This window comes from Rhipicephalus sanguineus, chromosome 9 (genome assembly GCF_013339695.2).
Source record: "Rhipicephalus sanguineus isolate Rsan-2018 chromosome 9, BIME_Rsan_1.4, whole genome shotgun sequence".
Taxonomy (NCBI): Eukaryota; Metazoa; Arthropoda; class Arachnida; order Ixodida; family Ixodidae; genus Rhipicephalus; species Rhipicephalus sanguineus.
This window is the reverse complement of record NC_051184.2, coordinates 41,794,574-41,916,103: the sequence shown is the minus strand read 5'-3', so window position 1 is coordinate 41,916,103 and position 121,530 is coordinate 41,794,574. Positions and strand designations below refer to the sequence as shown.

The window sequence follows — 121,530 nt, the reverse complement described above, 5'->3', positions numbered from 1 at the left end:
TTAGAATGATGCACCTTACTACACTAGGTGTAATATTCAGGGAAGGGTATGTATCATGTCATCAACAGTGCATCTATTAACGGTATATACTGATACCAGAAATGCATTTATACTGATTACGTAATGTGGTAATCTTGGCTGCTTTATACGTGCAAAATGAATTTTTTGTTGCTGCACTGAAGAAAAACACAACTGTATACATAAAAATGGATCATATTTTGTGACATAACGGCAACCCTTCAGCGTTCGCAGTTTGCCCTACACAGCACAATGCATGACGAACATAAATCAAGGATGCAGTAAATTATCACAGTCAAGCCCTTGCAGAAAGAAACAGTGCAACAGCCTTTCAGTGGCTACCCAGATATATTGGTACTACGTGCTGGTAAGGTGCAGACAATGCCCTGTCTATCGGTGAAGGAATTCAAGCAGTTCCCCTTTCACTATAAAGAACTTTCACTGGTGGATTCATTTCCTGGCTCGAAGGATCATCATGCACACTTATTGGTTTTTTCCTCACTTTCGAAAAAAAAAACTACTTGAATTAAATACTTCTTGAAATCTGCAACTGTCATCATAAATTTCTTACTGTAATGCAACATTATTAAGCCATGACTCTGGATAGGGCGGGGGGGGGGGGGGGCATTCACGAATACAGGTGTACTCGTTCCACGTCAAAATGTCTGACATAGCTATGTGCAGCTGCATTGGAACCGATGAAATAAGTGAACACGCCCTGTGCGTTTGTGCTCATATTATACGGCATCCAGTGCCACCCTCTCCGGAAAGCATTAAACCGACCATATCTGGAAGGAAAGGTTCTTGGGCTGCGGCCATGTACGTCAATGGCACGGAAAATAATGAAGGCATGGCTAGTGCCCTTAAGGTCGACGAGTAAATTCAACCACTGTTGGGCACCTTAAGAGAGAGAGAGGGAATACAGGAAAGACAGGAAGGTTAACCACAGTCCAGTTTTGTATACCCTACACATAGAAAGGGGAATAAAGGTGTAAAACATAGAGATAAAGTGAGAACCATTAGTACAAATTTCATAACTCACACGCACAATGCAGCGTGTGACATGTGGCTGTTCAATTCCATTGCCTTCAAGCACTGCAGGAGGTTTAATGCGGCTTTCTGGGCTGATGAGCTGTGAAGCCATGGCTCCCAAAATCTTCCCTTCAGTAAAAGGACGACCGTCGAGTCTGCTCTAGGCACACTGGAGAGTCTGACAATGTTGACAAAATTGGGGACATTGATACAAGAGGTGATCTACAGTCGTAAGATGTCTGCGCAGCTAGTACTGTCTGTGCTTCGCTTTCTCTTTACCTCTTTTATACTTTCCCTCTATTCAGGGTAGCAAACCTAGATGCATGTCTGGTTAACCTACCGGCTCTTCCTCACTTCTCTCTCTCTCTTTGTCTCACAATAAAGTGCACTTGCACAATATTTTTATCCAGCTGCATGAACCAGCTGCTGCAATCCCTGTATTTGCTTGGGATGCATGGTGGTCATCCTTTTCATGAGTTCAAATACCAATGAGAAGCTTGGCGTTGCTGTGTTTGCATCTAACTAGTTGAACTGAACCTCAATGAAGCAATACCTTACACCCTTCAGGTGCCTGTTGTTAATTTCGGCAATTTAGAATTTTGCTTCACCATGTTTTTGGCATCTCTATAATGAGTGAAAACATAGTGATGGTGTTGATAACTAAAAAAAGAAAGAAATTTCCAACTCTTCAGTGCACGTGCTGTGTCAAGTTTACAAGGGTAACAGCATATGAGAACTGCTCACACAAACATCGAATATACTTGGAACGCACCCACTGAGCCATTTATTTATTTATTTATTTATTTATTTATTTATTTTGAATACCTCAAAGGCCCCAGCTGGGGTATTACACGAGGGATGGGCATTAATTACAACAAAGAAGAGTACGCCTCATATACAACATTGTTAGTAAGTGGTTGTAGCTTTTTTACAGGCCACTGAACTGGATGCACGTCTTGGGATTTGCCCCAGCGTAACGGAACTATATTCTCATCTCCCTACCTTACCATCGTCATTCATCACTATTTCGCTCCCCTGTACCCCTTCCCCAGTGTAGAGTAGCAGGCCAGAGCAAGAATGTAGCTCAGGCCGACCTCTCTGCCTTTCTGTAAATAAATTCTCTCTCTCTCTCTCTCACAATCGTAGAAGTAAGCTCGTCACACAATAATCTACTGCCAATGACCGAAGATGTTCAGTCATTCCAGATCATTTACTAGAGTTGCTAACGAGTAACAGAAAATTGCAGCACTGGCACATTTATAAAGATTTGAATATTGAATGTGACACGTTTGGAATGTCGTTATTTCCTGGCAGTCTCATTAATAGTGCTTTTTTCATTAGTATTCAATTATTCATTTTGCCCGCGCTTGTGAGAGGTACTGTTGGCTTGCAAAAAAAATTATAAAAAAAAAACACAGAAGTTGCTGTTCCCAGAGGGAGCAGGAACCAATGTAACCAAAGCATCTGGTGAGGTTCAGATGAGTTTTTGTGCAGGATATGAGACCTACTCGCTGCTTCATGTCCGCTGAAGAAAAACGAGTAATCTGAGGCCTTACATGAAACTACAGAGCTTACCAAATAAACCCTTTGTTGATTGATGCATGTACGTGAAGCTTGAAGGATGACAGTAGAGTTGCACTAATCACAATTAGTAAATTAAACACTTGGCTGTCTTTTGCCACGATGCTTGGAAGACTTGGTCCAAGCATGAAATACAATAATTACCAATTGGCAGCTGGCACTTGAACAAGTAATCGGAAGTTAGGTGAAAATTATTTGCGGTGCATAAAACTGTGTACAATTCAGAATGCTGGCATTAAAGTGGCATACGATGCATCATTTTCAGATTCACAAAGGTGAAGAAGCTGCAGCGGCGGCCTACAAGTGTAAGCACTCTAACGTTGGATATCGAGCTTCTTGAGCGAAATCATTGTCCATAGATTTGTACAACAATGCATCGAGCAGCAATCCAAATGGTAATTTCATTGCTGCGAAATGGCTGTTTATGTTAAAGGAGGACTGCAACACACTTCTATAGTTACAATAACCTTACCGGTGATGTCTATTGCTTTGCTAATCTCCTGCTAAAATTTTTACAGCAAAAGCTGTTATGAGATTACAACAAGGGCCGTTTTTGGCGCCGTAGTTGTGTGCCGCCGGTGTTAGTAACCACTATCGCGCAAAAAAAAAAAAAGAACGAAATAAGAAAAAATACCCAGGATTGAACGAGGTTCGAACCTGGGCCCTCTGCGTGGGAGCCCAGTATTCACTTCAGAGCCACGCCGGTGCTTGAAAATGCTTTGCAAAAAGACCCTACACAGGCTTCATTTCGGGAAGGATCCACATTAACATATGTCATGTAGTGTGGTAGAGGAGTAAAATAACAGCCAGGCGTCACACAACGCGAATTCTGTAACGAGGCATCACACAATGCGAATTGCGCAACGAGTTTTGTTGAATGCTTCCAACCCATTACAAAGGGATCTGCCATAATTCTTCATCGTCATCAGCCACAGCTCCAACAAAGTGCCCATAATGTCCTACAGGTGTTTAGCGGTACCACGGTTCGTCGCAGAATGATGAAAGATTGCATATAGTGGCTGCTTCACTAATGCACAAAAGTTATGATGATTCACAGCGTAGTGGTTTCCTCGCAAGTGCAAAGCTTCTATTGGTTGCCGAGGAAGTCCATAAGGCTCCCATTCCTCAGGGTCTCAATAAAGTTAATTCCCTCTCTCTCTCTTTCTCGTGTTAACGGTTATAAAGCGTGGTGGGAAAGTTAAATAACGACCGCGTGTCACACAATGCGAATTACGTAACTAGTAGGTCGTTTAAAGCTTCCAACCCATTACAAAGGGCTCAGCCATAATTCTTCACCCTCATCAACCTTCGCATCAACAAACTGGACATAATGCCTTACAGACCTTACCTCGCTTTTCCGCAGAATGACGAATAATGTCGTGGTGGGTGCATCCCAACTTCACAAAAATTATGATTTGTGGCGTAGTGGGTACGTTGCTAATGTACTTGTATTAGCCACAAGAGAGTTTATAACGGGCTCTAGAAATGCCGCTCTTCCAGCTTTCGCTGTGACTGTGCTGCGCTTTCCGCGCAGGCCTGGCGTTTTTTTTTTTTTTCATTGAGAACACGACATTCATATAGCGCTCCTGAAATGTCTTAACAGCGGAGCTGTTTAAGCTTGTAGTAACGCTGTTTGTCGACCGCACGGAACTGGCGAAGTGGGGGAGAGCGAAGTTAAGAGAGGAGGAAAGCCGAGTATAGCTATGCAATGCAACAATGGGAGAGGTGGATGAGAGTAAATGCATATTATAGTATAGCAAGGGGGGTGGGAAAAGGAAGTGAGGGTGAGAAGTGATGTGAGGGAAAGGAGGAGGGCAGAAGGTAAATCGTTGCCATGTATAATATAGCAAAGGGTTGGGATAGGTAAGTGAAGGTGAAGAGGAGTAATCTGAGGTCGAGGAGGAAGGAAAAGAGGAGTGGATAGGGTAAAGCATATCCATGTGTGGTATTCTATACCAAGGTGTTGGAAAGGGATGTAAGGGTGAGTAGTAGTGATGTAGGGTTGAGGAGGAGGGGGAGGTAAATCATAGCATATTCGTGTATGGAATAGTATAGCAAGGGGGCAGGAAAGGGAATTGAGGGTTAAGAGGAGTGATGTGAGGGTGAGGAGGAAAATAGGGAAGGGAAATAATGAGGGGAGAGGAAGGGTAAAGTATAGCACAGTAATGTATAGTACAGCATAGCAAAGAGTAGGAAAGGGTAGCGAGCTTGAGGAAAAGGGCAAGTAGGGGGTAGTGTATAACATAGTCTAGCGAGGCGAGTTGGAGGTTGCAGACATGCTAGGGAAGGCCGCCAGTTCCCCTTTTCCTCAGTCTTCGCACCAACAGTGAGTAGCCGCCCCAAATTTTTCTTTTGGCAGTGGTCAGTGGTCTGCTATTTCTCAGTTAAGATGTTCCTATTGCACCGACATTTTGCGAAGGCAAGGCGAGCGCTGTTCCATCGCGACGGCTGCATGCTTCACCGTGGCGATTTCGCGACACCACTTGCCTCAGGTAATTCACATGTACACCTCCAGAATAGTAGGCAGAATTTTACTTCTGGGGTGCGAGGCGGAGGGGGGGGGTGGTGTTTCGACATCCTGTATGTATACGCTCGTGTGTTTGTATGTGCGCGTGCGTCTATGCATATATACATATTTTAAAAATTTCGAGGGAGTTGAACATCTTCCCCCCCACCGCCCCTGGCTTACGCTATATGGACATCGACTGCAGTGTTTTTCAAGTGGGACGGTTGTGTTCCTTGGTGATGATGTCAGCATCCTGCAGGCGACATCGCAATAGCCTGGGCACCTATTTTAGATCTAAGCTAGGAGTTTCGTCAATTTAACGCGGCTTTTCGTCCCCTGTTGCAGTATTCCATCCTCTATGCGACCTGAGAGCATTGGCTGCATTACGACGTCGTCCTCTTTGCCACGTATGCTGTTGAGGTTATCTTCTTTCGTCGTTTGCAATGGTATTTCGAGAGCGGCGTTCTTGTGGACCATCTCGCTGGTTTCACGATGCTCGTCCTTTCGAGAAAAGCATAAATAGGAAAATAATATCAAATACAGAAACTTGATAACTAGAAATACTGTAGCGCACGGTTAGACAAGACCAGTTGGCGTGGCACTTTACATTGCGATACAGACACTGACTGTTATCGTGCGATCTTCCTCAGTGTCTGCCTTGTTTGAGCAATGTTGGCGTTACCTTTGCACGCGCTAGACTAATGTTACTGGGTGCTGTGCCAACAATCTCGCCTTGTGACATTACTATTGGTGGTGAGCGAAGCTTCCTTACAAGACGAAGAAGCAGCGGTAGTAACCTTGGAGCATCAATCGTTTGATTAAGCGCTGAGAAATCAATGGCGTCCTGAAGTGACTTTACGGATTCAATATGTACAGCCGCCATGAAACAAACAAACAAGACACAAAAAGCGAAGGTGGAATGGACATTCCAGAGAGCAAATTTCCCTAGGTAATCGCTAGGAAAAAGAGACTTAATGACGATATTTTTAAATATTTTTCTGAAAACATCGTTTGTAATTGTTGTTTCGTATATGGCTTTCTTTTTGGTGGAAAAGAAAACTGGAATAGCAAGAACCGTTGATGTCGAAACGTTCAACATCAACAGTCAATGTACTAACACAGTTTCCACATCAACGTGTTCATGTCGAAAATCTCAAGTGAGCGAATACATGAACGGTTTTGCTTCTGTCAAAGAAAACAAATGACAACCTTGCCCGATTCGCATTCTATTACCCCTGCTCCTTTGGTGAGCTCGAGCGCTGATTACTGGGTGGTGACCATCGCTAGATACTGCGTTGTCCTTTAGCCAATTTTCGAGGAAACCTTGCAGAGCTTCCAGTAGCATCGTTTTCTGCTCGAATCTATAGCATTCCAAGTCATTATACGGACGAGCCAGGCGAACTATCTGTATAATGTGAGGATCAGTGATGAGCCGGGGGGGGGGGGGTGAGATCCTCCCCCCTCCGAAAATTTTCAATTTGGCATGTATGGTTGGCATGTATAAAGTATGGTTGAACCACTCCCGAAAAAAAAATTCTGGCTACGATATACTGGTGAAGATCTCTACAGAAACGTTTCGTATGCTATTCCAATAAATCCAGGTGGTTCCTTACGGAATACATATAGATATTCCATACAGTTATCAAATATTTGTCATATTGCCATGAGAATATTAGGGGAACGTATGTAATCGTTGGGATGGCGTGCCGTGTGTTTCAGTAGGAATGTGACAATATCACATCGCACATGCTCTGGAAGTGTGGTCCTGGAAGGATGGCAGCTCAATGCATGCCGTCAAGCTCGTTATTTGAGAAGCACGTATGTACGCTATATAAGAGGAGAGCAGTCTAAAACTCACTTTGCTTACGTGTCGGAGTAGGCCGACCCGACGCCAGAACTTAAGGACCGGAGGACTCGACAGCCGTGCTGCAACTCGTATGTCGTCAACCGAAGAAGCTGGAATGAGAAATCGCACCACTCGGCTCAGTGGAAAAACGTTACTTATTGTACGCTGTCAACATACGTAATAATATTTCATGCAGAAATATATTATGCCAAGAGGTAGTGAACTAAATTTTAATTACTCTTTTAAGCGCATAACACTTTAGGGGCCCTGTTTGTCGTCCATTCAGAGATCTAATGTGGCGTGATCACGCTCGCAATCAAGTGGTCAATACACGCCTAAAACAAGGCTAGCAATGCTCAAAACCGGGTTAAAGGAAACACACAAGGTCTAAGATAATATAATTAACAGAAATAAGCAAGAAGTAATCGCAATGATTAACTTAAAATCGCTAAAAACGCTTCGAAAACACGCGGCTGACATCCCAACCGCGCAAGAGAGGTCGCCACCAGCTCGCCATGTACGCAGTTGCTCCTCCCGCCGGCGCTTTTCTGGCGCATTCGTCGCTACAGATGAAGGGGGAAACAACCTAACGGAACCGGCTGCAGACGACACGTATCTCAACTGCCGTAACAAGCAGGAGGTCGGTAAAGCGCAACAAGAAGTAGCGCGCATGTCGCACACCGAGTTTGCGAACCTCCCTAACAAGATTCTACTCGTGCCTCGTTCCGGGGAAGCCCTACAAGCTTACCTCAAACACTGACGTCATCGACGGTCTGGTAAACGGAGCAGGGGGAACTCTACGAACGGGAATCACTGGGTGCCCATGCTGCGCACTTCCCCAAGTTTCACAGTAGTGAAACTGCATTTAGCGCAGGACTTAGAACTACACCAATCACTACACAAGAATTTTTCGTCGGTTTTTACTTGCTACAATGACGCAGCATTAGCAATTTTTAAGGAAGCTTCTGACACAACCGCTACAGGTGAAATAGCGGTCAGTGAACATGGGGTTTTGAATTTCCGCCTTAAAATGGTAAAAAAAAGGAAAAGCCCCGAACCAGAAGCAATACCGAATAAAATTTTAGAGCGAAACTCTTAGGCGCCCGTTCCTGCGTTGAGCGGCGTCGCCGATGGCGTCGGCGGCGTAACCGACAGAGAAAACGAGGACGAAAGAGAGCGAAATGGAGCGTCTGTCGGTATCGCGAGCCACTGGCCTCTAACCTCGCTTTCTTCCTCCGTCACGCGCGCTGGACCCTCGCTCGGAGCTCGTGCGCATGCAGGGCTAGCACGTGCACTGCGGTTGGCTTCGCTTTTCGTAACGGGGCTGTCGGCGTTCCGCTTGGTTCGCGACGCCTGCAGTGCACAGAGTGGTGTGCGTAGCACTCGAGCGCTGGCAGTTTCTATGGCAACATGTAACGAATGTTACGTTGCTACAACTGCGGATAGCCAAAACTTCAAACACAGTTGGCGTTGCCCCAGCACGAAGCTGCGCTGAGAATTCGCATTAGGCAGTATTGTAATCGACGGCGAATTTTTCATAGGCACGCAGTATCTGTATAGATGCGCTGTATTCGACGAATATTTTCTAGTCGTCGATTATCAGTGGCTGCTTTTACAATGCTTGGAAGCAAGCTAAGCTCACACCAATAAACAAAGGGGGTAGTAGTAACGACTGTGAAAAAGTTCCGTTCTATTTCACTTATAATTAAGTACTTTTTCTAAGCTTCTTCAGCGTGTTCTTTATAAACATCTTTTGGACATATACCTTGATGATTACAATACGATATACTCACAACATGAATTCCGAAAAGGTATATAACGAACGCTCAGCTCGTCCAACTTATTCACGATCTTTCTTCCACAATTAACTCCCCGAGGTGAGGTCGACATACTATTTCTAGATTTTGAGACAGCGTTCGCCACAGTGTCTCATCCAAAGTTATTGTTAAAAATTAACTCTGTTTTTTGGAAACCCCGGCATAACTCAGTGATTCTCCTCCTATTTCTCCAATCGTAAGCAGTACGTTCGAAGCAACATGAAGAAATCTAAACTTAACGGTTCTGGAGTTCCCCAAGGTGATGTCTCGTGCCTTCTTTTTCAGCGCCCTTGTCTAGCGTAGCGCATCGAATGATGAATCAGTCCCGACTCACCGAACTGTTAGTTAATTCTTTTGGTATCATTTAACGTTATGCTTGTTCACTGTGCATCTGTGTGACTTGACTTGATTATCCTTTGTGTATTTCCAGCCTGCATGCTATTTATAGATTGTTTGTACAGGGAGAGTTTTAGTTTTTGAGTATGTACGTTTTCTTTTTCTTCCACCCCAGGTACGGCTGGCAGTATAAAAATGTGGAGGCGACGCTAATCCTTGACCTAGGCTTGCTAACGGCACTCGCACGTCGGCGTTCGTGTCCCTTGGAATATTCTTTGGGTTAACCTTCTGTTTCGTCGCGCTGCCGAAGTGGATTACCAGAGGCCACGTAGACAGAAGCGCGTGGTTCAGATCTGCTCCGACAGGTGCCCCAACCATCCCAGCTGCTCACAAGAAAAGCGTCTGCTCGTTCAATGAACTCAATCAATTTATTTTCACTAATTATCCCGACAGTTAATTGGCCCTTATCTTAAGTAAACGTACGCCCCGGTATCACAGGGATCTAATATTACTTTTAACTTGAACCACAATAATCGATTTCGTACCAGTTTTACATTTCAAACAAATGTTCTGAATAGTCAGAAAATTTGGATTTTCGAACCGTAAGTGCTCGGAAAGAGAAACATTTGCTCGAGAAACTGTGAACTTTGAGTGTAGGTTACAGCGATGATTGCAGAGCGTTCGCGCGTTGACATGCGGCGCCACCCCTTGCGCGTGTCCGGTGTCACGGTACAAGCAATGACTTTCGGAGAAGTAACTGGCTGCCGCACATTGGTAACGACATCTTGATCTTGATTCGTTTCGACTGATCACACTGTCTTATAGACCAGTTCTCACGTTCATTGAGTGTTCTTACCGAAAGTACATTTAAAAAGCCTACGCGTTCGCAATGGACCTTGGATGGATGGATGCTATGAGCGTCCCCTTTATAACGGGGCGGTGACATGTCTGCCACCAGGCTCGAAGGCGAAAAAAAGAGAAAGAAGAAAAAAAACTTCCTTGTTTTATGTTGTCCTAACGCCTTATCTACGTTGATTAAATCTATGTTATTATACCAAAAAATATAAATTCACGGTCCATCTCTCTGCCTCTTAAGGCACAATGACCTTTTTTTTCCCAATTATTTATTTTTGTACTTTATCTCTACTTTTCTGCCACCATACTCTAACCGTCTCTTACTTATTTCTATCGCGGACGTGTTCAGCTTTCCATTGTTGTCCCTAAAACCCAAGGCTTCATGTAGACTCGTGCCCACACGTATACCTGGGTGAATATCGCCACATTCAATCAGTACATGTTCCATCGTTTCCTTAGTTCCCCCGCAGCATGTACCAAACATGAAGCGCCGAGCTTTCCCCTGGTGGCGAAGTTTGGCGAGAGGGCCCACCTGCCAGAAAACATCCATAGGAATGTGAAGGCGGCACGAGACTAAAAAGCCACCTAAACATCGCCCAATGTTAGCGGTGTAAGCATGTTTTATGTTGGCTACCTTGTGCTGCCGAGCAAAACTAGCGCCGTGGTGTACCCAGAAATTCCCTAGTCAAGTTGACGAGAGCAACGAGAGGCCGAGTTGAAACTTGAAGTTACTTGATGGCATCTGGATGGCGTGTCTTCTTTAAAGATTTTGTGTACCTGTGTCATGCTTTGTTGTGTTACCTCGCGAGTGTTCGCTTAGAAGTGACTGAGATTGCTAAGACTACCAGCATCCTCAATTACGACGTCATCTACTCTGCTGTCAGTTTGGATGAAGCGCGAAAGAAAAGGCACACATACAACCACACATACTGCGCTACGCGTGGGTGTATGTGTGCCTTTTCTGTCCCTGTCTTTCGCGCTGCTCCCTTAAGTTATCTTGAACCAACTAGCCAACAACTTCACTCTTCAAGGTATCAGTGGTGTTCCGATGTAAGCGCCTGGTATAACTCAGTGCGCTCCAGAATGAGGGATTTGCCTTGTTGAGCTTCACCGCTGCACAGTGGCGTTATGCGAAGAAAACTAAACGTCATGCTGAGCTCTAGCCCTTCGTGGCCGAGAAGGGTTCGCTGCCGCAAAGTGGTTGATAAAACATTTACGGCTTCGAAGCAACTTAAAGGAATCAGTCATCTTATGGGACTGTCCGAGACGTGTGAATATTAAAGCTTACAGGTGTATTTTCGATTTGTAATAATGGATATATCGAATTATTTCGCGATCCCCTTCGAATCCGATGTGTCCGACGGTCTTCAAGTGAGGTGAAACTTGAGGCACTCGAGAGCGTGCGTTGCGTTAAAATGTCTGTGTATGCCCTGCTTTATGTTACCTCGCGAGTGTTCGCTTGAATTTATACAGATTGTTAGGACTATCAGCAGCGCTAAGAAATCCATCATCTGCGCATTTATTATTTGACCTGTAATGTAGCAGCTGGCGTTTGAAGTAGACATCCGTAGCGGCGCCTCGTCGCAATTGCGCAGCAAGTTCACTATGCGATCACGCTTCAGGCCACCTGATTCATTGGTATCTTGTAATAATCTCTGTTGGCATAATTAAGTTTCTGCATGACACTATTCCAAGCAATTCCAAGAAGTGGCTTGGTCCGTTCTCTAATGTAGAGGTTTGCTGCTAATTCGTTTGGGTGGCAGGCAGAAGAATTGAAGAAACCTTTGCTATGCACTCGCGCATTTATTAGACGTTTGAGTGCTCGTCAGTGACTGGAGACTGCGTGGGGGCCTTTTTTGTAATTAAAGAAGACAAAGCATCTGGTAACGTATGTGGCAGTTAATTTCCCTGCTGGTGGGCTTCGCTGCACATCGAATCGTCGATGCACAGTACATGCTTTGTGGCATAACACAGCTGCAATGCCGTAAAGCTAGTGAATCTGTCATCTTGTAGCACGTATATATAATGTAAATATATAGTGCATTGAATCCAAGGGGCAGTGCAAGCATGGCGTAAACAAGCAGGGTACGAGTCAAAATATGGGCGGCTTGCGCAACACAGATTTCTTTGCGCTCCACAATGAAGGAATTGCTTTGTAAGTTTTACCGCTAAACAGGGGTGTAATGCGACGAAAACTAAATGCCACGCCGTGAAGCTTGCTACCTGTGGCTGCAATTAGTTGCCGGAAAGATGTATCGCCAGGTTGCTTCAGTGGCGCAAAGTGTTGTCTGGTCCGATTCGTACACGTTTCACACGAGCAGGTTGATGAAAAATAAGTAATGGGAAAACTTTAACGGCTTCACGCCAGCTTTAGAACGAACAATTGTCTCGAGGGGCAGTCCGAGACGCATGAATATTTATTGATATATACTGAGTATGTGCAGCACAATGAAACGAAGACAGGAGACAACACATAAACGACATAGACTGGCTGTCTCGTTTATGTGTCTCCTCTTGTCTTCGTTTCATTGAGCTGCACAGACTCAGTATATATCAAGACATGTACCAACTATATTTAAGCTTCAGACAGGCATTTTATGCATTTTTAATTACGGGTATATCGAACTATTTAGCGATGCCCTTTGATTCCGATGTATGGCACGTCACAGATTGGTCGGTTCAGCGAAGCATTATGTGCTGAGGAGCATTGATTTTCCTGCCGTAAACAAATACCTTTTTTTCATTATATCATATTTAGGAGATGTTGGTGCTTCTGTATAGCACCGGCTACTCCTTTTCACTGATGATAGGATATATGTGAAAAGCACAGCAAGGAAAAAAATATTTCATAAAGAACAGCTAGGCAAAAAAAGTTATTCACAATGGTGTTTCATATATCGGCTTGATACCGCACGCATGCGATGGGAGCCATGCATGCATATGCGACATATATCGGTTGACGATGGCCTAGATCCATCACCACGATGTGTTCGGTAGGCACCGGAAACTCCACTGATCTGTTGAGAAAATAAGCAATCTGCATCGCTGCGCCTAGCACACATACTCTGCTCCGAGGCCAGATCGGCGTGAGGCTCGTTCGCGTGGTGGCTCGATCGCCACAAGCATTTGTTTAAAACAAGCAATAATATTGATTATTCGGTGACTATCACGGAATATTGGAGCTAAACGTTTTTCTAAGGCACCTTTTGTGAAAAGTTGGCTTTTATGGAACCACAAAACAAGGCCCAAACAGCAGCTCATATGAATATATAGCACGCTGGCTGTTCCGATCATGTCTCAAACTTCGTCGTCCCAAAAGGACCAGCTTCGTAATGCGCTTGATAAGCCAGCAAGGTTAACACAAAAATGAAACCTAATGCACGGTGCGGCTATGCCTGCGCAGTGATCTCACTGAGCTGAAACAAAACTTATTCCCCCTCCTTGCGAACTGCGTGCCCCTTAGTCAAAAAGTGGCCCTTCCCAAAGAAAGCAGCAAGTATGCACCTTAATTCGTGCGTCCATTAAATCGAGCCACCTGCATTTCCATGGTTAAATCGCATGATCAACGTCTCGCACGCACGTAGAACCACAGGACTAGGCTAGGTACATCTCGCTTGGAATTTCCTAGGGACAGCACCAAAAAGTGGTCTGGCAACGCGGGCATGTTTTGGTGGCTTTTTAGTCGCTCCCGTGAAGGCGTCATGCAGAACCATATTTTCCCCCAAACTTTCTGCCCATCTTCTGCGGTGATTGGTCGGGACACGCTAGCGCGCATAGTTGAACCTTTGGCAAGCATTTCACGAACATTTTAGTCTTACGCCTGCGACAGGAGCATAAAAAAGTTGGCGAGTCCGCTATCTCGAAGGCTGTGCCTTACCGCCATGCAAACGCCAAATTAGTGCAAACTCAACGCACAGATCGGAGACAGGCAATTGAGCAGAAAAAAAAAATAAACGGATGACTGTATTAACTGTAACTTTGAAAGATTCGAACCCATAATATGCAGATATTATGCAAATTCTGCCATTTTTTCGAACGTCTGTGCGTTTGCATCGAGGTAAAATATCGCTGTCGAGGTTCGGGGACGCGATCTGGTTGGGGCCGGTGTTTGCGAAGCACCGACGGAGTCCAATTTCCAGTTTCTTTCTCGAGAAACTAGGCAAGTGACGACGTCAAACGCTACTCCGAAAGGTCGGGACGATAATACGGGGACATTCTGCAATGTCTGAGCACGAACAGAGCTGCGGTACACGCAAGATGTGTGAGACCCAGAAAAGTGCCCGTCCCGGGGAAGCCCTTTCAGTGAGAAATGAAGTAAGAAATTGCTGACTTACTAGATGTCTCGAGCCTATAAGCATGATGATAGAACCATGTCCAGGAATTCGGGACATCGACAACTAGCGCCATCTGTTGCGTTGGCTGCTGAGTGGCAGCGTCACTGAATGGGAAACGACCTTTAAACATTTATTGTAGTAAAACACCTCAATATACGCTTAAATAACTTCGTCCATATAATCTGGGAGTCATCATCTCACAGTGCGAGAAGTTTTGCTTTATTCCCATAAACTTCCTGGGTTCGAGAGCCACTTTTATGTGCTATGTGAAACTCCATAGGAGAGAATTTAAAAATTTGTATAAAAACAATGCGCCCTCACCTGCTTAAATCACTAAAGTGATCCAATCTCGATTATTCAATCTTCGCACCTGTGAAGTTTGGCTGATGTTGGCGAAGTTTCTGAGGTTCGACGGGAACTTTTGTAAGAAGGTGCATTGCAGCAAAACCACCTTATAGGGGTGCATGCGCTTCATAGTGTTTTCGGTGGCCCCAAAACACGTGAAAATGTCAGTGCTTTTATACAAGTTTGTTTTTAATGAAGCTGCTCAAGATATGGATGGTATGAATACTGTAGAGTTCTTCAGTTGATAATTACAAATGAGAAATCGTAGGTTAATTAGAGCAGATGATCAAAAAGGCGAATAGTTCCTCGTAATTCAAAGCAAGTAAGATTTAACAAGAGACATTGATACGCATACGAATCTTCCTCTGTTGAGTACATGTAATCAAAGGTACTGATGAACTTAACAATTTATTTAAAAATTATTGGTGAAATCGGTCAGTACAGAAGGACATGTATCATATATATATATTTATAGGTAGTATTGCAACGTACACCATTGATACTAGATTGCTATCGCATGTAACTAGCTGTAGCTACTGTTATAGCTAATTACTAATAAAAGGTATAGAGATATGGTAATCGTACTCTGTAATTATTAATACTTACACTACACTTACACAAGAGGGTAAATAAGAATCAACTAATCGGAGGATCGCGTTGTAATGTATCACATGGAGTGGAGACGAAGAGGATGAAATATATAAGAATCTTAAGTTGCTAGTTAGTGATTAGGGTACTTTAGCTTAATTAGATGTAAGAATATCAAGTTGCTAATTCGTGATTAGGGGTCTTTTAGCTTAATTATTATGGATAATTAACAAAATTGACAATGACGTACCCGCAAGTATTCACACTGACTGAGGTTTACTCAGCAACATTATGCACATTTGCACACTGACGATATAAGTCATCACTTGTAACGATGAAATCACAAATTTTAAGCTCATAATAGAAGGATTTCAGTATAGAAGCAAGCATACGTACTTACATGAAATGCATACGGCATTCAATGTATGAAATTACGATCAGCGATAGATAATAACACGCAACTACTTTTAGTGGTAGTGATCGATGGTTAGTAGTCAGGGATGATTTTGGGGGAAGATCTATGGAACCGAATGATTAAAGGTGACAATGAAATTTTATGCAAGAGAAACATATATTATAGTTTATTGGTGATCGTTGTAGGCAATTATCAAGTGTGGGTAGATGGTCAATAAATTAATAGGACGATATTATTGTAATGCATCAAATGAAACTATAGAGGGAGAGGCTGAATACATTTAGAGTGTTTCGCTAATTGGCAATTAAGGGCTCTGCAGCACAATTACAATATTTATTTTTACAGCAAAGCTGTTATGCCCACCCGTTGTCCGACTCGCGATGTAGACAATGATCATTATGTCGGCGTGTTCACCATAACTGTGCCTAGTTAAGCCAAGTGAATCATAGCCAATGCTAATTAAGCGTAGCTGAGCAGGGCAAAGCCTAATTAGCCAGGCATCATTAACTCAGTGGCTAATTAGCGATTATTAATCCGAGTTGAAATTCTTGTTGCATAGTCGTGCCGCGCTCAGCAAGATGTGCCGAGCAAATGCTAATTAAGACTAGGTAATGCTGCGATAATTAGGGTTAATTATGCTAAATAGTTCATCAGGCTCAGATTGACTTCGAATGCAAGCTAGTCGAGGCCGAGCCTCGAATGTGCGAGTTAGGCTAATTAAGCTCATTAAGTTATAATTAAGGCTTGTCTGATTGGGATGCAAGCTAATCGGGACCAAGTCTCCAATGTGCCACTAAGACATATTAAGCTACTGCATGTCGGTGGGCTCGTTGGTTTGGTAGCATTGTAACGAAAAAACAGCACATGAAACAGGGACGGAAAGGGTACACACACGAGCGTTGTGTGTGTGCCCCTTTCGTCCCTGTCTTCTCGTGCTGTTTTAGATGTGAAGCATCTTATAGCGGAGTTCAATCCGGTGGTGGTGGTGTGTGGCGAGACCACCCTTACTGCGCATGCGCAAGCCATCTCCACACACCTCCTCTCCCTCTCCAAACCCCCTATCCACTTCCCCTCCCCCTCTCCACTCCCCCTCTGAAACGCGGGCTCTACATGCCAAAACGCTGCTTCGCATCGCCTCATTATCCCCTTTAGCGGGAGATGGTGTGATTTTTTCGTTACAGTGCTATTAAGCTAATTATTCTAATTAATCTGCTTTAGCAGATTCATATGGCGTTGTAATTTACTTGTGATTGGTACTTGTGATTAACTTGGTGTTGTGATTTACTGGTGTTGTGACCTACTTGGTGCTGTGATTGCCAAGCGATACCCGAACGAACCCTATCAACGCCTAGTCTATACTCGTAGTTTACAATGTGATCTCGTGAACACTTCCTGCATCGGCGTGTGAATGCATGTGTCGACACTTGGCTGGTAAAGCCAAGACCAGCCGAGTGTCGACCAGCTCCCCTCTAGCCCAGCTTTGCGCGACTCAGTGCAAGCTGCGCGAATTTTTAAAATGAGGTTAGCCCAGAATTCACATTAAGAATGACTTACTATATGTTGATCTACATTCGCACCTTGGCATGAAGTGCATTACTAATGAATGGCGACGATGAATTCAACATTTTAAATGTAGGTGTGAAAGCTGTCAGTGTAGGACATAATTAAGATAGATAGCTAGTATATCAATCTATGCAGTTATAGTACGATGGCGGGAAATAATAGAATATAGTTAATTATTTATTATTATAATATTATGGCGGGAAATAATAGAATATCGATTTAAAGGAGTACTGCGTTGAAAACAGCGCGAAAACTGGATGAAGGCTAAGGAAAAAAATTCGGCAGATCTCACGCGTTGTGGAAATCGGTTTCGTGCGAAGCAGTCATTGCGTACTTTTGTGCTGTATTTTATGGCTTTAAGCCAAGCGTTACGAGGTGGATCGACGTGATTTTGTAAGTGTAGTAGCTGTGTGCACATCGCGGGCTTACCAGGCACGTCGACAATACTGGCGTATAAAGGGTAACTTATGGTGCGACGTAACGTCAGCCATCACGTTAGAGCACATACGTCAGTATTATACAAAGTAAGTGCACTTTATGGTACAATCATGTGAACATCATACGTAACTTTCGTTAATGTCGGGGTCGAGCAATGCTTCAACTTCAATGTAGCTTGCTGAATCATAGGAATACAAATGCAATGCTTATTAGACTGCTGTAAAAGCGGAGCCAGCAACCACAGACGTTAATCTGATATAAGGCCTGTATCGCAAGAGTACATATGTAGTGTTTATTGCTTTCTTGTAAAATTAGATAGCCAGCACCACAACCACTACTGACGTTGCACCAACATTACGCCTGCACAGACTGTTTTCCAAACCACTTTATAGACCTGGCGCGGCTCTGTTGTAAAATAGCCGATTGCCGCGCAGAATGCTTGGGTTCGATTCCTGCTGGGGTCCTAAGTTTTATTCTTTACGTTCGTCGGGTCCACGCTGCCGATGTCGGTTTCTCTTAACGCTCTCGCATTTAAATTACCAATATCTGTTCTCGCTGTACCTGGGTAGATATAAACTCTCTATCCCCTGTGGCGCATACCCGTACACCGCCGCCCGTGGTACACGGGTATGTGCCACACGTGTCTGGAGGAAAGTGTTTGACGACGTACGCGACAGGATTTTCACGTTATTCAAGTCAAGACCCGACAGTCATATTCGTCAAATCCTCTTACCCTCCCCTGCCAATGTTGGTCTACACCAAGTTAAGGAGGCGATCAAGCGAGCACCCAGACGTAGGCGGCTAGATAGATAGATAGATAGATAGATAGATAGATAGATAGATAGATAGATAGATAGATAGATAGATAGATAGATAGATAGATAGATAGATAGATAGATAGATAGATAGATAGATAGATAGATAGATAGATAGATAGAAATGTTCAAATGTCAAATGTTCGCTAAGAAATGCTTCGCATTTAAAACAACGCAAGCACTGGTACATTGATGAGTTATGCAAAACCCTGAGTGCGAAAGAGCCTGATGTAAGAGAAACGAAGTGCAGAAGGTTGTGTTGAAGGGCTGGTTGCTACATGTTACTGCGTTGAAAACAGCGCGAAAACGACCCGAATGCTAAAAAACATAAGAACACGCTTGTGTTGTTTGTTACCCTTCGTCCTGTTTTCGCGCTGTTTTCAACGCAGTAAAAGGTATACCAACTGGCCCTTCAAGAGACCCTTTTGCAAATTAAAGGAGTAATTATTTGAATTGATAGTTACAGGCAAATAATAATTAAGTGCAGAGATGTAGTGAAAATTAATTGAGGGATATGATTACAAAGCATCAGTTGATAGCCCAAAGAGAGAGGGTGAATGCCCCCCCCCCCCCTATTGGGAAATTCTTGCTAATAAACCTTTTTCAAGCAATCCCAGAACACCCCGCGGGAGCGTGAAGCACTATAGGAAAAGTGTGTACATGCAGCGAGCCAGCCGTTCGGTCGCCCGCTGCTCGTTGGCGCAGTGGGAGCACGAAACGAAAATAACACGTTGAATATTCTTACATCATAAAACAATTCACATATCCGAACGCATCTGCATGTATCTCTACGCATGAAATGTGAAAAGAATAACACAGTCATTGTAGGTGTTGCCGAGCGTATGTATGTATATCGGACGTAGCACTTAAACGGCATGTGCATTATCGCGTGCCGATGCCGTCAAGACGTTCTGTTGTCATCAATATGAGCCAAACACCGAATTAATGTTTAGTGTACGAATACTTGTAATGCCCTAATGTAAATGTGACGTATCTGAATCGCCATAGACACATTTCCGTTTGAGCATTTGGTGTAGCCAACACTTTTGCGCTTGCTCGCTGCGTTTAGCCGCTATGGCCTATTTAAAAGGTAATTTCAGAGTTGCAGGTCATCTTGCTCACGACTATACATATCTGCGGCATACATTCACCTGCTAGCCAACATACGAAAGCACAACCAGCGTTTCTAAAATGCAACAACTGCAGTTAGTATCAACGAAGGGTGGTAAAAGCTTATCGTTTGATGCATATATGGGGCGAGCGACGCGCACGTGGTTTATCGATACTTTATTTCAGTATACTTTATACTTCAATGTATACTTTATTTTAGTAAACTCCGACTATACTCTCTGGAGTACTCTTTGAATATCACAACCTCACCTTGAGCTGGTCGAGAGTGTCGATGGACGTTGATTCCAAATGGATCCGCGAATAGCATAGACCGCTCCTGAACTTCATCTAGGAAGCCGAATTGTATCGTTTTAATTAATTTATGCTCTAGGGGCAGGGGACACGGCCCGGCTCGCACGTGACTAACTTCGTCCCATGTTTCTATTAGTCATATCTAGAACGGACAAAGCCTCAAAGCGGTGAAGAGAAAACTTGGTGCAGGCAAAAACCAGATGTATGCACTAAGGGACGAGGAAGACAAAAGCACTAACACTATGGGGAGGAGAGCTTGAATAGCTGATGAGTTTAACGGAGATCTGTACAGTAGCCGGGCCAACAAGGAAGATAATGTAAGAAGTAGTAGTAGCCCAGGGAAATCGGACATCCCACCGGTAAAGACAGGGGAAATAAAGAAAGCCTTGGAGGGAAAAAGAGGCAAAGCCCCTGGTGAGGATCATGTAACATCAGATCTGTTGAAAGACAGTGGACACACTGTGTTATAAAAACTGGCCACCCTGCATACGAAATGTCACTTAACCGTGAGGGTACCAAATTTTGGAAGCATAGGCGGAGAGTTTTCATTTTACCGGAGGGGGCGGGGGCCTGACTTGCTCTTCCACATTTCTCTCTCACTCTCCCTATATATATATGTGTATATATATATATATATATATATATATATATATATATATATATATATATATATATATATATATATATATATATATATATATAAGAGAGAGAGAGAGAGAGAGAGGAGTCCAACTTCCAAATTAAAGAATTTATTGTTGTAACTTTAGCCTCTTAGGTGCCCGCGATATCATAATCAAGATCTGTAAATGGAAGACTCTAGATAGATTTATTTTTCAATTTACACAAAGACATCGATCCACCTCGTAACTCTTGGCTCGAAGCGAAAAAAGGTCGCGTAGGCGACCTTTTACGTTGAATCGTTGACTGCGTCGAGTAAAATCGATTCACATGCGCCTCACAGGAGACAGTAGGCTAACGCTATCACGGGAAGCTTTACTTATATGCCAGTGAGTTCAATTCAAGATGGCCTAACGTAATTCTGAGATGGTAGCAAATACCATTTGCTACCACTACACCTTGTGCGAAGCTGCGGTTATGAATCTGGACGAGTAATGGAGTTGCTCATTGGTGGCTGTTAGTGGCCGAACTTTTAGTAAAACCCTTCACTGCTAAATCAAAACTGCGTACAATCTTTTCTCGGCACTTTTGTCGAAGGGTATCAATATGTAGGCAACCAAGAAATCACCCTTTTTTTTATTGGCGAGTAAGTTTGTGCCAACAAAAAACGTTGGTTTGTGCGAAAGCGTTCACTGACTGACTGTGTCGGGATTTCTTTGTATTCTCAGTATCATTTTTGTGTTCGAACTGGCTTGGTGATGGCGATATCAGCGGCAGCTGATAAAGAATGCGGCTTGTTATGAGCGCAGCGTTCAATTTAAGCATGGACATAGGATTGTTGACCCAACGTACCCCTGCCATGCGACGAAGAGCGTTGATCCTTTGCACTGTTGCAGTGACTATACCATCAACCGCACGTCGCAATAGTAGCTTGTTGTCGAGAGGCAGTGCACAGAAAAGGTCTCCGCTTGGCGATGGGAGTTCCTCAGGCGGCTTCAAACAAGAAGGTCACCAATGAAGCCGAGTCTCTTCCGCTCCGCCTTTTGGCGTTACAGGCCTTATTGACGCAGCTGTCAAGACTGGGAGAGTCCTTCGCAGGCACGGCGCTTCTCCGGCGGCTCAGAGCAAGAACTGGCTCACATTTCAACGCGGCGCTGAACACGTTTCGATATTTAGGCTTGAAATTGCCTAAACGGCGCCCTCTGGACCCGCCATGGTCTTTTGTGGATGTTGCCTGTAACTTCAGCGTACCCAAGCTACCAGCGAAACGCACCATTCCAGCCGCGGAAGCAAAGTTTCTTGTGCTGGAGCACTTGAGTACCATGTACCACGGCCACCTACAAGTGTACACCGACGGATCAGTGTGCAAACAAACGGATAGCTGCGCAGCGGCTTTCTGCATACCCTGCCTTGGCGTGTCATGGTCGGGCCGCCTGGATCGCGTGGTTTCGACCACAACGGTAGAAAGCGCTGCAATCACCGCGGCTTTGCGAAAATTGCGATCCTTTTCTGCACGAGATGTTGTAGTGCTGACGGACTCCAAGTCGGCGCTACAAAGACTGCATCGTGGCCTACCTCAAGAAAAATTCACCAGGCAATCTCTGGCGCTCATAAAACACCTTATTGGCAAGAGCTTTAATATAAAGTTTCAGTAGATCCCATCCGACGTTGGCATTGAAGGCAATGAAAAGGCTGATGCCCTTGCATGCCAAGCGCGGACATCTGTTCCAAAAGTAAGAACTCCTAAAACTTACCAGAACAAAGATGCGATACGCAATCATTTCAAGGCGATCTACAAGTTTCCACACCAAGCATGTGTAATCCACGGACTTTCTCGTGGACAAGCGACGCTGTTGTACCGCGTAAGAACCGGCTCCGCATACACCGCGGCTTGGTCATTCAAGACTGGGCGATACGATTCCCCGTTTTGTGCCTTCTGCGGTGACATCCGGGGCATTGAACATTTTAGTTGGCTTTGCCCACAGTTTGAAGTGAAAAGAGCATTGATGGTCCGCACCTTGCAAAAAGGTTGTCATAGGCACCGGACATTTGAAGACGTCATTTTTCCTGAAGTGCCCGCGGCAACGAGGAGGACCGTGCAACGAATTTTGCTGGTTTTCCTGCGAGACACTGGGCTGTTCAATACTTGGTGACATACCCCTACAATTCAGGAGATGCTGAGGAGGAACAATTGCCGGCCATGCAGGCCAGGCTAACCCTGCCTGCTGCAACATCACCACCACCACCACCACCACCACCCATCATTTTTGTGTTCTGAAAACGATTCACTACGGGGTCCAAGACAATTAGAGCGCAGCTCTTAGGCGTCCGTTCCTGCGTTGAGCGGCATCGCCGTTGGCGTCGGCGGCGTAACCGACAGCGCGAACGAGGACGAAAGAGAGCGAACGCGGAGTCTGTCGATATCACGAGATACTGGCCTCTAACCTCGCTTTCTTCCTCTGTCGCGCGCGCTGGCACCTCGGTCGGAGCTCGTGCGCATGCAGGGCTGGCACGTGCACTGCGGCTGGCTTCGCTTGTCGTAACGGGGCTGTGGGTGTTTCACTTAATTGGTTCGCGACAGCTGCAATGCACAGAGTATATAGTGTGCGTAGCACTCGAGCGCTGGCAGTTTCTGTGGCAATATGTAACGAATGTTACATTGCTACAACTGCGGATAGTCAAAACTTCAAACACAGCTGGCGTTGCCCGAACACGAGGCTGCGCTCAGCGAATTAGGCAGTATCGTAATCGCCGGTGAATTTTTTAATTTGTCATAGCTTAAGTCGTCGCTTGAGTTGTTCATCAGCACAACATATTCTGCACGTAAAAATCCGTTTGAGGGGCACTTTTTCATTGAATGTTTGACTTGTCACTGGCCCATGTGCCGAACTTTAAATGGCTAAAATGAAAAAGAAGCGGGCATAAACAGCCTCCTGTGAAATAGCTGCCAGACAGGACGACCCGGGGACCTAAGCCAAGCTCCTAAAAAATACCCTCGGCCGGCGCCAGGGGGGAGGGGGGGGGGGCTCTGCCCCCCCCTTGAAGCAGTCCGGGGGGGGGGGGGGCAAGCCCCCGAGCCCCCCCGTACTTTCCGCCTATGCTTGCAAGAATACTAAGATCATCGTAATCCATAAGAAAGGGGACGTCAAGGACTTAAAAAATTGCAGACCGATCAGCTTACTGTCCGTTGTATACAAGCTGTTTACAAAGATAGTAGCTAATACAAATAGGACAACATTAGAATTCAGTCAACCAAAGTACCAAGCAGGATTCCATACAGGCTACTCGACAATAGACCACATTGACACTGTCAGTGAGGCGATAGAGAAATGCGCGGAATATAACCAAACCCTATATATATCCTTCATAGATTACGAGAAGGCATTTGATTCGGTCGAGTATCAGCAGTTACGCAGGCGCTACGGAATCAGCGCTCGATGAACCATAATTAAAAATACTGGAATAAATCCGAGGTTTAGGTGCACCTTAAACAACCTCAGGTGGTCAATAATTCCGGAGCCCTCCCCGACGGCGTCCCTCATAATCATATCGCGGTTTTGGGACGCTAAACCCAACAATTATTATTATTATTATTATTATTATTATTATTATTATTATTATTATTATTATTATTATTATTATTATTATTATTATTATTATTATTATTATTATTATTATTACAACACTTGATACTGGTAGAGTGTTGGTTTATTTAAATTTCATTACCAAAAATGAAAGCTCGAAGCCTTTATATTCAACCTGGTTGAATGTTTTCTCCTCAGTGCATTGGTTTAAACCGCACTTGTCTTAGGCGTCAAGTCATGTTACGGATTTCTAATCTTGCATTATGACTGAAAAAAAAATACAATGACCAGGAGAAGCCATTTCTTGACTTGTACCCCGCGAAAATGCACACTGCGGTGTAGCTTTTAGCATGCGACAGCAGCGCCAGAAGACAGCCTAGCGAGCAAAGCAAGCAAAGCTAGAGGAATATCATGACCTTGTCCCTTTATATATGTTTTTTTTGTAATTCTGCAACAAGAGCATCTGTAATTCCGAAGTATCCACGTGCGCGTTCACGTGGTTACTTGCGCATTTTTAAAATAAGCAGATGATAGAACATGCACAACATTAATTTAGGCAAAACTCGGTATGTGACACTATCGCGTTAATGATGAAGCGTGTGTACGGGGTTGTTTTTCACGTATTATTTCTGTTGTCCCCTAGCGGCTTATGCAAATAATAATAATTTAAGGGATTTTACGTGCTATAACCACATTGTCGTTATGAGGCAAGCCACAGTGGGGAATTCTGCAATAGGTTTAAACACCTGGGGTTCTTGAACGTGCACCTACATCAAAGCAAGATGGCGTCCTACGTCAAAGCAATACGGCCGCCATGGCAGGCAATCGAATCCGCTACCTCGCGCTTAACGGCGCCACACTTTATCTGCCAATCGCTCCTACGGCGGATACACATTATGTCGGTGGCTCTGTAATAAAATTTAACCCCTTTAGCTGACGCTAAGGAGACCACAGTAGCCTATGCTCTGGAGAGACATTCATTAATTAAACTATTTTAACGTCCTCCTTAGTCCATTCCATTGGTCGTCCCACCCTCACCCTGAAGCATTTTCCACCTCACCCGTTGTTGCACAGCCTCCGGGTATCGGCCCACTCGAGGTTCGGTACCAATGGTGTTCGCGCCGCCGAAAGCCGGATTTTTAAAATCACGAGCCATACAACGCTCTCGCCTTAATGAATGATTGTTACTTAGCACCCTCTGACTGTGCTAAGTGTTTATTGACATTATTGTATGATTGAGACGATGATAATGAGGGATACGAGGAAACCGAAGAATTTCACCATCTAAGATTTCTGACCAATTAGGTCAGTAGATGGGTAGGTAAACATAGTGTCTACCAAGTATGAAAATAATAAAAGGTAGTCCGTGCATCTCAGAGGGCGCCACACTTCCTGCGAGATGTGAGTCGCGCACTGCAGCACACTGCTTTTAGCGTCATTGGTTACAGCACGTGACTTCAGTTAACCTGCCATTGCGAGACGCTCAATGCGGTCACTCTAAAGGCGCCGCGAAGAAAAACAGAAAGAAGGTGGGGCTCGTCATGTAAGCAAAACAGGGCACATCGCCTACGATACGTAAGGGAAGGCAGGGAAAGAACACCGCTTGCAGAGTTCTTTCCCTGCATCGCCTTGGCGAAGGTGTAAGGCCAGCGTTAATAATAACATCTGGGGTTTAACGTCCCAAAACCCCGATATGATTATGAGAGACGCCGTAGTGAAGGGCTCCGGAAATTTCGACCATCTGGTGTTCTTTCAGTGCACTGATATCACACAATACACGGGCCTCTAGCATTTCGCCTCCATCGAAATGCGACGGCCGCGGCCGGGATCGAAGCCGCGACCTTCGGGTCAGCGGCCGAGCACAATAATCATTGCTCCACCGCGGCGGACAATGCCTGCGTTGACAACAATGTTTACCTTCTGGTGGCACGGTAACAGGGCAGTTCAATGCCTTCCTACTCTTGCAATAGTGAACGGTGAACTTATTGACAGAAAAAATAAAAGACATTCGTGAAAGGTTGCTGAGCTTGCCCCAAACATCGCCCGGTGAGGTGCTATACGTTGTCTTACGGTAAACAAACACACGACACAGAGAATAAAAATAAAACGGCTTTTCGAGACCTTTCCACGTCCCTTGCTCAAATAAATAAAATATTTCAGCTCGTAATCAATATATTAAACGGGTCCTGAAGAGGGGCCTTTTAGCGAACTTTACCATGTAAAAATAGAAACGCGCTATTCTGTCCCGAATAAAGCTGGCCGCAAGAGCGGGGTTTCAATCCGCGACGTCCTACAATTCTGCAGACCAGCATAGGCAGTCAAACCAGAAGGCGGGTTTCTCGATACGTTATAGGAATCTAATCTGTCTCATTACTCTTTCACCAACACTTAGCAGAGAGAGAAACGCGGCCTGTGTAGCATGTCATGCGTAAATGTGCACTTTCGACGTATAGGTATGTTATTTAGAAACAAAAAGCGCGTTGTTAAAGCTAAAGCGACTTTATTAAAACCATTATTTCTAAGAAGATCATCAAACAATATTCTGCTTGCAGAAGTATTCTTCCGTTACTTCTGTTGCTTATTGAACTTTAAAGAAAAATGTCTGTGGCAGCGAGTAGAAGACGGCCAAGCGTCTTCACATAATAGCGCAAAATGTTGATTTTATAAATTGAGGCCAACAAAAATTAGGGACGTCAAGACTCTGCACATTCGGAAACCCGCGATCGTCATCACCGCCTCGCAAGCTTGCATTATTTTCTGGAAGTTAGGTTTTTCACTTCACAAAAACAGCAGCGCTAAAGGACGCGTTCTCGGTCTCTTTTAAGAAACCCGTCGGAGCCAACAATAATATCATCGGACGAAATATATTAAGAGGCAGGGGATGAGAAGAAGGGCAGCACGCTCTTTCGAGAGTTCGTAGTTATCAAGCACAGCCAAGCGACTTGTATGTGTGCACCCTTTCAGTGCAACAGAACTGCTGACTCACAATCGAACAGCCCAACCGGCCGCTCATCGCATGCGTTGCGGTTATCACTCGGCGACTGATCTTCGCGCTCGCTGGTTGCAGTGGATATCGCCGTCGTGCTTTTTTTTATGTATTGTGGTTTTCTCAATCCGCACGATTACGGCAAGCGTCATCGCGCGAATTTTGAACGTTGAAGGTCCGTACGCCACGTGGTGTGAAAAACGGTGAACTAGAAGCGATGTCCCGAATTCCTGGGTATGATTAGCACGCATGCGCACTAACTGCTGACCTAAAACAGCCAGAAAACGCCTCGTGATACCAGCGTTTGTCACGGCAGCCATTTAAATACATGGCGGTAGCAGACGATAGCAAACTCGGCGCGCTTTTATCCGGGCTCATCGGCCGACTGTTGCTAGGGGGTCACGTGAGTTTGGAAAAAGGTCCATTACGGCGCTGGAGCTAGTTTTCACTAATAGCGAAAGCACACCCGAATAATAGTGCCGTGACGTGACCTCCGTGACCAGCGCCTGCAGCGCACCGCAGAACAACGGCACCGTCACGGAGCTCATCGCGGAGGCCACGTCCCTAATTTGCCTGGCTTACATGTGCACCGCCAGGTGCCACCACGGATTCGGTCGTGAACTTTGTGGCTGCTGCAACGAGGTATTCTGTAACTGTAGTCGGTTACAAACATGGAGGAAAAAGAAACTTGGAGGGAGCGTTACGTGATAATCTTCAAGCCCAGCCGTAAAAAAATGAAACAAGAGCATGCTGGGAAGTTTGACCGAAGCATGGAACACGAGGGGGGAGCGGCGTCGGTAGAGGTTGGCTTGTGGACGGTAGGCGCGCGCGCGCGCTCGTCAATTTTTTTTTTTTTTTGCCATGAGCTCACCAAAAAAGGAATCGATACAAGAGCATGATGGGAACTTTGACACCAACACGAGGAGGTAGCGGCTTCAGAGGAGGTTGGCTTGCAGACGCTAGACGCGCTCCCTCCTAGTTTTTTTTTTCCCCTCCATGGTCACAGCCTATAATAATAAACACGAGCTCCGCCCCTAAAACCGCGATGCCCTTGTCAGTCACCTACGTGAGATAGTCATGCAAACTAGCTTCCTTTCGAACCCTAAGTGCTTTTTCTACGCTAATGTAAACACCAGGCACGTCGATAACTACAGGTTCGTCGTTCCTACCTAAAATACGACATTTGGCTAAGCACTGACGTCAGAATCGCAGATGAAATTTACTTGGACGTTCAAGTTATTCTACTTCTAACCAGCGACGGAGAAATCGTGTGCTTATGGGAACACCAACCATCTGAAACGCGCGAAAAGTGCTTGACGTCACGGAACTAAGCAAATGTGATTGGATGAAACGTCTATGCATATTCTTTCTGGCAGGGTCAGTGGTAGTAGCCGTAGGCGGAGCTTGTATTCTTAGGCTTTTACCGGCTATAAGAACTTTGCGGACAATCTCAGGTATAATCATTTGGCGGGTAATACAGCCGCGAAAACGTTTCCGTAAATTGCCTTATATGGATGGGAAGTTGAGGGAAAGCCATATCTTGTTTTGATCGTTGCAAGGCCGACTGGCACGCCTGTAAGAGTTCCAATCTTGCCGGTAAGAAGTGGTAGAGCGACGTCGTACGTACCGCACATTAGGCTGAACGTGAGGCCGAGCAGCACCGTCAAGCAGGCCGTGAGAAGACTGAACCAGTATGGAGAGATGCGGTACAGCAGGAGCGCGTCTGCGCTGTGGGCCATGGGGGAGTGAAAGGAGAACAATTTGAAGTACGTAGCACTTTAAAGGCCCGGCAGTGGATGTCGTCCATCCACTGTCTCATGTCGCATGTTCACGCAGTGGTCAATGCAGGCCTAAAACAAGGCTAACAATGCTCAAAGCCACTGTAAAATAAACACCCAGAATTTATCGCAGTAATTTACCAAAAATCGCGAGAAACGCTTCTAAAACTTACTGCTGATGCCCACGCCGCGGAAGAAAGGGCGCCACCGCCTCATAATAATATCATAATATCTGGGGTTTAACGTCCCAAAACTACGATATGATTATGAGAGACGCCGTAGAGGAGGGCTCCGGAAGTTTCGACCACCTGGGGTTCTTTAACGTGCACCTAAATCTATGTACACGGGCCTCAAGCATTTTCACCTCCATCGAAAATGCAGCCGCCGCGGCCGGGATTCGATCCCGCGACCTTCGGTTCACCCGAAACACCTCGCAACAGTCGCAACTCACCATGTATTGTAGCGCGTCGCCGTATTTTAACTTGGTAGAAATTTAAGTCTTGAGAAAGGAAAGCGCTCTTCTCACCAAGGATTCAATCGCTGTCCTGCAGTTATCCTTGCTATAGCACCATTATCCTCGCGCGCCATGGCAAGGGAAACGCTGGGTTGCGCGTGCTACGCACTTCCTCAGGTTTCACGGTAGTGCAGCTGCATTAAGCGCAGGATTTAGAACTACATCAAGACCTACAAAAGAACGACATTACTTTTTTTTAAAGCGATCGCTAAATCTGTAGTCTTATTTATTTATGCGCTTATTCATATCGTGATTTACACCCACTTGGAGGCACTAGAAGTGGTCTCAAGCACGCGGCCCGGCCGGCATATGAAAGTGTTCGTCCCATCTTTCTTCTTGTCGTTCTCTTAAAGGGCCCCTCACCAGGTTTGAGAATTTTGAGCTAACGAGCGCAATGCGTACACTGGGCGTTCACGACCACGTCTGCCAAAATTTGCAACGCTACGCGCCGCGGAAATGGGTCAAATTTCAAGGTGAACGCCGCTTGCCCTTCCTCTCGCGGGCGCGCGCTTTAGAGAATGAGGGGATGACCTACATGAGAAAATGGCCCTACGTAGATGGTAGTGCTGTGACGTCGCTCCTCTACGTAGACGACTATGCTCTGACGTCGCTAACAGTAGCACGTGACACTGAGATAATTATTTGACACGACGTGTAGTTGGTGTAATTTGTTGCTTGAATGGATCAATAAAACTTGAGAGCAATAATAAAACACACAAACGGAATGTGTGCGTTTTCTGTTTTAATTTTTGCTGCGAATCGCAGCGAGATTCGAGACTAATCTACCTCCGTTTCGCACGCGTTTGTGTTCTCGCGCTTTGCGCATCGTGCAGACGCCACCATTTACAACGAAACTAATTTTCTACCGCGTTCCAGCGCTCATTAGGCTCATTTATCCTCCCGCGTCTAACTAGATGTTCATGCGGCACACCGCTAGTCTCGCGTCCGTAAAAATATTGCAGCTTTCGTGCTCAGTAATAGGTTGAAAAGCCAAGTGATCGGCGAGGGTGCATTCGGCATAGCTTGCAGAGATTAAACTCAAAGAACGCCGCCACAACACCGCTCGCGTCTCAGGGGCTCGGGCTGGTTCGGGCACGTCATGCGCTCGTGACATTTTTGTGCGCATGACGTGTTCATGCGTATGCGTTATGTGATCCTCCTGCTCGCGTGCCGAAGAGGGCAGGGAAGGGATTTGGCTTGCGAAGGCTACGCGGGGCGATCGGCAAGGGTTTGCAGCTCACCTCCTCGCATCATGGTTTCGCGCCGCTACAAATTATTGTTTTTCTAAGCTTCTAACCGACCGATTAGAAATATTCTTGTGGCATAATGCTCTTAATTGGGCTCGCAACAACTTGCAATGTCTAACTAAAATTCGTTAGGTCACCTGGTGAGGGGCCCTTTAATAATTATGTTCATGAGCTACACAGACGTGACTGATCTCAAGGTTTGTTTAATATTTTTTTTCATGATGCACCCCATGCGGTCACAGCAAGTTAAAACATGACCGAGGAACAAAAATTCTATATATGAGAATCGGCGTTCCCACTTCAGCCATTCTGGAGATGAGTATCGCTATCTTTATCAAACCCAAACTTCAAAATCCCCTTCAGAAATGACCCATAGACTTGATATTACTTATTTCAAATTGCAATGTTAGCTGACATTTTGTTCAGACTCCCCGGCATGTAACCATCTTCACTGCCCCAGCCCTTAAGGGAGACTAATATTAACATCTGGGGTTTTACGTCCCAGAACCACGATATGATGATGAGAGACGCCGTAGTGGAATGCTCCGGAAATTTCGACCCCCTGGGGTTCTTTACCATGCAGCTAAATTTAAGTACACAGGCCTCAAACATTTTCGCCTCAATTGAAAATGCAGCCGCCGCAGCCGGGATTCGATCCCGCGACCTTCGCGTCAGCAGTCGAGCGCCATTACCTACATTTCGTGACTACACTTCATGACTAAGGACCGCTAGCTGAGGCGAGTCCGAGACCCCTGTACTAGAGAGTGCTGGTGGGCCTGGTATTCCAGCTTACACAATGGCGTTTCCGTTGTACTGATTTGGTGATGATGATGGTGGTGGTGGTTGCGGTTTTTCCCACTGTATCGGGCGGATGCCTCACAGTGCCCTGACAGGAAAGATAAAAATTTTTAAAATGCGAAGACGACCCTAATCCTTCACTTAGGTGTCTGGCAGAGGCGCTCGCACGTCGGTGTTCGTGTGCCCTGGTGTATTCCTTGGGATAAGTTGTTTCGCGCGCTGCCGAAGGGGATCTCCGAGGCCACGCGGAAAGAAGTGCGTGGTTGAGCTCTGCTCCGTCAGGTGCCGCAACGATCCCGGTTGCTTACAAGAAAACCGTATGTTCTTTCAATGAACTCATTCAATTAATTTTCATTAATTATCGGGAGAGTTAATTGGCTCCTAAGTAATCTGTGATCCATTATCATATGCATCCAACATAACTTTTACACAGAACAAGAACCACCGATTTCGTACAGTTTTAACACGATAGCGCTAAAGAGCTCGTTTCGCAGAAATTCCGGTGTCGGCGTCGGCGTTGTTGGTTGTGAGCGAAAAATCAGCGTTTGTCTGTGAGTGAAAATTCGAGATAGATGTAAATAAAGAAATAATAAAAAAATCTTCGGTTTCAGTAGGAATCGAACCCAGGACTTCTGCAAGGAAAGCAGGTGTTCTACCACACAGACACGCCCATGCTCGAAATTGCTTCGCAAGAAAACACTGTATGAATGTTATGTAGTATGAGGAGTATCGTGAACACGTGTAATATTGCGCGGCAAAAGCGTAGAATCTCACCGGGTATCAAAGCATGTGTTTTGCGCGACGAGTGGTTGGTTTAAAGGCCAATCAATTACAAAGCACACAGGCATAATTAACTATCAATATCAACAGTAGCATCAACAACGTGTGCAGCTGCGCCGGTGCGCGTGTTGCGCTTTACGGACCCGTAGTGGGTGCCTTGCCAACTCCCAAAAGGAAGAATTATGTCGTAGTGGGCACTTCGCAACTGTACTTCCAGTAGGCACTGTAGGATAGTTTGAAAGGGCCGATTTACAGCCGCACAGACGTTCCTTTCTTTGCGGCACGGTTTAGGTGTCCACCCAGAAGCGAAGCCAGGCTAGCGATAGGGAAAGCGATACGAACACGGCGCAATTGCGCCATAGCGTTCTACTCTTGAAGACGAAGCTAAAGCGTCCTCGAAGTTCTTGTTTTTTAAAGCAAACGTTTTGAATATTCGGAAACAGGGGCGTAGCCAGGGGTTGGGGGGGTTCAAACCCCCCCCCGAAATTTTTCAGTTTTGCTTGCGTATATATACACGCACACATACAAACGCACGCACGAACATACATGAAGTGTGGTTGAACCCCCCCCCCCCCCCCCCCGAAAAAAATTTCTGGCTACGCCCCTGTTCGGAAAGGCGGTAGTAAGTGCTCCACCGGAAGTGCTTGCAAGAGAAACAAGAGTGAAACTCGTTGCTCGTACCACAAGTAAAGTCTATACTGTCGCGTGGTCGTGACGTCGACGAAAACCGCAGGCGATGTGTCCAAATGAAACTCTTTATTTGGCCGGACTTGCGGCCGAGAAATGGAAAGTTAATTCACAGCAATACACACGGTATGCACTGATGGCGGCGAACAGAGCGTCGGCCGTCGATCAACTGACAAGCGGTGAAGCGCGTCGGCACTTATACATGTGCCGTCGAATATTCTAGCGTTATCGCTGGTTGTCGCCCAAGCTCTAGAATAAGCTCCAGTGTTCGCGTCTTGCGCGCAGTCTTAACAAAACGATCTACGATAATCGCGAAGATTCTCGAGCAATGAGGCGCGGTTTGCGCTGAGCGTTGCTGACAGTCTTTGTGGGCGAAAACCGAATACAGCAAAAGTGATAATAAGAAACGCACGTGGCAATACCATCTCTACGAACACGACGCGCCCTGTTCACATGTCCCAATGGCCACCACTTCAGATGTCTCGCCTTCATGATTACACGAGGCGCTGATTATATCAGAAGCGCAGCATCTCGGTAAGACAATGTCGCGCTCCACGAGCTAGTGTTTCTCGTCGAGAAAACATCCAAAAAAGAACGAAGCGCTCTCAGGGCTGCGCCACTATTTGCCGAAACCTTGTCACCATCGAAGCTGAGTATGCTTGGTTTCGACAAAGATGGCTCTGTATTTGTGCGGCTGAACTCCGCGTTACTAACAACGCGCCTTGAAAGCTTATTTTTCTACCGAGCAAGGCTGAGCAGAGTATGAGAAACCATGGTGAGACGAACGACACCGCGGTTAACGTGGCGTTAGAGTATCGTGCTGTACTCAACTTTAAGCAGTCGTTTGGCATTGGCGTAGCCAGCGATGTCTGGGGTGTTCATACTCCCCCCTCCCCCCATCCACCAGAATCTTTACATTTTGTGTGTATATGTAGTATACAGGCACCCGTACCAGACATGCACATGAACAGGACCGTAGCCATGGGGGGAGAGGAGAGGGTCAGGAGGCCCGCCTCCCCCCTCCCCCCTTTCGAAAAAAATTGCTGGCTACGGGCCTGCAGAGGTGGTACCACCATTCACACTGCTCTTGTATGCCCATCAATACCAGAGGCTTGCCAGACATGCTCGTATTTTGCGGATCCCGCACCACCGGCTCACCTTGCTGAGCTGGCTGCCATACGTGACGGATTGGCAGCACTGATACCTTTTCTTATACCTGACAGATGCTCTCAGCTCATCATTCGTACGGACTCGACGCAAGCTATCCACGATATACGACGAGTGCATCGGTCTACGTCACTCACGGATAGTATTCACCATCTTGCTGCCTCCGCATCTGTGCGGATACGTGTTCAGTGGGTGCCTCGGGCCGCTTTGCCGGACCTTGTCAAAGCTGATTTGGCAACCCACCCACAAGTCACACCGCACCCACTACCGCATTTTCCTGAGGACGCTCAAGGACAGATGCTACGGAAAAAAGAAAGCCTCCGACGTACCACACGAGCTCTTATACCTCCGTGTGGGTCAGACCTCCCTGGTGGTTTAACCCGCCGAGAGGGGGTTACGTTGCGGAGGATTCGTGTTGGGGTTGCGCTTACCCCATCCGTGACCACCCTTCGGGCGCAAAAGTACCGCGGCCCGTATGGTACATCGTGCCCATTTTGCGACGTCCCAATCAGCGATGTAACTGTCACACACTTATTGTGGACATGCACGGGTCTACAATTAAGCCGTCGTCGTCACCTACGTGCAACAGGCCTCAGGCCTGGCCGACCACCCGACCTTGACCGCTGGATTAGTGGACCTCACCACCGCTCGTTACTGGACTTCATACAAGGAGCAAATTTATATGTGTATTTCTGAATAAATATTATGCCTAAGGGCAGACTTTCGAGAAAAAAAACATACATAAAGGGTACAAAAAAGGCGGAGGCCCGCTACATATACCCGCAACAAATTTCTGGCTACACTCTTCACTCCGACTCGTTGGTCGGGGAAGAATGGCTACCAAACCTATCCAACACATCTCAACCTAAATCTCTACTTATATTTAGGTGCAAGTTAAAGGACACCAGATGGTAGAAATTTCCGGAGCCCTCCACCATGGCGTGCCTCATAATCATATCGTGGTTTTTGCACGTAAAAACCTATCAATTATTATTATTATTATTGTTGTTACACTATTTTCTATCCCCTTCCTTGACACCGCATCGCATCTCCTCGTGAACGCTGCGTTCCAACGAGATTACTACGAGATCGTGTTACTTTTCGTAGTGTCCAGTTGATGCTTCTTCGTGAACCGTGTAGTTCCCGGGGCACCTGTCCAAGCTGTACGTCATCCTCGCCGGTGTGATCCGTGACAAGAACCGGCCCGTGGTCTGCCATATCTGTAGAATGAATACGCCCAGGGCCGCCACCGCCGAGCCCTGGAATAAGGACGTGCCAGTTTACATTTAATGTTTTTAATTATCGAGTGAAATAATGAACGCCCCGGAGAGAACTTTCTCCACGTGATTTGCAACGAACCGAGACACTTACCTAGCTCTTCATAAAGAGCCCCCCAAAAAATATTCAGCTGTCTGAATCTAGATGCAGCTCATTTATCAAATGTACTCCCGAATGTGAAATAAGCTGGTCCAGGGTTCTCACACATGCAAAATTACCTGCTCCAAAGTGCTCCAAACTGAAAATTCTGATGCTCCAAAAATTGCTCCATATTAGAAGCGCTCGGTAGCATCACTGATATTAGAGAACAAAGATTGGTCGACAACTGAATCGCAAGAGATTGATTAAAGAGGATATTGACGCTATGACCCTTTTCACAGAAGGCTGCCTGGGCGCCGCCATAATCACCTCTGGGCCGTGGTTAATAGACGTGAACCCCCCAAAAACCCTGTGCCTACGCAGTGACGTCAGGCTTTGTACTCTCAATCCACAGTGCAGAAAGGAAGCGTTTCTTCTGTCCGGCGAAAAGCTCTATAACAGCGGATTGCATGCTTCCGCAATCATTTCGCCATCATTGGCCAATATTTAGCCAACAGTCACCGACATTAGCTATAGTTGGGCCGATGCCAGTCAGCGCTATCAAGTGCTGGTAGTATGGAGGTACATAGGTAGTCATAGTCAAGTGACTTAGTGGGCGCTTTGTTAGGCTGCTCTGGCTCCGGTCTCTCAGCAATCTCTCAGCAATCACGTGATGGCGTCGGGGAACGAGATTCTGCAGACGCGCGATGAACCCACGTGGCGTGCTCCATCAAGAGTTCGGGACGAGTAACAGCAACTACAGTGAATTCATGGTGTGCTCCACTTGCAAGGACGCGTTAACATCGGGCAAGGTGCCCGTGATGAACGGAAGTTTAAGTCGACCCATGCGCTCCTTCGCATCCCCACATGCTTCCCTTTAGTGGGAGATGGTGTAATTTTTTCGGGGGGTGGGGGGGGGGGCGAGGCCTAATTGTTCGAAAGAAAGTCTTTCCATGGTAAAAAGAAAAAAAAAGTTGCCCGGGAATATAGAAGGCTGGACGAATTTCGGGGGGGGGGGGGGCTTGCCCCCCCCCCCCCGTCTTGCCTGCGTGCCTGATTACAGTTATATGACACCGGTGTGGAGAAAGTAGGCTAAGAATACAGGCAGCTTTTCTCACCGCCGATCAGCGTATCATTAGCGCGTGATGTCTTTCATATAATACTCGTTCCTTACGTTGTACGTGGTTTTGAACTATTGTCCACCCAAGGTCAGAGATTGAAATATGCCTTAGGGATGAGTGTACGCGATGACTTATTGTGTTCAGCATAAATGTGAACGACTCAGAATACTAAGTACTCCACTATGCGGGGGGGGGGGGGGGGAAGGGGCGGTTTCGCTGTCCCGTCGTTGGCTCATGAAAAGAGTTCGCGATTCTTAAAAAAATTCTCTTGAAAACTCTTTGCAAAAAAATTGCTGCTCAATAGACGTCAGACTCTGGAGTTTCCAAGATGTGTGGCGCCACCTGTCGGAGAAGTATTGAGTAGTGCATAGACCGACTCTCTCGCATAGTTTGCTATGGGACCAGGTGCAACTAGCGAGCGCGAAACAACGATTGAGCTTAATATCGCGTGTGTTTGCGCATTTAGCACTCAGAACGAGAGCTGTGAATTGCTCTCCGCTAGTCGGACGCGCCACCGAACCGTCGTGAAGTGCTTGCTGGATAATTCGCCTGAACGACGGCGAAAACAGCAGCAGACGAGAGCCCTCCGCACGCTACGAAGAAACTCCGCAAAAGACGCACTGTTGCGTTGTGAATTGCCGCGGACGTAAAAGACTGAATAACAACGTTCAGTTTTACCGATTTCCATAGTTGTCGTACGAAGAAGAAAGGCGAGAGCGCTGGATACGGGCCGTTGCGAGCGTGTTGGGTAAGCGAAGTACCCGCGTCCTCCACAGCCGGTGGCACCGCGACGAGTTGGTCGTCACAACACAGCATCGCAGACGTATGTACGTTTTGAAGGCTCAGAGTTCTTGTTCTAACTAGCTAACACCACGTGCGTCATACAAGTAAATCGCAGAATGTTGGTCGTGACCCCCTTCAGGTTTGTTTCGCCCGTGTCCTCCGCGGTTGCCGTAGCTATCTCGGAGGCCACGGTTTTGCCTTTGGTTGTACCCCGCGAAAGTGGACACACACGTATCCCCATTTGCAGTACATACAAACGGAAGACGACCATCAAGAGACCATTTGAGGATGCGTAATAAAACACTCCAATGCACAAGAAGCGAGAGATGAATTAAGGGAGAATGCAACTGAAAAGGCGAAAATCGCCGGGGCCATTCGCCCCTGATGAACCGAGTTTTGTACCACTGATCGTAAGATGCATAGCTAAGTAAATTGATCGTGTATGTAGGTACTTTATCGCTGTGACATACGTATATACCCGATTTTAACGCATTTAGGCTCTAGAGAACGGATGTCGGAGGGCTTGCCTCGAACTCGGTGTCGTGTGATGCTCGCTTGTACTTGCGAGTTGCAGCGCGCGGGAATAACTAAAACTTATTTTGCATCGTACTCGCAGTTCGCTTTGATCAGCTTCCTTTGTTTCTGAAGCGTGGATTGGCGGAAGAAGCTTTCCAGGTCCTTGATTTTCAGGACACCGCGCCTCGACACCAACGAAAGAGGAGGGTTATATTGCGGCCTATGCACATTCGCTTGCGGGCGGCTCTCTTTGCACTACCCAGTTAGGGCGAGGGCTACGATGAGGGCGCTGGTGGCGGTGTTTTTCGCAGCGCCGCCTGGGCAGAGTCTGACGTCTATACGAAATAAACATGAGCATCACCGTGGATCCAAACTACCAGGAACCTTAACACACGCTTCGGTAAACTCACACTTTATTGTCCATGTATCTCCAGCTAATTTTTGCGAAACCCGAAAAACTCGAGGAATACCTAAAGTGCTTCATACGCTACACGTGTCCTTTAGCTCCACGCCTTGATGACTTATGAAAGACACGCACTGAACGACATTTTTTTTTCCACGTTTTGAGGTGCGATTGCGATGGATGCCGTTCGAGCAAGTCCTTGTCTAAAGGCTCATTCACACATGCAACAAGCACCGGTCTCGCGACGCTTGCAACAGGCGGTCAAAAAGCGACTCAAGGCGACCGATGTTCACACCTGCGTGCGACCAGCGCCTCCTCTATTGTGCGACCTATATGCGTCGCCACATAGAATTCAGGTCTGCTCGTATATAGCTCGCATTGTTATTGCCCCGTAAAATAAGCTGCACCCTGCGTGAGACAAAGCCGTCGCCTTGCGACCGAAACGGCCATTTGCGACTGGTGCGACCGTTGCTAGTCGCCGGTGTGAACGAGCCTTCAGTTGAGCGTTTAAGATCCGTTGTGGTCAGACCTGCGCATGCGAGTACCACGGCATCCCATGCACTAGCGTTTCTCTGGTCTCGCCTTCCTCCCACCGCACAAATCCCTTTCCCAGCACCGCCAACTTCAGGCCCACACCTTTCTTACTCCCGCACGTTTTGCCTTCTTCGACGCCGGGACGTACTCGCCGGCCTTCCGCTCATGCGGCAGCTGCGTCGCCAATTATGATCATATATTTTTCTCATGCCCGGCACACTTGCCCCCGACTGTGTCAGCATCCCGTCAATTGCATTATCGCCCAAGGAACTGGAGTACCTACATAAACGATTTTTGTAATTTGTCTTGTTGTGCTGTTGGGGGCCTATCTGTGCCCGTGACGCGGTACGATGGGAGTGGCTATCTCGAGTGAACTTGGCATATATAGGCGATGCATTGTTTTCACAATGAAAAATTGTTGAGAGTCAGCGCTGTGTGCGTTCTTTTCCTGTGTGTCTTTCGCGCTGTTATTCGGACCATGTGCAATCAACAAGCCCAGCTTTCCTCAATATTGCCCCCCTGCCTATTGGCACCTAACGAGTCCGCAGCAGTGGGGGCCTGCTTTGTACAGCACCAGGCCGGACCTCCAACTTAGACTGGTGACTTGGGCGGAGGACGTCGCGACTAGGCACGGCCTTGACGCCATAACCGGCAGCCCGAAGGCCGCCCACAACGCTGCTTTTTAATTAACTCTTTTTTTAGTTCTAGGCCTTCTCACCACGTTTTGCACCACCACCATGCGCATGCTAGCGATTTACACACAAACGCGGAAAAGGAACAGTAGTGCGCGAGCGCAGAACGATCGGGCGAGCAGCGGAATGTAGAACCAAGTAGGTTTTAAAAAAATTGCTGGAGTGGCGAATATTGAGCAAGGGTGAAGCCGTGCCCACCAAAAGATCGCAGCTGCGCCCGCCATCTTAGTAAGGGGCACGATAAACCATCGGCGTTTGGCGAAGAAAAGCGAGCGTTTTTCCCGCACGCCAGACGAGTTTAATATGACAATTTTTACGGGTCACATACAGCTCCAAGTGGTTCTTTGTGTTACTAGTTTTTCATAAATAAGGCTCAAAGTCATGGCAAATTTTATTGAAGATCAATCGCCAATACACCTCTCGACGGGTTATTTTTGTCGGCAAGAACGATCTTTTATTTTAGAATTATGTTATTACTTACACTAACAGATCAAAGCCATTTCATCTCTAAGTATAGGCACCACCAGAAAAGAGCATGTTTCCGAAGTCTTTCGTGGGCAAAAGCTGGCTTCACTTTCGCTGGCAAGGCGTTGCGAGAGCTTCCACTTCAAAAATTTTTTTAAACCTCCTTGTGTAGAACGCACCTCTTGCACCGCTTGTGAAGTCAACTGATCGGAGCGTGAAGGTGCGTCCACTTGGCTTCGCCGTCGGTTTGCAGCAAGCTGGCCGCGGCTCGACAAGACGCGCTTGTCAAAAAAATCACAGCATATCCACGGAGGAATGATGATGAGTGGGCGAAGCTGCGGAGGTTCATCGGTAAACCGTGAATGTTCCGTGAATTCTGCCCAGTACATCATCACCGACGTGAGATCGGGCGCGTTTATACTAAAGGTTCGATGAGAGTTATGACGACTTGCAGCTCACTTTAATTTTACATGTACGCTGTGAATTTTCATTGTTTAGAAAACCATTGCTTTAGAAAACATCTGGCGTCTTTCGTTAAGCAGCTGGCGTCTTTTCGTTTTGCTTTAGAAACATCTGGCGTTCTTTCGTTTTGCTTTTAGAAAACATCTGGCGTCTTTCGTTGGTTTATTTCATCAATCAACGGCGTTTTGAACAAAATTTTTATTGTTTAATCACGCACAGGAGAAATCTCACCAGGCACTACCTTGGAGGTAAACAATGGCTGCTAATGGGAATGAGAGACAGAAGAAGTCGGCTTTTAGCTAATACTTACACTTCTACTTCTACTAACGTTTCCTACTGGAACATGCCAATGGCTGCTAATGGGGAATGAGAGACAGAAGAATTCGGCTTTTAGTTAACGCGCACGCTGCCAATTTTTTATTGTTCAACAACGCACAGGAAAAATCTCCCACCGGCACCACCTTGGAGGTCAAGATCTGGTACTAGCGTTACGACTGGTTACGCACTACGACTGCTACGACTGCGAGAAACGAACGGGTGCCGCCTTAAAGGGACACTAAAGGCAAATAACAATTTATGTCAGAGTGAAAGCCCAATGTATGACAACTTCTAAAACGGCAATATTATCAACAGCAGTGCCCTACTTACCGAGAAATTAAGCTAAATGTATCACATGATGAGCGCCACGAGTGGGAAATTTTCGAAGTGATCCCGATGACGTAGGGAGGTCGGCCTACAATAAATCACTAGTAATCAAACTAGCAGCAGTAAAAAAAGAACATTCCGAGCATCAAAAGACGTAATAAAATGCTGTTTGTTCGTTTCCGCTTGATTCATGGAAAACAAAACCTCCGTGGCGTTGCCATGGGGAACGGCGCGCGTGGTTCAAAGGTTCCGTTTTCGCCGAACTGCGCCTCGCCCGTCTCAGTGGTAGTAAAGTCCCTAGATTTTTCCCTTTTACTTAAGTAGCGACAACTGCCTACTTTCCCGGCCCTCACTCACGCGCAGCTGGCGTTCGACGCCATTTTCTTCCTAACTTGGACGATTTACAAAGCCATGCGCGTCTAAGTACATTAGCCACGCATCTTTCAACGGACAATATGCTAACGCGACGTGCCTTTCTCCTCCCGTCAAACCCCTGTCATTAGTGAATGGGGGGTCGCGTTTCACCGGGTGCTGGAAAAGAGTTAGGAAGAACATGGCTACCGAAAACGAGCGTTAGCCAATGAGATTCGTCGACGGCGCTTCAATGGTTGTCGGTACTTAAGAAAGAACAGGGAAATATCTAGGGACTTTAAGTGGTAGTTTCGGGATCGCGTACTGCCGTGCGTGTTTTGCGCGCTCGTGAAAGTCGCTCTGACAGGAAGTTCGACAAAATGCCGCATGCGTGTGATACTGCCGGATGCCCGAATGGTGCACAACGCCAGTGCTGCAGCAAGGAAACCGGTGTGTCTTTTCACGGGGTGCCGCGGAATGAACCCTTACGCTCGAAGTGGCTTAGTGTCATGCCATTGCGCCAGTGTGCTAAACAGTCAAAACCTCTGCCTGTGTGCTGTTGTGCCAGAGCACCTGATCGAACGTGGAAGCAGGGATCAACCCCTGCATGATTTGTCTGCAATCCGGGGAAAACGGCGTCTTCACCCAGCCGGTCCCGACAACTGACGCCAGTCGTTCTTCAAAGCTGCCCAGCTATGGAAAGGCTGCTCAACATACAAAAAGGAGCCAACACCTGTGGCCGGCGGGCGGTCAAGAGGTTAGAAGACCGTCAACACCTGCGGCCGGCGGACGGTCAAGAGGTTAGAAGACCGTCAACACCTGCGGCCGACGGACGCTCAACAGGTTAGAAGACCGTCAACACCTGCGGCCGGCGGACGGTCAGGAGACTAGAAGAACGTCAACACCTGTGGCCGGCGGGCGGTCAAGAGACTAGAAGACCGTCAACACCTGCGGCCGGCGGGTGGTCAAGAGACTAGAAGACCGTCAACACCTGCGGCCGGCGGACGGTCAGGAGACTAGAAGAACGTCAACACCTGCGACTGGCGGACCGTCAGCTGGACAATGGACGGCTAGAGGATTTAAGGCCGTGCCGGTCCATCGATGAGAGGGGAGAAGGAGAACGACTCGAACGGAGTCGAACCAGCCGACGTGGTCGGGCTGGCAGTCATGTTGCCTGGTAGCAAAAATATGTAAATAGTTGTACGTAAAATCTTTTCCTTCTTCACCTTGCCATTACTGACTACTCCGAGCACGATAGCGATGGGCCACGCTACCCCATTCCTAACAGTGGTGGCAGCGGTGGGATGCCATGGCCTCGTATCCTACGCCGCGCACCCGAAGGGCCCTACTCCAGTCGTAACAGTGCTCGCTGCGCTTTCGTACTGAGGATTACGAGACCAACCGCAACTTGGTGACGGCTTTGAATGTGCCCATCCGAGCAAGTCTTTGCCGCAGCGCCGTTGTTGCTCTGTGGGTCCCGCTACTTCCGCTTGACTGCTACTAGTGTCGGAGGCCGCGCAGTAAAAGCGGGCAACGTTGGGCACGGCAGCAGTGACGTATGAGAGTCGTATTTTCAGGCGGGAGATTTGAAGCGCGCTAACGCGATGCGGACCACTAAAAACGTGATTTTATTTCAAAATAAGCACTTCCTTGGCACAAAAGCAGCGCTACGAGGTTTCTGGACTGCTATTTCAACAATCAACGTCGACTTAATATTTGCCTTTAGTGTCCCTTTAAGGAGCTTCGCCCCTAAAACGCGGAATCGATGCAGTTCTCTGCACTAGCAGCGCGGTGAGAGGCATGGCCGTGTAGACGTGGCGTGGGACCACGCGGTGGTCCAGGGACTCGGGGGGTCCAAACACACTTGCTAATAAAGTTTGTCTGTCTGTCTGTCTGGAAGCGGCCGCTATCTGTGCGAAGCGGAGCGTCAGCGACGGTAAGCTAAAAGTGTCTATTACTTTAGTCAAAACATGTCGAATGCGTACAATGCATGACATATGGAGCGGGGGGTTGTCAATGCATGGAGCGGGGGGTTGTCTGTCTTGTGCTTTCCCCGCGATGTTCGCGCTGAAGTCACAGAGCGTACGAAGATCACTTCGCGCGCTGCAGCGGCCGCGTTTGCGAAAGGAGCGCGCTGTTCAAACAGAAATAAGTAACAACTGTGACAGTTCGCGCTCATCCTGTGTGTACCTGTTCGTTCGTTTCGTGCGTCCTGCTTTATGTGTGAGCAGTGCGCTTCAAATGTCGAGCTGTGACGCATGATAGTTCGCGCTCGTCCTGTGTGCGTTCTTTTCGTGCGTCCTTTGCGCTTGAGCGACGCGCTGAAAATTTCGAGCTGGTTTCCGTTCTTCGCGTTACATTCCAATTTGTTGCTATCGCATTCATTGCTTCGCCGTTGTGGCGAAACTGTGACTTTTTTCATCCTAGCACTAGGCGGCTTCGCTGCAAAAGAGGGCGCATTTAGGGCGTCTTTCTGTCCCGTAACAAAAACTCAAGGCGTCCCTTATCCAATCGCCTAAGACGACTCGAAGGCGAAAGCCTTCTTCTTCTTCGATACGTTCATCATCATCTTTGACTTCTCCTCAGCGAGTGTTATTGATATAGATACCCTTGCATGTATCGTAAAGAGCTGAGCAGCAGTCCTCGGCGATGATTGTTAGCATAAGCGGAAAACCAAACCCCTTTAAGAGTCTAGCCGGTTTGCTAAAAGAACGATGCTTTTTAAAGGGCTGTAGCGTACTCAAGCAAGACTGAGAGTTGGGCGAGTTGGTAGACCATTATAGGAAAAAGATTTTTAAAAATTTATTTTAAATGAACAAATAAATCGCCAGTTGACAGTCGACGCTTGTGTTGTGTCACCTTGCTTTGTCCCGTCCGTTTGCACGCTGTGTTTTTCCTATAAAAAAGGGGTACTGACACGGAAAGTTTCAGTTTTTTTTTTTCTTGAGCCAAATGATACGCCCAGCCCTCAAGAGCCTAGAAAATGCACCGGTAAGAGTGAGTGCGCCCTCACAAATAATTTACAACATATTTTTAAAAGCTACGTTCGGTTGCAATACTGCACCCTGACGTCACGACATGGTATGAGGTTCTCGTCACGTGCTCGCGCAAAATATTGTGACGTTTCCACGGCCCCTATGCTCTGTGACTGGTGACGCACAAGCGGCCATTTTGCATGTTTTGGTACCTGACATCATCGCAACTAGCCATACTGATGCGTGTAGTCACCAGAATCGACACTATGGACTGACGTCATGCTATTGTCCACGTCAGTGGGTACGCCACGCAAAAATTGACCTTAATGTCGAAATAAAATATCTGATCAGCATTTCTTGAGCATTACACTTGCTGAGAGGCGTTCTGTATACAGGATTCTTGCATGGCTGGGTAAAGCCAGCGTCGAAAATTGGTGTCAGTACCCCTTAAATGACGATATGGGTGGTCTCGGGCTTATCTGTAGTATCATTCAAAGCACGAGAAAAGCAGCTGAGAAAATGAATGTTTGACCGTAACTGCATTTGGATACAGCTTAAGAAGTCTGGAGAGGCCCCGCCCAGACGGCTGAAGCGCGATCGCCGAATGGCTCCGCGACTAAAGGGGTTATCCCGCCCATCAGCCGGACAGCATAGTCACCGGCGGGATCGGTTCATGACGTCAGTCTAGAGTGCGCGCCCATTTGTGCAGACTCGTGTACATCCGCCTTTGAGGACGAAATGCGGCATAATTTTAAAGTTACGTCCGACTAACGTGCAGAAGTGTTTCGATCTTTAAGGCGAGCCTTATATGCCTCATCAAACGCTAAAATTGACTATGTGTCGGCGGCTTCAACATCACTTGATGACGTCGCCTCCGTGATCGGTGGGCCGATCACGGAGGCATTGCAAAATCAGGTGAGGTACAGAAAGCTTGCAATGTCTCCGATCCTGGAGGCAGTGTAAAACCACGTTAAGTGCAGACAACTCTCGGATGGTGGCGGGGGAGGGTCAGTACATCGACTGAAGAAAAAGAGGAAGATGGCTTTCGCCTTCGAGTCGTTTTAGGCGAATGGATAAAGGACCCGGAGATTTTTGTTGAAAAACCGTCTCACGGTACACCTAAATGATACATGCCGTGCACGGCTGGCACGCAATGCAACGGAGAAAGTATGGCTTGTACGCACCTTTCCATTGGCCCAGGGAAAGAAGAAAGCCAGTATGATGATTCCGACGAATGAGCCCGTCGCTGCAGAGTGCAGCGCGATAAAGAACTGCGAAGAGCGGAGGAAACAGATAAAAGCGAAAGCACATACGCGTATTTAGGCAGATAAATGAACACACAAACACGCGCCAAGATAAAGTTAAAATGAAGTGTGCGGTTTTTTCATGAGGGTATAACTATATGGCTCTGCTTTTCCTTAGGGAGCCTATATGACCGGAAACAGTCAGTCATGTAGGCTCCCTAGTTTTCCCTGTTATTCAGCGCCGTCGTGTGGCCACCCGAAAATCTTGGACGGACAGCTTTATAGTTGAGACCGTTGAGACTTCGAGAGATGCAAGGCCTTGGAGAGATGATACTAGTATATTCTAGGCACTATAATGATACTTTACGGTTTTCGTGCCTTTGGCTCAGGGTGTCGGAACGAAATGTTTTTCGTTTCGGTTTTAGTTTCGTTCCACCGCAAAAAGTTCCGTTCCGTTTCTGTTCCGGAACGAAAAAATAATGTTCCGTAACGGTTCGTAACGTTTTTTTTTTATGGAAAAATATGAAGCTAAAGTAATCATAAAAAAAAACCATTTGATTTGTGATGTAGTTACTTGCCTTCCTCCTAAGAAAGCGGGACAAGGGTAAAACACGTTCTTCAGAGGAGCGGAAGTAACTGCACATATGAATTCCTACCAACTAGCACAAACCAGTATACCCTTCAAAGTATTTATTTTTTCCAAATTCAATCACAATTTTAGTGGGCTCAGTGCTTTGTGTCAAGGGAGTGAGCACGATCTCAGAAGCAGCACGTCACTGAGTGCACTCTGTGATGTGCGAGACCGCTGTTTTGATAAAAAGATTGCCAGGCCTGCGCGGAATGTGCAGCACAGTCACAGCGAAAGTTGGAAGAGCGGACTTTGTAGAGCCCGTTGTAGAGTCTCTTGGGGCAGCTGATACAAGTACACATGCAGGGTACCCACTACGCCATAAATCATCGTAATTTTTCTGAAGTACCGAAGTTCCCACTATGTCATTTTTCGTGATTCTTCGGAGAATCGTGGTAGCCGCTACACATCTGTAAGGCATTATGTGCGCTTTGTGCTGTGGCTGATGACGATGAACTATGGCTGAGCACTTTGCAGTGGGTGGGAAGCATTAAACCACACACTCTTTGCGGAATTAGCATTGTGTGATGGCTGGTTGTCGTTTTACTCTTCTGCCATGCTGTATTACCTATGTCAACACGATTCCTTGCCCGACATGACGCCTGTATAGAGTATTTTTGCGAAGGAGTTATAAGCACCAGCGTGGCACTGTGGTGAAAGACTCGAATGCCACGCAGGGGGCGCGGGTTAAAATCCCATCCGATCCTAGAAATTTGTTTCTCATTTTATTTTTTCTTACTTCACGTGATAGTGGTCACGGACACGGGCGGCGGCGGGCAACTATGGTGCCAAAATCAGCTGTTCTGATCTCATAAGAGGCTTCGCTGTAACAAACTTCAGCGCCGACAATGCCCTCTCCACTTTGGCCTGCGTGACAGGCCCGCAAAAGTCCACTTGCGCTAATATCAACATCTCTGGTTGCCACTGTTTTCGTTTTTCGCACAATTTCAACATATCTTTGCTTTGGAATTGCTGCCTGAGGTACGCGTTAATACTGTACCCTGAGATATGCTCACATTGCATGAGCTCAGTTGTTCCGGACTGCGAAGTTATCTCGTGAACCGAAAAACGATTGAAAAAATATCGGTTTCACTCCGGAACGAAATAATAGATAAAGTTTCGGTTACGTTTTCGTTCCGGTCAAAAATATCGTTTTTTTCGTTTTTCGTTTTCGGTTTTCGTTCCGTTCCGACACCCTGCTTTGGCTACTAACTGAATGCATCGTCGCAACATCTTTCGAACCATGGACCTATGTTGTATCGAACATGTGACTGTTTCCGCCTTTGTTTCGCTTAAAACATTTGCGTATTGTGCAATGCGTTATTCGTTGCATGTGATTATTTGCGATTGTGGAGATTTGAAAAGACGTAAAAGAGAAGTCAGCGGCGTGCGCGCCCCGTGTTATTGCGGAGGTTGGGCGATCAGGCATAGAGGGCAAGGCTTGATGTATTCTGGCTCCATAGACGTGAAAGGCCCCGAAGCTCCGTGCGTTCTCGCATAGTCAGAACTTATTGCGGCACTGTGTGCGCTACATTTTTATTAGATGCGAAGTATCTTAAAGGGCCCCTAAACCACTAACAGACGCTCGCCTGCTCCTCTCCGTGCCTTTCCTGTATCGACGACAGCCGTCATGACGTCATCTGTATGATTACGTGACGTCGCGAGCAAGAGACGCTGTCAGTGGGCGAATAAGGGCCTGTTTTCTGCTAGCAGATGCACGAGCTTCTTGCGTTTCCACTTCGGACGCTGAGGAGGGGCACTCGGAGAGGTGGATAGACGAGCCGACGAACGCAGCCTAGCGAATAATAATAATATTTTTTTTTATTTTATTATTATTCGCTAGGCTGCGTTCGTCGGCTCGTCTATCCACCTCTCCGAGTGCCCCTCCTCAGCGTCCGAAGAGAGCGCAGGCAATTCCGCCAGCGTTCGCTGTAGACTCGTGCACAACTGCAACGCCACAACTAAATTTCGACTTCTTTGTGGTTTAGGGGCCCTTTAAAGGGGTCATGAAGCATCCCTTGGGCTGATTGAAAAAAATCACAGCATATTGTTACGGGGATTATTTATTCGGCAAGAACTGGCCGAGCTAACACTGCACACGGTGCACAGGAACGCAGGTCGAAAGGCAGCTCCAGACCCTGTCCCACAGCAACAACGTCGTCGTCGTCGTCTTCATCCATCCGATATCAATGCGGCGCCCGTGCCAGAGTGACCTTTCCATACCCGTGACATTACCCCGGCCGGCAAAGCACCGTCCCGGTGCCTCTTATGGTTAGAAAGGCGTGTCACCGTTGTAGGGCTTCAGGCGAGAAACATGCACGATGTCAGTTCTGGGCGTAGCAGTCGATGAGTTTGTGGTCGAGGAAATCTCATACGTGACAGGTGTCACCTGGCGCAAGACTCGGTAGGGCCCAACGTATCGCGACAGAAGCTTCTCGCAAAGGCCAACACGACGAGATGGGAGCCAGAGTAGAACGAGAGAGCCCGGAGGAAAATCGGCATCCCTATGTCGACTATCATAGAGGGACTTTTGTGCAGTCTGGGATGACGAGAACCGAGCGCGGGCTACTGTACGTGCGATGAGAGCACGGGTGATGGCATCTTGAGCGTATGAAGTGGTAGATGGTGGGTCAGGCGGAAGCAGGGTGTCGAAAGGTAGTAAGGGATCACGGCCAAAGAGAAGATAAAAGGGTGAGTAGCCGGCAGTTTCATGACGCGACGAGTTGTAGGCGAAGGTGACGAACGGGAGGGCAATGTCCCAGTCGCTGTGGTCGTCAGAAACGTACATGGAAAGCATGTCCGTCAGTGTCCGGTTGAGGCGTTCGGTAAGCCCGTTAGTCTGAGGGTGGTAAGAAGTCGTAAAGTTGTGTCGAGTAGCACAAGATCGAAGTAAGTCGTCAACCACACGAGACAGGAAGCAGCGACCACGATCTGTAAGTAAGTGACGAGGAGCGCCATGCTGGAGAATGATGTCGTAAAGAAGGAAATCTGCAACGTCCGTCGCGCAGCTGGTCGGTAGCGCTCGAGTGATTGCATACCGAGTAGCATAATCCGTAGCTACTGCGATCCACTTATTACCTGTTGTCGAAGTTGGGAAGGGACCTAGCAAGTCCAACCCCACTCGATAAAACGGCTCGGCTGGGACTTCAATAGGTTGAAGGCGTCCGGCGGGGAGAGTTGTAGGCTTTTTTCGGCGCTGGCACAGGTCACACGCTGCAACGTAGCGGCGAACTGAACGATAAAGGCCCTTCCAAAATACCCGTCGTCGAACACGGTCATAGGTTCTGGATACGCCTAAATGTCCAGAAGTTGGGGCGTTGTGAAGTTCTTGCAGGACGTCCTTGCGCAGATGACGTGGGACGACGAGTAAAAGTTCCGCGCCATCGGGATGTAAGTTGCGGCGGTACAAAACGTTGTCTTGAAGCAAGAACGAGCTCAGTGAAGGGTCGGTATCGCCGGATTGAAGGCGGTCGATGATGGAGAGCAGCGATGGGTCGCGGCGTTGTTCATCCGCCACCTGCAGAAAGTCAGTGATGGCTAAGATGCAGTCATCAGCTTCCACCTCGGTGACGTTGGGTGGATCAACAGGGTGTCGTGATAAGCAGTCGGCATCGCTGTGCAACTTGCCAGATTTGTACACTACCGAGAACGTGTACTCCTGCAATCGTAATGCCCATCGGCCTAGTCTTCCTGTGGGATCCTTAAGTGTTGACAGCCAGCAGAGTGCATGATGGTCCGTGATGACTTGGAACGGGCGTCCGTATAGGTACGGACGGAACTTCGCGATAGCCCAGACGAGGGCTAGGCACTCCCGCTCGGTAATGGAATAATTCCGTTCCGACGGTGACAGAAGGCGGCTAGCGTACGCTATCACACGGTTTGTGCCATTCTGTATCTGAGCGAGTATAGCACCAATGCCATGGCACTTGCGTCGGTGCGAATCTCTGTTCTAGCGGCTGGGTCGAAATGAGCCAACACAGGTGGTGATGTGAGTGCGGAAATCAGCGACGCAAAGGAATGTTCTTGGTCGTCACCCCAGGAGAAAGCCATGTTCTTTCTGAGGAGATCCGTGAGTGGCCGAGCAATTTCCGCGAAGTTGATGACAAAACGGCGGAAGTACGAGCAGAGCCCCAGAAAGCTGCGGGCTTCTTGTGTGGAACGTGGAACCGGGAATTCGCGGACAGCGCGGACTTTGTCGGGGTCGGGTTGGACACCAGCAGCGTCAACAAGGTGGCCAAGTAGTTTAATCTGACGGCGTCCAAAGGTGCACTTCGATGCATTAAGCTGGAGGCCAGCACAGCGAAAAACGTCAAGAATGGCCGACAGACGTGGAAGGTGGCTTTCAAAGGTGGGCGAGAAAACAATGACATCGTCGAGATAGCAAAGGCAGGTCGACCATTTAAAACAGCGTAGGAGAGAGTCCATCATGCGTTCAAAAGTTGCAGGAGCATTGCACAACCCAAAAGGCATGACCTTAAATTGGTAAAGGCCGTCGGGTGTGATGAATGCTGTCTTCTCGCGGTCGCGGTCATCGACAGAAATTTGCCAGTATCCAGAGCGAAGGTCAATTGATGAGAAATACTTGGCACCATGGAGGCAGTCGAGCGCATCATCAATTCGAGGTAGAGGATAGACGTCCTTCGTGGTGATTCGATTGAGATGGCGATAGTCGACGCAGAATCGCCAGCTGTTGTCCTTCTTTTTAACAAGCACCACGGGTGATGCCCAGGGACTCGAGGAAGGCTCTATGACGTCTTTGTCGAGCATTTTCTCTACCTCCTTCTGTATAATTTGGCGCTCCGAGTGAGACACACGGTAAGGGCGTTTGTGAAGGGGACTGGCGTCGCCGGTATCGATACGGTGGGCTACGACGCGTGTGCGGCCCAGGGGACGGTCGTCAATGTCAAAAATGTCGAGGTAAGAAAAGAGAACACTGCGTAGTGCTTCAACTTGAGAAGGTAACAGGTCACTGGCTATCATTTTGTCCAAGAATGCCCTATTGTGCGCGGTTATGACAGGCTCGGCTACGGTCTTGGTGTCAGGGGTGAAAGCTGAAACCGTACATTGCTCCAGCGTTGAGAGTTCTGCTAAGGCAATGCCTTCAGGAAGGACTTGGGTCGACGTAGAGAAGTTTAGAATAGGGAGAAGCGTCCTGTTGTTGGCAACACCCACTACAGTATGCGGAAGTGCGATGTTGCGCGAAAGGGTCAGGTCAATGAGGGGAGCTACCAGATAGTCGCCATCAGGAACTGGTGGGAACGGCGACATATGGACGTACATAGCAGCCTGAGGCGGTAGCCGTAGACACTCCACGGACCGTAGCCGTGTGCGATTTGCAGAAGCGACATCAGAACACAAGGGCAACTCGAGCCGTAATGTGCCGGCGGAACAATCGATGAGGGCCGAGTGCGCGGTCAAGAAATCAATGCCAAGAATGACATCGTGTGGGCAAGCGTCGAGAACTGCGAAGAGAACTGAAGTATGGTGGCCGGCAACAGTGACGCGGGCGGTGCACATACCAAGGACAGATGTTCGGCTGCCGTCGGCCACTCGCACTGTAGGAGACAGAGCGGGTGTGAGAACTTTTTTCAGGCGGGATCGAAGATGAGAACTCATAACGGATATAATAATAATATAATAATATCTGGGGTTTAACGTCCCAAAACCAAGATATGAATTATGAGAGACGCCGTAGTGGAGGGCTCCGGAAATTTTGACCACCTGGGGTTCTTTAACGTGCACCTAAATCTAAGCACACGGGCCTCAAACATTTTCGCCTCCATCGAAAATGCAGCCGCCGCGGCCGGGATTCGATCCCGCGACCCATAACGGATATGTGGGCGCCAGTGTCGATTAGAGCGGTAACGGTCAGGCCATCGATGAGAACAGTAAGTAAATTTCGTCTGGAATTAGCGGTCGGTAGAGGTTTTTCGGTCCGATTTGTCAATGCAGCGCCACCTCCAGGAGCTGCATGCGCTAGTTTCCCGAAACCTGTGCAGAATAAGCCGGCGATGGAGAGCGGCGGCGTTGAGGGGAGCGTGCCTGGCGACCCTGAGGCGACGGCGAGCGGCTGGACCAGTGTCTCTGAGCGACGACGTCAGCGTAGGATGGTTCGGAGCGTAGAGATGAACGGCGAGGTGAAGGGTCCTGAAGGTGGTCATCGGCAAAACGTGGTGGTGAATACTGTCCGCGATCTTGAGGACGGTCGTTCGGAAAACTTGGTCGGGAATACCATTTGTTGCGGCAGTGGCGGGAAATGTGACCAACACGAGAGCAAGAAAAGCAGATTGGCCGATCATCTGGTGTGCGCCACTCTGATGGATTTCGGTAGCGTGGTGGGAAGCGTGGAACCGAAGTGGCAGCAGCAACAAGTGGGGCGGCGCGTTGCTCAGCGTTGTGGGCGGGAGTGCACAGGGGCTGGGGTGTGTGGCTGGTGGTTTGGGGAACTAGAACACCCATGTTGGCAAACTCTTGTCGCACGACGGCTTGAATAAGCGATATGGTTGCCATGGCTTCCAACTCCTGGCGAACAATCCTTGTGATGTTGGTAGGATTCGCGAATGGACGCGGCGTCACAGGATCTTCGCAGGAAGAAGTCGCAGCGGTGTTCGGGAGTCGGTTGAAGCGTTGAGTAATCCTCCTGCTCTTAGCTTGCTCAAACCGGCGACATTCAGTGATGATTGAGTCAACGGTGGAACAGTTCTTACAAATTAGTATGTTGAAGGCATCGTCAGCTATGCCCTTCAACACGTTGCTGACCTTGTCAACCTCTGTCATGTCTTTGTCAGTCTTACGGCACAGGGCTAGGACGTCTTGTATGTACGCGACGTAAGACTCCGTGGATGATTGAACTCGTGACGCGAGTTCCTGCCTGGCTGCCATCTGTCGAGCAACTGAGCGGCCGAACAAGTCACGGAGCTTCTGCTTACACACGTCCCAACTTGTGAGGTCTTCCTCATGCGTCTCGTACCATGCACGCGCTGTGCCTCTTAGGTAAAAAATGATGTTGGCCAGCATAAGCGTTTCATCCCACCTGTAGTGCTTGCTGACGCGCTCGTATAAGACGAGCCACTCGTCGACGTCAGTTGTGTCCGTGCCGCAAAATGTGCCAGGGTCAAGGAGGTGGGAAGGGATCACGGGTGCCGGAGCTGGCGTGGACGGCGAGGACTGCGCGCCGTCTTCAGGCATCGTGGCTGGATTAAGGTGGCGTCCGCTACGGAGATCCAGAGTCGGGGTGTTGTAAGACCCGCAACCTCCACCAAAAAGATGTTACGGGCATTATTTATTCGGCAAGAACTGGCCGAGCTAACACTGCACACAGTGCACAGGAACGCAGGTCGAAAGGCAGCTCCAGACCCTGTCCCACAGCAACAACGTCGTCGTCGTCGTCGTCTTCATCCATCCGATATCAATGCGGCGCCCGTGCCAGAGTGACCTTTCCATACCCGTGACAATATCCACGGAGTGAATGATGATGAGTGGGCGAAGCTGCGGAGGTTCACCGGTAAACCGTGAATCTTCCGTGAATTCTGCCCAGTACATCGTCACCGACGTGAGATCGGGCGCGTTTATACTAAAGGTTCGATGAGTTATGACGACTTGCAGCTCACTTTAATTTTACATGTACGCTGTGAATTTTCATTGTTTAGAAAACCATTGCTTTAGAAAACATCTGGCGTCTTTCGTTAAGCAGCTGGCGTATTTTCGTTTTGCTTTAGAAACATCTGGCGTTCTTTCGTTTTGCTTTTAAAAAACATCTGGCGTCTTTCGTTGGTTTATTTCATCAATCAACGGCGTTTTGAACAAAATTTTTATTGTTTAATCACGCGCAGGAGAAATCTCACCAGGTACTTTGGTAATCTCACCAGTACCTTGGAGGTAAAGAATGGCTGCTAATGGAAATGAGAGACAGAAGAAGTCGGCTTTTAGCTAACGCTGCGAATTTTTTATTGTTCAACAACGCACAGGCAAAACCTCCCACCGGCACCACCTTGGAGGTCAAAGCGTAAGACTGGTTACGCACTACGACTACGACTACTAGGGACGAACGGGTGCCGCCTTAAGGAGCTTCGCCCCTAAAACACATCCTGCGGAAAGCTGACACGGCTATGAACTGCTGAGAGTCGTGCGCGCCGCGTAATGGCCACAAGCGGAGCGCGAAGTTGCCGTTTCCCCAGGCACCCTCTTTTCAAACAGAGGCCGGTTCTCACTCTCGTCGGTGGGCGGGGCGTCTGTCCGCTGTACGTCGCAAGAGACATAGCATGCTTATTGGTCGATAGCCGACGTAAATCGAGAGCGGCGTTCGGATCAGATGCGCTTCTTGCCGCGGGGTGCCGCCACTTGCCGGCGCCGCACTCCTCAGTACACGGTAGCCGCACTCGCGCAAGCGAATCACAGCGGGAGAGCGATCGCGTTTCATGACGCGCGCTGGCGTAACTTCTTTCCCCCATGCCATCCCTCCCTGTCTAGCTTCCAGTGCGCTCGTCGGCACGAGAAAAGAGAGAAAGCGCTGGGAGCGTGCGCCAAACCCCCGTAACTCCGCTGATTCTTGACGGATTCGAGAAATTTTTGCGGCAATCGATTCGGGAGGCAGTACACTCCGATACTGAGGCCATTAGATCATTACTTGGAAAAGTGGTTCATGACCCCTTTAGGGCGGAGCTCAATCCGGTGGTGGTGGTGTGCAGCGTGACCGCCCTTACTGCGCATACCCTCCCCACACACCTCCTCTCCACTCACTTTTCCCTCTCCACATACCCTCTCCCCTCCCCCTTTCCACTCATCTTCTGAAACGCGGGCTAGACATGCCGAAAATCTCTCCTGCGCAACGCCGCGAAGAGCTCGAGCGCATGCGCGTCCCCTCCCCTTCTCTCTCCTCTCCTACGCTCCTCTCGCCCGCCTGTCGACCGCGTTCCCCGCTCGCCCTGTGAGAATTAACGGCCAGGCTAGATGGAAGATACGACGCGCGTAGCGTCCCTCTTCGCGTTCCACGACGCGAGGTCGGTAGCATGCCCAATGAACGCCAACGGAACGCGATCGTGCAAGTGCTCCGGCTTCGCATCGCCTCATGGTCCCCTTAGCGGGAGATGGTGTAATTTTTTCTAAAAAAATCGATTGAAAGTACGGGCAGTACGGGTACTCGAAGCACATGTTCTGGTGCGCCGTAGCGTAGTAGGCAACAGCTTACCGCTTAGCCATGCTAGAAAACTTCGTGCAACGTGACTAAACGAACACAACGTTAATGAGAAGTAACCGAGGGCCAAGCCAAGGGAAGTATGCGGAATGTTATTTGTAGTACTTGCGATATAATTGCGAGGAATTTAAAGAGGACGAAAACACAACTTCCCGCCGGCAGGGACCGAACTTGCAACCTTGGAATAACGTGTCCGATCCTCTAGCAATTGAGCTACGGCGGCGCTCGTCCTCCCGTACACTTTTATCGGGTGCATCTGTGCATTTAACGTAGGTGTGTTAGCGCCGCTTGTAGCCATGGCGGCGAGTGCGGAACACTCTTTTTAGATACGAAGCAGCTCTTTGACTAGCCTGTGTAACGCTGTCCCTCCGTGCGTCCGCACGAAAGCGCCGCAACGCGCTCCCCTCGCCGCAGGTGTTGGAGCGGTGCCAAGTAGGTCACGCCGCAGCTGGGCATTGACGTCACGCTCCCCTCGCAGTGCACGCTGACGTCACTCTCTTCCTCGCCTCCGCGCGCTCGCCGTAGCGCCCGCAGCTGCCGCCTCGTCCGTTCGCCCGCAAAACCTACCGCTACTACCGGGATGCTACCGGAACGTTCGGCGGCGGGAGGAGTTGCCGTTTACGCTCGGAGTCGGCGTGCGCTACGCGCGTTTAACGTCGACCTGGAAGAACGATCCGGAACCTCTCGAAGACGCTCCTGCTCCGAGTACGTTGCCGAGCGCGTCGGCGACGTCGCGATCGTCGCGCTGTACCTCGCTCCCAACCTGCTGAAGGACCAGGTTCAGCGCTGTCTGGAGGAGACGCTGACTGATTGAGGCGTGTCGACGCGCGCCTCTTATAGTCGCGGGAAACTTCAACGTTGACGTCAGCGGAGGAGGAGGAGAATGGCTCGTCGATTACATGCGTGACGTGCACTCGCTGAAGTGCGTGTCGGCGGAACGGAAACTACCCACCACGATAAGGGGAACGTGCATCGATCTGGTCTTTGCCAACTTCGACGTCGAATGTCTGCAGGAACCTCTCAGCGTGCACTTCACCGATCACAAGGCCGTGGTAGTCAAAGCGAAACGCGCGCCAGCTCCGGTCCAGCGCCCGTGTCCACTCTGAAGAAACGACAAGACCTACGCCAGCCATCGCTTCAAACGAATCTTCCAGCGCTCACCGCAGCACTGGCGTTAGCGCCGTTCAACCCGTGACGCCACCCGTGCGCAACGCTGCTGCTTCGCGTCCCATCAGGGTTCCCTTTGGGAAGATGGTGTTCATTTTTTTTTAGGGGCGAAGCTCCTTAAGGCGTCACCCATTCGTCCCTCGTAGTCGTAGTCGTAGTAGTCGTAGTGCGTAACCAGTCTTACGCTTTGACCTCCAAGGTGGTGCCGGTGGGAGATTTTTCCTGTGCGTTGTTGAACAATAAAAAATTCGCAGCGTGCGCGTTAACTAAAAGCCGAATTCTTCTGTCTCTCATTCCCCATTAGCAGCCATTGGCATGTTCCAGTAGGAAACGTTAGTAGAAGTAGAAGTGTAAGTGTTAGCTAAAAGCCGACTTCTTCTGTCTCTCATTCCCATTAGCAGCCATTGTTTACCTCCAAGGTAGTGCCTGGTGAGATTTCTCCTGTGCGTGATTAAACAATAAAAATTTTGTTCAAAACGCCGTTGATTGATGAAATAAACCAACGAAAGACGCCAGATGTTTTCTAAAAGCAAAACGAAAGAACGCCAGATGTTTCTAAAGCAAAACGAAAAGACGCCAGCTGCTTAACGAAAGACGCCAGATGTTTTCTAAAGCAAAGGTTTTCTAAACAATGAAAATTCACAGCGTGCATGTAAAATTAAAGTGAGCTGCAAGTCGTCATAACTCATCGAACCTTTAGTATAAACGCGCCCGATCTCACGTCGGTGATGATGTACTGGGCAGAATTCACGGAAGATTCACGGTTTACCGATGAACCTCCGCAGCTTCGCCCACTCATCATCATTCACTCCGTGGATATGCTGTGATTTTTTGTGGCTGGCATCACGTAGCACGGCATCTTGTTACGAGCTCGCAGTGGTAGCTGACCAATAATCTCTCGCATGCTACATGAAGGCATTAAGTGTGCCAGAACGAGGCCCTCGCTGTGAATGAACGAAAGAAGGGGAATTTTAATGGCTCGTTTTTTCTTTGTTAGACTCAACATTAATGAGAACTAACAGACAATCAAGCCAGGAAAAGTATAGGGGATGTCATTTGTGGCAATTACGATATAAGTGCAAATAAATTAATGTGGACGAAAAGACAACTTGCCGCCGGCTGGGACCTAACCTGCGATCTTCAAATAACGCGTACGATGCTCTACCAATGTAACTATGGCGGCGCTCGTCCTCTCGTACTCTTTATTCGGCATATGTGTACATTTAAACGTGGTAGTGTTAGTCAGCCCCGCTTGTAGCCGTGACGGGGAGTGTGGAACACTCTTCTTTTGCCTGCTGTCAAAACGTAGCACATGACTCCAGCAGGCAAAAATTTAATTTATTCACACTTATCTCGTAATTACTACAAATGCCATCCCCTATACTTTCCCTGGCTATATATATGTATATATAAGAAAAATAATTGAGGAAAACATTTTTCGAAGCGCGGATTCGAACGGGCGACCTCTCGCTCAGCTGTGCGCGGCGTTGGACGGCTCGGCCACGAAAGCGCACTCACAGCCTACTAACGGCGAGCTATTTATATAGGAAACCCAAGCTCAAGTTTGCGGCGCGACGACAGCGCCGCGCCAGCCGCGCTGCGGCTCTGTCGGAAAGCTCTGAACCTTCTGCGCGGCCGACTCAGCCCCTTTCACGGTAGCGGTAGCGCACGTGCGCACGCGTTCTTCTCTCGGTGCGGGTAACTGGGTACGCTGAACCGAGAGGCTTGCTGTGCGAAGCTGCGCATTTCCGCGATGGCAGAAGCGACCCCGCGGAAGCGCAAGCGTAGTCCGAAGTATTGCGGTTTAGCCAGGGGTGTGAAACTTCCTATACCCTCCATGGAACGCGATATTCATTCGCAGCGCCGGACGAACGCCTGGTGTTTGGGGGCGATAGGAGAACATGGCGGCGCATTGCAGACACGCACTGTGGGACGCCATCTTGATGAGGACTGATAATCCGAGTGGCGAGGGGTGAGGGTATTGAGCGCCAAATTCAATTGGGATGCACCAGCAAGCCAAATTGAGCGAGTAGAAGGTATTCAGAAGGCGAGCGCGCGACTTTCTTCCTGTTGCGCAATCCGCCACATGATCAAAACGGCAATCGTTGCGTTCTGATTGATGGTTTGCCCATCCACCTATTTTGGCACCACTTATCCGAAGTAAGATTGTTTTTGTTTACGTGTACACATAGGTTAGACAAGAATAAAGAGCATAGTTTGAATGTTTTATTGCCTAAACGTATACCGTTCATACAGTAAAAACATAACTTAAACAGCTACTGCTGTAACCGCATCCTGACATGCCGTGCAAGCGTAGAAAAACATAACGAGCATCATGCAGATCATACCTTTCGTCCGCCGGGACCCGAAATCATTTTATGCCGGTGTGGCGTGAAGAATTTCTACACCGCTCAGCACAGTACGATTTGTCATGACGGCGTGAATCCATTCATGCGTCTGTTTCGCTGAAACTTGCAAGGATTTCGCCACTTTCGCTGAAACAAACTTTACGGTGGTAAAAGCGGCTTTTGGGACACCGCAGGCCGTAGCATACATGGGCGCGCGACAAGAAACGCCCTTTTTCGCCGTGAGTGATAGGACAGCGCAGTTCCCGTTTTCCACTCCGGGTGGCGCTCGTATATACGCAATCTCGAACTGCAACCTTTAGGTTCACTTGTGTATTAAAAACTCCGGAGTTAATAACCAAGCTGGTAATAGCTATAAAATGGAACATGAACGTTCATTTATGCTCGTAGGTAGTACAGCCCCCAAACGTTAGGATCGCTGCGGTCACGGGACAGAAAAACAGCGAAGTTTCACCCCCCTGGTTTAGCGGCCAGCCACAACAGTGCAGACAACAACAAGGCAAGGCACACGATTCACGTGTTAAACTGTATCGTTTCCCGGGCGTGTCGTACGAGAAATAAAGGCGGCAAGCGTGGAAAGCTGACAGCGCTGTCTCGCCTTCTATTTTGGCTGTCTGAGTTCATCGCTTTCGTTCGTTCCGACTACCTGAATCGGTAAGTAACGCGGCGCATGCACGCAGCGACCACATTAATGATTACTCGCTGTCTTCTCGTATTGTTAAAGTCCAGTTACGTTTGTAGGTGAAGCAGCTTTGTGTTTTGATTCCCCGTGTTCGTGAGACCTACCCGTCGTTGTTGAACGTTCACATTCGCGTTATACCGTTAGCATTGCGCGGTTGGTTGAACTCAATTGAACTCGGCACATTGTCAGAAGTTCGGCGCCTGCATTTCACGCGTCGGGAAGGCTGCTTTATCACGCCGGAACGGACGTCTGTGCATTTGCAGCAAGCTTTGACATCGTTCTGCAGGTTTGCTTTGTTTTTGTCACTTTATTACGGTGATATATATTTAAGCCGCTAAATATAACTGACACTTAATACATGCTTTGCAATTGCAACCTTGAATTAACCACCTTCTGACTTTGTGCGATTTTCTAGCCGCGTTCACGAAACAGGTTTTATACGCCTGTCAAGTCGGTATCATAAAAAGAGACTGCAAGCATGACGCGAGAGCCAAAAAACGAGGCGAGTAGTTCATCTTGCTTCACAGTGGTTAAAGCTCTGCTAGCTGCCTCGCGTCTTAATCGGCGGGTGATTCTCCAGCGGCACGGAGGACTTGACTCTAACCTTCTCAGGAAGCAGTGCCATGGCCGTATAATCTTTTTTTCGCACGCCGCAAACGTTTAATCACGAAAGTACACGGCTGCTACTGTAAGCATGCCATATCAAAACAACAATCATATGATTCGTAGTCCACGCCGCAGAACCTCGATAGCGTGTATGGCTTAATTTCGGAGTGCATGTGGACCATTATTCATCTTTAACATGACAGAATGAGACTTACCTCGAGGTATACGTCCTACACGGTGTAATCGCGACTTGGGAAATACATTTCGCTTTGAGTTGGGCGTCGTTGTTGTCGATCGTCTGCTCTTCACCGTTAACGTGATTGACGAGCCTTTCTCATTTTATCAAGTTCGCTTTTCGGAAGTGCCAGTCAAGCTTGAAAATCCTTTTGAAGCCGCACTGCAAGCGGTACATTGTGAGGCGGCGCAAGTGCACCGCGAGAGCTCTGCACGTGTAAAGCGAGCGGCCACGCGGTGGAGAGAAGGGAAAACGCGCGCTGCTAACCACGGCCACCTGGATCGGGGCGCGCGGCGGTGTTGCTCCGGCCGTCCCATTCGGCGCGCGCCCCTTTGAAAAGTTGTAATTGAGGTAGTTCAGACGCGCACCGCGACGCGGCGCTCTCCTCCTACCCCCTTGCGAATGATGCCGCGCTGACCGCGCCGTAGACAGCCGCAGATGTGTTTGGAAAAATGCACACTGGACATCGTGCACGTGGTGACTGGAATCAAGGTACGCTATTATGTAATGTTAATCGGGCTTTACACAGTGAGTGTTGTTCTCTGTAGCATGTTACAATCGAGATAGAGCCAAGCAGCGTGCTTAAGAGACTTCGTGTGGCGCGGCGCGTTCATGTGCCATGACCACGGCCGCTACATAAGTGCCATGACACATATATTGTGCCGAGTACGTGATTTTCCGTGCTTCTCATTCTTTGTTTGGGCAATCGTTTCTCCCACGGCCGCCTGGACCGGCGCGCGCCATGCTTCTTTCTAAAGGAAATACATTTTGTCGTCGTCGGCACTGCATAGCTATCTTCTGCGGTCGAGCGCTGTCTTAAGTTGCTGGAAAACAATTGCGGTAATGATAATGCTGTAGTCGTTTTCTCCTTGCCGATGATAGGCAACATTTTGATATGGGCACGTCTCTTTGCATTCTGAAGTTCCCACGATACGACAGTGATGTGAATGCGACGTTCTTATTTAAGCGCAGGCCGCATGTAGGCGAATTTGAACGCGAAAGCGATGAGTGACGCTTGTCGCCTGCGAATTAGCTAAGGGTCGGTCGCGCAATGGCCACTTTCTCTCGTTTTGGTATCGAATTGTCGTTTTAACGCGACAGCATGAAAGAGCCCGTTTCCCAAGCAACATTTTATCCTTGGCAAAATGTCGGCCTGACGTCGCAGGCCAACTGCACTGTCGTTGGCTCAACCTTGGCAACCAATGTAGGGCCGGTCTTGGTGATTGACATTGGCCTCATGTGGGCCTGCGTCGGCACCCGATGTAGGCCCGTCCACCGTGGCCGACGATGCCGAGTGCATGCCGCTCGCGGGTTGACCAAGGCCCGACGTTACATAAGCGTCGATTTACCGACGGCCGTAGGTCGGTTGCGGACGTTTCTCGCTAGTATTGCTCTGCTTTTTTTTCTTATTTTTTGTGCGTGTTCTAACAAAACGCATCAATTGTTTTTCTGGTGTGTTGGTGCGTGTCGTATTTAATGTGAACGGGCAGTTTATAGAGGCGTTTAACTCTATCTGAATTAATTACGGGCAGAGTGCACATGTAAGACGGAAATAAACGCCTCTAACCAGGGGCGCAGCCAAGGGGGGGGTTGGGGGGGTTCAAACCCCCCCGAAATTTTTCAGTTTTGCTTGCGTATATATGCACGCACACATACAAACGCACGCACGAACATACCTAAAGTATGGTTGAACCCCCCCCCCCCCCCGAAAAAAATTTCTGGCTACGCCCCTGCCTCTAACGGTCTGCACTAATTAACGTGTTAATACGTAACACACAATAAAAGAAAGACGTGAATATAAGTTTTCTCTCTTTAGATGTTTCACATTGTCATACCACATTGACTTCAGGCAAAATTTGTTTTTTAGTCTGCGTTCCACGAGGTTACGCCTGTTAGCTGTAGCTGCGACTTTTTCACAATAAAAAAAGACGTGAATATACGTTTTCTCTCTTTAGATGTTTCACATTGTCATACCACATTGACTTCAGGCAAGTAATTTGTTTTTAGTCTGCGTACCACGAGGTTACGCCTGTTAGCTGTAGCTGCGAGTTTTTCACTCGCTTGCCTCATTTACCGTCTTTTTCAGAAACGTGCCGTACTGCTGCGTGCCTTACTGTAAGTCAACACCAAGAACGATTACGTTGCCTCGACGCCAAAGTGGCATTCCTTCCAGCAGGTAAAGCTCGCGCACTCAAGGCCGCAGCATCCCAAGGGAAACCCGCCAACCTCCTTTAAGCAGCGGAGCCAAGCTTCGGATCGTTTCCCCTATTCTGGAAGCACTCAGAAAAAAGGGGTTTTTAATAAATCTCGTGCTTTCCTTTGCATGTATACTTTTTACTGATATGCTGCACTTAAGACCACCAAAACAATTTTCTTGAAATGTGACTCGCGGGTGTTTTCGCTTCGGCCACCATCATCACGACAAGGACTGGCGCACACACACAAAAAAATAAAGAATATAGCGATAGCCGCCATTCATCCTTTTATGTGCTTTTTGTGAGGGTGGGGGAAGTGCTATGCTAACTCACGGTTACTCTACAGCGATATCTTCAAGGCGCCGCAAACCTTCCCGCATAGAGCGCAAAGGAATGGAGGGGTAGTAGGCGCGCGCCGCGGTGCGGCGAAAGGAGCGGTCACGCCCCTTTCTGCAATTACGCCTCCTCCGTCCGAATGGGACGGCCGGAGCAACACCGCCGCGCGCCCCGATCCAGGTGGCCGTGTGCTAACACCCCAGTTTCTCTTTTTCTGCCAGAGATGGCGCTGCCTGTCAAGAACAGCAGCGCCGCTAAGCGTTGCTTGGGAAGCCTATACACTATTTACCGCTGGCGGTACGGCGATCTTTCAGTGTGTTCTTTGCATTACAAGCTAGATGGCGCGAAGGGCGCGCTTTAGAGGTCGGCGACTCGCTCGTCTACACGTGTACTTTGCCCTACAGGGCGTGGTCGCCCGTGCGCGCGAGGTTATCTCGCGATGGGGGCGGACTGTACGTCTTGAGCTTTCACGGGAATGCGTTGAAGTTACAGCGCGCACGAAGGTCACTTCGCTCGCTGCAGAGGCCCGTTTGCGAAAGGAGCGCGCTGTTCAAACACAGCAAATAACTGACAATTATTAGTTCGCGCTTGTCCTGTATATACCTGTGCGTACGTTTCGTGCGTCTTTCTTTGTGTATGAGCGGCGCGCTTTAAGTGTGGAGCTGCGAACGTTGTTCGTTCGCGCTCTTCTTGTGTGTGTGTGACTTTTCGTTCGTCCTTTGTGCTTGAGCAGCGCGCTGCATGTTTCGAGCTGCTTGCCGTTTTTCGCATGAGATTCCAATTTGTGGCTATACCGCATTCATCGCTTCGTCCTTGTGGCAAAAGTGTGACTTTCTTTCGGCGCTGTCTTTGCTGCGCAACGCTGAGAGCGTTGGTTGCTACCGTGTGCTCGCCTTGCTCGCCCAACACGCATTGTTGTTCTTTGCAGCTCTGCTGTTGCTGCCCAGCGCTAAGAGCGTCGGTTGCTGCCGTGGGCCTGCTCCATTCTAGTAACGTTGGGCCTGCTCTACTCGCCCAACACGTAAGCGCAGACGCCATGGGACGTCGCGCAGATGACGCGGCGCGGATGAACACATCGTAAGGGGCGTTCGCTCTTCCTATTGGATAAACAGCCCCGTAGCTTCCACAGCGCTGCAACCAGCTTGTGAGATTTCTTACTCTATTTCTTTCTTTTTCTCAGTTTTTTCTGTCTTCTTTCTCTGTTTCTATTTATTTATTTCTCTATCTCACTATCTCTTTCTCTTTCTTGCTTTTTCTTCTACTTTCATGCATTTCTTTCTCTCTCTCTCTCTGTTTCTCGCTTGCTTCCTCCTTCTTTTTATCTTTATCTGTCACTCTGTTTCTTTCTCTTTGTTTCTTTGATTCTCTCTCTCCTTTCTCTTTCTGCATTTATTTCTCTCTCTTTCTCATTCTTTCTATGCTTTGCTTTGCTCTCTCCTTTCGTCTTTCCCTCCTCCTCACCATCACATCTCTCCTCCTCATCCTCACTCACCTTTCCCACCCCGCTTGCTGCAATATTGCTACACAAACAAGGCTATGCTATGCTCTGCTGGCGTGCAAGGATTGCCGAGTGGTTAGGACGCTCACTTTCGGATCAAGGGTACGCGGCTTCTTATCCCGCCTCGCGATGAACTGTTTTTCGGCAAGAATTCCGCTTTCTCTTTCTTTTTGAATCTCGTTCTTTCTTTCTCTCTCTCTATACTTGTTCTCTCACCCATCAGGGTTATTACAGGCCATGCTGGAGAAATCGGCGCATGTGTTTTGGCAGCGAAGCAGAAGAGGACGAAGATGAAGAAGAGGACGAAGATAGCGCGTGCCGGTTCATGACGATAATCAATTCTGTTTCCGACTGACAAATTACGACGAGCATAAACAGCTTCGCTGTTAAAACCAATTACTAAATTACTATCTTTTACTGAAGAAGCATTTTACTGATTTTTTTTTTCGTACGAATGTAACCTTTATGACCAAGAAAAGGAGGTGGATATATATTTTCCAGTGTGGGGAACGTTGTTTGACCTACCCTATAACGTCTTTTATGTACTTACTCTAGCGGCAGATCCGATATGCGGAATCAGAAGCCCGAACAGTATCATAACCGTGCCGCTGGATGTTGCTAGAAAAGAAAAGCAGTCGATGGCTTATTTTTTTGTGCAGGTCTTATATTGGCTAGCAGGCATTACACTCGTTGTGGCAGCGACAATCGCTTGGAATGGACTTCGGTACTAAAGCTCCTTTAAATATTGATGCCCCGGTATTATAGAATATTCGTCCAATCAACATCGCACCTCTACTCATGAGAGTTGATGGCAGCAGCGCCCCTCGACGAGTGGGCTACCACGGCGGATATAGTCACGTGGCTCAGCGTTAAGCGAATCGCGGCAGCTATTCAACGGAGCCAACCATGTGCGGTACGATTACGCGGCACTATATACGACACGTCATGCACACTGTACACGCCTCGGTATGGGATTGCTAAGCTTGAAAGAAGAAACCAAGCCTTCGACGGACACCCGTCTGGTCGGCAAGAAACACCGAATAAAAGGCGACGACGCCACCCACGAGGGAAAAATAATGCGTTAACGTTTCGGCTCCCAGAATGGCAGCTTTGTTCCCAATAAAAGTGAAGGAAGGAAAGCTAGGCGTTCAAATAGGCTAAAGCAGGCGACCTAAACGTCTTGCGCATGCGGGGGGCATATTCCAGTCCGTGCACGGCCGTCGGCCGAGCGCGCGCTTTCGGTCGTCTGTATCATTAGAGATTCAAGATGCAATCTGGAGGTCCTTCTCGGTAGCGACGACACGTCTGTTTCACGCATGTGCACGCTAATGAACACCAGGTGGTCAACGTGAACTCTGAGTCCTCTACTACGGTGAGCCTCACAATTATAACATGGTTTTGGCACTTAGTACCACATAAGCAACAACGAGCATCAGCTACGAAAGGCACAGGGGAGCCTCAGCTGTTTAAGACGAGCAAACTGAAGCCACACAGACAGACAGACAGACAGACAGACAGACAGACAGACAGACAGACAGACAGACAGACAGACAGACAGACAGACAGACAGACAGACAGACAGACAGACAGACAGACAGACAGACAGACAGACAGACAGACAGACAGACAGACAGACAGACAGACAGACAGACAGACAGACAGACAGACAGACAGACAGACAGGATACAGAAAGAGAGACTTACCAAGTGCCGCCATCACAAGGCCTAACTTCTTTTCTGAGATGCGAACATACGGGGACACGATATCCACGTACAGAACGGCCGCATGAGAGTTCACAACCGAGGATACCGTGCTGTAATGAAAAAAAAAAACTTGTTGAAGTTGCTAACTTAACGATTGGTAGGTCGCATTCTGGCCCAACAGTGTTATAAAGTCAGGTGCAAAGAAACACTCAACGGTTATATCGTAAATACCTAACGGTTATATCGAACATTTCCAGTGTATCCTAGTTGCACCTTAACTGAAGGATTGGGTAACGTCACAGCGAAGGGGGCATACACGCTTTGACAGTGCTTTGTTGGTCTCGGTCTGTTTGTCCCATTCCTTGTACTGTTACCTAATTATTCTAGCATGCACCAACCGGCCCAAGTTGACATTTTATTGTACCTCGAAACGTGTAGAATGACGCTAATGTAGCGTACTGAAGTATGGATGTAATGTTCTCAGGTATGGAAGCGCTTGCCTTTGTCAAACAGACGAGTTATACATAAATAATAATTTTTTTCTGTCCCTGTTTCCCACAGTACCGCCGCTACAAGCGAAACCACAGCGCAGCACTGCACTAGCCACATAACAACATCGAGGAGAGCTATAACGGCCTAACGGCAGCTGAGGTAGATTTTGCAAAAATTACAAGTTAATTTTGACTCGATCTGGCTTCTGCGAATCGTGGCCCCTCCTTACCTTTATTTTTTCCCTTTTCTCTTTGTCTTTTCTTTCTCATTCCCACTCTGTGCATTCTCGCCCTACCCCGAGTCTTTTTTATGAGCATCTGTGCATGCTCGTTTGACACACCCCCTTCTCTGGGCCACGTTTTCTTCACAGACAACAACCAGTTGGTAGTTTGTGCTCGTTGCCTTATGTCCTGTATTTTTTTTCGTCGTGTGTCTGTGTTAACAAAGCGCACTTCTGTGTTAACAAAGCAACGATTCTTACGATAAAACAGAGAGGTCGGTGCAAATTGAATAGCGATAGCTACTATAGGGACACTCCAGACGCATATCTTGCCCTCGCCGTCGCCGTGAGGTTCCGTATGAGACCAAGCGACGATAACATAACGCCACGCGTCGTATGTTCCATGTGCGACTGAAAGCGTGCGAGGGTAGACGACGATCGAGACTGAAGCGGAGAGGGAACGCGCCGGCCGTCTTGCTTGGCGCGAAAGGCACATGGGAGGGGGTTGCAGGGCGTGGCGCCGGTAGCAAGTCTTGAACAGCTGGGCGCGGTCGCGCGCTTCTCTATCTTGACAGGAATCGGCATAATAATAATAATAATAATATCTGGGGTTTAACGTCCCAAAACCACCATATGATTATGAGAGACGCCGTAGTGGAGGGCTCCGGAAATTTTGACCACCTGGGGTTCTTTAACGTGCACCTAAATCTAAGTACACGGGCCTCAGACATTTTCGCCTCCATCGAAAATGCAGCCGCCGCAGCCGGGATTCGATCCCGCGACCTTCGGGTCAGCAGTCGAGCGCCATAACCACTAGACCACCGTGGCGGGGCGACAGGAATCGGCAGACGGCTCATACCTTTGTACTCTCCCCGCTCACTTCGCGTTGAAGCGATAGACAGCACGAAAGTCGTTTCACTCGCTGCAGCGAGCGAGCAAAATCAGTTCACATCCTTGTATTTTGATGAGAGCTTCTGTAGTATCCCGCTGACGACGGGGGTCCGGCGCAAAGGCCTCAAGACAACTTTTTCAGACAAATTCAGATGGATAAAATGAACAAACGATATGAGCTTCCACAACACAGTGAGGGCAGCTGCACGGGCTTCCTTAACTGTCTGCGTGCATATCGTACTCGTTGCAGTTCATACAGCCGATGAGGCGGGGGTACCACTAACACTTAGTTGTACGACTGCCATACGACGAGCTTTCACTGGGGGATTAGAAAACTTTTTCTGTGAAAGACTCCGTCACATTGGGCTTCTGTACTCCATCTTTAATTCCGTGCATAATCTTTTCATAGTCTAAAGACAATGTGCTAATGGTAGCGCAATAGGCATACCAGTTTCGACGCTTTGTGGCCATCGTAGCAATTGTGCCTGAAAACTGTAATTATTGTCATCATCGTCATACACCCCCAGTTTAATATTGGAAGGAAGAGAATACTTTACGTCTTTCCGGGTGTTCCCAATTACAAACGCGTACTGCAATTCCGTCATGGCAACGCGTGATGTGTAACCCTTGTTACCTTATCGATGCACTGACGAGTCCAGCCAAGAACAGGCCTAGAAATCCGTTGATGGAGCTCGCACTTTTGTTGATGTAGTACGGTACGATCTAGGACAGAAAACACAGGGTTTCTCACTGAGTTAATGCACAGTCATCGTGATGCCGTTATATGTAATGTTTTTAAACCCCAGTATCCCAGGAATCATTGCCAGAGGCACGACATTTCTCACATTTTTAACGAGGTAGGAATTATGCGGGCAGTCGAGGTGCGCTCACGTTATCACCGCTGGTCATGCTACAGGCGGCACATGCGCGGTATTGTAGGGCGTGGACTTAAAGGGGTCATGAACCACTTTTCCAAGTAATGATCTAATGGCCTCAGTATCGGAGTGTACTGCCTCCCGAATCGATTGCCGCAAAAATTTCTCGAATCCGTCAAGAATCAGCGGAGTTACGGGGGTTTGGCGCACGCTCCCAGCGCTTTCTCTCTTTTCTCGTGCCGACGAGCGCACTGGAAGCTAGACAGGGAGGGATGGCATGGGGGAAAGAAGTTACGCCAGCGCGCGTCATGAAACGCGATCGCTCTCCCGCTGTGATTCGCTTGCGCGAGTGCGGCTACCGTGTACTGAGGAGGGCGCCGGCAAGTGACGGCACCCCGCGGCAAGAAGCGCATCTGATCCGAACGCCGCTCTCGATTTACGTCGGCTATCGGCCAATAAGCGTGCTATGTCTCTGCGACGTACAGCGGACAGACGCCCCGCCCACCGACGAGAGTGAGAACCGGCCTCTGTTTGAAAAGAGGGTGCCTGGGGAAACGGCAACTTCGCGCTCCGCTTGTGGCCATTACGCGGCGCGCACGACTGTAATATTTGGCAGAGCAGTTCATAGCCGTGTCAGCTTTCCGCAGGATGTGTTTTTTCAATCAGCCCAAGGGGTGCTTCATGACCCCTTTAAACTGCGTTATACGTACTGGCTGCAAAGGCGACGGAACCAAGCGCACGAACCACGACGCGCCACTATATAAACTGAATCGATTCTGCCTTCTACCTGATTGTGCGAGAGCTGTGCGCGCAGACGCTAGCGTTCCTCCTGAGAAGCTGAGTGCACAGACTGCTCTCAGCGCAGCGTCTACCAAACGTCAAGCTAAATCTCTGCCCTATTTTCATTGGGAGCTGACGAACGCCAACGATTTTCCTTCGGTCTCCTTTCATGCCCCATGGAAGTGCTACTTACACCCGCAACGCTGCTGGTGGCACTGATATTGTAATTGAAATTATATGGATACAACAGGAACAGGCATACTTTTGCCGTCATCGTTGGTGTCGCCGTGATGTTCGGCATAAATTCCAAGGGTGATAACATCGCCCCGCATTGTATTTTCAACGTGCGAGTAAAAGCGTGTGAGTGAGGATTGCGGCCCCAGTCAAAAAGAACGCGTCGGCCGTCTTCTGTCGCGCGATAAGCCCAAAGGGGGAGGGTCCCGGGGAAGAGCTGCTTAGCGCCGGCAGAAACTGTGCAATTTGAGCGGTCGCGCGCGCTCTATCTTGACAGGGATCGGCAGGCGGCTTATACCTATGTACGCTCCCTGTTCTCACCGCACAGTTTGCGTTGAAGCTTAGACAGCTGAAAGGTTGCTTGGCTCGCTGCAACGGCCGCGTTTCCTTATGCCAGAGTTGTGATGAGTTCCACCACGTTGTAACTTAAAGAAGTCTGCTGCTAGCCTTACTTCGTAGAACATTCCCGTCTGTTGCTATCGCACTCAGTGCTTCGCCTTTGTGGCGGAACTGTGGCGCTTAGTGCACCAGCGCTGTCAGTTGCCTTGTAGCCGCGAGTATGCTGTTTCTGCTGTGCTGTGAAACCTTCACTGCGCACCGCGTCGAAATGTCGCCCCCGCGTATTGTTAGAACACCGTCCGAAGAACCGGAGTGCAATGGGAAACGAATGATCAAACCACCTTTGCTTCCTGTTGAGGTTTCGTCCTTGTAGCGAAACCTCCAGTTTTTAGATGCGAAGCATCTTATGGCGGAGTTCAAACCGGTGGTGTGCGGCGTGACCGCCCTTACTGCTCATGCGCAAACCCTCTCCACACACTTCCTCTCCTCTACCCCTCACCCCTTTCCACTTCCCTCTCCCCCTCTCCACTTCACTTTCCTCTCCCCCTTTCCCCTCTCCCTCTTCACTCCCCCTCTGAAACGCGGGCTCGACATGCCGAAACGCTGCTTCGCATCGCTTCATGGTTCCCTTTAGCGGGGGATGGTGTGATGTTTTTTTTATGGACCTAAGCATAACGGTTTCTCTTCCGATGTAAGGGAAACGGGGAGGCGTCAATCACCTGGTCGTAGCGGGTTATGGAGCCTGAAAGGACCGGATCGCAGTCTCTGTACCAGTAGACCATGGCAAGCCCCGTCAATGTATGCAGGGTGTAACAGTATGCCAACAGAATGACGCCTCCAAGCGCTACTCTGAAAAGAAATGAGAACGGCGTGTGGAGTTGTGAAGTGTACCTAGAGCAATGCACATAATTGCTGCACTACAAAGTAATCAGGCCTAACCGCTTAAAGCCGCCACAAGTTGGTTCAAAACTATTTAACGCGAAGCTCTCCTTGAGAACCTCTACGTGCTTTGCATTGCTTACCGTGGCTGCTGTTGCTGGCTTCTGCAACAGAAGCCAGCGACAACCAGCACTCTCTAACCCAGGGGTATCAAACACGCGGCTGACGGGCCGCATGAGGCTCGCGGACATGTCGCTAGCGGCCCGGCCCGCGCATGACTGTCTTCGTTTCACATTTTGTTAAAATGTTCATGAGCTACACAGAGTGTACTGGTGTCCAGCATTTCTTCGTGAGGCGCCCCATGCGGTCATTACGTGTCATAGGATAAGCGTGGAACCCAAACTGTATACAGTATATCAGAATAGGCGTCCAGATTTCAGTCATTCTGAGGATCAAAATTGACATGTTTCTCGCAACCTGACGTCAAATCTCCTTTAGAAACGACCGATATATGAGATATGGGAAATGGCGTCTTTCCAAATGGCAACTTTAGGTGAAGTTTTGCTCAAAACCAGCAGAAATGCTGCCTGATTTTCGCAAGAACAAAACTAAAACTGGCTAACTCTCATTTTTTTTCGTTGTAAGCGTCTTGAAATATGTAACGTTTGATGCCGTTACGAGGTAGTCTACTTTAATATTGCGTGAATGAATAAATAAATCTATTGCTGGGACAAGAGTTTGGGGCCTTCTGATCGAGCAAAGGGTGGCAACTTAGGCAAACCTGACGATACAGACGTCCGAGTAAATTTCACAAATCTTCAGTGCGGATGTGGTCATCCAGAAAAAAGAAACATAGCTGAGTTACGCTGATCGAAACTGCGTGGCGACGCTGCGTCAAAGAATTTGGTGTGGCTACAGTGAAAGCGAATAAACTTACATTCTTGCCTGCTTCAGCGACCTCGCGGCCAGAAATCGCTGAGCGATCACCTGGTCCAAGCCCACTCGCATGAGTTGAACGGGAAATGCCCCTAGAAAGGCAGCCCACACGGTTTCATCAGTGGTGAAGTCGAATTCCGTTCTGCATTGAAGAGACAAGCGTACAAATAAACAAAAACGCCAGACCTGCGCTGAAACCGCAGCACAGTCACAGCGAAAGCTGGAAGAGCGGCGTTTCTAAAGCACCGTTGTAAGCTCTCTTGGGGCTACTAATACAAGTACACTAGAAAGGTACCCACTGCGCCATAAATCACAATTTTTGTGAAGTTCGGAAGCACCTACTAAGCCATTATCCGTCATTCTGCGGAGAAGCGAGGCACCAGCTACACGTCTGTAAGCATTATGTGCACTTTGTTGACGCGACGACTGATGACGATGAAGAATGATGGTTCAACCCTTTGTAATAGGTTGGAAGCTTTAAACGGCCCACCAGTTATGTAATTTGCATTAGGTGATGCCCGATCGCTATGTCTCTCTCCCGCCATGCTGTATAACATACGTTGACGTGGGAGAGAGGTGTGGGGGGGGGGGGGGCGAAGAACTTTACTGAGACCCCGAGGAAATGGATCATGCGCTTACGGGCTTCCTTGGCAACTAATACAAGTGCACTTGCGAGGAACTCACTATGCTATAAATCATTGTAATTTTTGAGAAGTAGGAAAGCAGGCATTATGCCATTTTTCGTCATTCTACGGAGAGCCGTGGTACCTGCTAAACGCATGTAAGGCATTATGCGCACTTTGTTGATGCTGTGCATGATGACGATGAAGAATTATGGCGGAGCCCTTTGTAATGGGTTGGAAGCATTCAACAACCTTCTCGTTGCGCAATTCGCATCGTGTGACGCCTGATTACAGAATTCGTGTTGTGCGACGCTTGGTGTTCATTTTACTCTTCTACCACGCTATATCGCATATGTTAATGTGGTTCCTTCCCGACATGAAGCCTGTATATGACCTTTTTGCAAAGCAGTTTCAAGCACCGGCATGGCTCAGAGGTTGAATACTGGGCTCCCACGATGAGGGCCCAGGTTCGAACCTCATTACATCCTGGAATTTTTTTTCTTATTTCGTTTTTCTTTCTTATTTCGAGCGATAGTGGTTACGGACACCGGCGGCAGCGGCGGCGGCGGTGGCGGACAACTACGGCGCCAAAAACGGCCGGTGAAATGACCTCATAACAGCTTTCGCTGTAAAAACACGCATAAGGGGGACTTCTCGCCGTCACGCTATTGATGCAACGCGTGTGACCTGGCTAGATGGTATTCCACAGCTACCTGAACAGCGCAGGAGAGGCACAAAAACAAGGAACCCACTGGGACTGGCGATGAGTCCTCATATGTTCCTTGCCTTTGTGCCTCTTTCGAGCTGTTGACGTAGCTAAGCTATTAATCACAAGACGCCTTTCACGTCTCAGAAACCTCACCGCGTTCGGCGGTTTAACCGGAAGCAAAATGACAGCAGTAAACTTTTTTTAATGTGCAGTGCGGCCAGCTGTTTAAGAGGAACATATGGGGGTAAAGCACGCGACCGCATCGCATCTAGCTTGCGGCACATAACTTGTGGTGGGTGTTCGCCTGGACCTAGCTACACACATCGGAGCAAACGTGCATCGGCACAGCTTAAGCCGGTCCTTGTTACCATGCCAACAAAGTTCGAGCAGCACGTTAAAGCGTTTCTTCGAATTGTGCACCGCTCTGCAAAGTTCCAGTGGCGCATGTGCCGCTAGAGTGAGTGAAAACTTTAATGGCCGGCGGCGTTGGGCGGGGTGGGGTCACAAGCATCCCGGCATGTGACAGCCTCGGGTCAATGGACACGGGCGGCTGCCTCGGCCAGAAGATTTGATGATTTCCGCCTCCCTGTGCACTCCACTTCTCGGTATATTAGTGTATTTTCACAATAAACCAGAGCAGCTGGCAGTCAGCGCCAGTACTATTAGTGTATTTTCACAATAAACCAAATAACTGGAAGTGAGCGCCAGTCCTATGTACTTGTTTGTCCGTGCTTGGCTCGCAGTAAGAAATTGTTAAGTTTACCACTTCTATCGCATTCGTGAGTGTGCTATGGCAACAAAGAGTGCAGACAGAAAAAAAAATGGGAAAGGGTTTTCCTCCACCAAGCAACGTGGTATTATGCAAAATCCCGAACTGGACTTTCTTGTCAACAGTCAAACTAGGCCATGTGAATGTCGAAGTTCGGGAGGTGCATGACGTATTATGCTAGACATGCCCAATGTGCCACACCATGAATTGCCACTCATATCCCGCAGGGCCATCGCCAAACTGGCCATTGGTGGATGCATTCCGTTGCCTATCAATTCCATCCACTGACTAAATCCAGCTGAAGCCTCGTGTTCTCTCCTGACATCCGCGAAATTTTGATAGGTATGGTAGAAGTCATTGGCGTAGCCAGGTAGCCAGGGGATGGTAGGGGGGAGGAGGGTTGAGATTGAGTTTATTTAGCCACGTAGCGGGTACATAAGAGTACAGTAAATCCGTGGTTTGGTTTGTAGAGAAAAAAAACTGCATTTCACAGCACTTCAACCCGATCCCCCGAAAGTTTTCAATTTTGCGCGCGTATATATGCACGCACACATACAAATAGCACGAGCATACATAAAAAGTGGTTAACCCCTCCCTCCTTACCCTTAAAAAAATTTCTGGCTACGCCCCTGGTAGAAGTTAAACAAGACCTGTCACGGGATAAGCACACTTAACCGAACAATAATCTCCGAGAAGTTCAAGTCGCTGAGGGGCCTCGGCGGAGTGGCACTGTGCACTGAGTCGTAGACGATCTTTCCGATGATTGTAAGTGGCGCGGCTGTCATGATAACCGCTTGCACGCAATCGGCCCAAACGACACTTCGCAGGCCACCCTGAAAGTAAAAAAAAAAGTTACTTGCGTGAAATGAGGGCGCACGACGAGTTCAGGCAGAGTTCTGAACAACTTTTCAAAAGTCGTATAAGCGCTTTGCGCGCCGGTTAATATAATTAAATGTGTGTCCTTCGTGCCAGTTAAAAATTTTAAAACTATATTTGGAAGTGCAGGTGTCGAAAATAAGTCGAATGATGTCACCGTGAGATACTTGAAGCATAACGCCGTTTTCTAGCATGATCTCGTTTGCTAGCGTGACCTTGTTTTTCTGGGCACTCCTTTTTTTCGGAATTTAGAAATTTCGATTAGACGCATTACTCTGTGTGACACGCCAACTGTACCGTATGAACTCACTCACTATGCGGGCAAGATAAATGCTTTTGAAATGAGCTCCGCATTTGTTTCTCTAACTGCCCTAATTACAATAGTGTGGAACTTTCTCGTAGGAAATCTGCCGCTACAGCAACCACCTCTATAATAAGTGATGTGACAACGCTCACCAGTGCTGTGTAGGTGGTGCCAGCGACGCCGATCAGAATAGTTGACACCGACAGCGATATCCCGAATGCTGCGGAAAAATGAGGTGGAAAGATGATGAGACCTGTGGCATACTTTAATGGGACGAGCAAACGCGAACCGCATTAACCTACGAAACGGCTCGTAACGGCTCGTGTTTGTCATATACCCGCGGGTTTATATGACAAGTTTGTGGCTTTATAACACTGCACTGATAATACCGACACGATACGAATGTTTACATGATACACTCAAAGAAGTCCTGAACTACTTTTGCAAGTAATCCTCGATAGACCTCAGTATCGGAGTTGATTGCCTCACGAAGCGATTGCCGCAAAAAATTTCTCGAATCCATCGAGAACGAGCGGAGTTACAGGAATATGTCGCACACTTCAAGCGCTCTCTCCCTTCTCTCGTACCGACGAGCGCGCTGTAAGTTACACGGGGAGGGATGGAACGGGGAAAGGAAGCTACGTCACGGTTGCGCCATGACCTTGAGTCTGCGTCATGAAACGTGATCGCTCTCTCCCTTTATGATTCTGGAGCACGATAGTGTTGCTGCTGTGTAATTTTAGCGCACTATAGAGCGCGGCGTCCGGCACGTGGCGGCACCCCGTGCCAAGAAGCGCATCTTATCTAAACGTCGCTCTCGGTTTACGTCAGCTATCGGCCAATAGCCGCAATCTGCTGCATGACGACATACAGCTGGCGCCCCTCCCATAGAAGAGAATGAGGAGGAGCCCTTGTATGAGGAGAGCGCACTTTAGGAAAATGCAACTTCGCGCTTCTTTTGTAAGAGCTCTTTGCCACGCACGACTGCAAGATTTCGCTGAGCTGTTCCCAGCAGAGTCTGCTTTGCTACAGGTAGGGTGGCTAGAATCCTACTACAGGTGTTTGGTTCAGGACCACTTTAATGCCCAAATGCAAAACAAGGGCGATGAAATGACACGCTACCTTATATGCTTTTTCCTTTGCATTTTTGTTCATGCGATGACGTCACCCGAAAGCTTGAATATTTAAGGCGGTAATATTACACTCATAATACAACGATATCACCCGCCACCGTGGTCTAGTGGTTAAGGTGCTCGACTGCTGACCCGCAGGTCGCGGCATGGAATCTCGGCCGCGGCGGCTGCATTTTCGATGGAGGCGAAAATGCTAGAGGCCCGTGCACTTAGATTTAGGTGCACGTTAAAGAAACCCAGGTGGTCGAAATATCCGGAGCCCTCAATTACGGCGTATCTCATAATCATGTCGTGGTTTTGGGACGTGAAACCGCAACAGTGATTAATTATTACAACGATATCACCTTTTGAACACTGAGCTGAGGGATGCCACGCATTACAAAAATATTGTATTTTACGGGCTTTTTTCTGTACAACATTTGCTTGTGCTATAGTAACGCGTGCATTAATGCTCTTTTTTACATTGGGTATCTTCAGCACAATACTGTTGTCTGAGCGGATAATTTTGTTTGCAGCAATTTATGATATTCCTAAGCTATGAATGAGCGCTGTCTCTTCGCTTTGACTCCACGTGTGCGCATGCGTGATTCCATGTTATTGTTTCATGACTAAACGGTTTGTTACAGCCATTTCTTGCTTACTTGTGGCCAAGGCGATCGCTGCACTGTAGATGCCGGCCGCGCCTGAAGTTTGCTGTGAATAGTCAGAATGAGCCAATTAATCATTCAAATGATCAATGAGCAGAAAAACACACGTTTTAAGGACATACAGATGCAAAGTGTAAAGCAATTCAAGGCTGAAAACACGCTCCGCAATGAGGCACTTATGATCGTAAGTGGCAGATCACTTATTGCCATTCATTGAGGTGTACTGCCCAGAGGGGGACATTATGCACAGAATGGAAATGCCGAAGTACTCGTTAATAACAATATCGCTAATTGACTTCCTAGTTAATCATTACAGGATAATTACGTGTTGCACGTATCGACACGCACGCGCCATGAACGAGCAAACAACACACTTTGTTTGCAAGAAACAACCGAGCAATAGAAACAAAGCTAGGAGAAGTGATCAATATAAATTCACGTTACGGATAAGACAATTCAATATAAAAGCTACCGTGGGTGAAACACCCGGCTGCCCTTTTCAAGTGGTCTTTTCATGAAGCGCGCATAGGGATCATTATTTGTGCTCAACAAATCATTTTAATTAAATTATGCTGCGTATAAGAAAATTGCGTAATGTTGCCTCGGCATCGTCGACTTGCAAATCCAGTGACGAGTAGTCTTAGTTGTCCTTGCGGACACAACCATTCAAGGCGACTGACTGGTATATTCAGAAGTGCTATAGGCGCCTCCTGTTTCGAGAACTCGCATCTAAGACCAAATGGTATAGAGCAGGGGTCGGTAGCCTTCTGAGGTGAGGGGCCGAGTTGCAAGATGCCTACACGGCGGGGGCCGGACGGTAAATTGAGAAGGGGGGGAGGGAGTCGAGATACAGTCGAGGCAGTAAGTGACAAAAGGAGAAGGGATGATTGGGGGGGGGGGGGTGTTCTGACGTCGTGCCGGGGGCCGCATAGTAGTGCCCCGCTGGCCGTAGGTTGCAGACCCCTGGTATAGAGCATCCAAGACGACCCGCCGTGGTGGTCTAGTGCTTATGGTGCTCGACTACTGAGCCGACTGTCGAGGGATCGAATCCTGTCCGCAACGGCCGCATTTTCGATGGAGGTGAAAATGTTTGAGGCCCGTGTACCTAAACTTGCGTGCGTGTTAAAGAACCACAGGCGGTCGAAATTGAGGGACGCCCTCCACTACGGCGTCCCTCACAATCATATCGTGGTTTTGGGACGTTAAACTCCAGCAATTATTAATAATTACTGGCATCGAAGACGGGACCTAATGGGCGGAATGAGAATACACACGCAGCGCTTAGTACCGCCTTGGATGCGCTGTACCGTTTGCTGTTATAATGAATCACTACAAAACCAAACGTACAACATTAGATGCATCTAAGCTTTCACCAAGCTCTGAGGATTTGCATGTGCAGTATACTTACGCTCAGCACGAAGTATATCAGGGACGCTGCGATCCCCACGCCGTTTCCGTATCGCATGCGAAGATACTGCGATAAAAAATGCCGAGAGAAAGAAAAATGTAATTAAAAGGAAAGTAGGCGTCGATTTAGCGCTAAATACGAAATAAATGCGTTAGCATTACGTGAGTGGATAGGGCACCGCCGGTGCGTGTTTACACCTTACAGGGCCCTTTATGCATTTGCCTAAGACGACTCGAAGGCGAAAGCCATCTTCTTTTTTCTTCAGTCGATGTATTGATCGTCCTCCGCCCCACTACGAAAGCTTTCTGATCCTAACACGGTTTTTCACCGCCTCCGGGATCGGAGGCGTTGCAAGCTTTCTACGCCTCACCAGGTTCTTCACTACCTCCGTGATCGGTGGACTGATCACGGAGGCAGTGCAAAGGGATGATGCCGTGTGATGATGTCATCATGTGACGGCACATTATACGACGTGACGATGACGTCTGTCATTATGGCGTTCTGTGACGCATAATGGCGTCATATAATGACGTCATCACGTGATGATGATTTTTTTGCATCACTCGTGTTGACGCCGCCGACGCGGGACGCCGACGGTCACTTTTTGCGTTTGATGAGGCATCTAAGGCTTTCACCTCAGTAATCTTGTTTCATGTTCAGAATTGTATAATGCTGCGGTCGTATCTTTTAATTAATTAATTAATTAATTAATTAATTAATTAATTAATTAATTAATTAATTAATTAATTAATAATGAATTATGAGGCTTTCATTTATTTATTTATTTATTTATTTATTTATTTAGGAATACCTCACAGGCCCCCAAGGAGGCATAGGGTGAGTGGGGTATATAGTACAATCAAATACATAATATACTGGATGCATACGGGTATTCATAAACTGTCTCAGAGCAGAGTGAATTTCCAAATTACTGAACTACACAGATGTTACAAAAACATCACAGCGGAAAAGGATGTGTCTTTATTTATCTTTTGCTTGTTTTCCAATGTGTGTGAAGCCATACGGAACATCTGACTTCGTACGGGTACATGAGAGGTTATTTTACTAACCCGAACTCATGCTCCAATATTTGTGACTCGTGCGCTGTTGGATTCCACTGTTTTCACAGATTGCATTCTACTGGCGCCATACTTGGTGCGCTTTTTATGTTTTTTTAGTAGTGTATATTTCGTTTGCTAAACGAGAAGAGTATCATGTGCCGTCATAAAGGCACCCACCTCTCCTACTCATCATAAACATCGTCTCTCATATTCATAAAAAAAAAAAAAACATCGGAGGACGCTTGAGCTTCGCCTTGAGAGTACAACGTGATAGCGCAGTCGGGCCCCCTACGCATCGCCTTCTCAATCGGTAGCCTCGCTTCGCTTCTCGGCGGACACCTCAACCGTGACGAAAGGAAAAGAACGTCTGTACGCGCAACATTTGGCCGTTTAAAACTGTCCCAGAATGCGTACTGCAAGTACAGTTGCGAAGTGTCGAGTGGTTTCGCGCCGCGCGCTGCGGAGCGGGGACTATATAGGTTTGACTCCCGGCAACGGAACTCTTTCTTCTAGATTTTTTTCTTTGCCATCTGTTAGTGTACGTCTTACAACGTCATATCCGTGACGGAAATACGTCAGTGAAGCCGTGGTAGACCCCGGCATAAAACACTTTCGTGTTAAAACAGAAAGATCAAGAGAGAAATAAAGAGAAAGAACGAGACATGAAAAGAAGAGATAAAGGAAGGGTCGTTCTATGAGAGGGGCGAAGGCTCGGTTTTGGAGTTTGGACGTCCGTGTCGCGACTAACCTAGCTAAAGCCTAACAACCTAGAAGCAACCGTATTACCATAGAGAAAGAAAGAAGTTAAGAGAGGACACTCCGCGAAATCTGGCCTCAGGAAGTACGTCAGGACTACGTAACGAACTAGTGCTCTCACCAAACGCCAGAGGACGCAAGCGCGAAAAAAGAAAAAGTTGTCATCAATCCAACAGAATTGTTTTTACAAAATAATAATTATGCGCCCAAAGTCGACAGGTTCTTTATACATAAAAACAATTTACTCAGCACACCTTACTTGGTTATTTTTATTCAGCCGTACTGTCATAAACACCATCTCAAAGCGACAAACCCATGCATGACAGCGGGAAGGTTTCGTCCACGTCGGCTGCGTCGGTGTTTTCGTGTGTGAGACAACAGGTGAGGCACGTCTGCAAGCACAGCTTGTAGAATGACGTTGTTGTTGGGCTAGTTGGGTCACTTATTCAGAAAGAGGCGACAACTGTACAAATAAGACACCATGTAACATAGAAACCCGCACACACACACACGCGTTGCTATTCGTGTGTGTGCGTGTTTCTGTTTCTTGCGTGGTGTCTTATTCGCGCAGTTTCAACCTTTTTCTGAAGGTTGTAAGGACGGCGAGGTTCGCTAAAAATCAGTTTGCGACTCTATGCGGTAGCTAGACGTGAACGTTGTGCAACGTATGCGTCAAGCCGAGGCGACGCGTGCCGCGTCTGCCACCGATGCGAGCGTCTGTGCGCTGAGCTCGGTGCTAAATATTGAGGAGCGTTCGCTGGTCCTCGCATGCTTCACGGTGCGTTTCCCGAAGCCTCGGACCACGAATAAATCCTGGTCGTGTTGTTTCTGTACGCTCTTTTATTTTCAGTGCATTATTTCGGTGAAACGCAGTCGCGACTCGCGACTTCATTGTTATGTGTATTTAACTTCTTCCTTCTTCAACGTTGTGCGCTGTGTTTTAGGGGCGAAGCTCCTTAAGGCGGCACCCGTTCGTCCCTTGTAGTCGTCGTGGTCGTAGTAGTGAGTAACAAGTCTTACGCTTTGACCTCCAAGGTGGTGCCGGTGGGAGATTTCTCCTGTGCGTTGTTGAACAATAAAAAATTCGCAGCGTGCGCGTTAACTAAAAGCCGAATTCTTCTGTCTCTCATTCCCCATTAGCAGCCATTGGCATGTTCCAGTAGGAAACGTTAGTAGAAGTAGAAGTGTAAGTGTTAGCTAAAAGCCGACTTCTTCTGTCTCTCATTGCCATTAGCAGCCATTGTTTACCTCCAAGGTAGTGCCTGGTGAGATTTCTCCTGTGCGTGATTAAACAATAAAAATTTTGTTCAAAACGCCGTTGATTGATGAAATAAACCAACGAAAGACGCCAGATGTTTTGTAAAAGCAGAACGAAAGAACGCCAGATGTTTTTCTTAAAGTGTAGTAGTAGTAGTTGTATTTAGCCACCTCGCCCGATCGTCAACGGGCGAGGTGGACCGGCAACGGCGCGAGGACCCTGCCGTACGAGAGTTAAATCACACTAAAAGACATACTTTGCGGGCGATACACTCTAGTGAGCTTTCAACTTTTCGTCTTAATGTACATGATAAAGAAATTATTTCTACGAAAAACGCAAGGGACACCTTGAGCAATATGTTTGGTTTTGGGACGCTAAATGGAACCATGAGGCGATGCGAAGCCGGAGCACTTGCACGATCGCGTTCCGTTGGCTTTCGTTGGGCATGCTACCGACCTCGCGTCGTGGAACGCGCGTCCTGTCTTCCCTCTAGCCTTGCCTTTAATTCGCACAGGGCGAGCGGGGAATGCGGTCGCTCTTGGCGCTCTTTCGCTCGGGAGCGGACTTCTTCCTTGCATTTCACCGATCACAAGTGATAATGAAGGGACCACGTAAACCAACAGTACAATAAAAGTTTGATGTTTAATATATACACGATGTTTCACACTCTTTATATCATGTACTGGGCGCATTTCACGGAAGAGTTTCACGGTTTACAGATGATTCCCTCCGTAGCTTCGCCCCACTCATCATCATTCACCCCGTGGATATGCTGTGATTTTTGCCAGAGATCCTTACGGCCCAGTGTGTCATACTTCACCAGCTTCTGCCAACTCTAGCGATGTGTGCGTTGTCTGTGTTCTCTCTGTATTTGTTACAATTTATTTGTAAGCCGAGAGGCATTTGTTGTCTACCTTGCATGTCTGTGCGGTGCTGTTCTCATTGTGTGCTTTTATATGCTCAGCCTCTACCTTGCCTTGTAATAAAAACATTGTGGATACTCTGTGTCTTTGACTGATATGTAGACTGAGCGCTTGTTCTAATAGAAAACACGAGCGCGATAAATGAAGCCGTAGTGAATTATGATTTCCTGCATCTCTTTTATTATAACTTAATAAAAAAAATTACGTCACGACATCAATTCGCACGAATCATTGAACTATACAAAATAGAGAATCGTAAATTGAAAACGACAAATAATAGCTTTGCCATTTGGGCGAAGAAATAAGTAACTTTCGACATAGCGAAACGTGGTTACGCACAGTAATTCAAAAATCGCGCCAGTGAAACCGAAACAGGAAGCGCAGGCCACTTGCTCTCACCAACCACCAGGTGCGCTAGGGTCGATTGGTCCGCTGGGGTCTATGGGAGTGTCCACTCTTAACTTTTTTTTTTCTTTCTCTATGGTATTACACTTCAGAATCGTCCAGTTTCGCTGTTTCAAGCCTTGCGCTGTTTGCCGCTGTTTCAGGCAGGGTTGCCGTTGGTGGCTACTTTGCGCCAAATGGGCTACTTTACGACCCAGTCTGGCGACAAAAATTTCAGGTTGGCGCCATGGCTACTTTCTGGCTACTTTGAACCTCTATTTTAGCGCATTCAGTAGCCATTTTTCTCATTATCTGCAGATAAAATACCGAGCAAGCCTGACGACTACCCTTTGTTTCCAAGCTTTTCTGACGCGTCCGCCAGTGTAAGCGCGTGTCCTAGCCCCGCCATGAGTCTGGTGCTCATCGAGGCACCTGAACGCAACGCGCGGTGCGCCTGCAGAGACGGAATGATGAAGTTCTTGTTCGCCAGTCAGTGTCTCACACCCACTATGGGGGATAGGCCATGAATTCGGTGGTTTTATGAATTTAAATAAAAATTAAGAAATTGGAAATATAACTTACAAATTAAGGATGAAATTTAGGTACGCCTTTTGGCTAAGATCAAACTGACGAAGTTGCGCACATGTTGGCAAACGCGTGACTAGCACGCCCGCCATCGATGCTGACGCTACGAGCCAGTTTTGTAGTGCTGATGCACGGCGCGTGTTTTCGGGTGAACTTGACAGACACAGAGATCCGCTACAAAATGAAGCTCGACCGGCCATCTTCAAGGGGATATCGCTACTTGAAGCTGGTCGTGCTTGAAGTCTGCGATTTCAAGCACAACCTTCTTCTACCATTAGTATTCCTACTGACTAGTTGGCTGGAATGTTTCAATCTTACTGTCTCTCTGGCATTTACTATATCTATTCTATATAGAATGTATACAGGTGCACGGAACTTATAATATGTTCATTTATTTGCAACTTACAGCTTCAAGACAAAGCATGAAGGAGAAAATAACTGTGCTCGTATGCTATTTTATTGCTGACACAAAATGGTATTATATATTGTTCAATGATAAAACCTCTTTTCATAATACTGCTTTTCTGCCATTTGCCTACAAGTTTGGCGATAAGGTTAAAAGACGTGGCTACTTTGGCTACTTTTAGCTTGAATTCTGGCTCCTTTTCAAATCTACCCAACGGCAACCCTGGTTTCAGGCCAAATATTTTTTTTTAAAGACGATAGTCTTTCTTGGGGAACTTAAACGCAGAAATTTTGGTCTGTCTGTCTTTCTGTCTGTCTTTCTGTTTGTCGGCACGTCCCTCGATTCAGCCACTCGGCCAAAGTTGAACCACTTGCCCAAGGGCCAGCCGTCTTGAACTGGTACGGCTGTTCATACTTGTGAACGTTGTCGATCAAAAAGTAAATATCATGCATATCTGAGGTGCAACATCACTAGGTAAGTATTAGGTGGCGTGTTCCTTTAATAGAAAATGCATACACACGTAATTTTAAGGACCCTAGTTTCTTAAGCTGCGCTGAAAATGCATAAGAATGGAAGCTTGAGCGAGTTGGTATGCGTTCATCTTAGTTGAAACAGCGCTCACTAGACGACGACGAAGTAAAAGAAGGCACAGGACAGGCGCTGCCTGTCGTGTGCCTTCTTTTACTTCGTCGTCGTCTAGTGAGCGCTGTTTCAACAAAGCTGAAAATGCGACTGCGCTGAAATTTGCCTTCCTCCGTGCCCTTCGCGCGAGCTCATTGTTGTGTTTCGGTTTCGATTCTGTATTGCACTGTACGAATGCCATGGGTTGGTGTTGAAAAACTTTAGTTTTGAGAAGGCCAAGAAGGTGAAAAAAAAATTTAAAAAATGAAAAAGCAGCGTTGTGGGCGGCCTTCAGGCTGCCGGTTGTGGGCGCCGCTCTGGCGTTCCTGTTTTACCCAGGCGACGTGTAAATAAAAGAGTGTGTGGAGAGTACTCGTTGAGTGCGGACGTTTCTCTGCTTCAGCGCTTCGCGCCAAACCGCGTTTTCGGGCTGGCTGGCGTCCCCGCCGGTCGCGTTGGTCACCGCCGGTCTTCGCCTGCTGCACCGGGACTACCAGCACGCAACACAGCACTCATGTTTCCCGACGTATTGCCAGATGGCGTCCATATCTCACACAGCGCTTCTATCGTCTTTACACGACATTTGCAGCGAAGCACGCAGATACGCGGCCAACATTTTTTTTTTTTTTTTGCAATTCGAATAAATCGCGAGTTATGACGTAGCCTTGGGAGAATGTTCCTTTACATCAAAAAGGCCCTTGTTCCTTACCAGCGTTATTGCGCGACATGTTTACAGCGTGGCCTCCAATGGCTAACGCATCCAGGAATATCATTAAAGATCGGTATCTCTCTCTCTCTCTCTCCTCCAATGGCATTTTACTAGCACACTGTTATATCCTTTCCGTAAAACGCGGAATGTGAAACCTTGTGAGTGTCCATTTGTGCCTCAGCATCTCGGCTTCACGTAACCGTAGCAGAAAACGGCACTGATCACTTCATTGGTAGAACGGTTGGGTCAGTGGCTTTTAGAAAACAATCACCTATAGTCGGTGACAGCCTAAGAATAAATATAAGCTCCGTCCACGAGGCCGCGTTGCTCATATTTTGCATGCCTCCGCGCTACAAACGAAGCAGTTCCTAAACAATGGCGATAATTTTCACTCGTATAAACGTTATCTTGCAATACTGCATTCATATTGAAATAAAGAAAGCAAAGCTGGATAGCAAAAATTTTCAAGGCACGGAGTTCAGCGTCAGCTTAACAATATATCTGTTGTTTAAATTGCGCCCCCCGCCACGGCCTTCTCTGAGTCTACGAAGATGTAATGTATGTACATCTCAAAGGTTATGTTTCTGATCAGTTCCTATGATGGTATTAAAACAAAGAATGCTAGATTTTGCGTAAAATTTAAAATAAAGGAATCGTTTTTTCTTACGGTTTCACAAAACAAAACAGAAACAAACACCACAGGAAATTCGAATTGACGGCTCTCGGTCTCGTTGCAGCGGTACCTTGCCTCTCGTCGCGAACGGCGTCATGCCGCATTTCTCAATGGTCCTCTAAACCGTTACGTCATGGCAAAGAGCGGCCATAGTTGGACGCGCATAATACATATGGACAGCGGTACAGTTACTTTTTATTCAGAAAAAGTCAGAGCCGAGAAGAGGCATGACATACGTTACTGACCCCCCCCCCCCCCACCCAGAGAAACTTGCGAATTAGCGGTTCTTGCTGCAACCTTTCTACCAATGACGTCACACGTAGCGCTTCTGCTAAGGTCACATGACCTCGAGCTGTTAGGTTCCTTGCGCGTTGAAATGATGAAGTGGCCGTCGTGAGCTCTGTTGCCCGTATATATAAGTTCTATAGCGCCGCTTGTGTTTGCGTTGTATTTGCGTCCTGTCCTGACGTTTGACAGCAATGTATTTGTGTCTGTTTTACACTGTTTCTAAGATTCAGTCTCAAATTTTAGGGGACAAGGCTTGGCAGGCGTGACTTAACCAACAGCTAATCTGTTGCCAAAACGTACCTGATACTTTGTTCTCAGCGTGAGATGACACCAAGCGATAGCCGATTCCACCGTTTATTTATTGCTTCCAGAACGGTGGGCAAGTAGCAAGCGTGAGTTCGGATCGAAGCGGGCGATCGCGTCTGCTTGGGCGCTGCCATGTTTGTTCGTCATGACAATTATCGGCACTTATCGCTCAGACTTCACTGGCGCAGATGGTACCGACGTGGATGACTGGCTCGCGATTTACGAGCGCGTGAGTGTCCCCAATAAATGGGATGAGGCAGGAAAATTGACCAACTTGGTTTTCTACGTCGCGGTTGTGGCAGGCCTGTGGTACAACAACCACGTATCAGATTTTACGACGTGGTCCGACTTCGAGACCGCCATTATCAACGTGTTTGGCCGCCATGCCTTTCGTAAGCTGCAGGTCGAACAGCGCTTACACGAACGAGCTCAGCACGCCGGTGAATCATTCACCAGCTACATCGAGGACGTCCTCGATTTGTCTAAGAAATCCGACGCCACCATGCCCGAATCTGACAAGATCAGGCACATCATGAAAGGCATCGACGACGATGCCTTCACCATACTGCTCGCCAAAAGCCCCAGCACAGTGGCAGAAGTCATAACGCTCTGCCAGAGCTATGAGGAGCTGCGCCGGCAGCGGTCGATGACCCGTCGCTCTCCATCACGCGACGCCGAGCTCGCTGGCTTGTCGACCATATCCGACCACTCTGCGTTGCTTGCACAGATGAAGTCATTCGTGCGCGAGGAAATCGCTCGCCAGTTCTCTCTGCTGGACTTTGCTCACCCTCAGTACGTTCAACAGCCGTCGACCACACTTCTGCCTCCCCTCCGTCGAGCAATTGAGCAGGAAATCGCGGAGGTCGTGCCCGAGTACCACCAGCACCATCCGGCTCCTGCACCAATGAGTTACGCCCAAGTTGTCGCACGAACGCCCCCAGCAATCCCTACGGCTGCCCCACACATTTACGCCGAAGCCTCCGATCGACCTCAGTCCTTCGAAGCGGATGTACCGGCAACCTACGCCGACGTCATGCATAGTCCACGACTGCAGCCCACCATGCAGCCATATCAGCTGCTTCCCCGACAATCCCGTCCTGCACCATGGGCGGGCTCTGCCGCAGCGAACCGACGGCGCACACTTGACAACCGCCCCATATTCTTAGAATGCGGTTACGCCGGCCACGTGGCGCGTTATTGCAATCACGTGCAGCCGTCTAGAGTCGCGTCGCCTGCCACCAGCCAGTCGAACCGCCCATATTACGACCCATCTACGCCTTTGTTACCGACGTCTCGCCCAGCTCCATCTAACCGCCGTTCACCGTCACCACGGCGTCGCTTACTGTCACCGATGCGGCCACGTCTGCTCCCACGCGACCAGGAAAGGTAGTCGTCGCAGTCCACGAGGCAAGGGCTGCGGCGCTATCGAACTGCGAAAGCCCTCAGCGAAGCCCATCGAACGTGATAGACGTTTTTGTGGACGGTGTTCGCGCACCTGCCCTTATGGAAATTGGAGTCGCCGTGTCCGTTATGGACGCTAACCTTAGCCGACTACTACGAAAAGTGACGACGCCACTTTTCGGGCTCTCCCTCCGTACAGCCAGTGCCCAAAGCATTCACCCGACGGCGGTATGCACAGCCCGTGTCATCATTCAGGACGCTCTGTACGCCGTCGAATTCATCATAATTTCTTTATGCTCTCATGACGTCATCCTGGGATGGGATTTCCTCGCCCGCCACGACGCCGTAATTCATTGCGCACCAGCCGAAATAGAGCTCTCACCATTCTCCGATTTGACGCCGGCAGACAGTTCATCGGCTGCGACCAAGGTACTCGTTAAAGACGACACCACAGATCCTTCAAGCTCGTCAACGGCTGTGTCAGTATATCACACCGGTCTCTCCGACACCGTTGCACTCCTTTGTGCACGGTGTCGCGTTTTCAAAGTGAACGCGATTTCACTAGGAAAGGCTTGCTGGTGCCATTTACGACCGTGGAAGTCACTCAGGGTGACACCGATATTTATCTTTGGCATACTGCACCGTTGTTTACAAAGCTTAGAACTATAAAAATTGAATCTTTGTACACATATAGGCTTTGCCGCATGTATAGAATGGAAAAAATTAAGAATGATAACGCTTTAACAAAATTGGCATCCTTACAGCAACATAATTCCTTTTATAAATTTTGTCATTTAGAACATTGGATCGTTAACAAAAACAGAACTAAATACGGTGACCAAATGCTACAGTTTTGTTTACTTACTATTCTAAACCAATTATACAAAGAAAACGGTCTCAGTGTATCAACGCGACGTATTTATGTGATTGCTTGTGCTGCCGTGGGTTCATTTGTTTGTCTTTTTTCTATGTCTTTATCACTTCGCCTAATTTCTTCCCCTTGTTTTCATATATTTCCACAATAACCTTGTTTGTTTATTCCGACCGTGGATGTTTACTGTTTTTCTGTTTAAGTTAGTCCATTCATTATGTATATCGTGTGTTCGACCGCTGTGAAGCCGCCCAGTGTATGAGGTGGCCAGGTTCCCCTCAAGCTGCTTAATGCAGCTTTTTTGCCTGGTCATCCTCGCAACCTTGTTGTGAATAAAGAATTCAGTTCAATTCAATTCAATTTTGTTACCAACCCATCCCCGTTGATTGTTACGTTGGTGCGCGGGGAATGTCTCGGCAGAGTGGACCCCCCCCCCCCCCAAGACGCACAAGTTATGAACGCACCGGGTTACACGCACTGCGCCAGCTCCCGTACGCGCAGTGCTGTTTTCACATCTGATTCGTCATCCGCTGATGTATTTCTTTCCTCGATTGCCGACAACGTCGGTTGAGCGGTCCCAGCTTCCATGCCTGTAGGAAGAATTTCGTTCTTCGCTCGATGTCGCGCAAACTTCTCTCGGCCGCACGTATACTATCACGCATCGCATCGACACTGGCGCCCAACAACCACTGCGGCAACGTCCATATCGCGTATCTCCAGCACAGCGTCGTGTAATTAACGAGCAAGTCGAAGACATGCTTCGATGCGATGTTATTCGATCCTCAAACAGCCCGTGGGCGTCTCCTGTCGTTCTCGTTGCGAAGAAGGACGGATCTGTGCGGTTCTGTGTGGACTACCAACGATTGAATAAGATCACCCGTAAGGACGTTTATCCCCTACCTCGAATAGACGACGCCATTGACAGTCCGCAAGGAGCAGAATTCTTTTCATCGCTCGATTTGCGCTCAGGGTAGTGGCAAGTCCCAATGGCTGATGACGCTCGACCGAAGACAGCCTTTGTCACGCCCGACGGCTTGTACGAATTCAACGTCATGCCGTTTGGGCTTTGTAATGCGCCCACGACTTTTGAGCGCATGATGGATGCCATTCTGCGCAACTTGAAATAGCACACGTGCGTGTGCTCCCTCGACGACGTCGTCGTTTTCGCCCCGGACTTCACGCATCTTCAACGCCTGCGGCATGTTTTGACGCGCTTGAGCGACGCCGTGCTACAACTGAATCTAAAGAAGTGCCAATTTGCAGCACGGAAGCTGACAATACTAGGCTACGTCGTGTCCAAGGACGGAATTCTCTCCGATCCAGCCAAGCTTCGGGCTTGGCTGGATCTTCAACGCCTGCGGCATGTTTTGACGCGCTTGAGCGACGCCGTGCTACAACTGAATCTAAAGAAGTGCCGATTTGCAGCACGGAAGCTGACAATACTAGGCTACGTCGTGTCCAAGGACGGAATTCTCTCCGATCCAGCCAAGCTTCGGGCCGTGACAAAGTTCTCCAAACCTACGTCCATCAAAGAACTGCGCAGTTTCGTAGGACTATGCTCCTACTTTCGGCGCTTCATCCGAAACTTCGCGACTATCATATCTCCGCTGACGAAGCTCCTTGGCAGCAACGGGCCCCTGAATTCGTGGTCGTCAGAGTGCGATGACGCCTTCGCAAAGTTCCGTCGTTTGTTGACGTCTCCTCCCATACTACGCCACTACGACCCTACGGCCTCTACAGAGGTACGCACGGACGCCAGCGGTGTTGGCCTCGGCGCTGCCCTTGCGCGGCGCAAACCTGGGTTCCCGGAATATGTCGTGGCATGCAAATCGTACGCTTACTAAAGCCAGGACTACACCGTTACGGAGAAAGAATGCCTGGCAATCATCTGGGCCCTTACGAAGTTCCGACCTTATTTGTATGGTCGCCCATTTGATGTCGTCACCAACCATCATGCACTGTGCTGGTTGTTGTCATTGAAGGATCCCTCAGGCCGTCTCGCCCGTTGGGCACTGCGCCTGCAAGACTGCGACATCTGCGTGCTGTACGGCAACGGACGCCAGCACGCTGACGCCGACGCCCTGTCGCACTCTCCCTTGCCTGACGACAATGCCCACAGCTCAGTGTCTCACTTTGCCGTTTGTTCCATTGACATTCACACCATTGCTACCGAACAGCGCTAAGATCAATGGATTGTCTCACTGATAGACTTACTGACTGATGCATTGACCACTCCATCCACTCGCGCGTTGCCTCATCAAGCCTACCATTTCGCCCTTCGCGACGACCACCTCCACCGACGCAATTACAATGGCGACGCCGCCAGTGGCTACTAGTAATACGTCTGCGTTCTCACATATGCGAGCCGTTCCACTCTGATCCTCAGTGTGCATACTCTGGGGTATCGAAAACCTACCACCGCATTCGCCAACGGTACTTTTGGCGAGGAATGTACCGCTACGTGCAGAAGGTCGCGAGCGCCGCAAAACTTTAACGCACCTGTCGCCGGCAGGTCTGCAACCTCTACCTTGCCCTGACCGACCGTTTACGCGCGTTGGCATCGATTTGTATGGGCCGCTTCCTCTGACGTCCGCTGGTAACCGCTGGACCATCGTCGCTGTAGACCACCTCACGCGATACGCTGAAACCGCCGCCCTCCCAGCGGCTACAGCGCGCGATGTGGCCTCCTTCCTGCTCCACTGATTCATGCTGCGCCACGGTCCACCCCGGAGCTTCTCAGTGATCGAGGCCGTGTCTTCTTGTCGGAAGTCGTCGAAGCCATTCTCAAAGAGTGGAACGTTGTTCACCGCAAAACTACTGCTTACCACCCGCAGACGAATGGCCTCACCGAACGCTTTAACCGCACGCTCGGCGACATGCTCTCGATGTACGTCGCCGCCGATCACACCAATTGGGATGCCATTCTACCCTTCTTCACCTACGCCTACAATACTTCCCCTCGGAGCCCTACTGGTTTTTCCCACTTTTTCTTACTGTATGGCAGACACCCGTCACACACAATCGACACAATCCTTCCATACAAGCCGGATCCGTCTGAGTGTGCGCCTTTTTCTGCCACAGCCAGACTTGCCGAAGAGTGTCGCGAACTTGCCGATACCTTTACTACACATGACTCAGAGCGGCAGAGGAGCATTCGCGGTGACACAACCACTTCTGAGCCCACGTTCCTCCCGGGAACCCTCGTATGGCTCTCGATCCCTACCACTGCAACTGGCCTCTCTTCAAAAGTACTGCCCAGATACGAAGGTCCCTACCGTGTCCTCGATCGTACATCCCCTGTAAACTACCTGATCGCACGCATTGACCCATCTTCGGACATGCGCCGTCGAGACCGCGAGATTGTCAACGTGGAGCGCCTCAAGGCCTACCATGACCCGCTCATATATATAGTGACAAGCTGTTAGGTCGCCAGGCGGCTCCCTTTCCGTACCCGGGGTAATTGTAGCAAAGCCTTAGAACTCTGCAGTGGGTCGTCCTCTCCAGCCTCTTCTAGTGGGTCGCCCTCTTCGGCTCCTTTCGGAGAGAACGCAGCTCGTGCTGAGAGTCGGCCCCGCCTTGACTGTCGCTGTCGTGTATCGTCACCGAGTGCCCGCTAATAAACGTCTTTACAATACAATAATTGAATGCTTATGACGTACATGCGCATCGTCATTAGCGTATCACGTATTGCTATGACGTAGCACGTGCCAAAAAAAAAACGAAGTTTTCTTAACCTTTTCCAATTGTGATGCAATTACGAACAGAACTATGTTTTGCTGCGCAAGCATGTGTTTTGTTTACACCTCGTAGCTACACCCCTGCCGCAACCAGCTTGTGAAATGGAGTATATTTATTTATTTATTTATTTATTTATTTATTTATTTATTTATTTATTTATTTATTTATTTATTTATTGTACCCTCAGGGCCCGAAGGCATTACAGCGGGGAGTGGGGATACATAAAGAATACAATAAACAGCACATCATAAAGGAACAAAAAAAGTAAAAATACAAAGTGGCTGGCGAAAACTCACAACAAGACAAGGGAAAATAGCAGCGGGAATAAATGAGAACAATTTTGATAATGAGAGAAAAAGAAGTTATACAAAGAGTAACAAGCATAATTATATTCACAAGATAGCAATTGTTTTACGAAACATATTAATATTTGCTATGCCAGCAATGTCATGGGGAAGGGCATTCAAACTGACACAAGTTCTGGGTACGAATGAGTTATGAAAACATTTAGTGTGACAAGATGGAATCCCAACTTTATTGCGGTGATCAATGCGAGCTGATATGTACGAGGGCCTTGTGAGTAATTTGTTTTTCAGATAGTCCCAACAAGCGTAACACAACGCGACAGCGCAGTTTTGCTTCTATTTCGCTTTGAGCTGCGTAACGTATATGCACTCCAAGGAATGCATTGCACGAAACACAGGTAATGCAGTATACGCAGTTGCTAAGCACCGTTGCTCTATACAGTTGCTTCAGCGACGACTCATTTCAACCTTGTCGAGTCGATCCAACAATATTGCTTTTTCCAGGTCGCGCTGTCAAACGGCTATAGATTTGCTTCAGCGACGACTCATGTCAACTTTGTCGAGTCGTTCCAACAATATTGCTTTTTCATGTCACACTGTCAAACGGGTTGTTTTACTTTTTGCGAGCCCTGCCTTTCTGTTATACTCTCCAGCTTTCTGTTTAGACATATATTTACCTGTTTGTTTTTCCGCTCGAATATTCGCGTCCACGCTACAGGGGCTATCACGTGACGCTTGTGTGAGGCGCTTCATAGTGTCAGTGACAAGAGAGAACAGAAAATTAGGTCAAATAATGCATAGAAAAAAACATGCCGGTTCCCTCTGTCAGAGGAATCGGTATAACACGAAAGTGATACGCGTCTTCATAGACGTAGTTGAGCGTCTGTTGCGCATTCTTTCGCCCCAAGGGCGAAGGAATAAATGCTATAGCAACAAATTGTAATGTCACGCGAAGAAGGGCAAGCAGCTCGAAACTTGCAACGCGCTGCTCAAGAAGAAAGGACGCACTGAACGAGCATACACAGGATGAGCGAGAACTGTCCCAGTTGTAACTTATTTTTGTGTGAGCAGAGCGCTCCTTTCGCGAAAGCGGCCCCTTCAGTGAGCGAACTGAGCATCGTGCTCTCAACGCAAACTTGCGGTGAGAGCGCAAGGCGTACAAACCACCGCCATCAGGAGATAAGCGCGCACACGAGTGACCACGCCCTGTAGGGGCGTGAACTCATCGCGACGCGTGTGGCGCCAGTCTTTAAAGCGCACTCTTCGAGCCCTTCGCGCCATCTTGCTAGTGATAACGAAAACACGCTGATGTACCACCGATCTCTGACTACCGCCACCGGCAAATGGTGTATATAAATAGCTCGCCGTTAGCATGGCGAAGAAAGTGCCGTCTGTGGCCTAATCGTTTCCCGCCGCTCGATTCGGAGCGAGGGGTCGTAAGTTCGGCTCCCGGTGATGGAACTTTTCCTTCTAGTTTTTTTCTTTGTTATCTATTAATCTTTATATTTTACAACGTCATATCCGTGACGGAAATACGTCAGTGGAGCCGTGGTGAATCCCGGCATAAAACACTGTCGTGTTAAAATCTAATCATACGTTTAACTAAACTGGAGGAATGATAAGCTTAAGCCGAACAAAAGTTGGCTATAATGTAACTTGGAGTCAAAGACCGCAGTTGTGAATTTTGCGCGTTGTGCAAGATGTAGTTGCCAGTTAGGCCGCCGCGGACCTTTTCCGTCCACATTAATATTCGCCTGCCTCATTATATAGCTTTATGTTTCAAATAAACATAACTGTCAGCTTTCCCCAGTATAATAATGACTCACAGAACTCGACTGCCTTGGTTCTCTCTATTTTTCTTGCGCACTTGATTAGTATAGAACAAAACTAATAGTAAAATGCCCGCTTGCTTCCTTGCAGACAGGTGAGTCGTGGCATTCTGGAACATCAGCAGTATAATACAGAACGAAAGAGACTAAACATGTTGGAAAAATTTGAAAGCGTCCCTCACAGATTTTCCTAAGACGCCTGGAAGGCGAAAGCCATCTTCTTCTTCTTCTTCTTCATCTTTTTCCTTGTCAGTCGATGTAGTGATCCTCCCCCGCCCCTTCCAAAACCTTTCTGCGCCTAATGTGGTCTTGCACTCACTACAGGGTCGGAGGCATTGCAAGCTTTGTGCACCTCGCCTGGTTTGCACTGCCTTCATTACCGGCGATCTGATCACAGAGGCCGTGCAAAGCGACGATGTCATGTTATGACGTCATCACGTCACGCCATGCTATGTGAAGTCACAAATTGTGGCGATCTGTGATGCCATGACGACGTCATGTGGTGACGTGATCACGTGATGATCATTTCTCACATTACTCGTGTTGACACCGCCAACGGGGGAATCCGACGCCGCCGACGCCGGCGGTCAATTTTCGTGTTTGATTAGGCAAAGGCTCTCGCCTTGATAGTGAGCGTCGTCTCCAATAAGGCGGCCCCCCGAAAGTCGCGGGTTTGACCCCGGATGCGGAGGTCGCATTTCGCTGAACGCGGAATGATAGAGGCCGGTGTGCTGTGCGATGTTTGTGCACGTTAAGTGACACCAGAGAGTCGAAATTTCCGGGGCCCCCACTACGACGTGCCTCATATCATATCGTCGTTTTGACACGTAAAAGCCCACATGGTATTATTAATGAAGCGGCCCAACTACGAAATCTTACCGGAAAATAAGACGTACCCCCTCTATCGGCTGACTCCTGAACCTAGCTGAGTTGTGCTTCTTAGTCTGTTGCGTATCACAAGATTGTGACAAAGACAAAACAGCCAACAACGTGCACTCTCCTGTAATGGTTACTCTCTTCTGCTGCGTTAAGGTAAAAAAAAGAAAATAAAACTGACAAAACTTATACCCATTAAATTACATTGACGCGCTCAGCTCGTGGGAGTAGTTCAGACAGGGCTATATAAAAACCGCATCGAGTTTTATCACTATTACCATTAGCTTACTGATGTACTTGTAAATGGTAATGATTTATCACGCACAATATGCCTTACATGGTCCGATTGAGGACTACAATTAATTTGTCGGATTTCTATGCAAAGGTAAGATTTCCGAGGCGGACCGTAAAGGCTGGAAAGAACTTGGCAAGACCATGCTTGACTCGACGAGATGTGGCGAGACTTAGTGTACCTCGCCGAACATCACGTAAAAGTTGCCAGATAAGTTTAGCCATTAAAATATGAGTGAAATTCGTATGCAGTAATTCATGATACTACTTAGCAGAAGGGTCAATTACCTTTCGGCAGATTGCATACGTTACCTCGAAGATGGAAGTCACCCGAAGCTCGTACAGCACGGGCAGTACGAAGCAGACGACGAGGAGCCCCGCTGGCACGAACGCCGGTATGCACCAGTACGTGTGGAAGCCGTACTGGTAGAAGTAGGCCACCCACCCGATCGTGCCCATCGCGGTGACGTTCGTCGCCACCATCGACATGGCCAGCGGGATCGCGTGCAGCGACCGGCTTCCCAGAAACGCCTCATCCCTGGTACTAATGCCACGGCCACGTCGTCGTAAGGACAGGTACAGTCCGGTGCCTGCAACGGCGTTATTTAGACAAGCTCCTCAACTATCGTTGCTGGAATCAATAGTCAACGTCGCTTCAAAATCACGACCACACAGAAACGCGAAGGAACGCAAAGACAGGACGGTTCCTCCGTGCTTCTGTGTGGTCGTGATTTTGGAGCGAAGTTGACTGTTGGTTCCAGACATGCACCAACTAGCCCGACAGCGATTACTACTATCGTTGCGACTGATTTATTCATACTACTGAAACAGCGCCACAAGGGAAGACGAATGCACACGAAAAAGAGGACACGAAACCCCAGTTGTCAGTTCTTCTAAGACCGATTTATTAAAGCGAAAGCCTTCGATGCATCACGAAATAGGAAAAGTGACCGTCGCCGTCAACGCGAGTGATGCACAAAAAGTCATCATCGTGCGATGGATGATGTCGCACAGCGCCAGGAATTTATGACGTCACTATGACGTCACTATGATGTCATGTGATGACGTCACTATGACGTCATCACATGACATCGTCGCTTGGTCACGGGTGGGCCGATGCCGGAGGCGCGTGAGGTGCAAAAAGCTTGCAGTGTCTCCGATCCCGGAGGCAGTGCAAAACTATACGCTAGGTGCAGAGAGCTTTCCGGGGCAGGCGGGTCAATACAATCGACTGATAAAAAAAGAAGAAGATCGCTTTGACCTTCGAGTCATCTTAGGAGTATGCATAAGGGACCCTGTGAGTTTTTGTATGTCTCGTGAGTCATGAGAGTTTGCGAGGTTTAGCGAGACCTGGCGACTCTTCGCGAGACCTTCTCAGGGTATCGGTGTAGCGGTGAACGTGAGAGAAATGCGTGAGAGCTACATTTAATTACATCTAAATAGGTTCCATCATTTTGACAGCAAATGCTAGCCGACATTCACCGACATTTAAGCAAAGTCAGCCAGCGCAAGCTACTGTGGCCAGTACTAAGGCTGCATTGCGCAAATAGATACTGACAAGCCGCAGACAAAGCATACGGTTTTAAGGCGGAAGCCTTAGATGTCTCATCAAACGCGAAAATTGACCTTCGGCATCGGCATCGGCGGCGTCAACACAAGTAACAAAAAAAAATAATCAGGGGGTGACGTCACCATATAACGTCATCAAGACGTCACAGATCGCCAAAATTTGTGACGTCATCGTGATGTCACATAACGCGACGTCACATGATGACTTCATCACATGACATCGTCGCTTAGCCAAAGGTGGGCCGCTCACGGAGACAGCGCAAAACCGCGTGAGGTGCAGTAAGCTTGCAATGCTTCCAATCACGGAGGCTGTACAAAACAACGTTAGCTGCAGAAGGCTTTCGGAGGGTGGAGGGGGAAGACCAATACAACGATTGAGAAGAAAAAGAAGTTGGGTTTCGCCTTTGAGTCGTCTTAGTCGAATGTGTAAGGTACCCTGTCAGTTTATCTTTCTTTAATTTTCCTTTTGCCCTTCATAATGCCCGCACATTAAGGAAAAGTTTAATACCGTTGTTGTTTAACCCAAGATTTAAAAATGCTGTTTTATCGAATTCAGTCGATTCTTCTACCGAACCGCCTGATTCTGTCTGGTTAAAGGCCAACTCCGGTCGTTCTTCGAGGTCAGCGGATTTCAATAAAATTCGCTGGGCACGTTTCTTTTCACGTTTCCGTCATTTATGCCGAATTCCAGGCTGGAGAGAAACGTAGATTGATTACAAGTGGATTTTATTGATTGCCCCGACTCCCTCCACCTTGCTTCCTAGAATTATTGGCAGCATTGCAAGCGTGACGTCATTTTTTGCAAACCGGAAGTGACCGGAACCGAGGTGCCACTACAGCGTCTGCTAGCCACAAGGCAACAATTGTGTGCGTTTGGCCAGCCCTTCGTTGGCTGGGCATGTGAATTTCAGTTCCTTGTGGCGTGCGTGCGATGGGTCGTAAGTGGTGTCGCCTTGTGGGCTGCACACGATTCCCCGAATAATTACCTTGACATTCACGAAACACTCGCTCCTGACGATTACCCCGCGTCTTTATATTAGCGTTTTAGATAGCACGGCCTATTTACCGCAGAGAAAGTGCGGTAATACGGTACTGGCTGAAGAATGCACGGAAACACTTTCCATAACGTATGCAGGGTACACCGTGACCTGGTCTATCGGTATACGGTGAGCTGCGCGTAGTGCGACAGGTGCCTCGTACTTGGCTTATATTAAATTCCTTCGGCCCTACCAACGCGATGTTGAACGCTGCTGTTGACAAACTTATGCACTCTTCTCATAGCAATATTAATTAAGAAGCTTTAGTAGTCCACAAACTTCGCAGCATGCTAACCGATCGTGGCCCCAGAAACTTGAGCAGTCTGGACAAGTGGCGCCATCTGGTGGTGGAATGCGCAACCAGGCAAGCAAATAACTAAACAGGGGTGTTCTACTTCAGCGAAGAGGAATGGCGATATTAGTTGGCCTCCAAATGCGTTCGAATCGCAGCTGTCATTTTCCGACAGCTCCGAGGAGCTTGTGCACGTAGCACTGTCAATCACAGGCATGGTACGGCTGTTGCGACGGGGTCACCTCTCCCCTGAGCGTCTGCCCTTCGCCGCTTTTGCAGCTCTCGTACTATGCGCTGGCGGGACCGGCATGTCTTGTACGATTTCCGGTTTTTGCCGACCAATAAGTCACACGAAGACAGTACTGCTCGGTTGGGTTTCGCTTTCGGTGTTGCGCTTTTTTGCTTACTTAAAGTTATTGTCCAATTTGCCGAGTAGTATTTCTGCCATCGGACCCGTGACAGAGCGTTTCAGAAAAATGAGTGCACCATTACTTTGACATGATCAAAAAATCGCCGGAGTTGGCCTTTAAGGTCTTGTCGGCGTCATGTGAAGTTGCTGGCCCGTATTTTCCGCGAATCGCACAAAGCTGGCTGTCTGAAACTGACTGCGGATGACACTGAATTTTCGTTGGTGAAATCACAGCACATCAGTGCTGGGCAGTATCGAAGATACATGTATCTTAGATACTATCTTAGATACTCTTTGGGTATCTTGTATCTCTATCGAGATACGTTTCGCAAGACGTGTATCAGCATCTGTATTTCCGGTACATTGAAGAATGTATCGTGTATCTTAAGATACAACGTACGACGATAAACATACAATAAACAATAAACGTTGGCCAAACTCCGCTTCTCAGGCTGATACTGCTGCCACCAGAATTAAACTAAAGGCAGTGACATTATTTCATTCTTCCGCCAGAGCTTTCCAGCGGGGATAAGCGATGAGCTCTGAGCGCCCCTATTGGTGGATCATAATCACGTGGTGGCGCTCGTGTCGTCTCGACAAACAAGCACGCGAAGTGTTTTGACTAGGGGTGTGCGAATATCAAATACGAATATCCACCTTCGAATATCGAATCGAATATCAAAGGAAAAATGCCTCAACAGTAACGATATTTTATTTAACATGTAGCTATTTGAAGAAAAAAAAAAATTAACCTGACTGGCAACACAACATATACTGCTATCTCCAGAACACAATGTCCAGGCTAGCACAATGTACATCACAACACAAGCAAATATCACGGCACAATGAAAGTAATGACTACATGTTATCATGAAGAAATATGATTTGCTCCACATGATCAGGCAGCAGGCGCTCCCTTGTAACAGAGACACCCCCCCCCCCTGCCACTGAAAAGGCACGCTCGCTTGGAACAGAAGTGGTTGGTATTGGCCTGGTGTGCGACCGATGGCGGCGCTGCGAACGGCGCCTGTATGACGTCAGAGCGGGGATTCGCGCGCTTTCGTCTGCTACGTAGGCCCAGCGCCGTGTTGAAACCACAGTTGTGGTAAATCTCAACAAAAAAGCTCTTCAATTGGTTATCTTGCGTATGGTGCCTACTGACGCTGTTCGAACAACCGTTGGACTGCTTTTAACGTTGATTTAGAACTACAACTCTTTGTTTTTTAGAACTGCGGCCGCATGTCGCCGCGGCGAGTGCTGCGCAATGGTGAAGTACTGCTCTGTGCCTCAGAGCACTTCGTCTGCTCGTGAAAAAGGCGTTAGCTTTCACAACTACCCTAAGGACCCAAAGCTGAAGAAGTGCATCGCACGCTCAGAATGGGAAAGCGCTCCACGCCTTCATCGACCGTGTGCAGCAAGCACTTCGCGGACAGTGACTTCTGCTACCCACCGTACGCGCGACTCTTAGGTAAGCTTGTGACCGTGTTTAAGCGCCCCGCCAATACTTAAGGCGTTTATGGCACGCTGGCTATAAGCATAGCGCCTTACACTAGGTGCGGTGCCGTCCCACAACCTGCCGCGAAGGCCCCTAGACAAAGAGCCGACGACGCGGCCTCCGAATCGCCTCGCAGGAAAGCGCGCCTCGTGAGCTCAGCTGAGCGGCGCAGGATATCTGAGATTACGGCTGCATTTGGATGGCGTACATACGTATTTTACTTATGAAGGCAAACGCGCGCCTAGCGGACTGCTTATCATAATGTCATAAGCGAAACCTGTCGCCGCTGTTTAGTGCACATTCTCTCAAAGTTCTCCCCTGAGGCAGTGCAGACGCTTTTTTAAAAGCGGAGCTCTTTAAGCTTTTCGTTAGGCTGCGTGGCGTGAAACTGGACCCAGCTTGCCTTTGCGACGTTAATCTCTGTGGCCCTGTGCGTGGTATAATCAGCGATTAACTATTTGTTATATTCTAATACCCATGCGACGGCCCTGTGCGGTATTAATAGGAACTACAACGTAATATCGTTCTCACTGAACCAACATTACGGGACAAACTGCGATCATGGGCATCGGCAGGGGGGTGTGCAACAAGGCGGCACTTGCGCACTTGTTTGCAGGACGAAAGCAGCGGCGGTGATGCGATCTCCGTTGACGGCCTCCACCGCGCATTCAACAACGTGGCCTGCGTCGTACACTGCCTCACCCTCGATGAGGCACCACTACCTTTCACAAGCTTTGTCTATATACTTGTAGATGCTGGAGAAGGGCACGCTTACAGAAATATCGAAAGCACCACCCAAACTAATTAGTATCGTACGGCGGAAACAATATAACGAGCGAGAACACTCACACATAGTTTCACTTTCTAACCAGCAATGCGGCCGGTGGCATCGGCGCACTCGTCGACCATCCGGGGGATTTCTTGGCCCTGTCGATTGGGCCGCAACTAAAACAAGTTCAAGATTACACTCGAAAACATTCGTTGCAGGCGTTAGTTGACCGTCGCGAGGCTGTTCGTTCGACAATGTTCCCGCCTGAAGGAGACAATCCGCATACAGGAGGAGCGGCTGCTGCACGCGGTTGAGAGCGGAGCCCCCGCTCTGACGTCACACGCGAGAGGGCGCCACTCCAAGATCTCGAGGCCAATAGGGAGTTACATGGGGCAAAGCTTTGCCAGACTGGGGTATCTGAAGGTGCCTACAGTCCGCCGCCAGTCACGTGGGTCACTGTCTTTCTTCAGAAGTGGTCCTGCATAGTGAACGAGTGGTAGTGCGGCACGTTACTGCCGCATAAGATTGAAAATGTACGGTTACATGATCGCCAACAGCGCTGCACATCGGAGATGCACCAGCAATTAAATCATACGTATTGGGGCGCTCGTCGCAGGCAGATATCGTGCCTCCGTGTACTTACGATGTTTATCGCTCCTCTCGGCAACGTTTTTAGCGATACGAACGCAGCAGAAATGTAGAAGACGAGTTATTTTATGCATGATAATCAAATCGCATATTCGAATTTTTCGAATATTCGAAGTTATCGAATATTCGAAGCTTTTCGAATACACGATTTTCGAATCGAATACGAATATTTCGAATGTAATATTCGACGATTATTCGAAACTTTCGAATATTCGCACACCCCTAGTTTTGACCCCTTTGTTTTCTCGTTTTTTTTTTAGTGGTAGGACTGCCATGACACTTGGTACTTAGCCACTGTCCTGCGCCGCGTACTCCAATGCGTGCGGCGTATTTCGCACACATTCTGATGTCACTGTAGAGTCATGATCGAAGTTTCTCTTGCGTGGTGCTTCATTACGAAGGGTGAAGAATGCAAGAATGGGGGGTTGCTTTGCGTCTCGTGGCTTTTACAAATCGACGATTTGAAGGATTTCGTGGATGTAATTTAAGTTTTTCTTGCACGCATTGAGATCGACTTATATACAAAGAAGATTCTAACAACTATAGCACAACCGGTATCGATGCTGGACCTAACAGTGCAAGCACTCACCTAAACGACTCTATCTTGGCGTACGTCTCATTTTCTTTAATTCAAAGAGTCCTGAAATCATAATTTGATCGATAGCAATAGTTTTCTTAGCTGTCCTTTTCCATCCAATACATTACCTACATATATCTTTAACGTTCTGCCAAAGTAAGCTTTTCGCTTTATTCTTACTTTTAAATGTCTGCGTCATTTCTGCTACTGTTTAGATACTTATATTCCACTTGAACTTACGGACTTAACTGTTATGTAAAGGCGATGTTGAGAAGAAAAATGTAATAATCCGGGCGCGCCTGGAGTATACAGTAACGAAAATCCTGCTTACTACTAAGTAAAATAGCGAAATTGAGTTTGCATTATAATAACGTAAATTATTAGGAGCCATCTTGACTATGTTAGCAAAGGTACCCGAGAAACATTGTTATTCCATATGCTCCGTTTTTCTGATGAACTAGTTATTGAATTCGCTTTTTTATGGCGCAAAAGCAGCTGAGGTTATGCTGCACCAGGTCCAATTTTCTGACGAGCGTCCCAATGAGCCGTTAGGCGCTGTTTTCCATAGGCACTGAACTTAATTGTCACAGCTGTTAGGGGTTACCCGCCGCGGTGGTCTAGTGGTTATGGTTCTTGACTGCTCACCCGAAGGCCGCGGCGGCCGCATTTCGATGGAGGGAAAATTCCAGAGGTCCATGTACTTATATTTAGGTTTTAGAACCCTAAGCGGTCGAAATTTACGGAGCCCTTCATTACAGCGTCCCTCGTAATCAATCGTGGTTTTAGGATACGTAAAACGCAACAATTATTGTTAGTTCTTGCGTGTGCCGCCTGTATCGGGCTTCTACATTTATTCGCTCTGCTTGATACGGAACCGCTCATTTATTTTACTTAGATATATTTGTTTTCCTTGTTTTAGCTTTCCTCAAATTTTTTTACTGTTACTAATCGCCAGGTAATCTGAGCTATAAGTTTCAATAGTGTGGATAGCGGCGATGTCCTGCGGCGCTTTGGACAACTGTATACTATATACGTCCGAAACGTTTCTAGGCTGCACATGTGCTTGGCGACATACAGCTGTCCGGTGATACGTTATTGCGAAAATTGTAACACATTTACGGGCAAGGGACAACCCCATCGCTCCATCGTGCGGATACTTAAAGTTCCTCTGATTAGGTGACAACCCGCTAGCAGGTCGCCAAGTAGAGCAGCGACTCCCATCAATTAGAAAAGCGACAAACAAAAACCGCTGTCAGCGAAGTGCACGAAGAGCTGTCGTGTTAAGCAGCTAATTAAAGCAACGCCAATAAGTTGTTTCGGAATGAATATACCTTGAGCAAGAAGTACAAAACTTTTGAGATACTAAGACACATTTCATTCGAATGAAACGAAAGTGGTCGCAGTTAATGAATTTTCAAGCGAATATTTTAGTGCATAGGCGTTTAGTGGTACATTGTATAGATATATAACAACAAATTTCCGAATGTATCGAAATATCTTAAGATACGATTGGAATGTATCGTATCGGATACAATCAGTGTTGTGGTATCTTGTATCTGTATCTGAAATACTTCTTGCCCGAGTATCTTGTATCGTATCGGGATACAATTTCAAAGTATCTTTGCCCAGCCCTGCTGCACATGCACTTACCCAAACTGAGAGCCGTGAGAGTCAGAAAGATGGCGTAGTCGTAAACGGGCACCGTGGGCAGCGCTGTACTAGCGGACGACATGGCCGCTGATGCGAATAATGCTTTGCGCTTGTGTGGATCCCGCGTCGCACAAGCGTCAGGTGCCAACGTTGTTGCCGTTAAATTTGTTGTCTTTGTGTTTTGATTTAATAGGAAAAAGCAGGGGTTCTTCAACTGCATGTTGCGAATATTTCTATCTTTTTCTTTTTTTTGGCTTCCTGTCACTTAGTCCGACGCTGTGACAGGCTTTCGGAATATGGTTACTGTGCAGCAGATTGCACAGAGCTACACACTGTCGGCTTTTGATGAACTGCGCGTAGGGTTACGATACGAAGGTTCATTAAAAGAACAAAAGTAAAAATAGTCGCTGTACGTGATTTACGGACGTCTTTATTGTCGGTTTATATTGACTTCGTCTGTTAAAAAGTTATGGCTATACAGTCGAGTCCACGTATATCGAACTTGCGTAAAAAAACAGAAAAAAACGGAATTAGTTCGATATATCGTATAATTCGATAGAAAACTTTTAAAGAATTTGCCGTATTTTCGGTGCGAATTTCGGTGAGCAAGTTGGCTTCACGGCACTGCTTTCACGACCATGCAAAGAAGGCGATGCGCGGGAATGTTTTATTTCTATGCGGTTGGTAGCTGGGTATGCGTGCTATATGCAAGGGCGGGTTATGTGCGACAAAATATGGTATCGATGTAAACAGCGCCTCAACACCTTCATACACAGCTGTTCGCGCTCGTCGGGCGCCGGAAGCACCTCGTTTGCCTTGGCCCTAATGTAGGCCTTGTTTTACGGTATCATACTCAACGGGCTTCTTGGGATGCTGTGCTCAGCGGCGACTTCAGACTCCTTTTCTCTGCGTTCTACTGAGTTGTTAAGGCGAAAGGCTTAGATACCTCATTAAAATCGAAAAATGACCGTTTCCGGATCGGCGGCGTCAACACGAGTGATGCAAAAATCATCGTGCGGTGACATCACCCTACGACGTCAACACGTGACAGGTCGCGAGTTGTGACGTCACTATGACGTCACTGTGACGTAACGTTACCTGCTGTCGCATGATGGCGTCATCTCACGACAGTTTCGCTTGGTCAAAGGTGGGCCGATCACGGAGGCAATGCAAAACTACGCGAGGTGCAGAAAGTTAAAAAGAAGACGGAAACAAGAGAGAACACGGAAACAAGAGAGAAGTCAGGACACCACAGACGTCTGACTTCTCTCTTGTGCCCGCGTTTGCAGGCCCTGCCACCTTAACACGACTACCTACCAACTAGCTCAGCTCTCATGACCAGGATTTGGGAACATGTGCACGTAGCGCCATCTCTCGTCGGTGACAGCGGTGGCCTGCCGTAACTGAACGGGAAATGGGAGAAAAAAATCATATCTGACGGGAAAATATAGTCTATGGCCCCATCAGAGGACAATATACTTCATTTTTACCGATTAGGAACTACATAGTCACTGGTAGGCGCCGTCAAAACATGTGACGTCACGGCGAATGGTGCGGAAACTTCAATGTGGCTTCGCCACCCACATTTTGTTCTTGCGCGTTTTCTCGCCTTCTTAGCGTCTTCTCGCAGCAAAGCGTGGTGTTTTTGGTATCGTGAAAGAGTACTTTACTAATATGAGAAAAATCGTTTTGCTCTTTAGTGTCCCTTTAAAGGACCCCTGGCACCGAATTTGGAAACTCGAGATGCTTGTGTTGTTTGATAGTCCTGCATGCGGGGGCACTTCTGACCGATTATGAGTGACGAGCGTTGCCTTTAAGATATTTTAATTTGGTTTTAAAGTAAGCCTGAGTGCTCATCTGAATTTTGAACTCCTATCAACATAACCACTAGTATGACGTAGACGTAGGCCCCTTGTGACGTTGCAGAGGTAAAGCAAGTGTTGTCGACGTCACAGACAGAAATATGCGCGGTGCATGCACTGTGGTATATTGCGAAGCATGTTTGCTCTCCCACCTTCTCCTTCTTCGGTACGTGTCGGCAGGCAGCGTGAGCTCTCCGTGTGTGTGTTCTCCAACTGGCAGTTCAACAAGCGCGTGGCTGACGTCACCCAATACTGAGCGCACGTCATCACGCGTGCCCCGAGGCGCGACCGCCGCGGCGCGGCGCTAGTTTCTTATCCTCTTTCGGCGCGCGTTTTGAACCTACACTAAAAATGACCATAATTAACGCTGCCAGGATTAATTAGACATCACGTTGGAGCATTTACGGTGTCATTCCGTGGTTACAAGACATAGACCTACTTATTACAACATAAATGTCACAAACAAGAAATCGGCTGTCAGGGGCCCTTTAACATAGTCTCTAGAGTAGTCTCCATTCGGTTGAATGCACGTTTGCTAGTGCATGGTTGACGTTACTTGTCGATTCCCCCAACGTACGTTGGACTTCAACACTCAACCACTCAGTCATCGACAAACGCGCTTTTGGTGAACTTGATCACTGAAAGAACCATATTTGCTGGAAAAATGCAAATAAGCCCGAAAATCGCGACAAGCGACTGGAAAATTATACAAGCGACTTGGCGAAAAAAGCCCATATCTCCGTATTATAACCGGGACTGGCAGCTCTGTAATTTACCTATAATCGCGAAAACGCTTCTGAAGCATCCGGCTGACACCGGCGCCGCGCAAGAGAGGGCGCCGCCGCCTCGGCGGGGGCGCTGTTTTCATAAAATCCCTGGATTGCCCATTCTATGCACTTCCTTAGGTTTCGCGATAGTGGAGCAGTACCAAGCACGGGATTTAGAACTACACGAAGATCTACACAATTACTACATTAGCGCATTAGCTACATTAGATTGTTTTTTTTTTTTCTGCCTACATACGGACGTCAGCCGGCCAGAATACTCCCCCTGGGAATGCATGGACTATAGAGGTACAAAGCAACGCTGTTAAAACAAACCCAGACCGCTCACTGCGAGCAGTCGAAACAAACTTTTCATCGGCAATATCAGCGCATGCCAGTTTTCACATTTGCAAAGCCACGGCTCTTATTCACAGCACGGATATACCAATGTCTTATATTTATACTGTTAAAGCCACTAAAACCTTTTTACAGCGAAACTGTATGTAACTAGGCCATTCGGAACAGTGACCCTCTCAGTAGAAAATCTCAGCAGGTATACGTGTCCAGAAATTGGTCAGCAAACTCCACTATTCACCACTGCTTTTCTGTAAGTGAAGTTGTCAGTGGGAAAGTATAAATAAATAAATAAATAAATAAACAAACAAATAAATAAATAAATAAATAAATAAATAAATAAATAAATAAATAAATAAATAAATAAATAAATAAATAAATAAGCAAGCTTCTGGCCCGAACAAATTGAGGAGGAAATACTTTAAGAAAGCCCACGCTATATTCAAAACGGAATTTCTGTATTTTTCATCAAAACTCTGTGCCTTTCGATGCCATTAATCAAAATTATATGTTACCTCTGTTCCGTATGCTACACAGCTTCGCTGATTATTCACATTCGCAGAGGGGAATAGAAATTTTCGTTTTCTTTATACGAACGTGAATTTGGAAACGAAGAACGTGGTCGCCAGGAAGAGTGGCACGATAGCAAGGTTTATAAAGAACACACGTTTTTTTTAAACTATAACGCGTTTATAAACACTATGTACAATTTCAGCTCCGGTCCTCGATGAGCACATATCGTGGCGCACGGCATAGGACAACGTTCGGCCCCCTCCCGTTTAGATACAATAATATGTAATAATGGCGAATAATATCGAAGTCCAAAAAGCCGCTCCGGGTTAGAGGAGATGGCACCGCTTGGCCGGATTGAGCGGCGACCCTTCGGGGCAGCCGAACGCGGCGGCGAACTCTTCGACGTGCCTGAAGGCGGCGTCGCACTGGGCGTCGCCCCTTCGCGCTGTGACAGGGCTGCTGCCGGCGCAGCGGGTGAAGCAAGCAGCCGTGAAGAAGAGCTGTTCGGGCGACAGGTACTCGAGTCCGTCCAGGCGGCGGTCGCCGTTTTCTGCCAAGCGTCTATAGGCGTCCAGCGCCACCTTCAGGGAGACGGACTCCATGCGGCGAGCCCAGCCCCTTCGGCCAAGCTGCGAGGAGGGGAGGCGAGAACGTGAATACGCGGGTTCTGTTCGCATTGGCTGCTTTTTATTTGTTTTTAACAGGGAAGCTGTTCAAAGGGACACTAAAGGAAAATGTTAAGTCGACGTTGATTCTTGCAATAGCGTTGCAGAAACCTCGTACTGCTTGTTTCGTGCCAAGGAAATGCTTATTTTGAAAGAAAATCACGTTTCAGTGGTCCGCACGGCGTTAGCGCACTTCAAATCACCCGCCTGAACGGACCTTCTGACGTAGCAGTTGCCGTGGCCAACGTTGCCCGCCTTTACTGCCTGGCCGCCGAAGCTACGGTTTCTTGCGCAACAGCGGCCGTCAACCTCGCCAAGACGCACCCACGGGCGACTCCGAAACTGTATAGTTAACTGTAACGGAGCTTAGCTTGGCCAGCAGCAACAAAAGTAGAGTATCGACCGGGAGAAAATAGCGAGAGCCAAGCACACGCAGCAGTACGCGATAACGAAACTACCACTGAGACGCACAGCTCGGCGAAAACGGAACATTTGAACCACTCGCGCCGTTCCCCATGGTAGCTAGCGCCCAAGAGGTTCTTTTTTCCATGAATCAAACAGAAACGAACAAGCAACATTTAATTACGTCTTTTGATGCACGGAAGGTTCTTTTATTGCAACTAGTTTATTTTAGTAGTGGTTAATTCTGCTCGGGACTCTTTGACGTCATCGGGATCATTTCCAAAATGTCCCACTCGTGGCGCACATCGTGTCCTACATTTACCTCAATTTCTCTATTACTAGAGCACTGCTGTTGATACTATTGACATTTTAGACGTTCTCACACATTGACCTTTCACTCTGACATAAATTGTTATTTGCCTTTAGTGTCCCTTTAAGCTTTTCGTTCCGCCGGTTCGCGTGACCAGTAGGAAGTGGGTAGGTGCCAAGCGGCTCCTAGCATGGCATAGTCATGCATAGTATAACATAGCATATCAAAGAGGTGGGAAAGGGTGAGTAATGTGAGGGTTAGGAGGAGGAAACGGAGGAGAGAGGGCAACATAGAAAGAAATCCGAAGTGAGGGTTAGGAGGAGTGATGTGAGGGCAAGAAGGAAGGAAAGGAGGAGGAGGAGAGAGGGTAATCCATGGCATAACTTTGTATAGTATAGTTTAGCAGAGTGGGAAAGGAGAATGAGGGTGAGGAGGACTGATGTAAGGGTGGGGTGAAGGAGGTGAGAGGGTAAACCATAGCATAACAATGCACAGTATAGCATAACAGAGTGTGGGAAACAAAAGTGAGGGCGAGTAACGTGAGGGTTAGCAGGAAGTAAAGGAGGAGAGACGGCAATGTAGAAAGAAAAAATTGCACCATCTCCCGCTAAAGGGAACCATGTGCGGATGCGAAGCAGCGGGGAGATGGTTCGCTTGAGCGTGAGATGGTGTAATTTTTTTAAGGAGCTGGCTCGCCAGGTTCCTAAGCTGGGGCGAAGTGCCGCGCCGTAAGCTGTATCAATCCATTCAAAGCATCGTGGAACGCGAAGAGGAACGCTACGCGCGTCGTGTCTTCCCTCTAGCCTCGCCGTTAATTCTCACAGGGCGAGCGAGGAACGCGGTCGACAGGCGTGCGAGAGGGGGGAGCGTGAGAGAGGAGAGAGAGGGGGATGGGGACGCGCATGCGCTGGCGCTTGTCGCGGCTTTGCGCAGGAGCGAATGAGGCGTGAGTGGGGGGGAACGTAGGAGAGTAGAGGAGAGAGAGTAGGCGCATGCGCGGTGGAGCGCGGACGCCACCGCCGGACACAGCCACGAGCAAAAGCTGCTTCGCATCTAATAAGGTAAGAAAGAAAGAAGGTCAAGAAAGATGGAAGAACCTGCGTTCGCCAAGTGGTGGCGCTTTCTTGCCAGCTGCGCTGTTTGCTCAGATTGCGCAGGCGTGGGACTGGCCGTAATATCTTTTCTCCCACTTTCATTTACAATTCTCTCTTATTACTATACTCGTTGCAACCTAAGAATAAATGTAAGATCCACGCACAGCCGCCGTTGTCAACCATAGAAAATTTTCATATTTTAATGCGATAGCGTTAAAAAGCTCGTTCCACTGAAATTCCGGTGTCGGTGTCCGCGTTGGTGTCGCTGGTTGTGAGCGAAAAATTATCATCTTGTGCGTGACCGAAAAAATAAATGAAAAATTTGTGTGTGTGTGTGTGTGTGTGTGTTTGTGCGTGTGTGGCGACTGAACATAATGACAAGTGAAACAGAGCGCGATGACGATGGGGCCGGATATCGCTATCGCGTTCAACTCTTAAAGGCGAAGCTTAAGGGTCCCCCGATTTGGTTTTTATACTATGATTACTCCACTTGAACAAACGACCACAAATAAAGTCCCCTGATTGTTGCCTGGTTTTACTATTCTTTGCCTTAATATTGTTGTGAATAGCAAAACCGAGCACCTCAATCAATTCATTTGCTTTACCATTGAAGGTTATTAACGTTATAGCGGTAAAGAGCTCGTTTCGCAGAAATTCCGGTGACGGCGTCGGCGTCGGCGTCGAGCGAAAAATCGGCGTTGTCCGTCAGCGAATATTGTGGATTGATGCAAATAAATAAAAAAAAACCGTTTCGAAAGGGCATGGAACCGAGGTCATCTGCGTGGCAAGCAGGTGTTCTTCCACAGAGCCACGCCATTGCTTGGAATCGCTTCAAAAAAAATATATATCCTACACAAATATCATGTGATGCGAGAAGTCTCCTTAACACATGTAATGTTGCGTGGCAGAAGCGTAGAATCTCGCCAGGCGTCAAGAGATGTGGACTGCACAACGAGCGAGTGGTTTAAAAGGCCGACGCATTACAAAACGCTCAGACATATTTTATCATCATCAGCAGAAGCAGCAAAAGCATCAACAAAGTGAGCAGCTGAGTAGGTTCGCGCGTTGCCTTGCGGACGCGCAGTGGTTATTTCGCTAATTCTCAAAAGGAAGAATTATGGCGTAGTGGGCACTTCGCAACTGCACTTCCAGTAGACATTATAGGATAGTTTGAACCGGGCAATGTAACTCGCACAGCCGTTCCTTTCTTGCGGCACTATTCAGGTGTCCACCGAAAAGCGAAGCTAGGCTGGCGTTTGAGAAGGCGATGTGAACGGGGCCCGATTACGCTAACGCGTACTACTTGCGAGGCGAAACTCAAGCGTTCTCTAAGGTTCTTTTTTTTTTGTACCGGCATGGTACAGGTATACATGACCAGAAATGCCGCTTGCTGCGTTAGCACTTTTAGATGCGAAGCAGCTTTTGCTCGGGGCTGTGTCCGGTGGCGGTGGTGGCGTCCGCGCTCCACTGCGCATGCGCCTACTCTCTCTCCCACTCTCCTTTACGCAGGTGTTCGGTCACCTTCTCTCCTCTCCTCCCTCGCGCTGCAGCCGCGACGCAGCTTCTCCTCCCACGTGATGCAGCCGCGCCGCAGCCAAATACAGCCTGTAACTCAGTCTCTCATCTCCCTCCCCCATTTCATGTGCATATAAGCGCGTGCACTCGATCGTCTTCCGTCATTCTCGCTTCGCTCCCGTTCAGATGAGTTGTAACGTCAACGTCGGCGCCACTCGTTCACTCGGCGCTAATGGAAAGCAACGCACAAACACAACGTAATGATAACACAAACACTAAATACAAACACTAAATACAAACCTCACACACTAACGGAAACGCCGAGTGAACGTAACGGAAACTTGGTGTGCGCCCCCAATGCTGCTTCGCATCCCCTCATGGTTCTTTTGAGTGGGAGATGGTGTAATTTTTTTTTAAACCTCCACGGTGGCCGAAACCCATATTGTTGTGCCAGAGTGCTAACTCTTATCGCATTACTCACAGTGTCCGAGGCGTTGCCCTCCAAGCACTCGAAGTAGTCCGTGAGGGCGGCGGCGCTCTCGACTTGCGTGTCGTAGGCGTCGAGGAAAAGTAGGCTTAGCGCCTCGGCCATGTGACTCCCCACGCCGGCGTAGTTGAGCGCCAGCGTGGCGCCCTCATCGAAGTAGGGGAAGGCGAACGCGAACGGCAGCAGGGAGAAGTCCGGTGCGCCGCTGGAGGGCGCGCGATATTTGTGGTTAATCGTGCCGTTTACAACTCATTTTTGCCGCGGATATAAAACGCTATATGGAAACGTGTTAATGGCAATTTGGGTTTCTGGGCGCATAATGAAATAAACGTGCAGTGACCTTTACGCAAATCAGAACAGGGGTGCACGCAAGCGTTCTTCTCTAAGTTCCTGTCTACGTGAAGCTGTATTGTAGGGAATGGCGTAGCGAGCGGTGGGGGGGCGGGGGGAGGGGTGGGGTGGGGAGATGGGGTTCAGCCTCTACCCAAATTTTTCAATTTTGCATAGAAACACACGCATGAGTGTACATAAAGTACGCAAGCGTTCTTAGCGATAAGTCCCTGTCTAAATGAAGCTGTATTGTAAGAATCGGCGTAGCCCCCCCTCCCGGAAGTGCATGTGTGTGTATACGCGCTCTCATACAAACGCACGCACAAGACTACATAATGCTTGGTCTCCACCGCGTCTACATTGTCATGTTAAGGTGCTAAGGTAAGTGCAAAAGAAAACGTGTACCTTTGCGGAAACTGCTAGTGGCGCCCAGGCTATTCTGTGCACTGACTGCCATACATGATCCCTATTTCTCGAAGCGTGAAGAGGAGTGTGTTATTGGTCATTAATCTCGATGCAGATCTATACTGCCCGTGTGGATCTTGGTGAAAAAAAGATACAGTCAGTAATAGTGAAAGGGGAAGAGGGGAGGAGGGTGGGGTTCACCCTCGTACCTTTGAATCAGTGTGTACAAGTCCATATCTTCGATGTCCTCGGACAGGTGAAGAGACATCGGGTCCACCAAAGACCCAATGGCGGCCACTACCCAGTTTCTCGCCAGAGAGTCGCCCATGTCTATTTTCACAGCACGTCGTGGCTTCTGATCTCCTGCGTGTGAGGTAATTAAACACTGCGTTCACAAAGGCTTGCTATCCACATTGAGCTGCTATCTCTAAACCGTGCATGGTAGTATGCATGGTTGCCGCGTTTCCGTGAAGCTTACGTAATATGCTTTAGCGGAGCTGTTCTAGAGCTGGGACTGATACAGCTTGGTGTCCGCGTCGCACGTCACGCTCCGGTTCCCAGAGACACCAATAGATGGCGTAACTGCTTTGGTCGCGGACGAAGCGGTAGCCGCACAGTGAAACGGGAAAAGGCGGCTCGAGCGTCAATAGGGCCTAATATCGCTGTAACAGAGGTGGGTGTGTCAGGGTCGGCAGATGCTCTTTCCCGTGCATCTCTACTCTACATATAATGTAATCACAGACATCCACACGTCATCACAAAACATCGCAGAAAATCTCAAAATAAACACAGTAGGACCTCAGCTCCACTGTTTCCGCAGATTTCACACTGGGCGGAACTGTGGTATTTTTTAACTGCGAAGCTCTTAGTCAAATCATAAAAACGGCTGCCGTCCGGAGAAAACCTCGCCGCGCCGTTGCCATAGCAACCGCCATAGCTGCGCACCATCTGGCCTCGCCTCGCTACCGTGACGTCACGCCAAGCCGCGCATGCGCCGAAGCCACGCTGCCGCCAAGCCGACGAAGGAGCCGCCGCGCCTGACTACTGCGACAGTTGGGGTGACGTCACGCCGAGCCGTTGCCATAGCAACCGCCACAGCAGCGAACCACCTGGCGTCGCCGCGCCTCGCTACCGTGAAGTCACGCCAAGCCGCGCATGCGCCGAAGCAACGCCACCGCCAAGCCGACGGAGGACAGACTACTGCGAAAGTCCGCGCCTGACTACTGCGATAGTTGGGGTGACCTCACGCCGAGCCGCGCATGCGTGTCGTAGATGTCATTTGTTAGATGTCGTTTGAGCATGACTAGATATGCCTCATTGAGATTTGAATGATAAGGTGAGTATTTGTCGAGTATGAAACATAATTAGAACTAATGAACCAAAACTCATTAGCGAAAAAAATAGTGTTGGCTACTGCAGTATGCTGAAAACAATATGCAGTAGGTATGCTTCGCGTTACGATGTTCCTTTTTTTTCTAAATCGTGCTGCGTGATATTTGGGACGCCCTGTATATATATACAATACAGACACTCGTTTATCTGGTTAAGAAAGCTACGAACTTTGCAACGCCACCGTAAAAACGTTTCAGCACCTCGGAAACGCGCTGGTAGTATAGTTTCGTTTTCTCTGGCTAAGAGGCAGGGTCAAGGTGAAGAATAACGCACCCCCTTGCTCAGTCTGATTGCTTGAGTTCTGCGCAGCCTCGTCGAAGTACTTGAGCGCCACGGCGGTGGTGTTCCAATCTTGTACGACGACGACGCTGTCGTTGTAGTGCTTCCACCGCTCCAGGCGAAGACGAAAGGCCTGGCGCACGGCCGCAGTCATGTGCGCCGCCGTGGAGAGCAACCTCGCGGGCAAGAACGTGTCGCTGGATCTGTAGCAAAAAGGGGGTCTCCAAGTGTCGATAATGACAAGTGTTGCAGGAACTCGTGTTCGACGGTTACGACAAAAGTGCGGTAGCGTGCAGTCATTGCTGGACATATTGACACGCATAGGCGTGCGAAGGGTTCACGATTAGGGGGTGGGGGCAAGGTTTACCGCAGCGCCCCTACCCACCTCCCCTCCGTTGGTCGAGTCCAGGAGAAATGAAAACAAGCTCGATGATGGAAGCACTGATAGTTGGGCCAGTTGGCAATGGTTCATGATTGTGAAACGGCACAACGAAAAGATACGAAACACTAATGATGAAGACACGAAGACGTCGATAATGGATGATGGATATGGATAATGGCTGCGAAAATGAAAATGAAGCGATGACATGCTTCTTACAGCGGCCTGCCATTGTCCACGGCTCTCTGGGGGTAAAGATGGGAACTAAACAGTTCTTTGAATGCAACATCAGGTGTCTTTGGACGCCATTATCGTAAAAAAAAAAAAAATATGCGTAGCCATAACCCAGGGCATTATAAAAATAACGTTAAAGGTACCACTTGGTAAAGATATGGAGCAGCATTCGCGTCTCCCTTTGGGTGGCTACGGTGAGCGCCCCCTCCCCCCCCCCCCCCTAGATAGATATGACAATGTTCATAATTCAGATGACACAACCACGCACCCATAGAGCACCTGCTCGCCCACGATGCGAAACGCCTGGCTGAAGCAGGACACCCCGCGAGCGACGTCGGCCTTTGCCCTCGTGCCGTAGAAGTTGTCGATCAGCTGCTGATTGGTGAATAGCGCCGCCAACTGAACGGCGCACCAAGACAGCAGGAGGTGAACGGCGCGCTCTCCGTGGTCTCGCCACTGCGCCAGGAGCTGGAGCACCACGCTGCCCGCGTCCGTGCGGAACACGATGGGGCCGGTCGCCTTCAACAGGGAAAGGTAGAGGGCCAGAGCCGACGACCAGCGCTTCCTCCTCAGTACCGGCACGGTATCGTACATGACCTCGTCGGCTATCGTCTCCGTCACCTTCGCGGGCGACAGCTGGAAGAACGGCTGGAGCATCTTGGACTCCAGGTCTTGCGTCTCTTCGTATGTGACGAAGATGTCGCTGCCGTTGGCTGTCTTCGCGCTGGCGTCCGCGAACACGGCCCGCAGGACGTCGAAGTAGCGCTCGCGATTGCCGGGGTAAAGGCGGTGCTCATTGGACTTCCACTTCAGAAGGTTGAAGTCTTCCGCCACCCGCAGGAACACGCGCCTCTCCCCGGAGACGGCGGAAAAGTCGAATGTCAGGATGCCGCCCCAGCGGAGTCTGACGGACGTGTACAGCAACGTCTTAAGGGCATCGGCCCTCACGGGAGTCTTGCGCGGCCACACGACGCCGGCGTCGGCGAGGAACTTCCGCACGACCGGAAGCTCGTCGCACTCGCCCTTGCCGACGCACTCGCAGCTGCGGTAGAAAGCCGCCGCGCGCTCCAGGTCGTTCTGTCCCTGCTTCGGCACATCCAGGTCTCGGACGATGCTGTACAGTCGGCCAAGCATCGACTGGAAGCTGTCCTCGCGCACGCTCAGGTCGTGCGAGGCGCGCCAGCCGTCGCAGACGTAGTGGTCGAAGCTGTCGCAGGGTTTCGCTGACCGGTTGATGGAGTGGTCGAGGCGCTTGGCGAACTGCGCGCAGGCCAGCGTCTTGCACGTGTCGTTGTGGAACCTTTCGGAGCCCGTTCGGGACAGGAGGTACGCTACCAGGGTGAGCAACGCCAGGGAGCCGAAGAGAACGATGGCGTAGCACTGTGTCGGTATGCGTTTCGCGACTGCCGGACTCTTGAAAAACAGAAATACAGGGAGAGCGACTGTGAAGACAGCAGAATCAATCTGGAGAGCCACAAGTATACTGATATATGAAAGCCGGTAAAACTGGAACTATAATTCTACTTTACGAGGGATATGTTCGTTATATGACATACAGTAATTGCTTCCATAAAACAATAACGATTTTCCTGATTATGTATTAAACATCACCTTCTATTAGGCCTTGAGTACTAATGAGGTATTCGCCTTAGACGAACACGACCCTGTAACAAGCAGCGTTGGGCGAATGTCTACTCTGAAAAAATGTTTTCGTATAGCAGGTGTATCGGAAGTTACAATGAGACATTCCCGGCTGCCTAGTCGTATATAAGCGTGAAGGGAGATCCCGTATTGTTTTCAAACAAAATATTTTCACGCATCCGAAACATTCGGGTCCATCACTGCGATGGCGACACGTGTCGTCGCCATATTAAGATGGGCCATCTGTTAAACAGCAGCCGTGGCGCCCGTCATTTGTCATTCGTGAAGCCTAGGACTCCATTCTGCGACGGTTTCTTCATCAGAGAGATTAGCTAAGATTACCTCGAAGATATCGGGTGATGATTCGCAGGCCATAATCCAAATAAAGCAGAAGTTCACGGAAAGATGGAAGTTTGAAGGGATGGGAAACGCGTTGAATTAGTAATGAACGAGGGGACCGGCTGCGGGTATATTGGGGTACTCACACTTGAGAAGCAAAGAGAAAGGGAAAACGCCACAGCGGCCGGAAAACCGTGTTCGCACGCGTCGAAAATGTTCACATTTGTTCACAAGCGAGTTCACAAGCGAGTGACTTTCCGGTGAGTTTTGCCGCTTTCGCCCCCTTCGAGGCCAAGTGTGAACGCGCCTTTAGAGCGGGGGTTTATGTGCGCCGTGCCCTCTCTGAAGATGGGCAAGACTTCTCGTACGCCCAAGGAAGAAGCCGCTCGTCGCGAGCGGCAGTGGGAGTTGGCGGGAGAGCACTCCGCTGTGTCGACAGCTTTCACTGCGTGTAATTAATTGGCTTTGCTTTTTATTGCAACTAATATGGACATTCTTGGCAGGTTTTTGCCGTCGCGGTTCCCGTCGCCGTCATGCTCCTTACAGAGTTCTAATCGATGACATCGTTCCGCGCATCATATGTTCTACGTGCTAGTAAAAGCGCGTGAACTGCGTCGCTGGAGCAGCAACAGCGAACTTTGACCACAAGGGTGCGGTCGCGAGCGATCTCGATAGACATCGCTAGATGGCTCGTATAGGTACGTGGGGTTTGCCGTCTCAAGCACTTTGCGTTGAGTCGACAAACAGCATGAAAACCACTTCGCTCCCTGGAGCAGCCGCATTCGCTTTAACCAGCGTTTGTAGAGTTAAGCGTGATGGAATCCGAAGGAGCTAGTTGCTGTAGCCTTACTTCCTATAATATTCCAATTTGCTGCTATCGCATTCATTGTTTCGCCCTTGCGGAGAAACTTCTTTTTTTTTTTACTTTGTTGGATGCTTGAAGTGACCAAAAGAGTAAAAACGAAGGTGATTCGGGCTAGTTGCTTATCCATGTGCGCAGAACAGCGCGTAGACAAAGGACTACAGATTATATATGTATATTAATACTTCGTGCCTTGTCTATGCGCTGTTCTGAACGAACATGAAAAGCCACTCAAACACTGTATACGTCCGCCGGTACCGTAGCACGGGATTCCTCACACTTGGCCGTGTCTAAAGGTAATTTTCCGCTGGTAACAAGGCTTCGCTAAGCATAAACGCCGATTAAGTCCCGCACACTTACTTTACCTCTCACTTGAGCAACTGTGAGCGCAAGTTTAGCGGCATAAACTCACCAGATTACGGCTGTCGGCAGGCTTGGCCACCTCTTGGGCGGGCCGCGACATTCTTGCCGCCCATAGCGATCTGCGGGACTTTCGCTGCGTCACTAAGGCCTCCTCGCCCTGTTCAACCGCCCCCTCCGACTGAGCTCCTCGTTTAGTCCTAAGCATGGTTCCTATGACGCGCTTCTCGGACGCCATTGCGGTGGCTTGCTGGGTTGGGACGGCCGTCGCTCCAGCGCCGCTACTGCTTCCTGCGACGGCAGCGCCTTCGGTATCGCTCGAAAACGCGACTCTCGTGTTGTCGACGGTAGGCATAGCTGGAACGGTGGTAGCTAGGGTGTTCGTGTCCGTGACAGTGACCGGATCACCCGAAGGAACCTTCGTTTCGTCTCTACCATGTCTCGCTGGCACTCTGTCCTGGTCGGTCTCGGGCGCTTCGGTTCCGAGGTCGCTAGTCCCGAGGGCCGTCAACGCTGCCTCTTCCGGGTTGCCCGTCGTACCAGGAGCGACTGGTAGTACGCTGGCCGTCGCCGATTCTGTGGCCGAGACCGTCTTGTGCTTGGTCGTCGTTGTCGAGCCGGCGGTGGCGGTTTCTCGGTTCTTGGAGGAACCGCGCCGCCGCGCCGCCAATCTTTTCCGCTTGTGGTCGGCGCCCTTGGACGTCTCTTCTTCCTTGCTAGCGTCCTTGGCGCTGCGAGACGACCCGCTCTTGGAGGCGTGCTTCTTGGCTCCTCTAGCCCCGTGTCTCGTGCTTCGGGCAAGAGCCGTCTCCTGGCCCTCGGGCTCCGGAGACTTGGGGTCGTTCGAGACCTTCGCGGGAGTCTTCTCTTCCGCTTCGCGCTCCATGGTTCGTGGCACTTTGCGAAGCCTGTCTCTTCTTCTGTGCCTGCACGCGCGTTCCCCCGTGAGCACGCGAGCTCAGGTCTTGTTTTGTTTTTTCGCTCAGTGGAAACTGGCACATACCCACGAGGGGGATTGGTCACACACGATCATCATCATCATATAATGAGTGAAAAGCATTACATAAAGCAATACTGAACGCTATGAAACCTCCTTGGCAATATTGTCTGTTAGTGCTTATTATTATTGTGTATAACAAAGAAAAACGAGCCCTTAAAAGTAACACTTCCTTCCTTCATACAAAAATACGAGTAGGACGAAACGCGATGTAAATAAGAAGAGAAATGGGTAACATAATTCAAAAAGAAATAGGTAGAGGTTTTAGAAAAGAAAAGCGAAAAAATTGTTTTGGGGTGGTAGGTAGCACTAGCAGCGTAATCTTCCGGATGCTTGAATGAATGTATTTGATGTATTTAATGTATTCATTGTTTTCCCTATTACATTTCAATTTGCATGTATTTGAATGAATGTTAAATTGTGCTGATCACAGTGCATTTTGTATTCCTCGCTGAGGAACAGCTTTGCTTGCGTCTTTGTCTTATATTTCTCAGATTGTAGATAGTATTCCTCTCGTTCATTTATTGTTTGTATGCGTATTGTATATTTCTATGTGTTGTCTTGCAGTACCTGCCCGAAGTGCCTCACGAAGAGTGGGCCAAGTAGGAGAAAGACACTCTCCTTTTGCCCCCTTCGTGGGCATTTCGTGAAAATGCCCAAATAAATGGAATAAGTAAAAATATTGTGTAGCGCAGTCAGAATAGCACTGCGGCTTGCACGAAACTGATTGAAGGTCCCCATAATGGTAAAAAAAATCTAAGGAAATTGTCGTAAAACCATATTGTCGCCCCTACGAAGTCGTGTAAGTACAACCGCCCAGATCTTTAACTATGGCGTGCGCGAGCGGCGACTATTCTGTGCGTCAGCGCCGTTAGACGGAGCCGAGTTGCAAATAGGGCGAGGGTAAGCGCATGCCCACAAAACGCGCTAAGCTAGGCCCGTCGTCTGCTAGGCTCTTCCTTCTTAAGGACGTCACCTAATGCGCACATGTTCCGCAACTGCATGGCGCGAATTTATTTTCGGCGTCGTGCCTCTTATTCCGACGCCGTGCAAGGCATTCGGAGTACCGTTATTATGGAGCACATCGCACAGAGCTACGCGTTGCTGGCTTTTGATGAAAGGCGCTTCAGATTAAGACACATGTAGATTCATTAAGAGAACCGAAAAGAAAAGAGAATGGAATCATTTGATGTCGCTCACGGGCGTTTATCGTCACTTCATAGTATTGACCGCGTCTATCTGAAAATGACTGCTCTAGTTTAACGAAAGGTAAATAAATTCTGCGCTTTGGAACCACGAAGTGATCACGAGACCCGCCGTAGTGGCGGACTACAGATGCTAGGATTACCCTCTTCCTCCCTGATTTCTTTCATCCTCACAGTCGCACTCTCATCCTCACCTCACACTCCCCTTTCCCACCCCGATTTTTATACCATATACACTACAGAGCTATGCTATGCTTCACCCTTTCCTTTCCTCCTCTCCCTCCTTAACCTTAAAGCATCACTCCTCCTCATCCTCTCTTACCTTTCCCACTGCCTTGCTATACTGTGCAATACACGGCTATGCTGAGCTTTACCCTCCTCCCCTCCTTTCCATCTTCATCGCCCTCACTTCTTTCCCACCCCTTGCTATACTATACTATACACAGCTATGCTATGCTTGTGCGGTCAAAGCGAATTTGGAAACCAAGTTCAAGTTCGCCAAGAAGAGTGTCACGATAGCAAGCTTTATAAGAAAACGTGCGTTGTTTGAAAGAACAATGTTTATAAACACGCTGCACAGACGAAGCACTGGTCCTCGATGCGCACGTATCCTGGCACACCGAATAGGACGAAATTCGCCCTACCGTTGTCCAGATAAAATAAGCATAACGAATAACATCAAAGCCCGAAAAGCCGGTCCGTGTGTCAGTCAGAGGAGCCGGCATCTCTTGGCCGGATTGAGCGGCGACTCTTCGGGGCAGCCGAAGGCGGCTGCGAACTCCTCGACGTGCCTGAAGGCGGAGTCGCACTGGGCGTCTCCCCTGCGCGCCGAGACAGGGCTGCTTCCTGCGCAGCGGGTGAAGCAAGCAGCTGTGAAGAAGAGCTGTTCGGGCGTGAGGTACTGAAGTCCGTCCAGCCGGAGGTCGCCGGTTCCCGCTCCTCCCGCCAAGTGGTAGGCGTCCAGCGCCACCTTCAGGGAGACGGCCTCCGTGCGGCGGGCCCAACCTCTTCGGCCGAGCTGCGAGGAGGCGAGGTGAGAACACGAATGCACTTGTTCAGTTACACACATCACT

The 121,530-nt window shown here is 48.4% G+C and overlaps 2 protein-coding genes across 2 annotated transcripts; both read right to left on the bottom strand.

Moving 5' to 3' along the window:
* Positions 1 to 5,192: 5,192 nt before the first annotated feature.
* Positions 5,193 to 70,900, bottom strand: LOC119405043 (sodium-coupled monocarboxylate transporter 1-like). The gene is made up of 9 exons (XM_037671803.2): positions 70,777 to 70,900; positions 68,464 to 68,552; positions 66,227 to 66,336; positions 65,074 to 65,141; positions 45,558 to 45,644; positions 35,169 to 35,329; positions 28,727 to 28,827; positions 6,996 to 7,093; positions 5,193 to 5,638 (listed from the first exon to the last, which is right to left on the bottom strand). The coding sequence occupies exons 1-9, from the start codon at positions 70,837 to 70,839 to the stop codon at positions 5,432 to 5,434; spliced, it is 984 nt and encodes a 327-aa protein (XP_037527731.1). The 5' UTR covers positions 70,840 to 70,900; the 3' UTR covers positions 5,193 to 5,431.
* A 175-nt stretch (positions 70,901 to 71,075) lies between these two features.
* LOC119405471 (sodium-dependent multivitamin transporter-like) lies at positions 71,076 to 104,185 on the bottom strand. Its single transcript, XM_049419417.1, has 7 exons — positions 104,069 to 104,185; positions 95,935 to 96,212; positions 76,928 to 76,979; positions 75,306 to 75,373; positions 74,649 to 74,806; positions 71,874 to 72,014; positions 71,076 to 71,100 (listed from the first exon to the last, which is right to left on the bottom strand). The coding sequence occupies exons 1-7, from the start codon at positions 104,148 to 104,150 to the stop codon at positions 71,076 to 71,078; spliced, it is 804 nt and encodes a 267-aa protein (XP_049275374.1). The 5' UTR covers positions 104,151 to 104,185.
* Positions 104,186 to 121,530: the final 17,345 nt, after the last annotated feature.

Coding starts and splice junctions, on each gene's coding strand:
- LOC119405043 (XM_037671803.2), bottom strand. CDS start 70,839: ATGGTCTACTGGTACAGAGACTGCGATCCGGTCCTTTCAGGCTCCATA. Junction 66,337..68,463: donor CTCGTCAGTGCATCGATAAG/GTAACAAGGGTT, acceptor TTTTCATTACAG/CACGGTATCCTCGGTTGTGA. Junction 65,142..66,226: donor CCTTGTGATGGCGGCACTTG/GTAAGTCTCTCT, acceptor TTTCTTTTCTAG/CAACATCCAGCGGCACGGTT.
- LOC119405471 (XM_049419417.1), bottom strand. CDS start 104,150: ATGTCGTCCGCTAGTACAGCGCTGCCCACGGTGCCCGTTTACGACTAC. Junction 76,980..95,934: donor GGGTGACTTCCATCTTCGAG/GTAACGTATGCA, acceptor GACTATTCACAG/CAAACTTCAGGCGCGGCCGG. Junction 75,374..76,927: donor AGCGATCGCCTTGGCCACAA/GTAAGCAAGAAA, acceptor ATTTTTCCGCAG/CATTCGGGATATCGCTGTCG.